Source organism: Neomonachus schauinslandi, chromosome 15 (assembly GCF_002201575.2).
Source record: "Neomonachus schauinslandi chromosome 15, ASM220157v2, whole genome shotgun sequence".
Taxonomy (NCBI): Eukaryota; Metazoa; Chordata; class Mammalia; order Carnivora; family Phocidae; genus Neomonachus; species Neomonachus schauinslandi.
In genome coordinates this window covers 43414859-43543278 of record NC_058417.1, presented here as the reverse complement: position 1 = coordinate 43543278, position 128420 = coordinate 43414859, and the positions used below count along the sequence as shown (strand labels likewise).

The 128420-nt window shown below is 40.2% G+C and overlaps 2 protein-coding genes across 2 annotated transcripts; one reads left to right on the top strand and one right to left on the bottom strand.

Moving 5' to 3' along the window:
* Positions 1–18678: 18678 nt before the first annotated feature.
* On the bottom strand, positions 18679–42410 carry MYL4 (myosin light chain 4). Its single transcript, XM_021678390.2, has 8 exons — positions 42391–42410; positions 41254–41411; positions 30353–30503; positions 27269–27296; positions 21234–21383; positions 19752–19925; positions 19206–19283; positions 18679–18707 (listed from the first exon to the last, which is right to left on the bottom strand). The coding sequence occupies exons 3-8, from the start codon at positions 30467–30469 to the stop codon at positions 18679–18681; spliced, it is 576 nt and encodes a 191-aa protein (XP_021534065.1). The 5' UTR covers positions 30470–30503; positions 41254–41411; positions 42391–42410.
* A 3093-nt stretch (positions 42411–45503) lies between these two features.
* CDC27 (cell division cycle 27) lies at positions 45504–120810 on the top strand. Its single transcript, XM_021678487.2, has 19 exons — positions 45504–45667; positions 61547–61622; positions 71060–71207; positions 72774–72899; positions 76430–76527; positions 77266–77420; positions 77521–77732; positions 78709–78823; positions 81930–82045; positions 89707–89806; positions 90778–90985; positions 91188–91360; positions 94621–94773; positions 96352–96560; positions 99267–99384; positions 109570–109698; positions 114907–114981; positions 115797–115953; positions 117785–120810. Exons 1-19 carry the CDS (start codon positions 45641–45643, stop codon positions 117865–117867), a joined length of 2478 nt encoding a protein of 825 aa, XP_021534162.1. The 5' UTR covers positions 45504–45640; the 3' UTR covers positions 117868–120810.
* Positions 120811–128420: the final 7610 nt, after the last annotated feature.

The window sequence follows — 128420 nt, the reverse complement described above, 5'->3', positions numbered from 1 at the left end:
CTTATATTACCAAGTCATAATTACCAGACACAGGAAATTAGCATCGATACAATACTATTAACTAATCCAGATACAATATTTGGATTTTGTCAATCTTCCTGCTAGTGTCCTTTTACCAGTCCAGGATCTAATCAAGGATTCCGTATTGCCCCCCCCCCCTTTTTTTTTTTGGCAAGTGATTATTTTTTATTTCAGGTTTTTATTTAAATTCTAGTTAGGTTTTTTTGTTTGTTTGGCTTTTACTTCAATTTTTTATTTAAATTCTAGTTAGTTAGCATATATGGTAAAATCGGTTTCAGGTGTAGAATTTAGTGGCTTATCAGAGGATCCCATACTGTGTTGTGATCATGTCTCCTTAATCTCCTTCAATCTGTGACACTTTCTCAGTCTATTTCTCTCCTCACCTTGACACTTTTGTGTCAATTTTTAGGCCAGTTATTTTGTAGTATGTCCCCCAGTTTGGGTTTGCCTGAGGTTTTCTCATGATTATATTGAGGCATTCTAGACTGAAAACCACAATAATGGTGCGCTTCTGGGCGGTACATGGTGACAGTATGTCTTATTACTTACAATGTTAACCTTGGTCACGTGGTTAAGGTGGTGTCTGCCAGACTTCTTCACCATCCAGTTACTATTTTTCTCTTTGTAATTAATAAATATTTTATGAGAGACACTTCAATTCTATACAAATATCCTGTTTTTCTTCATACTTTCACTAATGTTAACAATCTATTAATGGTTCTTGACTGAGATCAGTTACATGGTTAAGAGTGATTTCTACCTGCCTTTTTTTCTTCTGCCACTACTAATTGGTGTTCCACAATGAGGAAGAGCTGCTCCTTCCCTCCCATTTTAAAATTTCAATAATTTATTTCTATCAGTATGAACTCATAGATACTTACTTTTTTTTTTAATTTTATTTATTTATTTGAGAGAGAGAATGAGATAGAGAGAGCATGAAAGGGGGAGGGTCAGAGGGAGAAGCAGACTCCCTGCTGAGCAGGGAGCCCGATGTGGGACTCGATCCCAGGACTCCAGGATCATGACCTGAGCCGAAGGCAGTCGCTTAACCAACTGAGCCACCCAGGCGCCCCATAGATACTTACTTTATTCCACGAGTTATAATGTAATGCTACCATTTTTCTGTTGCTCAGACTGTCTCAGGTTTGTCTCTACCTGCTTTTGAGTTTTCTCTTTATCTTTGTTTGTTTGTTTTTTTACCAACTTGACTGTAAGGTAAAGAGGCGTTGTTCTCTTGGTATTTACCCTGCTTGGGGTTGGTGAGTGTCTTGAATATAGAAGTGACCTATTTTTCACCAAGTATAGGAAATTTCAAGTCATTATTCCTTCCAATATTTTTTCTGCCCATTCTCTCTCTCCTTACCTTCTGAAACTCCAATTACACATATTTTAGATATTATCTAAATACTTATAATAATTATATAAGTTATAAGTATTATATAAGTATATATCATCTATATAGTGTATTACATAAGCTATTATAAGTACTTAGATATTATCCCACAGACTACTGAGGTACTATTTTTTTAAAGATTTTATTTATTTATTTGAGAGAGAGAGAGAGAGAGAGCGCGTACGAGTCGGGGGAGGGGCAGAGGGAGAGGGCGAAGCAGACTCCCTGCCGATCTCGGAGCCTGTCGCAGGGCTCAATCCCAGGAGCCCAAGATCATGACCTGAGCACAACTCAGACTCTTAACCGACTGAGCCACCCAGGTGCCCCATTTTTTAATCCTTTTTTTTTTTGTTTTTGTTTTTCAGATTAGTCTATTGATCTCTCTTTAAGTCTCAAATGAATAATCTACAATTCTTTATTTTGCAGCCCCTACTATGCTGCTAAGCCTATCCAGGGAATTTTTCAGATGTTGTATTTTTTTAAGTTCTAGAATTTCCCTTCACTTCTCTTTTATAGTTTCAGTTTCTCTGCTGAGATTCCCCATAACTTCAATTACTGTGTGAAAATTTTCCTTTAGGTCCTCAAGCATATTTACAACCATGGTTTTAAAATGCCTGTCTGCTCGTTCTGACCTATCTCAGGGACTGTTTATCTTGATTGCTTTTTTTAAAATCCTGGGTCCCAATTTCCTCCTTCGGCACATGTATAGTAATATTAGACTGCATATTACACATTGTAGACTATTTATTTTAGAGTTTATGTTGTCTTCCCTCGGAGAGTGTTGAGTGTTGTTCTGTTAGGCACTTAAATTACTGGCAGATGATCTCGATCTAGCCCATCTTGGTTTTATTCCTTTTCGGGATTAGTATGTAGAACATGGTCCTTTAAAAAAAAAAAAGATTTTTATTTATTTATTTGAGAAGGAGGGGGAGAGGGGAGGGTAGAGGGAGAGGGAGAAACAGGCTCCCCACTGAGCAGAGAGCCCAACACGGGGCTCGATCCCAGGACCCGGGGATCATGACCTGAACCCAAGGCAGACGCTTAACCGACTGAGCCACCCAGGCACCCCTAGAACATGCTCCTTGCTCCTAAGGTGTGTGAACTTCCTGGATCATCTAAGTAGCCAACTTGTTCAGTGAAGTCTCTGCACTTCGACTGAACTGAAACTCCAACATCTCTAAGCCACGTGCAACTTCTAGTGTTTTCTGTTTGGCTCCCAGCTGCTCTCTGCTAAGGCTTGTGGAGTCTCACCATGTGCCTGTGCAGCTTGTCCCTCATCCAAAGACCCTGGGGAGCCCCCATACAGACTTCTGGGGGCACCTCTCTGGTCAGTTCCTTCCACTCTTAACAGCCTTCCCCACAAATTACAGGACCCTCAGCAGCCTTCAACTTGATGTTGTGCTCTTGAGCTCCGTGAGATCACCAAACACTTCCTAGACTCCACTTCCTTGCAATGCAATCCAGAAAGCCCCCCCCAAGCAGAAATCTGGGCAGATGTAAGATGTATTTCGTCTACATTTATTGTTTACTGTGGGAGAGCAAATCCCGTACCACTTGGTCATCGTCAGAAGCAGAAGTTCTGGGATTATGAAGTGCTTTATCCTCATCTCTTCCACCACAACTGAACGATGAGCTCCTTGAAAGCAGGGACTGTAGCTAATTATCTCTACATTCCCCTGTAGGCCCTCAGTAAATAAAAGAATCTCTTCTACTTTTTTTTTTTACTTGCCTAGCAAGTAATTTTAACTATTAATTAATTTCTACTAATTTCATAACTAATTTTTACAAAATATCAATCAAACAAAGATGATGGACACTGAGTGTCCATTCTGTGATTTTCCCAAGTGCCATACCCCCCAGCTTATAGAGGGGAGGGGTATTCAATGCATGACATGTAGATCTTCCCCAAGACCCATTTAAGAGGCACAAATCATGTTATCTGGCCCCTTGCCTGACCATGGCCAGGCTGACACCAAAATAGGGATCCTTTCCCCATGCTCTCATCCGTTATCTGCCCCCCCCCCCCCGGGGAAGCCCCCCCCCTATTCAATTCCTTATTGTCATCACGGTACATTGGAGGAACCAGGTTTGTGACCATTTCCTGGACCTCTTGCCTTAAGAGACATGCTTCATTCCCCTTTGTACTACGGGTCAGAAGGCCTTTGGATTTAGGCCCTTGACCCACCTCTTACTAGTTACATGATCTTGAAGAAGTCCAAATCCTCTCTGTACTCATTTCCCGTATCTGTAAAAAATAACTATCCCGCCCTTTGTCTCACCGCCAATCCCACTCTACCCCCTCCCAACATACACATGGTTATGAGGTTCTACGAGACCATGGTATGAAAGCCCTTTGGAATCTGAAAAGCACAGAGGAATATATAATTATTATTATTACTATTTGTAGAGAGACTGTAGATCCCTCAATGCAAATACATTCTTCTAGTTCAGGAGACTAAGTGTGGAGTAGCATATTGGCTCAGGATCTTCTCCTCCTACACATTTGGCAGAGGATATTCTGTCTATTGAGAAAGAGATGACCCAGCTGCTGTTCCTTTGACTTGAAGGAAAATGGGCTTTTCAGAGTCCACAGTGTCTAAATATGGTATAGCTTGGAATTTCTGGGCTCTGGGGAGCTATCTGAGAAAGCACTCCTAGATTTTATCAAGGTAGTCAGGGAGGAGCTCAGCCTTGGCATTTTATATTCATTGACCAGCTGGGCCTGAGATAATCCATTTCTGTCTTGAAGTGCATCCTCACGTGAGCCAGAACTATCTCTACTGAGAAAAAAAAAAAAAAGTGAGAGCCCCAGGAATTTCCGTCCCAGCTCGGTGTACAAGGTGCCACCTTGGCCAAGCCTGGACTCTAGCTCCATGCCCACAGAGGGCATCACCTAACTGCTTACATCCCATCTCAAACCAGTCCAGGTCCTTTCCACATCCACCCCTGAAGCCAGGGTAACGCCTTGTTCTGATAACAGAGCTGCTGCTTGGCTTCTGGCCCCAAATTCCTGTTTTGGTATCCTTCTAAATCCTCAGGCACCCTCGTTGGGGCTCTGCTCCAGTGAGTGCAAGCTTGTGGCTGGGCTCCAGACACATGTCTCAGCCGTCGCCATGTTCTCCTGACTCACCTTCCTGAGAGACAGAGAAATGTAAGGCTTGAGCTCACGATAGTCGGGTGGCCAGGATTTGAAGCCTGGCTCCACCATTCATTAGGAATGGTGGGCAAGTTACTTAACTTCACTAAGCCTCGCCTCCATTTCTCTATCTGTAAAATGGGGGTTGGATGGGAAAAAATTAATGTACTTAGCACAGTCACGGGCATGTAAGTAAGTATTCAATAAATGTGAGCTCGTTTTTCCACCTTAGGATCAACTCACTTCTGTTGGATTCCCAGTCAATCCCCAGATTCTGCCTACAAGTCAAGACACCCATGGCTTCTTTGTTGCTGCCTATCACTAGACCCCTGAGCAATGTTGGCCAAATTGAGGTGGGAGGGCAGTATAGGCTATGGGTGGGGTCCTTGCTGGTCAAACTGACCATCTTCTGCAGCTCCTGGGTCAGGTTCCCTGCCCCTATTCTAATCCATGGCAGACCTTTGGCAGATATATAATGTATGGTATATAACATATATACCCTCCTCTTTTATATACCTCCTTCTTTACAAGATTGATCATCTCCCTTAATCCTCATAATAACTCCTTTTACAGAGGCAGAAACTAAGGCTTGGAGGGGTAAAGAGGCAATTATTATTATTATTATTATTATTATTATTATTGTTATTTAGCTGCCATTTATTTTGTGGTTATTATAGGCAAAATACTATGCTAAGAATTTTTCGTACTTTAGTCAGCACAAGATAGGCATGGAAAACCTGATTTTACCAGTGAAAAAATGGAGGCTCGGAGAGTGGGAGGAATTAGCTCAAAAGCACCCAGGTAGTTAAGTGGCAAAGCTGGATTGAAAAACAGGTTGAGGGGCGCCTGGGTGGCTCAGCCATTAAGCGTCTGCCTTTGGCTCAGGTCATGATCCCAGGGCCCTGGGATCGAGCCCCGCATTGGGCTCCCTGCTCCGCGGGAGGCCTGCTTCTCCCTCTCCCCCTCCCCCTGCTTGTGTTCCTGCTCTCGCTATCTCTCTGTCAAATAGATAAATAAAATATTTTTTAAAAAAAAGAAAAACAGGTTGAGCTTATTCTACAACCCATTGTCTCCCTTCCTATAAGTGTGGGTATAGGATGGCAGACACCCCCAAATGTTTCCAGTGGGCATTGCTATATTAATGGGAGAAATTCCTATTGGAATAAAACATTCTCAAATTGCCCATGTCTGAAATAAAATTGGGAAGTCCACAAAGAAAAAGTTATCCGTAGGGGCCCTGCGGTCCAGATCAAGTTCAGGAAGTCTCTGCAAGGGAATTATGGCCCAAGAAGGCACACAAAGCCTTCCCCCCACCCCAAGAAAAAGCCTTTTCCCTACCCTCCCAGCCCCTAGAGCTGTTTTATTTCCAGGCCCTGACCACTTCCTGTCTTGACTATTATAAGAAGTTCTTAGCCATGCCCAGCTGACTTCTGAGATATGGCAGCCACACCGGAAAAACCTGGGCACTAGACCAAGGTCTGGGCCAAACAGAGGGCCCCTGGGATTCAGTTTTTCCCTGAAAGGATGACAAAGAGTGGGATGACTGTGAGCTGGGAGTGTGATCAGCAGTATGGCTCACTTGCCCGTGGCTCTAGCTGTTTCCAGCTCAGTAAGACCTGCAGTCCTCAGCCGTGGCCTGGAAGCCAGGAGGCCTAAGGAAGGTGGAGAAGGGGAGAGCCCATGCCTCCTTCACTGACACAAGGACCCCTGGCAGGAGAGCTCTGTGACCTCTCTGGCCTCCCCTCCCCCCACCCACCTCCCCATGCCTCTTGCTCCATTTTCCTCCCCTCAGGGGCTCACACCTGTGACCACCCCAAGGGCTGCATTTCCCCATCCCTAGCTAGTTTCTCCCAACCGCCATTCACCTGTCCCCCTGATCCTGTTTCTTTCTTTGGTGCGTCCCTGGGAAATCTGCACCCTCCCCTCGATCCTCTAAATGTTCGGAAGATTTTGTATGTGGTAAAACCTTCACCTGGGACCATCCTACTGAATGAATGCCCTGTGTTTCTGGAGCTTTCCTTTGCCCAGATCACAAAATGAGATGTGTTTTCTATTGCCTCTGAGTTCTTCAGTGGGCAATCCACTGAATAAACTGAGATGATGGAGTGCTGACAACTCTGTAGCTTACATTTATTGAGGGCTTCTTATGTGACAGCCCCTGCACTAAATGCTACATACATCTGAACTTGTAAAATCCTCAGAGAACCCCTTAATGAAATGGGTATTATTTTTAATCCCCATTTTTCAGTTGAGGACACTGAGGTACAGAAAGAGACAGTCACTTGCCAAGGTCACTCACTGATAAGTCCTCAGCTCCAAAAGCTGCCATTCTAACTTCAGTGCCCAAACGTTACATTAACAAGCTATCCCCAGGACCCTTCAATGCCTACCCCCCCCAAAAAAGGTGATTGATAATGGACGCTTGGGACACTCTGGCAGGGGACCATGGGTGCCCTTTGAGGCAAGGGGACAGAACTCTCAAAGTCCCTCAGAAACTAACTGTAGCATGGCAGAAAATGGGAGAGGAGCACATGATGAAATTGCCAAAGGTACATGAACTAAGCTACACAGGTCATGAGACATAAGTCCTAGCCCTATTTATCTGTGGCAATTTTTAATTGTATTTTTTTAATCAAGGTAGGGAAAAAAGCAAATAAAAAATGCTAGAGGGATTATGTATCAAGATGACTCCTAACAAGTCCAAATCTGCAGAAAAAAGGAAATTTAGTAACCTATCCACCGAAGCAGCAAATCATATCACATAAGTGACTCCCTGCCTCCCCCATCTCCCCTGGAATACTCTCCTCGTGTTCCATCTCTCCCCCAGCAACCCTCAGGACTCAACCAGATGCCCCAGATGCCACAAAGGAAGGACCAGAGGGACAGGGCCACCAGGGAGGTGTCCCCTCATTCCACTTTCCCAGCTGGAGCCTCGAGTGGCATGCCCCATTTCCCCTGAGGTCCGCTCCCTGGGATCAGTCTCTGGTCACTTCTGTACTCCAAATTACCTCGGTATTTTGGATTTTGTTGCATGTTGGTTGGGTGGTTGGTTGGTTGGTTGGTTGGTTGGTATTAACTGGCTGGCTGAAAAAATAAATAAAAATTTTTAAAAATAAAAACACGGCTGGCAGGTTTGTATATATGCCATGGGGTGAGGGACTCAGGGGTGGGGAGGAGGGCTCCAAGGAAGGCAGGGGTGCTATAGCTGGAAACTCAACCCAGGCTCAAGCAGCAAATGGATGTGGGTCCGATTCCTGAAGCTTCTGCAGGCTCACTTAAGTGCCCTTGTGAGACTTAGTCTCTGCCAGCCTCAGTTTCCTCGTTTGTAGAGTGGGGATAATCACACCTGCCCCAGGAAGAGTGCTGGAAAGAGTAAATGAGCATTGCATGAAAGCACAAAAGAGCATTAGCACAGGATAGGTGTGCAGCGAAGGCAGTTGCTATTATAATGAGCACTGTTTCTCCATTCGTTTGCCAGGTATTTCTATTCTTTTGGGGTTTCCCAAAAGAATAATAGTTTTTGAGTGCACTTGTGATGAGCACTGGGTGATGTACAAAAGGGAAGTGTTACATCACTACATTGGACACCTGAAACTAATATAACAATGTATTTTAACTGCTGGAATTAAAATTTTTAAAAAGAAGAGTACTTTCATTTTCCTTCTTTTGCTAGAGCAGTTCCCTCTGCCTAGAATACCCTTCTCCCCTGCAGAGCTAATAGTTAAGAGTCCTTAGTATGTGACAGATACTGTTTTAAGTGCTTTACGTGTATTCATTCATTAATTCATCTCCTAATAACCAAATGAGGTCAGTCCTACTATTATCTCCATTTTGTAGATTGGGAAATTGAGGCTCCTAGAGGTTGAGAAATTTGCTGGAGGTCACACAGCTCCTGAGACCCTGAGACAATATTCTAACCAGCGTTCTATTGCCTCCGTGTGAATCAAAATCACGCCCAGCCTCTACTCTTTCCACACCAGCTCGTCCTCATCCGAAGAGCCTTCTCTGATCTCCTAACCGGAAATCAGCCTGCGTCTCCCTTTCAAATTCACCCACTTCTTTGCTAGTATCTATCTTACAAGCCTCTGCCTTCTGCTTGATATTTTTGTATTTGTGCACAACACATGTCTTAGCTTATCTGTGAGTCTTGATATTTCTTTTCTTTTTTTTTTTAAGATTTTATTTATTTATTTGACAGAGACAGAGTGAGAGAAGGAATACAAGCAGGGGGAGTGGGAGAGGGAGAAGCAGGCTTCCCGCGGAGCAGGGAGCCCGATGCGGGGCTCTGATCCCAGGACCCTGGGATCATGACCCGAGCTGAAGGCAGACACTCAACAACTGAGCCACCCAGGCGCCCGAGTCTTGATATTTCTTGAGGGCAAGGACCAGATTCCATTCCATTCCATTTCTTTTTTTTTTTTTTTAAGATTTTATTTATTTGACAGAGAGAGAGAGAAAACACAAGCGGGGGGAGTGGGAAAGAGAAAAGCAGGCTTCCCGCTCAGCAGGGAGCCCGAGGCGGGGCTCCATCCCATGTCCCTGGGATCATGACCTGAGCTGAAGGCAGATGCTTAACCGACTGAGCCACCCAGGTGCCCCTACTCTATTTCATTTCATAAACCTCAAAGGCCTGGCAAAGTGCCTGCTGCCATTATAAGAAAGGAGATCCTGGCAAACCATCCCAAAGATGAAATTCTAAGTCAAATGGAAAGTTGCAGTACCAGCAATAAAATGCATTAAGTAAATGTTTGTGAAACTCTTCACATTCCAACTGGTAACCACGCTTTTAACACTGGATGTTTGACCCTGGCTTCTCCACAACATGTCAGGAACAGAGGAGCTGAGTGGAGAGCTGAGCATGGGTAGGGAAGGAATGGGAGAAGGGGTAGGGCCCAGGTGGTCATTGTTCTAATCTCCTTTGAAGCCTGAGGGCTGGGAGGCTGAGGGAGCCCTGAGACCTGCACAGCCAGAGGTGCTGTTTCTGGTCCTCAGGTGCTGGGACCAAAGTCTCCAGTGCCACAGAGAAAACTGAGACGTGGACAGCCCCAACCCCCTGTCCCTACACTGACTGTGGCCCTTGGTTGCCAGATACACCATGTAAGATTTATATAAATGCGGGGCGCCTGGGTGGCTCAGTCGTTAAGTATCGGCCTTCGGCTCAGGTCATGATCCCAGCGTCCTGGGATCGAGACCCCCCCACCCCGCATTGGGCTCTGCGGGGCTCCCTGCTCTGTGGGGAGTCTGCTTCTCCTTCTCCCACTTCCCCTGCTTGTGTTCCCTCTCTCGCTGTCTCTCACTGTCAAATAAAAATCTTTAAAAAAAAAAAAAGATTTATATAAATGCAAAATGACTAAGTTTTTGTAGAAAGTGCACACACTCTCTTGGAGATGACCAAATATTTATGAGTTGGGATTCACCTCCATTTGACAAGGGACTCTGTGATAAAAGAAGGGAGAAGTGACTGCAGAAATTCAATGAGCTCCAGCTGGGGGAGGGGGCGGGCACGCCCATGCAGATCCAGCTTAGTAGGAACATTTATTCAGCTAAAAGTGGGGCTGCAGAGGAAGTAAAAGATGGAATTGCCTCTCTAAACCTAAAATGACTCAGGGATGTCTGGGAGAGAGGCTGATATGAAGAGAGTCCTATGAGAAGGGGGCGAGCTATCTTAGAGGTCATGGCACCCGGGAAGGAACTGTGGCCACACCAGATGCAATGTCAAAACATTCAGGAGAAAGATAAACAGAATCCCACAGAAGCTCTGAAATAGTGGTCCTTAACCTTTTTTGGGTCTCTGAGCCCTTCAACAATGTGATGTAAAGTACAAATCTTCTTCTTGGAAAAAGAGCAAATGAATGTGCCCACAGGGGTCTTTATGGTTAAGAATCTCTGTTCCCTGGGCGCCTGGGTGGCTCAGTTGGTTAGGTGACTGCCTTCGGCTCAGGTCATGATCCTGGAGTCCCGGGATCGAGTCCCGCATCGGGCTCCCTGCTCGGCAGGGAGTCTGCTTCTCCCTCTGACCGTCCCCCCTCTCATGCTCTATCTCATTCTCTCTCTCAAATAAATAAATAAAATCTTTAAAAAAAAAAAAAAAAGAATCTCTGTTCCCTGGGGGTTCTAGAGGGGAGGGGGGGTGGGGGGATGAGTTAGCCCGGTGCTGGGTATTAAGGAGGGCACGTATTGAATGGAGCACTGGGTGTTATACGCAAACAATAAATCATGGAACACTACATCAAAAACTAATGATGTAATGTATGATATGTATGGTATGATTAACATACCATAATAAAATAAAATTTTTTAGAAATTTTTTAAAAAAAGAAAAATTGGATAAAAAAAAGAAAAAGAATCTCTGTTCCTATTGCCAGAGGAAGGGATGGTGTTCAAAAGCAAATTGCAAATAACTAACTAAGGAAACAAGTGGGGAAGGGGCTCCAAAGAGGCTGATAGAGCTGAGGAAAGGGAATTCTGTAGGGTTCTTATCCAGAAAGGTGGTAAGGGGGGCAGCCGAGGGCTGATTGTGAACATCAAATTGTGGCATGGGGTTGTGAGAACAAGGCCAAGAAGGTGGAAGTCTGAAAGGAAGTGAAATTTTTTAAATGTTAGAATTAATGAAAATAGGCTGTTTATGTTCCGAGCAAGAAGAACAGGAAGGGCACAGTCTTTTGTGCTGCCAATTTTGACCTCAGTTCCATCTTTCTGTCAAGAAGATTAATTTCCAGACTCTAAAGTGTGAAAGTACATTGCTAAGAGAGAATTGAGCCCCAGGTAGAACAAGTTAGGCAGCCACTGGTCACGTTAAATGGATTTAAGAATCTGGGCCTAGAATAAGCACCTGCTGGCAGGTGCTCAGCCGAGGAAAGAAGAAATGCCAACTTCTATCATGGGGAAGGTTCTTACATCTTTTCTGGGTTACTTTGGAAGACAAATCCAGGACCAGTCAATGGAAATCTCAGGAATGTAAGTATCAGACTCCTACTATGAAGAGTATCAGCTAGAGTTTATCTCAAATGGAGTGGGTTACTTTGGGAGGTAGTGAGTCCCATGTCATGGTAGAAATGCAAGTGAACAATGGGCAATCATTTTATTTTTATTTTTTTAGAGTGGGGTGGGGCAGAGGGAGAGAGAGAATCCTAAGTAGGCTCCAGGCCCAGTTGGACCCTGACTCGGGGCTCGATTTCACAACCCTGAGATCATGACCTGAGCCAAAATCAAGAGTCAGATGCTTAACCAACTGAGCCACCCAGGTGCCCCTGGGCAATCATTTTAGAAAGGTTTTATGAGGAGTTTGAACTAGAGATCCCTTCCAACCCTAAACATCTGTAATTCTGTGGTTCTACAAGATGAGGGAAGAAAAGAAAGTACTTTCCCAGCTTATCTTTACATTGTTTTAACGTCTCTTCTCTCTCTGAATTAGGTGCACGTTGCTCCAGAGTGTGGTCCCTGCTCACCCTCCATCCTCTCTTTCTCTTCCCTTCTCCTTGCCTCTCATCCCATTCTCTCCAGTTCTTTTTCTCACTCTCCTCTTATTCTTCTTTCTTTTTACTAAATCCTAAAAGACAGAGACTGTGGTTCTAGTTGGTGAAGAAAACACCTTGCACCTCTTGTCTGGAATCCTCTCTCTGGGTTCTTACCTATTTATAGCCCATCCAAGCTTGCCACACCTCTTCTATGAAACCCTCCCTGACTATTTCTCCCCTGAGCTCCTAGCACTCTGGTCCCAGGCCTCTCCCTTGATCCATAGACTTACACTGCCTGGTGTCCTTTTTCTAGTTTGTCTTTTGACATGGTGTACCTTTTTCACATGTAGTTTGTTTGTCCTCCAGTAGAGTGTAAACTCATGGAGTGGAAGACCATGGTGACTTTGTTCCTTTTTTTTTTTTTTAATCTCCCAAAGCACCTACTACTGTGCACTCGATAGTTTTTCTGAGTGAATGCTTTCTACCACCCAGGGTTCTAAAAGTGTATGCACAGTAGCAGTGAAAATAGAGCAAATGGACAAAAGCTGAAAAATAGCAAGAAATTTGTTGAGTTCTAGGTAATCAGTAGCAGAGAGCCAGAGGGGATTAAAGATGACCTAATTATCCTCCTCATTTTGCAACCTGTGGAGCTGAAAAAGCTGAGCACGATGTGACTTAGGAGCTGACTGAATGGGTCCAGAACAGTGTCCTCTCTTTGACCCCACATTGCAAAACTTTGTGGGGTTACTAAAGCAAGCTACCTAATAGTTGTGAGTCTTTGAAAGTGAATAAAACCTCCATTTTCCCGAAGGCACAGAGATGGACTGAGTGACTTCTGCAGGGTCCTTCCAGCCCAGGCTGGGAATCCCTCTCCGCCTGGGGTCCCGCTGTGCGATCTCACACCCGGGCGTCCTGCGGTGGCATGCCGCTGCAATTCTGCCATCTAGCGGTGTGAGGTGGATATTGCACCGCCAGCGATCGCGACCAACACATTCTACCTTAAAGCCCTAGCAACCAAAGAGGTTTTAGAGGATGCCAACCAAACACGGGATGGCACTATGCCCAGGGCTGCTCTCAGGTGATTACACTCCACTAGAAGTCTCTACGGTCTCCTCTAGCTCTGATATCTTCGGTTCCAATTTGGCAACAGTGTTAAGGAGACTAAACTGTGGCCATGGATAATTAGCACAGAGACCTCTGCCAGTGGAGAAAGCTGGCGGCAGAGGTGGGAGTCGGGGGCAGCCTGACTTGGGTCTTGAAGGGTGGGAATCATTTGGACAGAAAAAAGAGCACACATCAGGAGGAAGGAATGAGATGGATCAAGAGGTCGTGGGGGCTGGGAAGGAGAGGAGGAAGAAGCAGAGTAAGGGAGCTAACAGAGGGGAAAGAGGTCAGCCGGCTACAGTGAGTCCTAGCAGAGTAGGGCCAAATAAAGGAAGGCCTTAGAAATTAACAGAAAGGTTTGGGAATGACCTTTCAGGGAGGCTTTTAAGTCCTAATTGAGGAAGCAATTTGATAAAAATGGCATTCTAGGAATAAGATTATACCATGCTACAGCCTTCAACCGGAGAGGGGAAATTAAGAGTCAAGTTTGTTGTTGTTATTCCTTCTATGTCATGTTTTAAAATTTTTAAATGGGGATATTAACTCTTACCTCCTAGGCTGCTATGAGAAAATGTGATGTGAAGTGCTTAGCTCAGAGCCTGGCACATAGTAGGTGTTCACTAATTTGATAATGCTCGTTATTATCATCTCTCTGAAATTTGCCTTTGACATCAGCAGGTCCCGTTTCATAATCACCTTAGCCCTAGTGACTAGTCGCCTTACCTATTGTCTCTCCAAGGGGGGCAGGACAGGCTCCCCGCATGCTCAGGCATTCAGGAGGCACACACTGACCTTTAGATGGGAGGTAAGGAAGGGGCAGGGCGGGGAGAGTGTAAGCAGGAGCTTTCCCTACATCTCCTCCCTGTTTCCTGCCTTGGTTCATCCCCTTTCAATGAGGCTACTCATCCTCTCTGACCTGGGGCAGGAAGCTTCCTCTGCAGCACCTGTCCACAGGTCTTGGGGTGGTGAGGACGCTGAACCAGGATCTGTGCTTACTGTTCCAATCTCCAGGAGACAGGAAGCCTGGCCTGTGGGCACATTCAGTCATCTTTCTTCCACAAGACAGCTGTCCCATGTCCCAGCACTTGACATCACATCAGGAAGGTGCCATTGTTAGCTTCAGGCTGCAGCCCTCCTTCCATCTGCTCAGGATCTGGGATCCCCCTTCCTCTCTTCCCCCCAACCCTCATTTGACCTCTTGAGGTGCCACCCTCTTAGGTCGTCAGTCAGCCACCCCTCAGGGTGGTGGAAGGGACCTCAGTGGGCTCAGTCCTATTCCTATAGATTATAGTCTGCTAACGGATTGCATTGTGTCCCTCACCCCCAAATTCATTATGTTAAAGCTCCAGTGTGAAGGCATTTGGAGGTGGGACCTTTGATAATTATATTTTGGCAAAGTCATGATTGTGGATCCCTCATGATGGGATTAGCCTCTCTCTCTGTCTTTTTCTCCCCACTCTTTCTCCTATGAGGACACAGCAAGAAGACAGGAAGACAGTTCTCACCAGAATCCAATCATGCTGGTACCCTGATCTCAGACTTCCAGCCTCCAGAACGGTGAGAAATAAATGTCTAATGTTTAAGCCACCCTGTCTATGGTATTTTGTCATAGCAACCCGAAAAGACTAAGACATGGCCCGAGTCCTGGTTTGAAACACTGGAAGTTCATCCAGTCAAAGAAAAACTTGGTAATAGGTCACCTTTTACCCATACTTTTTCCCCGGAGGGGCAAGTACTGAGCCTGACTGACGTGGGCCCAGCAGCAGGGAGGCACGGGAGGGAAGGAGTTTCTTCTGTCTTCAGATGAACAGGCCCAACACCATAGAGGTTGTGCTGGTTCCTGAGGAGGCTCACCAAGTAGGAAATGCTTCCAGAACTATTCCTTCAGTAGAAGTGGGAGCTGAGCCAGAGAGGCCATCTTGGACCATGAGCGGAGGTCACACGCTGCAAGGCCATAAGATAAAAGGAGTCTGGGGTCCTGAGCACTTTGTGCAGAATGGCTGTCATGGGGACACCTGGGTGGCTCAGATGGTTAAGCGGCTGCCTTCAGCTCAGGTCATGATCCCAGGGTCCTGGGATTGAGCCCCACATCGGGCTCCCGGCTCAGCAGGGAACCTGCTTCTCCCTCTCCCTCTGCCTCTCCCCCTGCTCATGCTCTCATTCTCTGTATCTCTGTGTCTCAAATGAATAAATAAAAAATCTTAAAAAAAAAAAAAAAAAGAATGGCTGTCATAGGAGCCCTGGACTGCCAGCCTCTGAACCTCAATGGGAGGGAAAGATGCACTTTGGTTTCCTTTAAGCCACTGTCTTTTGGTCTTCGTAACTCACAGCCAAATAGAACGATATCTGATACTGGTTTCAGAAAAGGTTGACTGTTATCTGTCACATGATTACAACTATTTAATGTCCATCTTCCCACTGGATTGTAAGCTTCATGATGACAGGGACCATGGCTGTCTGGCGCAGTAAATCCCCAAGGCCCGAGCCAGGCCATACACACAGCGGGCACTCAGTAAGTGTCTGTTGAATGAGTTGGTAAACCCGGTTCATGACGTTCCTCTCCCCAGGCCCGAGCACCAGCCCTGGGTCTCACTTAAAGCCCGTCTCCTGAGGAAAATCTTCCCTGTCACACCTCATTTCCTCCTGGTTCCTCTTCATGCAGGTTCCTGGGAACTCATCCTTTGTGGAGTTACAAAGTTATGCTATTTGACAATCATTCTCTGCTTAGTCCTTGGATGCTTATGTCGCTGCTTAACTAGACCATAAGCTACTTGGGCAGGCAAAACACTCTCAGTTTTTTAATCACTGGGAGCCTTAACCCCAATTCCTCATAAATGCGTATAGTGGACAATAAACACTTCGTGAAGAAAGGGAGGGAGGGAGGAAAACCTAACAAGGCCCTGACACTGAGGAAGAATATTAGATTTCAAGTTGGGGAGGCTGATTTTCAAAAAGGAGAAATAAGTAAGGTCAAAAAAGAGCAGTCGGACTCCCAAGAGCTTAACTTGGGAAAAAATTTCAAAGGCAGTTTGGTGTGTTGAAAATGGGAAAAATATGGGATTCTGGGGTTCCTTTAGCTGTGATCTCGGATAAGTCACTTCACCTCTAACAATCCATTTCTTTATTTTGACAATCAGGTCTGGCTCGATCAGGGGTCTCCTGGTTGTGCTCCAAGAACACAAGTTAGAGACTCCAAGAAGCTGGAGTCCAGCCCACCGCCTCACCTAGAACTCCATTCTCTTTGGCTCCCCCGTAGGATTTAATTTGAGCAAAAGGCTTTGGAGCTAAAGCAGTTTAAAAACCACTCAAGGCAATGACCCCTCTCCACAACTACATTAAGATCTCTGGTTTTATGATTCAACCAGTTTATTCTCAAAGCTGGAGCCCTCTTCAAAGAAGAAAGGCTATACACAGGCCTTGGTCTCATCTTCCCAGCCAGACTGTAAATTCTGAGAAGGGTGAATTTGGGTTTGTGGTTCTCAGCCTCCCACGACAAGCTTCCCATCTGGGCTCATGGAATTTCAACAATGGGTAGATATATAGAAGTTCCACAAAGTTCTGTGGCTAGATGCTCCAAAGGGGCAGCAAAAGGGCTATGAGAAGGAGAATCTGATCCACTCTGTGGAGTTCTCAGGGATATAGGGACCCCCATATAGGGGTAACTGGGCCCCTGAGCTCCAACATAAGTGTTTCTGCTCATGGGTGTGTGTCTTCAACGTCACCACATTTCTGGGGCGCCTGGGTGGCTCAGTCAGTTAAGTGTCTGCCTTCGGCTCAGATCATGATCCCGGAGTCCTGGGATGGAGCCTGCTTTTCTCTCTGCCCTTCCTCCCTGTTCATGCTCTCTCTCTCTCTTTCTCAAATAAATAAGATCTTAAAAAACAAAAAACCGTCACCACATTTCTATCACCTTCTTCCCAATCCTGGTTTTCTCATCTCTTTCCTTTTCCCACTTGGCCCTCCCTGCTCCCCTGTCCTCCCAGGCTGAGGTCTGTGCTCCCTCTGACCCTGACACTTTCTAGAGCCCTGAGTTAGAGTCCTGGGTATGGACCCCGGGGGTTTGAGCAGCAAGTCAGTGAGATGTCCAGGACAAGCAGGGCTGAATCAGGCACCTGGGGCTTTGTACTCAGGGAAAGAGGCACCTAAAGGGGCCCACATCAAGAAACAAGGACCATAAACAGAATGTGGTATCTACCTACAGTGGAATACTACTCACGATTTAAGAACAAGAAGATTGTGACTCATGCTACAACACGGATGAACCTTGAGGACATTATACTAACTAAGTGAAATAAGCCAGACTGAAAAAGACAAATACTGTATGATTCCACTTATATGAGGTATCTTGAGGAGTCAAATTCATAAAGACAGAAAGCAGAATGTTGCCAGGGGCTGGGGAGTTAGTATTTAATGGATATACAGGTTCAGTTTTGTAAGATGAAAAGGTTCTGGAGATGGGTTGCACAACAATGTGAATATACTTAACCCTATAGACCTGTACCCTAAAAATGGCTAAGATGAAAATTTTATATGTATTTTGACACAATTTTTACAAAAAAAGAAGAAGAACCATTTGAGGGGTCCCTGGCAGCCCCAGTGCTCCTATACCCCCTTCCTGTTCACCACCTGGAGGTGACACAAGGTGGGGGAGTGAGCCTTGGAAGGAAACAAAACTCCGGATTACAGCTCCACCAACTGCAGCCCCCAACCCCCCGGAGCTCTCTGCTCAAGGGTCTGACCTTAATGTTTCCAGATCCCTGGGCTTCGGCCCTTGTCTCCGAGCTCCCAGATACTACTCTTTTCTCCGAGGAATATGCGTGAAACCTCATATCTCATACACACACACACACACACACACACACACACACACGGAATCAGAGAATCTGGCCCAGGCTTGCCAGAACCGTTTATTTACAGGGCGGGCTACTGGCCCGGGGTGTCCTCAGGGCTGTGATGCAGTGGCAGGTCCAGGACCCCAGCTCCCCAGCTCCAGCTCAGTCACTCTGGGCCTCTGGCTTAACTCGCCCCAGAAAGGTTATGGCCCAGGGCCAGGCACCTGAAAGAAAGTGCTAGATGTGTCCCAGCCCCTTATCACAAACCCCACACCCCAATTGGGATGGCCCTCCGCCAGGGGAGCCCAGGGAAGGGAGCAAATAGGAACAGAGTCAAGGGCACAGGCCTGGGCACTCTTCCACCCAAGGACCTGGCTTTTGCACATGCAGGAGCCCATATAGGAGGCCCCAGGCTGGAGGGAATGGTCTCGCCTTGAGAGACCCTAATAGAGAGGCTGTCAGGTGGGACTGATGAGGGTCAAGACAGGGTGCAAAGAGCAGGGAGAGCTCAAGGCCAGGCTGGAAGGGACCGAGGGCACGAGGCAGGAGCACAGAGAGTGTGCAGGGAATGGTGGGCAGGCCAGGCTGCTCTCCCATCATGAACCCCTCTGCTCTCCCACTACGGGGTCAGATTTGGGACAGAAAAGCTCTAGGGCATGTGGTGGTGTTTGGGAGCCCCTGGCAGACCCCAGAAGGGACCAGGAGGGAGGCTGCACTCACCCTGAGGGGTCTGCTTCACCCAGACATGATGTGTTTGACAAAGGCTGGGAAGGGAGAGAGAAATCAGTCACCGCACTTGGCCCCTCTCAGCCCGACTTCCAACCTTCCCACCACCCTTTCTCCAGACTCTGATTCTTTCTCTTATTTGGGGTTGTTGGGGAGAAGCTGGAAGAAGAGACCTAACCTCTGCTGTGTATTCTAAGCTGACATCTGGACATAGATGAAATGAGCTATGTTGTCTCTGCTAATCCCCACAACCTTAAGAATGGTGCCAGCATCACCCCATTGCTTGGATGAGAAAATTGAGGCTCAGAGAAGGTAAGTGACTTGATCTAGGTCACACAGCCAGTCTATCTCCAAAACCCATGCTCTTTCCATTATACTATGCTGTTCACTCCAAGGATGGAAAAGAACATCCACTGGGAGCTCACCAACACCCATCTAGCCTCTAATTCCTGGATCTGTTCTGTTCTGTAGACCCGCCCAGCCCAAACTGTGCCCGCTGTCCTGGGTGCCCGAGGAAGTGAGGCACGACCTGATACCTTCGTAATTGATGCACCCGTTGGCATCCTCTTGCCCAGCCAAAAGCTGCTCCACCTCGGCCTCAGTCATCTTCTCTCCTGGGGTGGGGGCAGTAGGTTCTGAATTACACATGGCAAAGGAGGGACAGGCCAAACCCAAGCACCCCCTCGAGTCTCAAGGCCCAAGGCTCCCCAGATCTGGGAAGTGGACATCCAAGCTTTGGAGGGGGAGACAAGGGTCTTAGGTCTTTCCTACTCCCCAAGGCCTCTCCCTCTGCCCTACAGCCAGCACTGGGGGAGCAGACCAGGGCCCCCATGATTGAGGCAATGACAAGGATGGGATCCCTGGGTCCCACATCTCAGGCTTCAGCCCTGCTCTGCCGACCTGCTCTCCCTCCTCCCAAGCCCAGCTTGGGGGAAGGTTGTTCCTGCAGAGCCTGGAGAGACAGGGCCTGAATCAGGATGTGATCCTTGGGATGCAGGGACCCCAGTCTACCCCCTACGTACGCCACCTGGGCCCTTCCCACCACTCCCTTCCTCCCCCTTGGGCACCACCAGCCTGCATACCCAGGGTGGCGAGGACATGGCGAAGCTCAGCACCCATGACTGTGCCATTACTCTCCTTGTCGAAAACACGCAGCCCTTCCACAAAGTCCTCATAGGTGCCCTGCTCCTTGTTGCGGGAGATGTGCTGCAGGATGGGCAGGAACGTCTCGAAGTCCAGCATCTTCGCATTCATCTCTTTAGGTGGGAAGGAGAGAGAATGTGATGTGAGTAGAGGCTCAAGGGGAGCGGCGGGTCCGTAGGGGGCCTCGCCCCCGCTCTGCCAGGCCAGGACCAGGGCGGAAGGGAAGAGCCACTATGACTCCACCCAGACCTCTAAACTCCAGGTGGCCAGCTAGGTGGGGGGAAGGGGGGCCCAAGGGTGGTCGTGGCAGGATTCGAGGGGCCCGAAGGGTCACAGAACAAGGCCTCACAGTCACAGCTTAGACTTTTGACATGTGACAGACACGTCACGGAGGTAAACCAATAGGATGGCCAAAAGGGAATTTTGCATCATTCCTCCTTTGGGCCTCATCCCTAGACCACATTGCCTGGGGCAACTCTGAATCAATAATTTTTATAAATTTGCAATTCTTTTGTGACGAGCCAGCCCACTTCTCCCACATTATGGTGTGTTAAAAGCTTTAATTTTTAAATCCCACAGATGTTGGCAATTCTTTCTTCTATAACAACACAGGAACTTCCCAAAATGGAAGCGCCCAGACATCTTTTACCTCTGAGAAGCCCTGCTGGTCCTCTGGCCCTTTCCTGCCCACATCCTTCACCCCACACTGGTATCTTCACCAGCAAGAGGAGGAGGGGAAGGGGCCAGAACCAAGGAAAGGGGAGGGGAACAATATGGCCCAGGAAGCCTCTAGAGAAGGCCTGCCTGGCTGCTGCCTGTCCCCACCTAGTGCCGACACCTCTCTGAAGGACGTGTGTTAGGGCAGCAGTTAACTCTACTACCAGACATGACAGATGACAGTCACAAACGGGACACACTGTCTTACACCACTTTTGAAACTCATTCACCAAAACCTGCTGAATGCAAATGAGTGACAGGGCATCATTACGGAGCTCATATTGAGTCCGCTTTAACTTGAACAAATAATTTGCAGTCTTCAGTGCTCTCACCATCATTAGAAACAAAGTCTTCGTGACATTTCAGTGCCACAACTAAGATACTGGGCGTGGGGGTGCGGGCAGGTGGTTAGTGGTCAGATCCCCACCTCACTTCCCTGCACCCTGGGGTGTCAGGAAGACACTGAAGCAACAGAAGGTCGTTCCTGCTCCCCAAGAGCTTCGACTTCACAGGGAAAACAAGAGCAAGCCCTGGCCACATTCTTCAAGAATCAACTGTCGGAGACTTCCAGATAAATTCTAGCAAGGGGAGAAGGGTAACCTGGGGAAGGGGTCTGGTCTTGAAGGGCTATCGCGGGAGAAGAGAAAGAGCCCCAGGGGCCTCGGGGCAGACACCAGGAGGTTGAGCCACAGGCCCACGCTGACCTTCAGGCTTGGGTTTGCCCAGGACGCGCAGCACCTCGGCGTTGGTGGGGTTCTGGCCCAGTGCCCGCAGCACGTCCCCACACTGCCCATAGGTGATCTTCATCTCTCCAGTCGGCGTCCGGTCAAACAACGAGAAAGCCTCTTTGAACTCTGCAGAGAGAAGACCCGACTGCAGCCTCCCTGGGGCCAAGCGAAGACTGGCCGGGGGGCCATCAGCCTCCACCCAGGCTGAGAGCAGGTCAATGTGGCTGATAAACCATTTCAGTATTTGCCCTCGGCCATCATTCCAGCCCCTCCCTGGAAGCCCACCCACACCCTCTTCTGACAACCAAAGGGACATCCTGGAGCCTCCGTGACCTGCTCCAGCACTGGGCCTGGGATCCCTTCTATCGGTTATTGTTGTGTCATCTGAATATCTCCCCTGCGGCGCTGCTCCGGTCCATGCTCCCCTGCCCTGCTGCAGGGGAGGGGCCTGACTGTCAAAATGGCAGGGAAGTGAAAATAGCATGGCTCAGAGGTCAGGATTCCCAGCTTCTCATCTTGGCTCTGCCGAGTAGCCCAGAACGAGCCCAGCTGGGACTCCTGGGCAAACCCTGGGAATCAAGCTCCACCCTCCCCTCCCTTCCCAGTTAACTGTGAGTGTCAGAGGAGGTGGTGGTGTGTGGAGGCACTCTGCAAAGTGATAAGACCTGCTCAGAAGTCAGCTCACATTCCGGCCTGTTCCAGGCCAGACAAGCTGACGTGGTAGACAGTCGGACCACACCAGCTCTCCCACTGACCTACCACTGGCCTTGAGCAGACTACTCACTTTGGTGGGCCCTCCTTTTTGTTTGTTTTTTTTTAGCTCTAAGTGGGGATATAATGTCCACCAGAGTGAGTTGCTGGGGGGATTATCAGACGTGCCAAGCATGCTGTCTAGCACATGGTAAGGGAATCAACAAAGGGTGGTTACCATTGTTTCCCTAGTTCTGGAGCCAGCTCAGAGCTCTAGGGACTAGACTCCCTGAAGGTACCAGGGCAGGTGTCCAAGGAGCAAGGTCAAATTAAGGCACTCCTGGGCCCTTTGCAAAGAACCTTAATTCCTCATTAATTTGGATTCAACCAGTTCATTACTGGGGATAATTTGGACTGGGAATAGCAAAGAAATGGTTTACTAAACAGATTAACAATATAAACTAAGGAATGTATGAACCACTTAGGAAAAAAGCTGCTTTTAATCCTCACCAAGTACTCTAGAAACACTTATTCCTTAAAGGCTGCCTACGGATTATTTACAAACCATCTACATATTAAAGCAATTCTGCAAGATGTTTATTTGCAAGTCTTTACTAGGCTTTGTAAGAATTTAAAAGGTACAAAACAACATGTCTTTCAATTACTGAATAATTAAGTTCAAATTCCATTTCCATTGCTTACTAGCTGTGTGATGTTGGGCAAGTAAATATTTAACCTCTATAAACCTCTTCTCCTCTAGAAATGGCACCTACCTCATAGGGTTCTTAAATTACATTCAAATCAGATACAATAATGCATGTTAAAAATCTTAACAAAATGTCCTGCACAAAGTAAATGCTCAAACAATGCTGCTAGTCTTATCTTACTGCATTTAATCTTAATTTTACCACTTAACTATGTGATTCTGGCCAGGTCACTTAACCTCACTGACCTTCATTTCCTCTTTTGTCTAAAGGAAATAACCACTACCTCACAGTTTTGTTAGAAGGATTTAATATTTTTTTTAACTTTTAAAGCAATTAGCGTGGCTTCTGGCACAAATTCAGTGCTCAATAAATATGTTAGTTGAATCTGAACTCAGACTTTTTTTATAAAATGATTTTATTTATTTAACACAGAGAGAGAGCATACACATGGGGGAGGGGCAGGGGGAGAAGCAGGCTCCCTGCTGAGCAGGGAGCCTGATGCAGGGGCTCAATCTCAGGACCTTGGGACCATGATCCCAGCTGAAGGCAGACACCTACCTGACTGAGCCACCCAGGCAGGCGCCCCTTAACTCGGACTTTTTGATCTAGTTCATTCAGAAGAGTGAGGTCAGATGTAATAAAAGAAGAAGGCTTCTCATAAAAGAATATAATGATCCTTAACAGGAGGGTGGAACATGAGGGGGAAAGTAGAAGAACTATGACCTATGATTTGATCACTTACAATGGACCGAGCTCTGAGCTAATAATTTGTCTTAATCTTTCAAAAACCTTATGCTATAATTATCCTCATTTATACACCAATGCACATGTGACTTCTGGTCAACTATCCAGGACACCAAGAAAACAGTGAGGAGGAAGGAGGAGAAGGGAAGGACCTATTGTACCTGCTAACGCCCCAGCCTGCTGCAAAGCCTGGTATACGCATAAACCCCAAACACTCAAGTTTAGGGCTGCTACTAGGTAGAAGAAAAAGCCAGTGTGATCTTGGGGTGCATGAAAGGTGATGTTCATGGGCCCAGAAGAAACCTTTTCTCAATAGTCTATAGCAGTCAGGGCCTTGCTAGAGCTATGAGCAAAGGTGGTAATCACTTCCTCTAAGAATATGGAAATCTGGGTGCCTGGGTGGCTGAGTTGGTTGAGCGTCCAATCTTGATTTCCATTCAGGTCATGATCTCAGTGTCATGAGATCAAGCCCTGCCTCCCAGCTCCACGCTCAGCGGGGAGTCTGCTTCTCTCCTTCTCCCTCTCCTTCTTCCCCCCTCCCCCGCCTCGCGTGTTCTCTCTTTCTCAAATAAATAAATAAATCTTAAAAAAAAAAAAAAAAAGAATATGGAGCTCTGGAGAGGGACCAGTAAGTAAGTCAAGAGTTAGAAGCTAGTTTCTACAAGGAAAAAAAAAGGCATTAAAATAAAATGGGGCCATATCACCCAGAGAATATAAAACAAAGACAGGATTTGATAACTATCTTCAAATAGAGGCTATCTAAAGGATGCTGAATAGAGTCATGGAATTCTGAATTGAAAAGAACCATATATTCTTACTTTGCAGATAAGAAAATTAAGGTTCAAAAAAGTGACTTGCCCAAAGTCTCATGGCCAGTAGTGGCAGAATTAGGGCCAATACTAAAATCTCCTGATTCCAAATAATATTCTTTCTAGCATAACACAAGAAAAACATCTTCAAAGAGCAAATGAAGAGACAGCAGAAGTAAAATTCAAACAGAAACAATTCCAATCCAAAAAAGGGACAACATCTTCAAAGTCAGAGGGATGATAGACTGAAATGAGTTAGACCACAGCCCTGAAAATCCTCATGGAGAAAAGAGGCAACCAGCTGTCCCAGTTGGCTTTGACCATGATTCCCATTTGGGAAATGAAAAATCTTTAGCATTAGTTGACTCTCTACTCTTCATGGGTACCACCATGCTTGTATCTACACACAAGTATCTATTTAACTAAAATGCATTTTAATTAACTTTAAGGGGTGCCTGGGTGGCTCAGTTGGTTAAGCGACTGCCTTCAACTCAGGTCATGATCCTGGAGTCCCAGGATGGAGTCCCGCGTCGGGCTCTCTGCTCAGCGGGGAGTCTGCTTCTCCCTCTGACCCTCCCCCCTCATGTGCTCTCTCTCTCTCTCAATCTCCCTCTCAAATAAATAAATAAATAAAATCTTTAAAAAAATAAAATAACTTTAAGTATCTTACAGCACAGCAAAATATTGACTGAAAGTGAATGTCCACGGGGTATTGCAAAAACAGAGTCGGATTCAATTCACTAGTTTCAAAATGCATCTGCTAGTTCTCATGCCATATTTGTGGGTAAACTGGCATCACTTTTTGGGAAGACAATTTCACAATAACTATTACAGTTTAAAATGTATGTATCCTTTGACCCACTCCTAGGAAGCTCCCCTGGGGAAAGCATGCTGCCGATAGGTCCCAACAGGAAACAAACTAAAGGTCTATCACTATTAGCCTGATTCAATTAAAAGGTACATCCATGTATAAGAATCTATGTAATCCTTTAAAAAAATGAAGTAAAACTGTTAACTATAAAAAGATACCAAGGTATACTGGGGTGCCTGGGTGGCTCAGTTGGTGGCTCAAAGCCAATCTGCCTTTGGCTCAGGTCATGATCCCGGAGTCCCGGAATCGAGTCCCGTATCGGGCTCCCTGCGTAGTGGGGAATCTGCTTCTCCCTCTGCCCCTCAACCCACTTGTGCTCTCTCTCTCTCAAATAAATAAAACTTTTAAAAATAAATAAATAAAAGATACCAAGGTATATTAATTTATTATATTTATTATATTATATTATATCTTTTAAAAAACTGGTTATCTTTTGAAGAGGGATCAACATGACAAGAAAGCAAGAGGAAAATATTTTTATTTTTTATTTACTTTTAAGTAGAATATGAGTTTTTGTTTTTGTTTTACTGTGTGCAGGTATTGGTTGACCTTTTTTTTTTTTAAGATTTTATTTATTTATTTGACAGAGAGAGAGAGACAGGAAGAGAGGGAACACAAGCATGAGGAGTGGGAGAGGGAGAAGCCGGCTTCCCGCTGAGCAGGGAGCCCAATGTGGGGCTTGATCCCAGAACCCTGGGATCATGACCTGACTCTAAGGCAGACCCTTAACGACTGAGCCCCCAGGCACTCCATACTTTTTTTTTTTAAATATAGTATGTGCTGGGCGCCTAGGTGGCTCAGTAGGTTAAGCATCTGCCTTCGGCCCATATCATGATCCCAGGGATCAAGCCCCAGATTGAGCCCCACATCGGGCTCCCTGCTCAGCAGGGAGCCTGCTTCTCCCTCTCCCCCTGCTTATGCTCTCTCTCTCAAATGAATAAATAAAATCTTTAAAAAAAAAAGATAAGGCTAAATGAAAGCAATTATTATTTAAAAATAAATAATAAAATTGCATACCTCTTAAAAAAAATAAAATAAAATATAGTATGTGCTTAGAATCAAGGGGTTGGAGGGAGCTTGGGTTGCTCAGTCATTAAGCGTCTGCCTTCGGCTCAGGTCATGATCACTGGGTCCTGGGATCGAGCCCTGCATCGGGCTCCCTGCTCCGTGGGAAGCCTGCTTCTCCCTCTCCCACTCCCCCTGCTTGTGTTCCTGCTCTCGCTGTGTCTCTCTCTGTCAAATAAATAAATAAAATCTCTAAAAAAAAAAAAAAAGAATCAAGGGGTTGGATCAGATGACCTTTCAAGGTCCCTTCTAACTCTAAACTTCTAACTCTAACTAAAACTTAATGATTTTATGTCCTAGAGGCATTTGGTGGGGAAAACAGAGGGATAAGTTGCAATGGCAATGAGCCCCAGCTATAAAGCAGATAGAACATGACGAAACATTCTATTCTCAAAACCCCAGACTCCTACAGGAGAGGGGCAACAATCAGGTTGGAGGGTAGGAGATCTGGAGGCTTGTCTTGAGAGCTGCACTTAATAGCACTTTATATAACATTGAGAAAACAAATTGTCTTCATCAAAGATGGAGAACGGTTGGTGATGGGGATCACAGGTGGACTAGGCACCCCCAAGTCACCACTAGCCCTGCCACCATTAGCAGGCGAGCATCTCGGCAGGCTACAGGATGAGCGGGGAGGATGCCAGTGACCTAAGGAGGGCTTTCCAATAACAGGAACAGAAATGAGGGTTCTAAATATCTTGAATAGTAGGTTTTGCAGGTAGAGGGGAAAAAAGACATTTTTGCTGTGCATCTATTATGTTCCAGGCAGTCTGGCAGAACAGTTGAGAATTCAGGTCTGCAATCAGAGCGCCTGAGTTTGAGTCCTGGCTCTACTACCAGCTGGCTGTGTGCGACTGGGCAAACTACTGAACCTGTCTGTGTCTCAATTTTTCACAGTAAAATGGGGGTGATAATAGTCCCTACCTCCTGAGGGTATGGTGAGAACTGAGTTAATCCACATAAAGTGCTTAAGTCATCACATATCCTAGGTGAAAATGAGCAAATACAGGTGAGCAATGATGATGATTAAGGTGCTTACTAGGACCCTGGTGATAGCAACTACTCTTCTCCATCCTCCTCCTCCAGGGAGGATGTGCTGGGGGAGGGGCAGCTGTCAGTACTCACCTTCGATCTGGTCGGCAGTGAAGTCTATCTGTGGGGAAGGAAACACAAGAATGAGGGCTGAGACTGCCAAAGGCTCCCAGAGGGAAGCAGAGTGGCTTCCACCACAGTCGGGGACAGGGGGAGGACCTCCTGCAGGCCACCAGTGGGGGGAGGAGACAAAGGGCACCCCAGTCTCCTGACAAATGAACTACAATGAGCTATCAAATAGTGCAGCCACCAGAGCCCCCTCAATACCAGGTGTGAAGTGATGGCTCAGAATGAGAGGGAAAGAGAGAAAGAAAAATACTCTAGAGAACTCTAGAACCTATGGCGACCCCCTATGGTGATTTCTTCGGGTCAAATATAAATTGCTCAACCTAGCTGGCCATAAACTGCCCTCACTTCCAACCTGACTCCACAGTCCACCCACAGTCAGACTTCCTCTCCCTTTGGGCGTCCACCACTCTTCACCCTCCGCCCCCCTTTCCTCCTTGATGCTGACTCTCCATTCACCTCCTTCAATCCCACCTTCTCTTCCCTCGCCCCATCCCACCCCCCACCCCCCAGCACATGTCCCTCTTGGTCATCAGGACAGCAAGCCTAGCTTGGGTGAGCCCTCGATGTTTCCCAGCTATCCCACGGCCCTGCCTCTAGATGTGCCCAGGCCTCCCGAAGCCAGGATTCCCCCTGGGCCAGGATTTTTGTTACCGCTCACAGAGATGCCTGGCACGGAGCAGACACTCAAAAAATATTTGTTGAGTGAAGGCATAAATTTTGGATTCGCCCCCACAATGCATAATAATTTAATGCTGAGTACAGAAGAGGCAGGTGGGAGGCTCTGAAAATGAATGACAATGAACAAGCATGAGTCATTATTGTAATTTGGGATTTTGTGTGTTACTTCATCATCCTTGATCTGCCACCATGCTCCCCACCTGATCTCCTCTTCACCAGGGGTGGTAACCACCCCCGGCGCATCTTTTTCACGGAGCACCATTCCTAGTCCTAACTCTGCAGCTTGTGCTGTGCCCCGCAGGTGAACCTCTGTTAATGAGGACCTCTGGGGGTGGCTGGAATGAGCTAGGAGAGCGGAGGAGGGGTTACACCGGGTGGGGAAGGAAACTAGCTGTGACCGGGACCGGGCTTTGCCGCAGGTGGGGTTGGTCAGGAAGGTAAAGATAACCCTGAAATAGGGTAAAGGATGCTTTGCACAAACTCTCTGAGGGTAAGGTGCAGTTGCCCCAGGAGTAAATGTGTAAGAGAAATGAGTATAAAAACATAAAATCAGAATCTGTGGTCATAATCACACATACTGGGTTAAGTTTACTTTTGTTTTGTCTTTTTGAGCAGAGTTTTCAAAGCAAAGGAACCAGATAAGTACAATAATAGGGAAATCATATCCTTCCAATCATGAAGGACACCTACTTTTTTTTTTTTTTTCCACTTTAAAGCAATTTCAACAACCCTCAGGATTGGAAGATCCAGGTGTGGGAAAGAGGACTGCATCAAAAACTAAGGATTTACTATATGTTGGCTAACTGAACATAATAAAAAATTAATAAAAATAAATGAATTAAAAAAAAAAAGAGGACTGCAACCAGGGGAGAGAAAGCGGGGGAGGTGGGTGGATGGAGGGAAGTGATGGGTCAAAGAGAAGGCTCTGATCTGATACCACTAGGCAGCTGTCACCCGGACACCAGGGACCAGGCTACCCCCCAGGAGGAGCGCATTGTTGGAATGAAGCAGAAATAAAAGCATCCTGATGGGGCGGGAGAGAGTCAGCTTTTCTTGTGAGGCTCTGCCAGTAGCGGGAGTAACGAATGACCCAGGTACTTTGAAGGTCTTGACACGATCGCCTCCACGTGTACCGTAACAAAGCCCAGGGACATGCAACTGCCTCCGTCTCTTGGCCAAGCCGATTATGCTTGACCCCTGACCCTTGCAGGGATTACCATAGATCAACCCCAGGGTCCTCGGCACAACGGCAGGGTCTCCTGGGGCTGTAGGTGCGGGGGGAGGAATCCTGAGAGGGCTAGGGAGGATCATCCAAATTGGAGCCCGGAGGTTCAGTTTCCCTACCTTCTTGTCACAGAACCTGGTCCTGAGCTCCTATTTTGATCTGATTCTTCACCACCTCCAGCCCTGCCCTTGTGGCTATTCCCAGGGGCCCACCACTCCCAACCTGTTATTAATAGCTCTTCATACCAGTAGCACTTGACCTCTTAGGTTCTGGTGCCAAGACTTAGAACTGCTTCACTCTCCAGAGGCCTCTGACCCCTCCTTCCCAGCCCCTCCCAGTTCCATTCCTTCAGCAGCTGGGCCAGATAGCTGGGAGGCCTGAAGTGACTGAGTCAGCAGGCAGGGCTGGTGGACCAGCTGCAGGGAGAATAACCTTCCAGTGTGAGGGGAGCAGGGCGGACAGGGAGGAACCAGGCCCCACTCCCTCACCAGGTTAGAGGGAAGGTCTCAGCCTGGGATGGGCCTGTCCACTGCATACCCCAGACAGGGGCCCAGGCTGAGGCCACAGAAGGAGGGAACCACTTTGGTAGGGGAGAAGAGAGGGAAACAGCCTCCTCTCACCTTACCTAGAGCCCCTCTGCCCCCAACACGTGCCCACTGAAAGGGTCTTTGAGAACAAAGCCTATTCCAGACCCCCAGCTCCCTCACTGCTTACATCACTTACTCCAAGTTGCACTGGTTGGTTATCATGTGTCTTTTCTCCAGAAAGATATCATACTACCTCTGAGGAAAGGGTCAGTCTCCTTCTCTTCACTATGATGGCTCCCACAGTGCCTTAAAATTTAAGGCTGAATGGTTCATTGGTTGTATCTCCCTGCCATTCCCGACTCTGCTGGGTAAATTTGGGATGACAGAGCAGGGTTTCCTCAGAGCAGAAACCTGTTCCTGAGGGGAAAGGCCTACAAGTCCAAATACCCCTCAGCAGCCCCCACACCAGCTCCACCACCCCAGGCGCCAGGATGTGGGGCATGGACCACCACAGCCTTCAGCCCATCCAGCCTCCAGAAAATAGGTCTCTAAGGTCCAGGACAGACAGGATCCTGAATGTCATCCCCACCTCCACCCCAGTGGCTAAGCCTCACTCACCTTTACGCTCTTGGGGTCAAAGGCAGGTTCCTTGGGGGGCTCAGAAGCTGAGGCCGGGGCAGGGGCTGGGGCAGCCTTGGCCGCTTCCTTCTTAGGCTCAGGCTTCTTGGGAGGCATGTTGTCTTGTTGGGATCTCCGGCGGAGATGGAAGCTAGGAAGGAATCAAGAGATGTGGCGCCTGGGAGATGAGACAGGAGACTGGGCCGCCTCCCTCCCCTTTTATCCTGGGCAGGAGCCCCCACAGAGGGGCTGGGTGAGAGCAAGAGCAACTGCTCTGACTATAAAAGGAAGAAACACCAGCAGGGTACAGATGACAACTGTGTATTGTCACCAGGTTTGGGGCGACGAGCCTCCCCTCCCTCCACACCTCACACTCCTCCTGGCCTCCACCTCTGGGACAGGCTGACCCCTTCCTGCCAATGGGTGGAAACCCAGAGGGGCCAGGAAAACAGACCCTCTCAAAAATGCCAGAGTCCAGCCAGAGAGATGAGCTGACTAGAGCAGTTGATAACCCTCACACAAAGCCCAGGGGAGGGTAAGGCTTTTTTTAGCCCCTCCCGAGCAGAGACAGCCCACTGCACATTCCTTTTAAGCCTGACTCCTTTAAGCTGAGAGCCACTCTGGGGCCTCAGCTCTGCCCTGAGGCTCAGCTCTCGGGCCTGGAGCCCTGAAGCAACAGCTGGTCCAGCCAACCCACACTGTCCCCACCCCCTCCCAATTCACAGGGTGAAGCCCTCCATCCTCCAGAGCGGGCATCCCAGGAACTCCACAGACCTCAAATCCCTGGGTTTACCCCCACCACCAGCAACCTCAATCGTTCATTCAACAAGTCCTGAGTGCTGAACTTGTGCCTGGGGGGCTGGGGTGAGAGGCAGGGAGGTGTGGCTAAGAGTCAGTGTGATTGGAGGTCAGAAAACTTGGGTCCCGTTGTCACCATACCTCTAACTCACTCTGTGCCCCAGGACTGTGTGTGTGTGTATACGTGTGTGTGTGTGTGTGTACGTGTAATGCTTACTGTGTACCAGGCACTGTTAAGCACCATCATATAAAATCTCATTACGCCTTCACCACAATCCTATAAAGTAGCTATCATTATTACTCCCATTTTACACTTGGGGAGATTGAAACTAAAAGTGGTCAGGTAACAAGGTCACTCAGCTAATTAGCTATGAGCTGGATCAGAACCCAGGTGTGTCTGATTCTAAAGTTTATGCTCAAATCATTGAGATCATAATCCCATTGATGAGGGGGGCAGTGCATACATAATATGTTTGTGTGTTCATCCGAAAGGTCAGGCCGAATACACACTAATGTGTTAGGAAGAAACACCCCTGGGACCTGGGGGCGGGGAGGAAGGGGGGACGACGGCAATTCATAATTTTGTACTTTTTTCACTTCCTGTATTAATGGAAATTTTTAATAACGAGCATATACTGTTTTTGTAAAAACCGTTGAAAGTCTATAAAATGTTCAGAAAACAACAAAAAAGCTTACCCACTGCACAGAATTGCTTTGAGCTGAACTTTAAGGCTCTCCAGTTCGAAGGATAAAAGTCCATGCTGAGAGAAGCCGAAGTCACTCTGCCTCTCTAGGCCCTCCCTATGAAGGGACCCTTCCTATGAGCCTCCTCCCTATGAAACAAGATCGCTACACTACATACACCTGTGCGCGATTCCAGGTGCCCGGGGCCCACATCCGCTCCTTCCCCAGGCTCCATTTCCCAGATCTATCCGAGCCAAAAGGGCCCTTAGAGTTGGTCTCATCCTACCTGCTTTCGTAGGCAAGGAACCTAATGCCCAGAGGGACTTTTAAGCGGCCTGGAGACATTCAGCCATTCATAGGCAGAGCTGAGCCAGCTAATTCTGGCTCCCGAGCGTTGTGTGGAGATCTGCCCCCCGCCCTGCAGCTCCTACAGCCTCGGTGGGCTCTCACCACTGGTACGCAGAGAGGCCTTCAAAGGAAACTGAGGCAGGAAAAGGAGCCAGGGCTTGCCCAAGGGGATACTAGAGAGAGTAAGACCCAAACCCAGGCCAGTACTGGTCCTGGCTGGGACAGAAGCTGTTGGCCCTTTCACCTCACCCCACCCCTCTTCTGCCTCACCTTCTCTCTTCCTTCTGATTTCATGTCACCTGCTTCCAGGGGCCTCTGTTTGCACCTTTCCATTTGCCCTATCTTTCCCTTCCCTGACTTCCTCATTCCCCAGGGGTTGGGAGCTCAGGTTGCTGGTGGTGAGGAAGAAGGAAAAAGGAAGCCCAGCCTCTTTCTTCCTGTCCTCCCACTGCCTCCCCTTCCCGGACTAGGTGTGCTGCAGGGGTTTGCAAAGATACACAAACCGGGGTTTGGTGGAAAGCTGCAAGCCGGAAGCTGGAAGATCCAGACACTAGTCGTGACCTCGAGAGCCACTCCCCCTCTCTGGGCCTCAGCTTGCTTATCTCTAAAATGAGAGATCATCAGGAGCTTTCAAACAGTGTTCAACAAACACCCAAGGCTCCCTTAACTTGTTTCCGACTGCAAGGGACGTGGAGAGGCCAGGTTGGGAGCTCCCCCTGCCATTTCAGTCAGCACCACACCTGTGTTTTTCTACACCGGGGTCCCACGATCATTGTCTAAGAAATGATTCCATGGTTTAAGAGTCTAAAAATAACCACTGAATGAGATGCTCTCGCATTTCCCCTTCCAGTTAAGAAACAAGTTATTTTAACTATTCTAGTAAGAAGTTTGATCCTCAAAAGTCAGGAGTTTCCTTTCACTTATCTTTCTCTTTTTTTCCTTTTTCCTTCTTTCTTTGTTTTAATTCTCAGGAGGAGCAAAATATCCAGTCCTCTTGGAAACAGAGCTCTGAGGTTAGAGAGCTGGCTGAGCATCCGCAGACATGAAAGGGTGTGGGCCTTAGATACATGAGCATAGGGCCGAATCCTGGATTTGCCATTTCCTAATCTCGGGCCCAGTACCCTAACGACCTTCAACAGTAAACATTTCCTTCTCGAGTTGTTGTGAGATCTGTATGAAACGACGTAAGCAGAGCACCACAAACCATCCCTGGCACATTAGAAATACTTACAGCTGTTAATTTAATTTGCTTTCCTAGATGAAGTGAGATGTGTGTTGGGGTTTCTCCTGAACTCCAGGAGAGGGGGCTTCCTGGGGAAGGGACAGGTAAGGTGGCAGCAGCTCCTGGGATTGGGAGGTGTGGGTTTAGGAATGAGGAAGAGGTGGAGAGGAATGGCGGAAGGGGGGAGGGCAGCCACTGGGTACCCACAATGTGACATATTTGTGGCTCTGGAAGCATGTAGCAGGTCCCTGGGGCTGGGCAGCCTGCCTGTCAGCCACACTCACACAAGGAGCCAGCCTGCCTGAAACCTTAGGCCACAAGCACCCCAGTGGGGGAGGAGACACTCCTCAAATCAGTTTCTGATTCTCTTTAAGCAACACCAGCTAAAAGAGTGTCTGGCACTTTAGAAGCAACTAGAGGGGAGTGTGGTTTTCCAGAAAGAGCCATGCCTCAAGAGTCAAGATACCCGCCCCTGGCCTTGCTATTACCACGACTCTCGATGCTCACAGCCCAGAAAAGCCCAGTAACTGGAGCCAGAGGTTTCACTTTCGCAGCCCTCATTCTGCCTCATGGTCACTGACTTTTACCTTCTTGTCCCTCTAGAGTATCCGGTGCCGGGTCTATGACGTTGTCTTCCCGCTCCAACATACGCTGACCAAGCGGAGCAAAGGAAAAAAAGAGAGAAGGACGGAAGAAGCAGAGTGTGAAGAGGCAAGTAGAGTAGTGGGTACTGGAAGCTTAACCAGCACCTCTGAGGCCTCTAATGGTTCCTGAGCCAGAGTGGCTCCAGCCCACTCAGATGCTCCCACTGGAAGGACTTCAAACTCAGTAGATGGAAAACATAGGACAGAATTTCACACCAACCCATTTACAGCCCATGTCAAATCCGGGGATAGACGCATAAGAGAACTGACATCAGCCCTCATCTGGGCTGGGCTTACGCATGCTCGCTCGCTCTTCTCCCTTCCCCTCTAACCATGCACACCCTGTGTCCTATCCTGAAAGAGATCCATCAGAGTCTCCTGCCTGGGATCAAATGCTGCTGACAGCAGGCCTGGCTCTTAATGCCTTGTCCTTGTCACCCTCCCTCCTCTCTTCTGGCCAGTGCCTCATAAGCTAGACATCATGGGGCAACGCCCTGGCCAACACAGATCTGTCCCCATAGAGGGCACTGGGTAAATTGGGCTCTGCCGCAAGGCAGGGGGTAAGAGGGCCCACTCAGGAGCCAGACTGCCCAGGTTAGAGTCCTGACTCAATGGGTTAGGCAAGCTAGTTAACTTTTTTTTTTAAGATTTATTTATTTTAGAGAGAGAAAGCTTGCGGGGGGGGGGGGGGGTAGAGGGAAAGAATCTCGAGCAGACAACTACCCGCTGAGCTCAGAGCCTCGCTCTCACGACCCTGAGACCATGACCTGAGATGAAATCAAGAGTCAGACACCTAAACGACTGAGCCACCCAGGTGCCCCTCAAGTGAACTTCTTTATGTCTCAGTTTTCTTATCTGTGAAATGGGGCTGCTAATATAACCTCATAGATTGGTCACGAGGATTATGTGATTTGGAGGAGAGAGAGAGTAGGGGCCAGGAGTGCAGCAAAGAGGCTGCTAGAGAGTCGAGGCAACTCTAATTTCCATTATTCTTGGATCCTGGCTGGTTGGGATAGGGGATTGTTGAGAATTCTCAAGAATTCTTTCTTGAGACATTTGATGGTGCAAAAAGGTGTTGACTTACTATGGGTGACATGCCTAGGACAGTGTCTAGGACAGAGCAAGTCATCAAAATAGCTGAGCCTGGGTCCTGATTGAAATCGTGTGCCTGCTGCCTCCTCTCCCAAGATCAATAGTGGAAGAATTATACAGAGAAAATACCAAGAAATGAAGAGAACTTTGAGAAACCCCTTGGATGAAGGGGAGCCCTGTTTTGAACTGGTGTGTGTGTGTGTGTCTCTGTGTGTGTGTGTGTGTGTGTGTTAGAAGGGTGGCTTTGGTTTGGGGAGAGATGTCACCAGGCAAGGCTGGGGAATGACCAAAAAAAAAGGAGCTCTGGGGTTCCAATCTCTCTTTTCCTCCACTACTGCCTTCGAATATACAGCATTGCCCCATCACCTGTGTGACTCAAACCTGTGATCCAGGTGCTGGTTAGGGTAACATCAGGGCACTGAAGATGCACGGTGCTTGTGAAGAGCTAGTAAAAAAAAAAAACAGGGGGCAACTGAACTTTGGATAGTTGTGTTCTCCCTCCTTCCCTAAACACTCAGGGCGGGTGAATTACAATCTAAAAAAATCTCCCCCTACCAAGGCTGCTCCTCCGTGGAGCGGAGAGGGGGGGGGGACTGTTCTCAGTACTAGGGCTCATTCACCTCCAACGCTTACCCCCTGAGCTCAGTGGCACTGGCATGCTCTATTGGACAAGCAACCTATGTGCCCTTAGGCAAAATAACAAGACAGATGAGGAGCACAACTAATCCGAAAGGATACAGCCCAGATGGTACCTTAAGTAGAAATATGACAACAGACAGGCCAAGATTTTAAAAGGAGCTTAGTAAACATGCTAAAAGAGATAAAAGGAAATAGTACTGATATGATACAGAACAAAAAGACATAAAAAAGAACCAAACAGAAATATCAGATATATAAAGTATAGTTGAAATAGGAAAAAAAGGGGCGCCTGGGTGGCTCAGTCGGTTAAGTGACTGCCTTTGGCTCAGGTCATGATCCCAGGGTCCTGGGATGGAGCCCCGCATCAGGCTTCCTGCTCGGTGGGAAGCCTGCTTCTCCCTGTCCCGCTCCCCCTGCTTGTGTTCCCTCTCTCGCTGTCTCTCTCTCTGTGTCAATTAATTAAATAAATAAAATCTTTAAAAAAAAAAAAACTTTGATAAAACAAGCAACATGTTAGGTATAAAAAATTAATCATTAAAATAGAACACACAATAGATTTGAAAAGTAGCACGATGGACACAGCTGGGAAACATGGTAGGGTATTGAAAGGCAAAAGAAAGAATATCTTCCAGAAGAAAAAAAAGAAAAGCAAAGAAATAGAAGAGCTAAGAAATAGGGGGGATAGAAGTAGAAGGGCTTTGTGGTTTAGAAGGGTAATCAAGCTGAGTATACATGTGAAAGAAATCTCACTCAAGTTCAGAAGAGACATGAATAGAGAGGTTCTTTGCTGCAGCATGACTTGTGGTGGCCCGAAGGGGAAGCAATGTGGGTCTCCATTACTAAGACAGGGCCATGAGAGAGTACAGACCAGTTAGAAGCAAAAGATTAGATGTGTATCCAGAAGAATATAGCAATGAGTAAGAAGCTGAATAAGATATAAACCACAATTACATTTCTATAAATTTAAAATATCTGCATATAATCTCACTGATATCATACTGCATACGAATGAGCTAAACCTGAAGCTCCAAGGAAAGAAAACGCTTATTTGCAACTTAGGTAGGTAGGTACAAGAATTTATGCTAACACTAAAGCCTGCCACAATGCAAATTAATATGCATTTCTCTAACATAAATATGCAGATTTTAATCAACAGCATTATATAAACTGGCTGCAAAAATGACAAGAAAAGTTTAAATGTTTTGTTGATATTAACAAATTTGGAGTTGCTTTTCAATTTATGCAATATCTCCTTGAATTTCATGTTAATAATACTGAGTTGACACAGCAGTTAGTGAATTTACTTGACTTGGACATACTTTTGATACTGATATAATTCTTTTAAAATAGAGGAAGCAATTTTGTCCTTTTGGATGCAACTATTAAAGGAAAATGATTTTTTTTGGTACTTGATTCAGTTACTGGAAAATTTTTAAGTATGCTTGGAAAACAGGTATGTGAATCTACTTTTTCAACTGTGAAATTATGAAATCTAAATACAGAGTAAGTATTTGTGATGAAAATTTAGCATCCAAATTGAGATATGCTGTAAGAAAAAACACACAATGGGTTTTGAAGACTTACTACAAAGAAAAGAATGTAATATATCAATAATTTTAATATTGTTTACATGTTGAAATAAAATTTTGGCTATACTGGGAGAATAGGATGTATTATTAAATTTTATTAAGTACATGCATACTAGAAGCATTACACATACCAACAAAAAAATACACATTAAAAATATTTGAGGGTTGCTTATGGTGAGTATTGTTTGGATGGGATGGGGCAACAAGATAAAAAGGAATAAGTAACTAATTAAACAAAAAGCTTTGTATGGATCAGTGATGAAGAAGGCTATATAACTCAAGGAGAATGATTAACCCAATCCCCTATAGCTAAGATTCCTTATGCCCAAAGAAGAAGGAAAAAAGCAATGAAAACCTGAAGTCTTAGTGACCCTGAAAATCCAGAGCACCAAAGGTAAAGGCAGAGAAGGAATGGAAGGGTCTAAAATCAAATTAAAATCAAAATTTTAAGGGCCATTGATAGCACTGGTCCTCTGAGCACTTTAAATCATCCCATCCACCTTCATTTCCTCAGCTGTTTAGCATAAGTGGAGAATGGTCCACGTTTGGCCCAATCACTCAACAGTCTGTCTAAATGGTTGAAGCTCATTCCTGTGCTGTGATCAAGGCAGTGCGGCCTAGTGATGGATCTGTGAGCTGAACCGTGGGAGGAAGACACTGGGCGGGCCCCAGCAACAGGTGGGTTGGATCCCGCCCGAGAATCTAAAGCAGAGGGCAGGACAGCTGGTGTCTAGCAAAGTGATTTATAGTTGAAAAGCAATGGAGAGCAAGTCAGAACCCTCACCAGTCATCCAAACTGCATTCCCCCAGACATCCTGTCAGCTGCAAGGGACTTTAGAGGCACAGACAGAAGGGGGTGACTTGCCCAAGGTCACACTATGAGTCATGGCAGGTCTGAGACTAGAACCCAGGACACTAAGGTGACAGTGGGAGCTGGTAGAGCCAATGGGATTCCCTCATGGAGAGTCCTGGCCCCCAAGAGGACAAGAAAACAAGAAAGCATCAGTGACAGCTGGCCCTGTCACCCACAGCATGGGTGGCTCTCAGTAAGGAAAAAGAGACTCAACACCTTAGCAAGCACTTTTTCTCAGCATTTTGGGACATGTTTTTAGCGCTAAAAATGAGACTCTTCTTGGTTTCCCTTTCCACCAACTTCTTCTTTTACTTCTCAAATTCTTACTTCCTCCCTCGCACCCCACCAGTGACTTCTCTGTGGCTAGACCTAGTGCTCTTGTCTCTGGGCCTTCTCTGCTGTACTTATCATACCAGAGTTCTGTCACTTACCCTGCTGTCCTGTATCTCCTTTAACCCGATTACTCTCATTCATCCATTCATCCATTCATCCATTCAACTAACACTTATTACACCTATAGTATGCACATGCTTTTACGAAAATGAGTAAGAGGCCATCCCTGCCCCCCAAGAAGCTTCCTGTCTGGTGTGGAGGATGCAGATAAATAAATAGCTTTAATGTAATGATAAATACTCTCACAAAGGTTTTATAAGGTATTACATAACCAAAATAGAATGCATTTAGTTCTACCTGGAAAATCTCTATTTTTTTTTTAAGATTTTATTTATTTATTTGAGAGCGAGAGCACGAGCAAGGGGGAGGGACAGAGGGTGAAGCAGACCTCCTGCTGAGCAGGGAGCCTGACTCAGGGCTCGCTCGATCCCAGGACACAGGGCTCAATCCCAGGACCCTGAGATCATAACCTGAGCTGAAGGCAGACACTTAACCAACTGAGCCACCCAGGCGCCCCTGGAAAATATCTCCAGCTCCAACTTTTTTCCTAAATTGTTCAAGCTTCACATTTTCAATTAACATTTGGACATTTCTCACCTGAGGCACTTCAAACTCAGTATATTTTGAACCTAGCTCATCACCTACCTCCCAAATGATACATTTACGACACACAAAACAAACTAATAGCAACAACAGGCTCTATTCGAGACAACTACAGTGTAGACTCAAGACTGGAACATCAAGTCTGTGTTTAATTCATTGCCATGCAATTTATTCAGAGAAAAATGAAAGTTTGCCTAGAACCTAAAAGGGAGAGAAACAGAGAATCTACTATTCAGTGAACATCGTCTCCAGATAATAGAAATATTTTTAATCTAGCAGCCAGGCATATATGTCCATTCTGAGGAAAAGGAGGTAATAGCCAGCCAGATCATTCGATTCACTCTTTTGGTCAGTCTGCACTCAGTAAGCAGCCTTCTAGTTGGAATCTGAATGTCCGAAAGAGAAGGAATTGGAGAAGAATATTTTTCACTGTAAATGAGTAACTTGGAACTATTTTCATTTTGCGTCTTTTTTCAGATTCAGCTGATGAGAGAGCAAGCTGAGGGCAAAACACAAGCTGACACCCCGAAATACCCCCCTCCCCCCAGGAAGGCCCCATAAGGTGGGATATACATATAACATTCCTCAGGCACTAGGAACTGCCTAAGAACAAAGGCAGGGGAAAAATAAATGGTCAACTGATAAAGATCACAGTCGTGTAGAACACGAAACCTCATTATAGTTTGTAACTGTCTTCATGATTTATAAGAAAAATACAATCTTAATAATAGTCAGACCTCCAGGAACCTATAGACTCTATTTCCTGGAGCCCTAGTATCACCTTCACCTCCATAGGATAGAAAACCCTATATGATCAGTCACTCCTCACAATCACAATGCAGCTGGTTCTGCCCATGGGTCCCGTCCCTGTGCTATAATAAAAACACCTTTGCACCGTAAATCGTCTCAAGAATTCTTTCTTGCCCACTGGGCTCAACAATCCCATATCCCAGCTAGCTAGGATCCAAGAATAATGGAAATTTAAGAGTTGCCTCAACTCCCTAGCAGCCTCTTTTGCTGCACTCCTGGCCCCTACTCTTGCTCTCCTCCAATTCACATAATCCTCAGCTGTTAGCATAATCTTTCTCAAATTCCATTCTCATGAAGTCACTCCCCAGCTCAATCACCACCAGCAGCTCCCCAGGTCTATTTTATCAACCTAAAGTCATCAGTTTGAAACCCAAAGCTTATCAACTGTCCCCTAAACTACCATTTCAACCAAGCTTATGCGGCCTTCACTCCAGGCAAGCTAATTTGCTTACAGTTTATCTTCTTCCCTGTGCTTTTGAAGTCTGCCTACCCCTCCCTGCCATAGGCCATGTAGCCCATCTCAGAGTGCACCTCAACCAGGATGCATTTCTGATTAGCCTCAACACTTCAGACTGCTTTGACTTGAAATCCCTTAGGGACTTATGCACAAAACCAGCATGTTCTCTGGGCCCAGAAAGGGAGGGTCAAAGAGCATCAAGTTATGACCAATAAGAGATAACACTGAGTGGTCATGTCTTTTAATCATCAGATACATTTATGATATTTTAATAACTTTATATTTGTGTAGGGCACTCTACTAGATAATGGGGACATCAAGGTGAGCCAAAGACCCTGCCTTTATGGAATTTATATTAAACAAATATAATTAAAATGACCTTACATACTATGAAGAAAAAGAACAAAGATTCTGTAAGAGAGAATCAGGGTGGAGCTAATAATTTTGGTTAGGTGGACAGGGAATATTCTGAGGACATAATATCAAGGCTGAGGCCTAAAGGATGAGTTGAATTTAGCTAAAGAGTAAGGGCAAAGTATTTCAGGAAGAAGAAGTAGTAAGTGTAAAGGCTTCCACTTTAATCAGTCAATATTTTTTAAGCATATACTAGATACGTAATGCTTTTCAAAGAACTATATGGAGAAATATAAGACAGCCTTCCCTTAGGGAGATAAGACATAAATCATCCTGATTATATTGGTCTGCTCAGGATGCTAGAACAAAATACTGCAGCCTGGGTGGATTAAACAACAGAAATGTGTTTTCTCACAGTTCTGGAGGCTAGACGTCCATGATCAAGGTGCTAGCAACTTTGGTTTCTGGTGAGAGCTTTCTTCCTGGCTTGTAGATGACCACTTTCTTGCTATATGTCTCATGTGACCTTCTCTCTACTCTCTCAGGTTTGTAGCACAGGCCCTGCAAATTAAACTGACAAAAGACAGATTAACAAAATTTTAAAAACAAGAGGTGGTTAGGACGTGGGGCATATATACCATCTTAGCAAACAGCAATAAATTTGTGGAGAAGTGACAAAATAGAGCGGAAAAGGTTTGGGCCTCTGGGGTGGTAAGTTGTGGAAAGGTAAATATATGGGGAAACTAATGGAAGATAAGGGTTATTTCAGTACGGTTTGCTTGTACAGACCCAAATCAGTGCCAACTCTTTGTCTCTAGTGATAATGGTTGTTTTCCTCCTCCTGGTACAGGAGAGGGGAGAGGAAGCACCTTCACAAAGGGAAATATATGTCCTGCTTTTAGGCAGATAGCGAGAAAGCAAAGAGCTCTTTCTGTGTTTGCTGCTTCCTAATTGCTTTCAGGTCAAAATAATCCTTATGGCAAAGTGACATATTCTAGTCCCCTTCGTGGGAATGTAGAGTGTAACAGGGAGATGAGACAAGGCTGAATAAGGAGGCAGAGACAAGACCTTGGAGGGCCTTATAAGAGAAGTTAGGGGCGCCTGGGTGGCTCAGTTGGTTAAGTGTCTGACTCTTGATTTTGGCTCTAGTCATGCTCTCAGGGTCGGGGGTAATTAAGCCTGGTGTTGGTGGGGCTCCACACTGGGCATGTAGCCTGCTTAAGACTCTTTGTCTCCTTCTCCCACTGCCCCTCCCCACTTGTGTGCTTACTCATGCTCTCTCTCAAATAGAAAAGAGAGAGAGAGAGAGAAAGAGAGAAGTGAACAGGTTTGAGCAATGTCCTGAGCGCAATGGGAAATCTCGAGTTGGGTGGGAAGGTTTAGGAGGGAGTCCTGACATGATCAGACTTGGTTCTGAGGATAGGTAAAGCTAGAGACAGGAAGAGACATGAAGGTACACCCAGGGTAAAATTAGTAGGGCTTCTGTCACTGGATGCTAGGGTCAAGGAGAGAGAGCGGTTCCAGGTTTGGGCAATGGAGAGGGTGGCAGTACCTTAAGTTGGGGTAGGAAATACTTCAAGTACAAGGACCAGGGATGTCGTTCTGAACAAGCACCTGTGAGATGTCCACTTGACAGCTGGCATTCGGGTCTGAAGTTCTAGGAAGCAGTCTGGCTAGAGATAGAGATTTTGGAACAATTTTGCTTTTTTTTTTCTTTCCTTGAGAGAGGGAGGTGGGGGAGGGTCAGAGGGCGAAGGAGAGAATCTTAAGCAGGCTTCAAGGCCAGTTCGGAGCCTGACTTGGGGCTCAATCTCACAACCCTGGGATCATGACCTGAGCCGAAATCAAGAGGCTTAATCGACTGAGCCACCCAGGTGCCCCTGGAACAATTTTAGATGAAAGTGGAGGCCAAGAGAATGGATGGGTTTGCAAAGGAAGGAAGCATAGGGTGAGGAGAAGGCCTAGAATGGTCCCTGAAGCATTCTAATATGGGGAAGTGGGGGGCAAAAGAAACTGATGAGAACAGAGCAGTAGGAAGAAAACCAGGAGACTGTGTGATCAGAGATGCCAAAGGAAGGGGATGATTTGGCCAAGAAGGAGGAGGAAACACAGGGGTAAAAGCCTCAAGGTCAGGTAATAGAAGAAGGATAAGACAGCAGCTTCAACAGGGACAAAAGAAGGGTACAGATAAGGGGGGCTGAAGGAATTCGGAAGAGTAAGCTTGCTGGGGGCTATGTTTTAGTGGGACCTGCATCTTGGCAATGATACCAAGCCTAGCTTCTTGAATAGTTCGCTAAAAGCCAAACTCCGAATCTGATTGAACATGAAACAAACCAAGAGGCAGGCTAAAGAGAAGAGATAATTTACCATGTTTGGAATAATGCTTATTGCAACCCAGATCTGCTCACCAGCTAAACATATGTGGATAATGGATGACAACAGGATGCTCCAGTGGTTGCTGGATGGCAAGTTTAAGTAGGTCAGTCAGGAACACAGAAGGAAGTAAAAATGCTTTAAAAGATCCCACCAAAGCTTAACTTCAAACAATGTGGCCTTGCTATGGATGAGCAGAAAAATCACAACAGATGTATTAGCCCAGTGAAGAACAGTTAGAAAAGAGATGCGTTTTGGGGCGGGGGGTGGGGGTGGGTGGAGGGTGTGCGTTAAGCAAATTCTAAGCTTCAGAGCCAGAACGCCAAGCGTCATGGTCTCTTTAAACGCTGACTCTAGATACACATTTTCACACACAAAAAATATCATCATTATATGCTGTGTTGTAAGTTCCTACATTCAAGTTTACAAGAATCTATTGCACAAGTACAAGACTTGGGTTGGCAGCATGTTGAGTGAAAAAGAGCTGTGTGTAAAAAAAAAAAGAGAGCTGTGTGTGTAAAATGACCACAAGCTTAGCATGAACAAACAATGTCATGTGACAGTTTAAAATGCAAATACAACTTTAGTCTAATAGAAGTCATCCAAGGGGCGCCTGGGTGGCTCAGTTGGTTAAGCAACTGCCTTCAGCTCAGGTCATGATCCTGGAGTCCCGGGATCGAGTACCGCATCAGGCTCCCTGCTCAACGAGGAGCCTGCTTCTCCCTCTGACCCTCCCCCCTCTCATGTACTCTCTCGCATTCTCGCTCTCTCAAATAAATAAATAAATCTTAAAAAAAAAAAAAAGAAGTCATCCAGATAATAAAAGCAATAGTCTCATCATTCTCTGCATTAATTAGAATAAACATGGAGTGTTGCGTTCAGTTCAAAGCATCAAATTTTAAGGGTGATATCTCTTACCCACCTCTTTCTTTCCATTACCACTACTAGATTCTCATCTCATATCTGGTAGATTGTTTCCAAAGATGGTCCAGCAATCAATCCCTCCAGGGCACAAGCCTTTTGCAGTGTCACTTTGCTACTCCTCCCATCTAGAGGTGGAGTCTATTTCTCCTACCCTTGAATCCAGGCGCGCCCTGTGTCTTTCTTTAATCACTGAGAAGGGATGGGGTTTGACTTACAGACCTAGGCCTTAGATTAGACAATTAACTTTCAAAAACTGTTTTCATCATCTACCAAAAAACAAAATTTTAATAGTTCACTGGTTCACACATTTTGGGGGGAGAGGGAATAGGAAGGAAATTTGAGAGAACCTATTAGACACATCAATTCATTTAATTCCTTTAGTCATCTTTTTCAGACTAAGGAAATAGAAGTTCAGAGATGTGATTTGCCTAAGGACCTAAAACTAGTTAGTGTCAGAGGTAAAATTCAAAATCAAGCCTCCGGATTTCCCAACACACCACAATGCCTTTCCTATCAGGAATAAAAATTTCTGCCAGCCTTCTGAGATTTTCCATGATCTGGTCACCTAAGTAATTATTTCCAGTTAATGCCTTAACTCTTACCAGACTGATCTCATTTCTGCTTCCCTTCACCTGCCAGTCTTCTAATTCTACCCATCATTCAGAGTCCAGTTTGTCTCCCTTTTTCCTTCCATGAAACTTTCCTCATCTTAATCCCAATTTATTTCCCTCTCCTCTTAATTTTGACCTCACTTATAGTAGGCACCACATAACGTAGCACTCTGTTACATTGTTTTTCCTTTAAAGAGACCGTAAACTCTTCAGTGTGGACAGCTCCGGTCCATACTAAATCTTTGAAGGGTGGCAGTCCTTCCAAATTTCCTATTTCCCTTTGAGCCATGATAGGTACTTCTGGAATGATGAATGAACTAAACTCAACAGACAAATACTTCTTGATTAAAGTCAGCCCCAAACTCTCGTGTTTTACCCTCTGCTTAATCTACCGCGCATCAACTGATCCGCAGAGATTGAGTGGCGAGCGGAGACGGTAGTCCGGCCACGTAAAGCTCCCCGCCCGCTTCGGCAAGCCACGCCCAGCCGGCCGGCCGCCGATTGGGCGTGGCCCAGCCTAAGGTGGCGTGCGTGATTGAAGGCCGATTGGGCGTGGCGTGCGTGAGTGAAGGCGTGGCCGAAAGGAGAAAACTACGTTCTGGATCGGACTCGGTAGTCTCCGGGAATCCTCGACAATTTTCGGCAACGGTCTCCTCCTTCGCCGATCGGCCTCGGGCGTTTCCGGCCTCCTTCGGGCTTTTCCGTCTGGCTCCCGCGCGGATCTCTCCACTTCGGGTATTTCCGTGTACCGCTCGGAGGTACTCGGTAATCGCTCGGCCTCCCCCATCCCCCGGTAACGGTCGCTGGTGAGTTTAAATGAGCCGGGGCTGGCCGGGCCGGAGCCGCTACGGGGGGGGCCTGAGGCACTGCAGAAAGTGGGCCTGAGCCTCAAGGATGACGGTGCTGCAGGAACCCGTCCAGGTAATGATAACCCCGCAGCGCTGAGGCTTGGCTCGCAGCCTCGGCCGGGAAGCCGCGTATGGCCACTCCGCGGCCTGGTGCGGCCTAGGCCTGGCTGCTTCTCCCGCCTCCCCTGCTGCCGGGTCCTGCCTGTCTTCTCGTCGGCTCGGAGGCCTTGCCCGCAGCCCGAGTCGTGTTACCTCAGGTCCTGCGTTGCTTCCACCCGTGTGAGCGCGGTTCGGCGATAATGCCAGCGTCCGGCCGGCCCCTCCTGTCAGTCCAGGGGCCTGGCCCCGGCTGGGGTGAGAGACGAGGGGCGGGCGGGCGGGCGGGCGGGGGGGGGGGGGGGGGGAAGGGGGGCGCCGAAAACTCGCCCCAGGTGCTCTCTCGCCCGGAGGATGGTTGGGAGGCACCTTTGATCAGAGCTTGGGCTACCTTCGTAATGGTGGGGCAGGTTGGCGGGGGGTGTTTGGTTTTGTTTTTGTGCTCTGGGAGGAGAAGGTGGAGGGACGATAGGATCGGTATTTTTAATCCCGATTTCTGTTTTGGTAACAGACTTCCTAGCCCACGTTGCTTTCCTCGCTCAGTGAATTCCACCCCCCACCCCCCCACACAATGATCTGGGAAGAGAAAACTCCAAGGCCCAGTGCTGAGGGGCAAGCACCTCTACGAGGGGAGGGGGTGGCAACGGCAAATCTGGGGGTTTTCCCTGTGACCTGTGATGAGGATCAGGAGTGTTATTGTGCATGTTGATAAGGCGTTCAGGAAATGAAAGACAGGGTTTTTACATCCATTTCACTGTCCTTACGACACCAGGGTATGCTTTGACGCACAGTGCTCTGTGGGCATGGGAGAAACCCTATTGGATTTGAAGTGTGATGCAGTGCCAAGTCATTTTCCCCCTGCCATCCCAAGAAACTGAATCTTTTGTCCCTTACTGATGGACCAGGTCTGGGAGACTCACCGTAGGATCTTTGCCTTGAATAGAAGGGTTGACCTCTACCAGCTGCTGTCATTGAGTTATGGGCTTGCTTTATTTTGAAGTTACAAAGCAAATCGATTTTAGAAATTACTTCACATTACCCGTAATAGGCCTGTGATGTCAAATGATAAATATTTTAATGCATCGCCACGTCCGTATTTCCTTAGTTCGCAGGATGAGATAGAAATTTCTCCCAGTTGGCTTCTTCTTTACATACAGCTCTTTACATATAACAGCTATTAGTATGTGAACTAATGTAACCTGGGATTCTGTCTTAGGAAATTTACCTGTTTGTAAGTTGTATCAATGCTTCCAAAGCTATTTCTTGCCATACAAATTCCTCTTCCTGGTAAAGAGTCCCTTTTAAGATTATTTTTTTGAGGCCTAATGTGAAATTAAAAGTTATCTGTACCTTCTTAAATGGGTAAGCGGATCACTCAAGTTGTTTAATTTCTGTTTCATATTCTTGTAATTTTGTCTTAACTAATGATACATTTGCTTTCTTTGGCCCCAGAAGTCTTCTCAAATGATAAACTAGTTTCATTGTTAGCCTTTAACCACTATTTAATAACAATTTCAATTTGTATAAAAACATGGAGAAGAAAAGAAATGTGTAGCCTACTCCTAGATGATACCCATCAGCTTTACTCTTTTTTCCTTACTCTTAGCAGTAATGCACTTCAGGGTTTTACCATGGAATAGCCAGTCTGATAAACCACCTAAGCCTAAATCTTAGCTCCTCCTCCAAATTGTCTCTCATAGAAAAGCATTACTTTATATATGAGTCTTTACAAACATCTCTCCTATTATGAGGCAGAAATTCTGTCAATTATTTTTAATATAACTGGGGAAGACACACTAGCCTAAATGACTTCAATCAGTGTTAATTTGGATATTTATAAAATTCACCTGATGAAATTGATTTTATTTATTTTTTTAAATTTTATTATGTTAGTCACCATACAATACATCATTAGTTTTTGATGTAGTGATGAAAATGATTTTTAAAAAAGCGAAGACATTTTAATGGATTTATCAATTATTCCTGGGGATAGAACTTCACAGAAGTGTTGGATAAGTTATAAACAAGGCTTGTAAAAATCGCCTTAATAAGCAGTATAGTAAGTGGATACTATACACATAGTACTGTTTTACAGATCATTTAGATAGTGAAGGAATACTTTTGGCTTGGAATAAGATGTACAGGGACAGCCTTTTAAAAAAAATTTTTTTAAGATTTATTTATTTGAGAGGGCAGAGGGGGAGAGAATCCCAAGCATACTCCATGCAGAGCTTGGAGCCTGACATGGGACCGACACAGGGCTTGATCCCACGACCCTGAGATCACAACCTGAACTGAAACCAAGCATCAGACGCCTAACCCACTATGCCACCCAGGCACCCGTACGGTTACAGCGTTCTAATATGGATTCAAAGGGTACCATATTTCAAATAACTTAGAATCGAAGGTGTTGTATTCAGGAAAATTGTGTTAGATGACAAAAAAAAAATGGCTTTGTTGATATCAAAGGTAGATGTGAACAGTTTTAGCAAAGTTGTTCAATGAAAATAGAAAAAAATTTCTAAATACTACATATTCTGTGATTTTTAAAATATATATGTGTAACTAAATTAATAAATCAATAGGCATTTGACTATTTGGTCTTTATTCAAAAAACTTACATACTTAAGTTAGCTGAACACATTTGTTTATGAAATTTTCTTTTGGAAAATAGGAGATTGCCTTATATTTAGGTACAATATAATATCTTGAAGACTGTGCTACATAGTACTGAACTGAGAGGATAAGCTTTGGGGAATGGGGTGGAGGAGGAGTCATTGCAACTATATGATAATTTAATTCCTTTATGGACTAGTGTCCTGACATAACCCTTTTTGTGCTTATGGTCTATAGAGAAAGCATTAGACAAATAATCACAAATTAATAATTACAAACTGTGATAAGGGCACTATAAATAGGGTGTTAGGAGAGAGACCTAATAGGAGGGACTTAACCTAAGCCCAGGTGTCAGGCTTGCAGTTGAACTACCAAAAGAGGTACTGCAAAACAGCAAAAAGTTAAGAAGCAGTCTCAATGAAAAAATCAAATTGGAAAGAATGTTATGCACCAGTTATTTACCAAGCACAGAAGAATATAAAAGACATATGAAAATCTTCTCTGAAAATGGTGTTGGGAAAGTCCTTTTTGAGCAAATAACATTGAAGCTGAGATCTGAAGGTTGACAAGGAAATAGTAATTTGAAGAGCATTACAGGAAGAGAAAACAGCATGTGCAAAGTCCCTAAGACACAGCAGAACTTGGCATTGAAATAATTGAAAGGAGGCCAGTGTGGCTGGAGTTGCATATTAATGGGAGGCCATTATAAGAAGTTCAGTTTTCATTCTAAGTGTGTGGGGAGTCCTTGAAGGATTTTCAGAAGAGGATTGACTTGATCTGATGTAGATGTTAGATCTCTTGGTTACTATATGTGAAATGTAATGAGAGGAAGGAGGCAAAAGTAAAAACAGTCTTAGGATGAAAGTAACTTAGACTAAAGTGGTAGTAGTGGAGTAGGAAAGAGGTTGATATTCAAGAGATGTTTTGGAGGTAGGACCAAGGAGAAATGGAAACTGATTGAATGGGAGAGCATGGGGATCAAGAACAGCTGCCTGGATTTCATTTTAGTGGCACCATTTAATAAATGAAGAATCCTTTGATAGGGGGAAAAATCTGAAGGAGGACAACCTGTTTTGAACAAAATAAGTTAGAGATATTTGTGAAGCCAACCAGTAGAATGTGGAGACATAACCTCTGATCTTTTGAGGGGTCTAGTCTTGTTGGGAAGGTAAGAATGTTTAACAGGAACAATTGGATAATGTTACAAGTCAGTATGTATTTCATTGTACAGATACTAATAAATTTAGGAAGTAGATCCTTGTAGACTGGAAAAATAGGAAGGGTTTCTTGATGGAGTAGAACTTAAAGCTTTAGAAGATGGGAAGGGCTTGAATTGGTAAAGAAGAGAAAGAATGTTTTTGTCATGGAACAGCATGAGCAAAAGCCCAAATTTGAGAATGGTGTTCAGGAACCAAAAACAAAACAAAACCAAAAAAAAAAAACCAAAACGGTAAAATATCATAGCCTTGGTTAGAATGGGAATTGAGAGCAGGAAGAGATAAGGTTTTGCTAGCCAGGGAGAATCAGATTATACAGGATTTAACATCCAGTTTGAGGGGTTTTAAGGTCTTGGTAATAAATAGCCATTATAAGTTTTCAACAGAAGAATTTGTAATGAGAGCACTGCTTTGGGAAGATTAATTTGGTGCTATTGGGAAGGAGGGACAAGATAAGAGTTAGGGAGACATACAGGCTAGTAAAATAATCCAATTACATGGTAATGTACACCAGGGTTTCTCATTCTTGGCACTATTGACGTTGGGGCAAGCTAATTCTTTGTTGTGGGGGACTCTGTCCTATGTATTGTAGAGTGTTGTGCAGCCTCCCTGGCCTCTACCAACTAGATGCCCCCTCCCTTTGTGACTACCAAACACACCCCACCCCCCAGACATTACTAAATATCCCTTGGGGGGGGGGGGGGCAAAATCACCCAGATGGAGAACCACTGATGTATACCTAAACTAAATTAGAGTTCTAGAAATTAGATTGTAACATATAACAGGAAAATTCCACAGTGATTTTTTTTTTTCCTTATACCTTCTTATCTTGTCTGAAGCTTTTAGTATCCATTTCTTTTATGGTCCAAAAAAGGGCAGCTATTTTCTTTTGACAAAAATAAGAATAAAACAAAGTAATTTATGTGGTCACATTTAAGACTGAATTAGTTGTACAATTTATAGAGGTTTGTTTACATTTTAAATAATACTACATGTTTAAGAAGAGCAAGCAAGGAAGGAACTTTGCCATTTCATTTATGTTGATTCATCTTTTAAATTCTTGCAACCTAGGACTAACCCATTCATTTAATCAGTAGGAATTCTCTTTTAAATTTTTTTTTTTTTTTTTTTTTGAGGATGGGGCGGTGTTGCTCTGTTTGTCTTCATAACTTCAGCAGCATTTCATCTATCTGGCTTTAATTTGTAGAACTCCTGAGGTGATGCGCTGAATGATATGCTTTTAGGGGCAGGTCCACACCAGCAGTTAAAGAGAAGTAGATAACTAGCCAGGGGGATAATCTTAGCCCCACTCCTCATAAGCTACCAATCTGTAGTGCCTTAGAAAATAATCCATTTCCCTCCCTGTTCCTCCCAAAGAGACACCATCACTAAGGAACTTTGAAGTGCCTGAGCAGAGTAGTGATGGAAGCTGTATGTGGGGTTTTCCAAGTGGCAAGTTATATGTCTGGGGTATATGAGAGTTTGAGTTGGCTCTCTTTACTATCACTTTCTGACCCTCTAAAGAATTGGTAATAAAGGAATGATGTTCTTCGGAGCAAAGTTTGATTTTTATATCAGAAATGGATAGAACTTTTGATTATGATACTTTTTCATTTCTTTAGTTTTAATAGGACAAAAAAAATCCAAAGTTCTAGGACTTTATGGCCATTGTATATATGTGTCAAATCTTCCTGGTGATCAGTAGTACTAAGTTAGCTGATGAACCATTTGGGTTTTTTGTGGCTTATATGTTAACAAAATAAGCAATTGTGGCAGATATGCTGGGAGATGTTATAATAATGGAAACTGTAGATTTATTGAATTTGTTTATATTGGGAGACAGGAAAGGATAAGGTTTAAGTGTTTACTATTGCCAGGAACACCATATATGTATCATGTCATTTAATCCATGCCCAAGAAATAGAGCTCTGTTTTCCAGAAGAGAAAATTGAGGCTCAGAAAAGTTAATTTTTCCCCTAAAGTCACACTGTGGGAAGTGCTGGCCCACAAATTAGAACACATACTTCCAAAAGTAAGTCCTGGATATATTCTTTCTATTCAACATGTTCTTTCATTTACAACAAAATTAAACAAGTAGATTCGTAGGAAATCCCCATATTTTATAAGGAGTAATTAGGTGGTAATTATTCTCATTACAAAAGAATAATTCTATGTGCCACAGAGTTTCTTTCAATAGAGATTTCTGGAGATCCTTAACTATTGGACAGTTGACCCTTGAACAATGCGGGAGTTAGGGGCACTGACCTCCCATGCAGTTGAAAATCTGAGTATAACTTTTGACTCCTCAAAAACTTAGCTGCTAATAGCCTACTGTTGCCCAGAAGCCTTGCCAATAACATTAGCAGTTGATTAACTCATATTTTATATATGTATTATATACTGTATTCTTATAATAAAGCTAGAGTAAAGAAAATGTTATTAAGAAAATCAAGGAAGAGAAGATACATTTACAGTAGTGTACTGTATTTATTGAAAAAGATCCACATGTAAGTAAACCTGTATAGTTCAAACCCATGTTGTCCAAGGATTACTCACATAATAATACAGAGAAACTTAAGGCTAAGACTAACCTAAGACGCTAAGAGTGGGAGGACTGGCAGAAATCAAAGATCAGTTTTTTATTCATTCAACATACATTAGTTAAGCATTTGCTTAAGTACATAACAGCTGCTGGGAATCTAATAATGAGCAAAACCAGATGTAGTCCCTACCTTTCTGGAGTTTTTATTATAGTGAGGAGGACATTACTCAACTAGTCTCCTCCTGTAGTATTACAAAGGACAGGTACTTGATGCTGTTAGAGTGTGTTATAAGGATACCTGACCTCATTAGAGGTCCCCCAAAAAAGCATTCCCTGAGAAAGAAGTCCAAAGACTGAATCAAATTTGCAGTTTGGAGGAGAAGAGGAATGTGCCAGGTAAAGTGAATTATGTGTATGTTTAAAGGACCTGTGGCAGGAAGGTAACCTGGCAGGTTTGAGGAGTTGAAAGAAGGTCGTCCTGACATGGAGAACATAAGAGAACATGATACAAAGTGAATTGGAGAGGTAAACATGGACTATACCACCCTCCCTGGTTTGGTGCTTTGGATTTTTATTAAGAACAATGAGAAGCCGGTGAATGATCTCAAGCAAAGGGATAATATGATCAGATCTGATTTGTGAAAAGCGCACAGGGAGAGAATGGATCATAGGGTGGAAAACAGAGAAGACAAATAAGACACTATTAAAGTAATCCGGGGGGGAAATGGTCTGCCTTAGAAAGTAAATTGAGTTTCTTCCTTTCATTATTATTGTAGTTGCCTAATTTAAATGAGTATCATTTTGAAAGATACCTATATGCATGGTATTAGAACCCTAGGTCATGTATGGTCTGGTCGAACACCAGAGGGACAGATACATTCTTACAGAGGTTTAGAATTCAGCCAAGTACTGTACTAGGTTTATCTCAAAGGTAGTGTTTTTATCCTATTTTACAGATGATTAAAATGAAGCTCTTGATCATCTTGATTAGCAAGTGTTAAAGAGTTAGGGTTAGGGTTCATCTGCTGTGAGTTGGTAGTTGGGAGAATATATTAAACATTCAAGAAATTGTTGAGTCAAATTAGATTTGAACACCCTTTAGCCTGTTGTTTTCTGAGTGACTTTTTTTGTGTTATTCTCAGTGCAAATGTTGAAGTTCTCTGAGGAAAACACTCATAGTTTATCACATTACCTTTTATCTATGTCTTTTCTGTGTCATAGTACAGAGGAGATGTAGGCCAGATAGCAGAGATTCTGTAGTATACTTAACCTGCTGTTACATTCACTCCTTGCCAGCACCACGTATTTTTGTTCTAAGGTTCATCTTCCCAGTTGTTTGATAAAAAAACAAAAGCACAGAGGTATCTGGCTGGCTCAGTCGGTAGAGCATGTGACTCTTAATCTTGGGGTGTGATTTCAAACCCCACATTGGGTGTAGAGATTGCTTAAATAAATAAACTTAAAACAAAAGCACAGTGGCCACAGTGACAGTGACCAAATAGGTGCCTATGGAATAATGCCTGGCTTATTCATAATTTTGAATTCATAATTCAAAATTCATAATTTATTGTGGGCAGAGATTTGAAAATCCAGTATATTGGCTTTGTACAGCCCACCTGAAGAACTTGATTCTCTCAAGTTATTTTTTGATGTTTGTGTTTTGTGTGCGTGTGTGTGTGTGTGTATGTGTTTTTTAATATTCGAGAGAGAGAGAGAAAGAGAGTGAGCGAGCATGGGGTTAGGGAAGAAGCAGAGGGAGAGAGAATCTCAAGCAGACTCCCTGCTGAGTGCCTTGCGTGGCACAGGGCTCGATCTCATGACCCTGAGATCATGACCTGAGCTGAAATCAAGAGTTGGAGGCTTAGGGACACCTGGGTGGCTCAGTTGGTTAAGCATCTGCCTTCAGCTCAGGTCATGATCCCAGGACTCTGGGATCCAGTCTCACACGGGGCTCTCTACTCAGCCTGCTTCTCCCTCTGCCAATCCCTCTGCTTGTCCTCTCTCTCTCCCTCTTTCTCTTTCTGACAAATAAATAAATAAAATCTTAAAAAGAAAAAAAAAGAGTTGGACGCTTAACCTACTGAGCCACCCAGGCACCCGGTTGTTTTTTATGTTATTTTTTTACTGACATCAGGATCATATAGCAGACAAAGCATATGCTCATTAAATGTTTACTGGATGGATAAATGATGTGCTTCAGAAGTGATGGGCATATTGAGCAAGATGATAAGGCAGATGATCTGATGGTATGAAGGGAAGTATATGACATGATCTAGGTTGTTATTAACCAGAAAAATCTGAATATCTTTCAGGTATTAATAGATCACATCATTAAGAAATTTTGTTGCCCTCAAACCTGATCTATTCCAACCCCTTTGTCAGACTAACTGGTATTTCCTCACCAGATTCTTGCTCCCTTGCTTTTTAATGTTAAGCTTGTTGTGTCAAGGAAGAAACAGCTAGATGTTATTTTGTACTGTTTTATATTGTCAACATTAATGTTCCCTTTTATTCATATTAGTAAAAGGTAATTATATTAAGAATGCCTTACCTTGTATTTTATCTCCAGATCCAGTTTCTAAAAATTTATAGTTCAGTAAGTGGAAAATAGATTCAAAGTTCCAAAACAAATACTCATTCTACAAACAGTTATGGAGCCTGCACTATGTTTAAAGGCAGTTATCTAGGAGAACTAGGGAAATGACAAGTTAGGTAATATAACCAGGGAACTATAGAGAAAAATAGAATCTGGCTTTTTTCTTCAAGAAGTTGCAACCTAGTTAAACAAATAATATAACCAAATCTAATAAACAGCCTGATAGTTTTTATTTTTATTTATTTATTTTTTTTGAGAGAGAGAGTGCACGTGCACATGAGCCGGGGGAAGGGGGGAAGGCAAAAGGAGAGTGAGAGTGAATCTTAAGCAGGCTCCATGTCCAGTGCAGGGCTCAGTCTCACAACCCTGAGATCATGACCTGAGCCAAAGTCAAGAGTCAAATGCTTTACCAACTGAGCCACACGGATGCGCACAGCCTGATATTTTTTAAAGTATGAACAAAATTGTCTAGAACCTCAAAGGGTTGAGTAAATAATATTGCAAGGGATAGATCAGTAAAGTCTTCATGGAAAGACAGAAGAACATGTAAGCTGAATTTTGAAGAAAGGATGACTAAAATTTCAGGAGATAGAAGTTAAAGACAAAGGATAACCCAAACAGGCAAAGACTCTATAGTATGAAAATATAGTGAATGTTTAGGGACTGATGGAGGCTTTTTCTGGTTCTAGACCATGGGCAGCTTTGGTGAGATGTGGGAAGAGCTGAAAAAGGGAGATTAAAGCCAGGTGGGATTTCAATAGTTTACTAAGGAGTTTGTGCTTTGTTCTGTAGATATTTTGTAAACTTTGTGGAGCTATCCAAGAGGAATCGTTAGAAGGTTTTGATTAGGGAGGAAGACATGATGATAATGATGGTGGCACAGCTAAAATTTATTGAGTAATTATTAGGTATGTGCTAGGAACTATTATGTACTTTACTGGACTCTTACGTTTTATATGAAGAGACTAGGACTTGAGACATTGTTACTTGCCCAAAACACAGAACTAGTAAGTCGTGGAACATGGATTTTTGAACCCAGGCCTTTCACTATCATCTTCTGTTTAGCAGTGATGATATTTATGTTTGAGGAATGTAATTCTGGGACAGGCAGATTACCTTACAGCTTATAGGCAGGAAGACCATTTAGAAGACTAAGGGTTTAAAGGGAAGAAGATTGTTATGGAATGGGACTAGGAAAGTGGGGATAGATTCTAGATACCATTCTTTAGGTGCAGTTCTGTAAATAATTGTTAGACGCTAGCCCATTCAAACTGTTTAAATCCATAACGTACCCAAATTGATTTACCAATACATTCATTATTTCATGTATACTTAACCCAGCATCTGTGACCTTATGTGGTAAAAGATGTTTTTGAGTTTCTCCTAATTCTGGCAGCAGCAGTGCTCCTCCAGGCCCTAGTACTATAGTAGTCTCCTGTATGCAAAAGAAAAAGTACCTTTCTAGGTCAGTAACTTGTCTCTTCTCCTTTCTTTCAAAATCTAAATTCAATCCTACAAATATTTATTGAAACCTATTATGTATCAGGCTCTAATACTGTCTCCCATCAGCTAGACCAGAGATACTTAATGAACCAGGATATCTGTGAACCCCTAACACTGTACACGATTTTTCTGTGTGTATATATATATTATATATATATTATATATATGTACATGTGCTTTTTTCTGGAAAGAAGGTCCATAGCTTTTACAAATTTTCACAAAAGAGTGTGCTGTAAAAGGATGGAGAACTACTTATCTAGAAGAGTAAAAGAATGATTCTGAGGGGCACCTGGGTGTCTCAGTTGGTTAAGCATCTGCTTTTGGCCCTGGTCATGATTCCAGGGTCCTGGGATGGAGCCGCACATTGCACTCTCTGCTCAGTGGGGAGCCTGCTTCTCCCTCTCCCCCTACCCCTGCTTGTCCTCTCTCTTGCTCTCTCTCTCTCTCTCTCAAATAAATAAATAAAATCTTTTAAAAACAAAATGATTCTGAGCACTGAATGCTTACCAGTGAAAAGGTTTAAAAATAAAGACATCTAAGCTCAATCCCAGCTTCCAGGGATTGTGATGCAGTGGATTTGAGGTAGAGCATTGTCAAGCAAGAATTGATAGCCACTGATCTAGACAGGAACAACACTGAAAGGTACTCCATGAGAATAGAAACTATTTGTTAATTACTCTAGAGTCTAAAAAGTGCCTGGCACATAGTGGGGACTCAGTAAATATTTATTGAATGAATGAGTACGAGAACTCTCCAGTTCAGAAAATTTAAAGAAAAGATACCACTATCCCCTGCCCATTGGTTTTCATTCATGGTCAGTCATGCTGGAGTTAGTAAAAAAAAATGTACTCAGGCAGTAATAGTATACCTTTGTACTCTAAATAGCTGAGGATATTGTTGAAATCCACCACAGGCAAATGTTATCAGAAATAAAGTCAAGGAGGGGTGCCTGGGTGGCTCAGTTGGTTAAGTGTCTGACTCTTGGTTTCGGCCTAGGTCATGTTCTTGGGTCGTGAGATCCAGCCCCATGTCAGGCTCTGCACTCAGCACAGAGTCTGCTTGAGATTCTCTCTCCCTCTCCCTCTGTCCCTTCCACTCGTGCTTTTTCTCTCTCAAATAAATAAATAAATCTTTAAAAAAAAAAAAAAGTCAAGGAGTTATAAGGAGTAGGAACCTCAGATCCTTGGTTAATGGTATGTGGAAGAATTATTAGCAGCAATATGGAACATTTTATTGGGGGTTCTGGCTGTTTCAGCACAGCTTGTCTTTGGTATCTTTCTTACTTAGGTGGCTCTAATTGGGGAAGAATCATATAGTGATTTAACAGTCCTTCTTAAGGTCCTGTTGGTATTTATGGTCTTCTCTTTTTTCTCTTCCATCTATTTTACTTCCCAAGTAATAGAGGACCTTCCAGTTATGAATGAGTGTTTTTTAGTGTAGTAGGACATTTCAGTATTTTAAGTATTCCTTTCTATGAGATTGAGGGACATTGTGGGATTAAATCATATGGAAGTATTCCAGAAATAAGCATATATGGCAGCTGGCAGAGAACTGAAGTATGGCAAAATTACAATTGTATGAACCCCTTTGTCTTCTGGAAATTATGAGAAGGGGTGTTGGGATCAATCAGGCTTTGGGACAGCAAATTATCTTTAGTATGGAGTTTATAAGTATCTGAAAATTCTAGGATTTCTCTTATTTAAAGCAGATAAGTCGTATTTTTGTGTATACTGTTGGAATCATCCTATAGGTTATGCCAACTACTTATGAAAATATTGGGGGAGAGTGAAATGGTACATTTTAGACCAAAGGGAGATTTCTTTGTAGCCCAACTAATTTGGGGGATTATGAAAGGAGATGGTATTGTGATTCATTTATATTAGTATGTAGGATATTTTATTAGATATAAGAAATGGGTTGGGGCCAAGAAGGAACATGAAGACCTACAAACAAGAGGCTTTGGAATATGAATAATTCAGGCCTTTCTTTTAAAGCTAAGGGATATGGCCTGAAGGATTAGAAATTATTTTATTCATAACATCTTGAATTAATATTAGATGAGACAACCTCTTTGGCTTTGGGAAGTCTGTTGAGCAGGGATGTTTTTATTTTATTTATTTATTTATTTATTTTTATTCTTATGTTAATCCCCATACATTACATCATTAGTTTTAGATGTAGTGTTCCATGATTCATTGTTTGAGCAGGGATGTTTTTAATTAGACTAAGTCTTTTTTAGATCAGTCCTTTTCCAACTTTAATATGCATATAAATCACCTGGGGATCTTGTTAAAATGCTGGTTCTGATTTAGTAGGTCTGGGATGGGGTCTGAGATTCCACACTCCCAGAAAACTCCCAGAAGATAACTAGTGTTGCTGCTCCAAGGACCACACTTTGAATAGCAGTTTTAGATAGTTCTTGAAGTAGTAGGAAATGACTGGATTAAGAACACTAACATTAGGGGGAAAAATGCTGCCTGGGTTAGTATAGTTTATTTAAAATTAAATTTAAATTCCCTCCTTCCTTTCCCTTGTGTCTGGATGGAAATGGCCAAATTAATATCTCTGAGACTTTAAAAAATTTAGACTGTATAGACAGTAAGCTTAAACAAGAGGATCTAGAGACCCCAAATGAAATTCATTTACCATTTTTTTCTTGAGGAAATAGAAAAATACACCCTTGGGCTAAGTAAGTCATCAACTACTACTAGGATTTTAATATAAAAAATTATAATTAATAATACCCATAGAGGGGTGCCTGGGTGGCTCAGTCGTTAAGCGTCTGCCTTCGGCTCAGGTCATGATCCCAGGGTCCTGGGATCGGGCCCCGCACTGGGCTCCCTGCTCAGCGGGAAGCCTGCTTCTTCCTCTCCCACTCCCCCTGCTTGTGTTCCCTCTCTAGCTGTGTCTCTCTCTGTCAAATAAATAAATAAAATCTTTTAAAATAATAATAATGCCCATAGAAATGTTATTAAACATTTGCTTATTCATTCAAATGTTTGAGCTTTTACTATATCCGAGGCATATTAATTACTTGTTATAATGTAATCTAGCTTTACTGTTAACAATGTTAGCTAGTGGTCTTCATTAGGTAATCCCATCTTGCTGGTTTTATTGTAACTCTAGTAAATTATTCAATAAATTATGAGCTGGTATACGTGCTAGAAATAAAAAAAATGCTGTTGTATCATGATCAGTTATAAGATATCTCAATTTATAAGTTTATGAATTTTTAAAAAATTAATTGATGACTTTTATATCTTGTGATAGTCTAAAAGTTAAAAGAAACCGAGAGAGGTTAAAAGAAACTCCTGTAGTTTAGTGCTCCTAAAAATGCTAGGCAAAACATAAATATATATGAACACATAATTTATATATACATAATTTATATGATAGACTAAAACTTAGTGTTATATGACACACTGGAACTTAAAAGAAACCTCTCTGGTTTAGTGCTTCTAAAAATGCTGGGTAAAATAGTAAGAAAAGGTAAATCACCTGACAGAAAAATGTATGACACATAACCACGCGTTTGCCAGAAGACCAATAAACATGAAATAAATTACCAATGAACACAGCCTCATTTTAATATTCAGAGAAATGCTAGTTAAAGACACGAGATAAGCATTTTATATCTATCAGACTAGTAAAAATGAAAAAATTTAGGGGCACCTGGTTGGCTCAGTCAGTAGAGCATGCAACTCTCGATCCCAGGGTCATGAGTTCGAGCCCCACATTGGGTGTAGAGATTACTATAAATAAATAAACACACTTAAAAATGTTTTTGACAGTATGTAGTGTAGACAAGGATGTGGAATAATGGGAAATCATGCATTTTTGGTAGGAGTGTAAATTAAACCAACAATTTGGGAATAATTTGCATAACCTAGTAAAGATGAACATGTATATGAACATGAACTCAGCAGCCCCATAATTTCATTCTTAAATATATATCCTAATTTGGAAAGATTCTTAAACAGATACCCCAAGAGACAAATACGAGAATGTTCTTTGCAGCACTATTATAACTGGGGGGAAAAAAACAACTAGAAATAACCCATATGTTCATATGCCGTAAATAGATAAAATACATTTTGGTGTATTTATACAATGGAAATATTATTTATTCAGCAATCAAAATGAATGAACTCCAACTGCATAGATTGAGAATGAATTTTTAAAATATAATATTGGATTACAAAAGCAAATCATAGCAGAATATATGCAATATGATTATATTTATTTTGTATTTATTTAAAATTCAAAAACAGGGAAGACTAAATGTTGCATTGCTTAAAGATGATACATACATATGTATACAAATTGTAAAGACAACCTAAAGATTAACAAAATTCAGGGTGGTAGTTTCAGAAAGAGGTTATGTAACTGATGAGCACATAGGGAGGGGGCTTCAAGTATATTGGTAATATTTTATTTCTTAAGCTAGACAGGAAGCACATGGGTCTAAATGTTTTCATTTGTTATTACTTAAAATATTCTTTTGATATATACTTTATAGATATGTTTTCTAACTCTAAAAAAGAAAAATATGGGGTGCCTGGATGGCTCAGCCGGTTAAGCAGTCTGACTCTTGATTTCGACTCAGGTCATGATCTCAGGGTCGTGAGATAAAGCCCCGTGTCAGGCTCCATGCTCAGCTTGGAGTCTGCTTGAGATTCTCTCTCTCTCTCAAAATAAATAAATAAAATCTTTTTAAAAATAAAATAAAATAATAGAAAAATATATTCAAATAGATTAAAGGTTATTCCTATAGTAGCTCTACTTACCTGTATCCTAATATGCTTTCTTGAGTGGGTGAGAACAGGGTAGCATTAAAGGTAATAGGTGGGGAAGTTTTTCGGGAGGATGACATACATTTCATGTATATCATGAAAAATTGTTTAAACCACTGTTGTAAGTTTAGAGCAGTATAGTTTAGTGGTTTGGGCAGACCTGTAAACAAGTAATTATAACAAAATGTGAGTGCTTCACTAGAAGACATGTGTTTATCAAAAAAATGGCTAGGAATCAGCTAGGAAACCTTCATGAAGTATATGTTAATTAAGCTGGATCTTTAGGGATGAGCAGTTTGTAAAAGGAGGTAGGTGAGGGGGAGCCCACATTCCTCTGTGGGGGAAAAGGAAGTACAAAGGCACAGAGGCCTAAATGTCCATGGAGAGTTGAGTGAGTAAATTCAGATATGTCAGGAGCCATACTGTGAAGAGCCTTCTCTAGCAAACTATGGAGTTTGCATGATGGGCATTGACATTTTATTACTTAAACTAGGGTTGTTGATTTGTTTACTGTATGCAAGGCTCTGCTAGGAGTTACTTTGAAACTCCCTATGTTTGTATATTTATGTTCTTTTTCCTCTACTTTCAGGCTGCTATATGGCAAGCACTAAACCACTATGCTTACCGAGATGCAGTTTTCCTTGCGGAACGACTGTATGCTGAAGGTTTGTAATCTCTTCATTTCTATAGAACCATAAGTGAATAAAATATATGGAATTCTGTCATTTCTTATGACATATATAACAAGATTCTGGGGATCACTTTTGTTTTTTCTTTATGATTGGCACTAATTCTTAAAACCTTTTTCCTGTATCTTATATGCTACTTTTAATAACTGTAGAGTTGTTCCAGGTTTTACACTATGATTTACTTAATCATTTTCCAACTTTAGATATTTTTTTCCAAGTTTTTTTGTTAGAAAAGTCTATATTCTGTGGCTAAGGGCAAGAATTTAGTCTATAGCCTTGGTACAAACCCTTAACCCTGTCACTTAAATATGCAGTTGTATACCTTGGGCAAGTTGCTCAGTGTCTGAGTATTTCAGATTTCTCATCTATCAAATAAAGATAGTAATAATTGCTTCATAACATTGAAGAATGAAATGAGATAATGTATTTAAAGCACTTGGCACAGCCTTCTGGCATGGTAATAAATGTTCAGTAAACATCTGCTGGTAATCTATGTTTTGTTTCTGTCATTAATTATTGTAATTTTCTTTCTAAGATGGTAATATAGATAATTAGGTACAGCTTTTTGTTCTTTTAAGTCATTTTCTTGGGTTATAAATTCTAGAATGAAATTTACAACTCAAACAGTGTGATCAATTCTATAACAAATTACTTTTTCCCCAGTTGGTAACCTATCAGAGAGAGGCATAATAATTTGGGGTGTTAACAGCATAAGACTTCCTTCATAATCCTATACGTATCAGATTTGATCAATTTAATGTATTTTTGCTTACTGGAGAATTGTGAGGTATTTTGTTTTGCATTTTTATTACTATAAGGGACCCTGGGTATTTTCTCAAGTGTTTGTTTTAAATTTATTCCTATTTCTGTGAGCTATATCTTTATTATATATCTGCCCCAGATTGTTGCTTTTTAATGTTAATTCTGTTGGTTTTTATTATTTCAATATTTAAAATTTTTTTTGTAGTTTAACTCATCAGCTTTGTCATTTATACTTTCTCCTATTGCTTCAGTAGCTGGAAAATTACCATCTTTCTACCACTACAGTGAATATGTGGTTGTTGGTGGTTTAAAAAAATTTAAAGAATTTATCATGATATTATCAATTTATTCAATATTATATATTATAAACAATGCTTTTTTTCCCTCCCACATGGTATTTTACTTGGTTTTATGTTAAATTTTAAAAAAATATTTTGTTCTGATTCCAGAATTTCTCCTCTCTTCCATTAATTATGTTTTTAATCCAATATCATACCATTTTTAGTTAACACTTTATATTGTATTTTAATATTTCATAAGGCGTGTCTCCCATCATTTTTTTCTTTCCAATTCATTCTTTGATAAGAAGTCTTTACCCTTTTTTACCTTTCATTTTTCTATGTGTATTTTATTATTGCTTTGAAATTTCACAAAGATTTTGATCAGTGCTGACCTGTAACCATATAATTCTCTAAATTAATTTAGAAGTATTGACATCTTACTATAGATAGCCTTCCCAACCAGAAATGGTGCTGCCTTCTTTTTACTCAGGTGTGTGTTTGCTTAACTCAATTTTTCTACTTTTTGTGACATTCCCATTGGATTACTTGCCAAGAAGTTTAATTTTTTTTATGGTTACATATGAGCTTTATTTTTGTGTGTTTTGTGTGTTCTTACATGAATTGCTAGTGGAATCTTTCTGCTCAGTGGTATGATTTTACACTAGTAGCAAGTGCTTAGTAATCTAACTGCAAGCATAAGAAGGTAGATATTAGGGGTTTGCCAGGCATGTGTCACAAGAAAGGACAAGAGATAAGAACATTATGAATATAGACAAGATCTGGAACCAGGAAATAGAAACTATATAGGAAAGTTAACACAGAAGGGGATTGGTAAATAAGTTACAGAGAAGTGCCAGAAGTCCAGATGAAGTTGAATTGGGAGATGTATGGGAATAACATGGGAGCGGAAGACCGTGAGCCAACCAGTTGTAAAATTCTTCTATTAATGAAGCAGAATGTCCTGAATTTAGTAGCTGAGAGTTATAAGGAGAAGATATGTACTCAGGAGCAGGGAATTTCACAAACAGGCAAAGAGTAATGCTTGGAAATAGTTTTAAGAAGCAAAGAGCAAAGAGGAGGGGCGCTTGGGTGGCTCAGTCGGTTAAGCATCTGCCTTCAGCTTGGGTCGTGATCCTAGGGTCCTGGGATCAAGCCTGCATAGGCCTCCCTGCTCAGCAGGGAATCTGCTTCTCCCTCTCCCTCTGCCCCTCCCACCTGCTTATGCTTGCTCTATCTCTCAAAGAAATAAATAAAATCTTAAAAAAAAAAAAAAAAAGCAAATAGGAAACCTTACCTTGACTCTGATATAAGTGGGATATGAGGGAAATAGCATCCCTTTGAGAGTGCTGTCAGGTCCTTCAAGGGAGAACAGGAGTTCAGAGTTCAGAGAGGAGAGTGGGGAAGATCTGTGCAGCAGGAGTCTGAGATCCCAATGAAAAGATATGGAAGAGTGAGAAGAGGCTTAGAAGATAATGCAATAGATTACCCTACTCTGCTCAATTATATAAAAGCAAGGTTTATCTTGCATAATCTACTTACATATATTTTCACTGATACCTACACAACCCTCGTGTTTTGCTGTCTTATACTTTCTTTTTTGAATTTGTTTATTAAAGGATTGGCAGTTTCTAGTTTATTATAGTTAGGCTCCAGAAGATTGTGAATTAGTGGTTTCCAATTAAGACAATTAGGTTTTCCCATAGAATTGGGGCAGGATTCCAGATGAATCCCCATAAAGCTGTTCAGTCCACTTTCTGTCTGTGTTTGATACAGCACTTGACGCTTGGAAAGTTGCTCAGTAAGTGTTAGTTTCTCTCAGTATACAGTTGACCCTTGAACAACACAGATTTGAACTGTGTAGGTCTACTTGTATGCAAATTTTTTTCCAATACAGTACTGTAAATGTGTTTCCCTTATGGTTTTTGTTTTTCCTTTTTAAAGAGAGAGGGCAGGAGGGCAGGGAGGAAGAGGGAGAGAGAGAGAATCTCAAGCAGGCTCCAAACCCATTGTGGACCCCGACGTGGGACTTGATCCCACAACCCTGAGATCATGACCTGAGCCTAAATCAAGAGTCAGACACTTAACCAACTGAGTCACCCAGGCGCCCCCACTCTTATGATTTTCTTAATAGGATTTTCTTATCTCTTAACTTCATTGTAGGAATACAGCATATAACACATATAACATACAGAGTATGTGTTAATCGACTGTTATCGGTAAGGCTTCCGGTCAACAGTAGGCTTTTAGTAGTTAAGTTTTGGGGGAGTCAAAAATTACTTGCGGATTTTTGACTCTGCAGGATAGATGCCCCTAACCCCCTCATTGTTCAGGGGTTAACTGTAGAACCTAATCACTCTGTTTCACTCATTTCTATGAGGGAAGATTTTAGAATTTAAGTGCAACAGGAGCAGATACTATCCTAATTCAATAATAATGACAAGCATAACTTCTACCATTTATTGATTTCTTACTATGTACTAGGCTCTTTACATACTTAATATTAATTCCTTATTTAATCTTTAATAATCCTATAAAGTGGACATTGCTATTGCCATTTTAGAAAGGAAGAAACTGAGACCAATGTTCACAGGCAGTAAGGGGCAAATCTTTCTGATTCCATTTTACGAAGGGTAGCAAATATGTGCCACTCTGATTTATGATAGACATCACTAATCTGTCATACTACTTACTCCCGTGGAACCAGCCTTGGAATTCTTGTGGACACGGTGTTGCTGGCTGACAGTACTAGTTGATCAGAGTCGGTATACTAGATGTAACCTGTTTTCCCTTTTGCTCCGTGGCCTCCCACGCCACTAGTGGTAGCTGCTATGTTTTAGGGAAAGACACCCCATGGGGCTAAAGAAGTAGATGGATAGGACCCTCTGAAAGCCAAATTCTTGAATTTCATTAGTTCCTTGTCATCCATTTGTCTTTCTCCTAAGAGTTGTATAGTTAGCCCACCTAAGACAGTGGTATAAGCAAAGTAGTGTAAGAGAATGTCGGCTCACATGTTCATTAGCCATTTGATCTTAGGTAAGAAGTTATTCCGAGCCTAATTTTCCTCATCTTTAAATTAGGAAAAGAAGTATCTGTATAACACGATCATTTTCAGCACTAACTATAATAATCTACTGTGGTTTCTGGCACGTAGGAAGTCCTTTACAAGTTCCTCTCCCCTAGCATAGTCTAATACAGTGGCTTTTCAGATTTTTTTTTTACTCGTCTTATATACGATACACTCTGATATTTTTCTGTTTGAGTGTTGTTATTGTTTTAATGCAGGTTGATATCCACTAAATTGATTTCACAATCCACAGTGAATTGAGACTTGCTGTTTGGAAAAACTGTCCTAATCTTATCATCTCCCTCCATATCCCCTTTTGCCATTGTAAGCACCTATTTTTCCTTCCCACTGCCGATACCTGATATCCTTGACCAAGGTTTTTCTCCATTGCTAATTGATTAACTGTTGGACAGAATATAGATTCAGCTTTTCCCCTTGTCCTAACAGATAACATGTAGTACCTCTAAAATTTTCTAAGATTTTTAATTGTAATTATACATATTTAGCTGTTGGGAATGAATAGAAATGGGTGGTTAGGAACAAATAGAAACAGTCATAGACTATATGGGCAAAGAATACATTAATACAATTGATAGGGTAGGTCCTTGGAGAGAGAGGAGTTATTTGTGTTTAGAAAACTAACCAGATGTAAGTTTTGTGTGCATTTATTTTATAAGGAAATGCCCAGGGCCTCTGGGGAAAGATGAAAATTTGCTATCTATGAGACCATATGGGACTGGTGATTGTACCTGGTGAAAAGCAAGGAAAAAGAAGTAGCTGAAGACATTGTGTCAACATGTATTCCCTAAGTTATTTTGAGGGTCCTCATGAAAAGCTCACAGTTGCTTGAAATCTAGTATTCTATCTTGATGTAGATTTTGCATCCTACACTACAAAATGTTTATTTTTAAGTATGAATACATTTTATGTGTTTACCATAAAATTGTTCACCGGTTTCTACCTGTCTTAATGATTAATGGGCCAGATGTAGAAATTGCACTGGGTGTATTGATTTCAGTAAATTGGGTTCAGTTGAAGAGACGTGAACCAGAGTAAAAGGTTCAGCATCTGTTGCTCTTCTCTAAGCTATGATATCGAGAGCCCAAACTCACAGAAATACGTGACTACAAATGGCAACATTTTTTTAAAAACTTATTTACCAATTTATGTTAAGGTCATCATTGAGGGGAAATGTCCAGAATGCTACTAATGATGTGGCATAATGTTTCATTTTTAGGTCATTATTGGAAAATTTAATACATATATCTAGTCTAAAAATTCAGTCAGTTTGTTACATTTGGGGAGGGGGGCCTCCAAAAGGATGTCTGGCCCATTGGCCTAATGTTTTACTATCATAGTTAAATGTTTGCCAGTGAAAAAGATGATGCTATTTAATTGTCATAGTTTTCATTTTTATAATGTGTTAGTGATTAAGACTTAACTTTTCCCAACAATCTTTTTTTTATTCGAGACTCAACTGTTTCATTTGCATTAACTTAGCTGTTTCACACAAACCAAACTCAATGCATGCAAAGCTGGATTTATGTTAGCACACTAATCTAAGACATCTCTTACTAAAAAAGCTTCCTAACTGGTTTTCCCATATCTACCCTTCCCTGCCTCTTCTCTTTCCATTTCCTAAATCAACCCATTCTCTTTACTTTTCTTAAAATGCTTCAGAGGATTTATCCCTAAATCGTTAGACAGCTTGCAAAGCCCTGCACAATCTGGCCATCTGCTTTCTCCTTATGTATGGCCACTGCCCCTCCCCCCTCCCCACCAACACTAAAGAGCCTTTCTGAAACTTCCTCCACCCTCTTACCTGTGGTATATTTACTCTAAGCATGATTTCAAAGTATCTTAAACCATTAACCCTATCATATACAACAAATATAAAACGAGTTAGTATTGAAATTTAGGATGTAAACAACTAGAGAAAATAAAAAGTGGGAATAATATTAAAATACTGAAGTTGTATATGTAAATGAGGTATTCAACAAAAGAAATGACTCTAAAGGATGGAATGAATCATGCAGCATCTGAAAAGCAAAGCACCCAGGCAATTGAAATCCTTCAGCAAAAGAAAAGTTAGTAATGAAATGGAATTATTTGAGCTTGTGGCTCAGAGTCATGTATGTATAACCCATATTACTATCAAATGACTATTCAGATATTATAAATTTAGGAGAAAGCCAATGATAATTTAATAATAGCACATATAGCTCTTACTATGTGTCAGGTACTATCCTCAGTACTCTCTTATTATTAACTCATTTAATCCTGGTAGCAACCCTTAGAGATCAATATCTCTATTCATTATCTCTATCAATATCCTTATTTTACAGATAAAAAAATTGAGGGACAGAGAAGTTAACCTGCCATAAGTCATGAAGCTAGTAAGTGGTGGTGCTGGAATCTGACCCCAAGCAGTTTGGCTCTAGAGTCCATAGTTCTAATGCATGTGCTGTACTGCCCATCCTTGATTTAAGGACTTAAAAGATAATCAAGATGAAAAGTGTGTCACAAATCATAGATGATTTCATAGGTTCTATGCCCTTTGAATACTCAAAATGTTGAGTTCATGATAAGGCCGCAAACAGAGTACTCTAACCTCTAAGCAGTTCTCTATGATAATTGTAGACTTTATCAAGGCTAGAGAACCTTCATCTCCTCAGACTTCTAAGTCTTGCCAAAACTGGTCCACTTTGGAAAAAGGCTGCTCATTTACATTGTAAGTCAACATCAAGAAGAGGTGTCTTATCTGATTTGAAATCTTTGAGGGACTAACTCACCTTCCAATTTGATGGAATTGTATCTGGAGGATGCAAGCCTAAACCCCTCTTAATTATTTTGGACTTACATGAAATGACCTTTCAGTTTTTGAAGCCTAATCTGTTTGTGAGAAGAGGAGTTTCAGTATTGTTCCACAACTTCTTTTTTGTTTTTGCTTTTTTCGCTTAACAATGCATTCTAGAAATCTTTCTATGTCTTTCTTTTTCTTTGACACTTCTAGAGTGTTTCATCATATGGATATACCATAATTTAACTAGTACATGATTGATTTCTCAATATTACATTAAGAGTGACTGTGTGGAGTCAATGTTCACTTTATTTCTGATTATAAAGTATATTATGGACCTTATAATTCCCAATCGCATATTTTAATTAAGGCTCTAAGGATGGTAAATAAATGTCATGCAGACATCTATAACCATTTCTAGGTCCTGTTACTTTGATATCTGCACATTTACTAGTTAGCCATGGTCAGCCTTAGAATTTTTCTGAATTCAGCACTTGAGGCAGCCACTGTCAATCAGTTGGAGTTACTGTTCCAGATGAAATCCATTTGTAAATAGTCTATGCTTTTTAGCTTTATATAACTCCTTACTACTGATTCAGTGTTTAGGACTGTCCAGTTATTTCTGGGGAGCCTCGAAAATCACCCAGGTCTCTCCATGTCTTTCACAACCCTTCAAGTTCTGGATTTACTTCAGTATCTTATCCTTTCATTAACCTTAAGGTGTGCTTAAACTTCCAATCCATATGCCCATCTGAACTGGTAGATTTTAAGTTATTACACTTCAAAAAGGTAACTGCAGTGTGACACTAAAATCACACACACACATACACACACACACAGAATATTTGGTATCTTTATGTTATTAGGGAATTTTACTGCAGTGAAAATGGACCTAAGCATAATCAGGTATTTGTAAACAAAACATTTGATGAAGGATTGTTATGGCTAAAAGTTAAACTAGTTTTGGGGAGCCGTTGTTTATTGGTGTAATCAATAGTTTTTAAAAACTTATAAGGCAAAACTAGGCCTTTGCAAAATCAGGAAGAAATCACACTTTCTAATTTATGTGAATTAGCACTTAGAGTTCAGTGAAATTAACAATTTGTTCTCACTGCAGTAGAGTTCCCTATTCATTTTTTTTGCTTCTGATGCACTAATACTAGGTACATCCCATTAACATGTTGCCAAAATTTCTTATCATTTACTGCATATCATTCATTGCATATTTTTTTTCTACTAGGGTTTCATGAAAAATCATAAGATGGACTAGAGAGGAAGGGTTCTATTAGTTTTTGCTTGCATCTGTATATGACCCCAAAAAAACCTTTGTAAGAGTAAACTTTCAAATTACCTACTTTTTTATCCCAAACTTTGAGTGAAGTTCACTTTTTAAGAGGATGTGGCAAATTTATCTTGTACTTTAGAACAATGATCCTCAAACTTCAGCATGCATCAGAATCACCTGAAGGGTTTGTTACAACACAGGTTGCTGGTCCCCACTCCCAGAATTACTGACTTAATGTGTCTGAGATGCAGCTAAGGATTTCTGTTTCTAACAAGATCCCAAGTCATGCTGATGCTGACAGAGGGACACACTTTAGAACCACTGGTTTAGAATATCCTTCAGCCCACTGAGATTATTATATAACCCATTTTTAGAAGCACAGATTTGTGATTTTCCCTCTTTCTATCTCTTTTGTTGTTTCATCTACAGCCTTTCACCTGGATTGGTTGGGAACTTGCAAGGATAGAAGTGAGGTGATGGTCAGTTTGGAAGACAGTAAATAAGGGAAAAAATGCCATATTTCATTAAGTAAAAAGGGATATTTCCTAATATTAAGACTAGAGGACAGTTTGAATAATTCCACTCTTGCCATTGCAGGGCAGTATAATTATTATTGCTATAGAAGTGTTAAGTCTGTCAACTGAATGTTTAAACATTGTGGGTATTCACAATTTAGAATATTCTTTTGTCTTAAATTATCTTGGATATAATTTAGTGTATATTTGGTGTTAGAAATAAGGGTGTTTGTTTTTTTTTTTTAAATCTGGTCCTTTTTTAATGTAGAAAATAATCTCAGATTGATAATTAGCTTTATAACCCTGAGTTTCCCTCTCATGAAATTTAACTTCTATTCTCTCAAAGAGTCTATTAGAAAAATATTACAAAAAAACAGGACAGTTTACTTGTAGTCTGTTTTAAAGGTAGGTGCGGGTGTGTGGTTGTGTGCACAAGCGCGCACTTTTCTTAAGGATTTATAGAAAATACCATGACTGTCTTCACTGTATTATTTCCTTGGTTCTTTGTAAGAAGGTAATCAGGACTTGGGGAACTAAGATTTCTATCAGTAAAGTATTTCTCATTCTGATTTGGATTAATAAATGATTGTTTTATATTAAATAACATGACTAATATTTTGTTGCTAAACTTGTTTATTGCCAGATAAACAGTGATTACCATTCAACATACTGAATAATAGCCATTCTTTTTCATATGTGCTCTTAGTACACTCAGAGGAAGCCTTGTTTTTATTGGCAACCTGTTATTACCGCTCAGGAAAGGCATATAAAGCATATAGACTCTTGAAAGGACACAGTTGTACTACACCGCAGTGTAAATACCTGCTTGCAAAATGTTGTGTTGATCTCAGCAAGTAAGTTTTTAAATCTTTTCTATCTAATTTTGTTTACTTACACTGTAAAATTTTGGATAAAATCCTTTTGATAGATTAAACTCTGACTCCCTTTCTCCTCTTTTTTGATAGTAGAGATTTGTCTATTTCAGTCACTTAAAATGTTTATACTGTTGCCTGTGGCATTACCATTTTTGTTATGGAGAGATTTCATTGTTATGATAATAAATAATAGAATTTAACTCTGGAGAAACTTAAGTTATAACTAATTCCTGTCATTTTCCAAAATTATCTGAAGTGTAAAACCTCCTTACCTGTTCACCTGAGATTAACGCTTCATTGTGTCTAGGTAGTTGCGTAATTATTTGCCTTTCAAGATCATTCTATTTGGGAACCACTGCTCCTACCCCTTTGAAGCAAGGGGGCAGATTCAGGAGAACGCTTCTTTTGAACATTACAATTAAATCAAGTCAGCTGTCCCTATTCTGAATCTGGAGGCAGCTATAGATATAGGTAGTTATCTTCTGTTAAACTCTTTTCTGTGCTGAAAGAGATGCAATAATGCTAAAAGTGACTAAATAGGTAATTGTAAAAGCCTATATGTGAATTTAGTTTGTAGGTTTATAGTGAGAGGACACAAATAAGCCTCATGAAGTCTCCACAGACTAATAATATTGTATTTGTCCACTGTCTAACTGATGACTTTTAAATTAAAGCTAACTAAAATATCTATAAAATTTCTGAAACATTTGTTATTTATTTTTATTTCAAAGATTCTAATGTTAAATTCTTAAAAATTTATTTAACTTGCTAATTTCTTAAGCCAATTCTTACCTTAGACATTCTTATCCCATTTATAAGTATTCATGGTTTTTTAAAAGTCTCTCTGACAGTAAAAGAACTATAGATATCACCTTTTATGTTTAGGATATGCTGTGTAAACTTGAGAGTTTTCCACATGATGTTTGGAAAAAACTTTAAAACAGAAACCATTACAAACTCTGATGTGCTAAAAATATATAGTGAAGTCAGGTCATTTTTTTTTCCTTTGGGGAACACTTATGATTTTCTATATCAAGAAAACATTAATTGACAAATAAAAAGAGATGAAGTGCTATTCAGGTTTCATTTGTAAACCTAAAAATGACTGAGACCATTAAGTATGCAGTTTTTAGTTAAAATCTGCTAGACTTGTTTAATTTGCTTGCTGATTCCTATTTCAAGGAATTATAGAACTAAAAAGGACCACTACATCTGTTAATGAAGAAACATTCACATTTTCCCCCAGTATAATGGCCTTCCATTTCTTTTGACATGAGTAATGTGTATGTTGCTCAGACTACATTTATACATACAGAGACTAAATTTAACTGGTTCTGTTTTTAAAGACAAGACTGGAATTTTAAGATCATAAATTCCTAGTCTTCCAAGTGATTCTAAATACATGGTTATTACTGTTCTAAAGGTGCTATGGACTTCTTACTTTATCTATCTCCATATAAGGAAGTACATTGGTAATGAAGAATGTCTTTACACACAGTACTTTTTATACTGACTTTTGTTAATCTGTAAATTTGTGTTTTAAAGGCTTGCAGAAGGGGAACAGATCTTATCTGGTGGAGTGTTTAATAAGCAGAAAAGCCATGATGATATTGTAACTGAGTTTGGTGATTCAGCTTGCTTTACTCTTTCATTGTTGGGACATGTATATTGGTAAGTAAGAATGATTCAAGTTACCAGAAGATTGTTTCCAGTGCTAGAAGTCTTTGCAATTAAAAAAAACTTACATTATCTGTGTTTATCAAATAGCGCTTGGCTGAAGAGTACACACAGTCTTCTAGTTCTATGACCTTGTTAAACCTATAAAGTAGTAGAGATGTTGATCCCATTTTTGACTATCCACTTTGCCTTAATGATAGTAGCTACAGCAACACTACCTAATAAATAATTGAGTGCACATATGGTTTGTTTGTTTTTTTTTTTTACCTTGGGTGAGGAGAATATCTTCATGTGATCCACTGAGGAAAAAGAAATGAGTGAAGTTTTTTCTCTAATATTAAATATCACCTTTGCTCCTTAGAACAAGGCTTGAAGGCAAGTTTCAGTAATAAAGAATAGTAATTCCCATCTGGTTTACCACACTAATTTTGAGGCATGTCATAAGAAACTTCCTACAATGGTAGTTGAAATAATAGTGATTTGGAAAGAATTTTAAATGTATTTAAAATTTCTTTACATTTATTTAAATTTAGTCTTTTGAAAGCAAGTGAGAATGAATTCAAAGTCATCACTATAATAATATTCGCACTGATTTGTATTCTGAAATATTGTGAGTTGGGGACTAGAGGGTGGAGATATAAGTAGGTAATAGGAATTGTTCCAGCTGCCCATGGGAGTGCATCGCATGTATAAATGTAACTTGTTACATACTGTAGGAGAAATGGTTGAGGATTGCTTTTCTAAAGAGTTAGGAAAGCATCTATTTTAAGATAAATTGAGGCTAGTTTGAATAGTAGTTTTTTAAAAACCTTGAAAATATCTTTTTGAACAGAATAAATTATTTGGCTGAATTTTGGGGCTCATTTTCAGATGACACCACTCTTTAGAGAACAGGAGTAAGTAAAGATATAATATCAATATCTTTATTTATCTTAGTAAAAGGACTTGGAGTAATGAATTTTAGTTCATGCAACTATGATTATTCTTGTCATTTATTCAAGAAATTTTGAGATCTATCCTCCATTTATGGCTAGCTAGACATAGTACTTAACGCTGGGAATGTGATAAATAACTCACAGTCCCTGCCCTCAAACTCAGAAGTTTGTAAGTTTTTATCATCACAATAAAAATGCTGTGATAAAATTTGAGCAGTATTTTGTCTGAAGGAGGAAATAATTAGTTCTACCTGGTTAAGAAGGAGGGGTAATCTGAAACAAATAATACATTTTATGTTAAAAAAGAAAAAAAAAAAAGAGAAAGATAGCAGGAAGGAAAAAATGAAGGGGGGGGGAATGGGAGGGGGAGACAAACCATGAGAAACTATGGACTCTGAGAAACAAACTGAGGGTTCTAGAGGGGAGGGGGGTGGGTATTAAAGAGGGCACATACTAAATGGAGCACTGGGTGTTATATGAAAACAATGAATCATGGAACACTACATCAAAAACTAATGATGTAATGTATGGTGATTAACATAACATAATAAAATAAAATTAAAAAAAGAAGGAGGGGTAAGATGGTAAGTAGGAAAGACTTGGTAGAAACAGTTTTGTTTCTTGAATTCTCAATAATAAGAAAATTAGAAATTAGGAAATTAATTAGAATATGGTGAAGTATTTGAATGGACATTTCACCAAAGAAGATATACAGATGGTAAGTAAGCACATGAAAAGATGTGCCAAATCATTAGCTATTAAGGAAAGGCAAATAAAAAACACCATTAAAAACCACTACACCCCGGTTGGAATGGCTAAAATAAGAATTGACAATACCAAGTGCTAGTGAGGATGCAGAGCAACAGAATTTCTCATAAAACATAGATATGATAGAATTATAATGATAGAAACAGATCAGTAGTCAGATCAGAGGGTAGAGTTGAGGCAAGAGTATGGCCGTGCAGAGGCAGGTGTGGTTTCTCTGGGCTGTTGGAACAGTTCTGTATCCTGATTGTGGTGATGGTGGTTACACAAATCTATACATGCGATAAAACTTCATAAAACTGTTCATAAACAAGTGCATGTAAGAACTGCTGAAATCCAAATAAAGTCTGTGGTTTAGTTTATGCTATTGTCAATTTCCCAGTTTTGATAATTGTGCTATGGTTACGTCAAATGTTGTCATTGAGGGAGCTGGGTGTAGGGTACATGGGAACTCTGTTATTTTTGTAACTTGTATATGAGTCTAAAATTATTTCAAAATAAAGTTTAATAAAACAAAATAAATGCTAAAATCACAAAAATACTATATATGTGTTACCGATTATTTTTAAACAAGATTATTAAAAGCTTGAAGGTACAGCTGAATCAGGCCTTAACCACGAAGAAGGGTTTCCCCCCCTTCTTTAAAAGAATAAGGATGGGTTCCTTTTATTCATCATAAATATTACAAGGTGAAATATCCAGTGGGAGAAAACTCTGCTCCAAAAAAGTGGCTTTTCATTTCAGCCATCATGTGTCTGTCTTATGACCAAAATTGTACCCAGTAATCTAGATATATACCTGTTGTAGTTTTATAGCTATAGCTTGTTAGGATATCTTTTTTATCTCTTTTTTTTTTTTAAGATTTTAAAAAATTTTTATTTAGTTGAGAGAGAGCAAGAGAGGGAGAGAGCACAAGCAGGGGGGGAGCGGCAGGCAGAGGAAGAGGGAGAAGCAGGCTCCCCGCTGAGCAGGGAGCTTGATGCGGGACTCAATCCCAGGACCCCGTGATCATGACCTGAGCCGAAGGCAGATGCTTAACCGACTGAGCCACCCAGGCGCCCCTCTTTTTTATCTCTTTATTGGTCTTTTTGTCTACAGTAGTTCATGAGACTTCTATGTTCAGGACACAGCCAATACTAAGTCTGGTTCTTAGATTAACTGGTTTCTTCCCAGTACCATCTAAATAATTTTTCACCCCAATTCTTTGGGAAACTTTTTTCATTAAGAGCTGCCACCTCGGGGCACCTGGCTGGTTCAGTCAGTAGAGCATGCAACTCTTGATTTCAGAGTTGTGAGTTCGAGTCCCATGTTGGGTGTAGAGATTACTTAAATATAAAATCTTAAAAAAAAAAAAAAAGCCACCACCTCTATCTACTTCATTAGAAGATCTGATTATTTAAAAATGCTATATTTAAAGCATTTAAGTCACTTTCAAAATTACCACTGGGATATTACATTAAAAATTAAGAATAAGACTGAAATACTTGGATATTGTCCATCTCTCCTTCAGTAATTCTAGTATCTGACAGGAAATTAAAAGCAATTATAACATTCAAGAAGGCGTTGATAGTTTATTAAGGTAACATTCCCTTCAATTCATGTTCTTGCTTTCACTGGACTTTTGATTTGAACTGCCTTAAATAATAGAGATTGGAGAATGGTAAGAAGGGGAAATTGGTAATTTAGGGACTTGTCAAGAAGAGTGCTCTCAGAACTTATATATGTATTGTAAATACATATATAACAGTACCTAATTTTTTGTATGAAAAATTTATAATGTTTTGGGTTGTGTAGCTTGTCTAATCTCTTTGTTTGTCTTTACAGCAAGACAGATCGGCTTGCCAAAGGATCAGAATGTTACCAAAAGAGCCTTAGTTTAAATCCTTTCCTCTGGTCCCCCTTTGAATCATTATGTGAAATAGGTAGGTTTGTAGAGGCAGCTAGGGGAGGGTTCCCCTACTTAACTCTTTTTTTCCTCCTCCTCAATTTTTGGAAAGTGATACAAATTATTCACAAGAAAAATATTTTTCAAAGCTAAAGGCTGTTAAAATTGAGAACAAGAATTAAGGCAATAGAATCATGTTTAAGGAATGATGTGGCCTTGTGTTCTCTAGAATGAGTTGTATTGTGAGTATAACACTAGCTTTCTAGGTAAGGAAAGAAATTAATAGAATGCCTGGAGCAGAAACTGTTAATGTAAATAAGACCTGGACAGTATGGGGAAAGAGTGCCTTGGTATATGTGCTCTAGGATGCATGAACGATCATTTTAAAACTGTGTATGTATACATGGAAGTGCTTAAAACTTAACTGTCTGTTGGGTTTCAGCTCTCAACCATCACTCCTTACTTTGAGTAAAGTGAGATCTAATTGCTTTCTGCTTTAAAAGAAACACAGAAGTCTGCTTTTTCCGATGATTTATTATATTTAAAATCAGTGTTATTGTAGTTCCATTTAATTTCTAAATTTATAGCTTTATCTGAGGGGTAAATTTTTATAATAAATTGATAGATGGACTTTGGGGAGGTAAATTTGATTAGCTGAGACAGATAGGAGAACTTTAAAACACTGGATAAGGCCTTATTTCCACTAATTTGTGCATACTTGAAAAAAGATATTAATCCTCATCTCAGAGGCATACATTTTTTTTTCCCTTTACAGGTGAAAAGCCAGATCCTGACCAAACATTTAAATTAACATCTTTACAGAACTTTAGCAACTGTCTGCCCAGCTCATGCACAACACTAGTATCTAATCATAGTTTATCTCACAGACAGCCTGAGACCATTCTTACAGAAACACCCCAGGACACAATTGTAAGTGTATCATATGCTAGTGTTCAAATATTATGAAAAACAGGAAAGAATGACCTAAATAATGTATCATAAATGACATGGTAGAAATTTTCTGTTTCAGGAATTAAACAGACTGAATTTAGAATCTTCCAATTCAAAGTACTCCTTGAATACAGATTCCTCAGTGTCTTATATTGATTCAGCTGTAATTTCACCAGATACTGTCCCTCTTGGAACAGGAACTTCCATATTATCTAAACAGGTTCAAAATAAACCAAAAACTGGTCGAAGCTTATTAGGAGGACCAGCTGCTCTTAGCCCATTAACCCCAAGGTAAGACAAACAAAACATACTTTAAAATATGCTATAATAGTAAATGATCTATAATAATTCATATTATTAGTAATATAAATTAGTATGAACAGCAACTTCTAAATCATTATGGAAATGGAAGCATTTAGTAAGTCAATAATGGACCAATTCTGTTTTGAAAATGAAGTAAAAGAGATACAATACCTGTGATAAAAATTTATTATTAAATATTAGAGAAAAATGTAAAACTCTTAAATATGCCTTCTTCAGCTACTGTATGTGTTAAAAGATACTGTCTTTTTGGCTGTGTGTCAGTGAATATCAGTGAACCTTTTGAAATGTTGCAATGCTTTTGTTATAATCAGAGTTAAAGCAGTGATTATTGTTAAAGTACTGTTTTCCAAACCATGGAAGAAGGATTGACACCTATCAATAGGAAATATTTTGTCAAAATTATTAGAAGTATATATGTGTATAAATACAGGAACCCAGCCCAGAGGATACCTATCCAAAAGTGTCAAAATAAAAAATTCTGTGTTAGAACAGACACTATGAATTGGGTCCCGGGGCCAGAGAGTTACTAAAATAGCATGACCACGAGATTACAACAACTCCCTGAATCCACAGATGGATTCAGTGGTCTCTAGAGACAGTCTCTGGAACAGTGTCTAAATCCCATAAATTCCAAGAATTTTAAATAATTTGATCATTTGGATCTTTGCTTTTACAAAGCCATTCTTCATTTCCAGTAAATCTCCTGAGATCAGTGGTTGTTGCTCAATTTAATTCCTTGTTTGATTTTTTTTTCGTTTTAATTTAGTTATGGTGGGTGGAATAGTCTACATTCACAGCTTATTTTAAATCTGCCCCTCAGATCCTCACTGCCCCCAAGACTGATTTGCCATTCTCTTCCTTTTAGACCTTCTAATTTAAGTATACTGCTGCTTTATATATGCCTTGATGACTTTTTGACACCTTGATTTCAACCTCTTCTCAGTTTTGGGATTTTGCCATTAGAAACCCCAAGTCCTGGAGATGGATCCTATTTACAAAACTACACTAATACATCTTCTGTAATTGACGTGCCATCTACTGGAGCCCCTTCAAAAAAGGTATTTTCCATGTAAAATGCAGCTTTGATGTTGATGAAAGAAATTTATTTACAATTCCAATCTGTTAAAGGCAATTTCAGAGAGAATCTAATTTTATATAATGACTACTGCCTTAGAGTGTTGATCTAAATGTAAAAGAAGGCCATCATTGTCATAAGCTGTTGGTTATAGTAGGAGACATAAAGCTGGTTGTTCTTTGGCCATGTAAAATTATAACCTCCAAGTATAGTTTATTTTAGCATGTAGCTAAATAAACATTCAGATTTTTACTTTTGATTTACCCTTTTTAAACAAAATTAAGATGGTTTCTATCACTTTGAATATAAATAACAGAAATTACACCTGCCATTGTTTTACTTGTCCCGACTGTATTTATCTTTTAAGTGTACTAATTAACATGAAAAAAAATTGGGGGCGCCTGGGTGGCTCAGTCGTTATGCGTCTGCCTTCGGCTCAGGTCATGATCCCAGGGTCCTGGGATCGAGACCCGCATCGGGCTCCTTGCTCCGCGGGAAGCCTGCTTCTCCCTCTCTCACTCCCCTTGCTTGTGTTCCCTCTCTCACTGTGTCTCTCTCTGTCAAAAAATGAATAAAATCTTTAAAAAAAAAAAAAGAAAAAAAATTGACTTGCATAAAGCCAGCTATTTCTGATAATAAAGTTTTTTATGGCGGATTCTCATAGGTGTATAGTAACTTTATAGTAAATGTGTAATAAAATAAAGAATATTTGACAGTATCCTTATAGTAAATACTGCAACAAGTCTTGAGACTTTTAAATAATATTCTTTTCTATAGATCTGTGGCATTAAAGGTCAGAGTGCCATTTCCTTGAAACAGGTCTGTGATACAGGGTTACCTTCTGTGAGAATTAAATTAGGTTATGTATTTAAAATGCGTATTGCCATCATTAATAGATGTTTAAGAAATGGAAGCTAAGTAAGTCATACTAGTATATGACTGATATAAACCCTTTACCCTCCTAGAGACTTTTGTTCTTATTCTTTTTACTCCAAAAATTCCTTAGAGTCTGTGAAATTTTGTTTCTATAATGGCATCTTAATGAGTAGTGATAGAAACTCTGAGAGTAGTAAAAAAAAAAGGCTGCAAAGTACTGAATGTATGGATTACTTTAAATCTCATTTTTAAGAGTTGGCAGCTACCTGAAGTATAATTGTGGAAATTAGTCTATTACAGTTGTAAGAAGGCATAGTAGGATAGTAATCAGCATGCCAGATGAAGTAGGCCAAAACCAGCAAGCCATAGCAATCAAGGACAAGTTAGTCAGTGCTGGGTAGGTGATTACAGTACCCAAACAATAAAGCCATTTGCTGTCTCATCCTCTTCTGCCCCTGTTCTCTTCTTACCCTGCTATGAGACATTCATAGGAAAGCTCTACTTGTAGTTCTGCATGTAGTATCAACTAAAAATATCAAACTGAATATTGTGTGCAGATCTTTGTTAAGTAAGGAAGGGCCAGAATTGACTCTAAGTTTTGTCCCTTGGGTGAATGTAGAGGTTCCAACTTGGGGAAGGAAGAAGAGGAAGGATTATAAAGTTTTATTTTGAGGTGGTAGTAAATTAGATGAAAATATTTAGTGAATAGTTAGTCATAGAGGAAAGAATATGGCCTGGTGATAGAAATAATAGTTAAAGCTGTCAAAATAGCCAGGCTCTCCTAGGAAAAGATAGTAGCAAAGGAACACAGAGCATACTTAATTTAAAACAGTGGAAGGAAGAAGGGCCTGCACATGAAGTGCTCAGACAAATAATCAAGATACCATACTATTTTGGAAGTTATACACAGTTTCAAAAGGAGGACATGAGCAGTGGTGTTGAATACATGAAAGGCCAAAATAAGGCTTTCATATCTGGTGAGAAAGTTATTATTAGTTATTAATTATAATTATAAAGTTTGAGAATTATGTACAGTGGCTATCAAAGTAATAAATTTTGAAGAAAATTATCTGGTAGTAAAAAAAATAAAAATATCCACTGATGCAACAGTCACAGATCATTTTATAAAGAAGCCAAGTGATGAAAATGAATAGAAGTAAGGTAATAAATTAGAGAAGGCAGAGAGGGGCAGGAAGTCTTTTTTCTCCTCCACAGGAACAGAGACCCAATTAATGAAAAATTGAACACACTAGAAAGAAATGTAATTCTAAGAGCAAAATGCTTAGAATATGGAAAATAATCAGGTAATTTAAAAAAATTTATTCCTTTGAACTACTATAGAATATCTTTAAGTGTCAAAGAAGGGATATAAAATCTTCTTGTATTATTATTTTTTATATTAGATCATAAATCTGGGTTAGATCATAAATCTTAAGAGTAGTAGCTGTCTTAAAATTCTTGTAACACTTAGCTCCACCTGGAAAATATGTAATTATAGGCTTTTTAGGAATTTTCAGGAATCTTGAGCCTTTCCTTAAAACCTAAAGTGAGGGGGCACCTGGGTGGCTCAGTCATTACGCATCTGCCTTCAGCTCAGGTCATGATCCCGGGATCCTGTGATCGAACCCCGCATTGGGTTCCCTCCTCCGCGGGAAGCCTGCTTCTCCTTCTCCCACTCCCCCTGCTTGTATTCCCTCTCTTGCTGTCTCTCTGTCTGTCAAATAAATAAATAAAATCTTAAAAAAAAAAAAACTAAAGTGAAAAATGAAAGGATAGTATAAAGATAAAAATACTGAGGTTAAGCGGGCACCTGGGTGGCTCAGTCAGTTAAGCATCTGCCTTCAGCTCAGGTCATGATCCCAGGGTCCTGGGATGGAGTCCCACATCAGGCTCCCTGCTCAGCAGGGAGTCTGCTCCTTCCTCTCCCTCTCCCTCTGCCACTTCCCTGGCTTGTGCTCTCTCTTGCTCACTCTCTCCCAAATAAATAAATAAAATCTTTTTAAAAAAATGCTGAGGTTAAAATGAGGAAATAGTTCGATGTTAATCCTAATATATTAATTGACATTAATAATGACAGTAATTTGTGTTTTCAGATGACAGTATATATTATGAAATCTTGCATTGGGAAAATGTAGATGGGAGCATCATGGTGTCTTTTACCATTTTCAGTGCAATTTATAATTCACAAACCTTAGACTTTTTGTGTTTTACAGTCTGTTGCCAGAATCGGCCAAACTGGAACAAAGTCTGTCTTCTCACAGAGTGGAAATAGTCGAGAGGTAACCCCAATTCTTGTTGCACAAACACAAAGTTCTGGCCCACAAACAAGGTATTTATTATGGTGTCATTATTTGATATTCTTGGCTTTTCTTGCTATAAAATATGACTTTATTTCCACTTTAGGCAGGTTTTGACTTTCCCAAGAAGTCTAGAATGACTATTATAAATTTTGAATGTGTCAAATTAGAAATTTCTAGGGGCACCTGGCTGGCTCAGTCGGTAGAGCATGCAACTCTTGATCTTGGGGTTGTAAGTTCGAGTCCCACGCTGGGTATAGAGATTACTTAAAAAATAAAAATCTTTAAAAAAAAAAATTTCAAACTTACTGAAAAGACTAGTGTAATTTTTAGTTGAGTATTTTAATACAAATCAAGACAAAGGTAACCAAAAGATCTTTTTATTTTACTCTAATTCCCTCATGAATTTGTTTAAACTAGATATTCTGAACACTCCTCTAAAATAATTTTCTTCTTATTACATGACCTTCATTGGTCAAGTACAGATAGATTTCATTCTCCCCTTCCCCTATGATGCACTTATATATACAGATCATAAAGTTAATCTGGTAAATCTTTAAATAATCCACTGCCACACAGAAATGGTGTTAAGTAGGGTTTCTTTTTTCTGTTGAAGTACTCAAAAACAAATCATAGCTAATACTTTAAAAGAATGATACAACTCTGTCTCCTTGTAAAATAGTGAACATGTACCGTAAGTCTTAAAATAGACACAGATGTACATATACCTTGACTAATATAAAAGGCTTCAATATTTCTGAAATGCCAAGATGGCAAGTCTCATGACTGCCAACTCACAGACAGGTGACAGGGATTGCCTGGGGCTCAGTTACGAGAAGGAACCTGAGGGCTCCTGCAGAGCACCATTATATAGGCTGAATAAGTGCTAATCCTAAAGAATATATAAGCATAATTTATGGAATTATACATTTCACTTAAGCTAAACAATTATACTAACTTTAATAAACATCAACTTTTAATGATTTTGTGGGGTTTTTTTGTATTTTATCTCCTTTATTGCCTATCTTAGTTTCCTACAGTTGCCATAACAAAGTTACTGCAAACTGGATGGTTTAAAACAACAGAAGTGTATTCAGGGCTATGCTCCCTCTGAAGCCTCCAAGGGAAGATCCTTCCTTGTCTCTTCCAGCTTCTGGTAGCCCCAGGCATCCTTAGTTGGTGGGAGCATAACTCAATATGTGCCTCTGTCTTCACATGGTCATCTTCCCTGTGTGTCTCTATATCCAGATTTCCCTCTTCTGAGGACATCAGTCATACTGAATTAGAGCTCACCCTAATGACCTCATCTTAACTTGATTATATCAACAAAGAGCCTGCGTCCAAATAAGTCACATTCATAGGTAGTGGAGGTTAGGGCTTCAGCATATTTTTGGGGAAACACAGTTCAACATAACATTGCCTTATGAATAATTATTCTTTATTTTGTCTTTTTAGAGGCTGTTTTAGTGTTTATAGTATGTATTCTGACTTATCAAAGTCTACCTTCAAATAATGTTGTACCACATCATATATAGTATAAAACCTTATGATAGTGTGCTTTCATGCTCCTCTCCCCATCTTTATGCTATTGTTGTCATAGATTTTACCTCACATGTATGTAAACCCGATTGTGCATTGTTATAGTTTTTCCCTTAAATAGGCAGTTATCTTCTAGAGAGATTTTTTAAAATAAGAAAAAGAAATCTATTTTGTATTTACCCACATATATACTATTTCCGGTGCTCTTTATTTCTTTCTATAGGTTCACATTTCAATTTGGTATCCTTTTCCTTCATCTTGAAAGACTTAAAATTTCTTATAGTCCAAGTCTGCTGGTAATGAATTTTTTCAGCTTTTGTATGTCTGAAAGAGATTTTTATTTCATCTTTGTTTTGTTTTTGAAAGATACTTTCACTAGATAGAGAATTCTTGTTCATAGTTTTTTCTTTAAAGATGTTGTTCTACTGTCTTCTCGCTTGTTTTGTTTCTGACAAGAAGTCTGTCATTCTCATTTTTTGTTCCTGTGTATATAATGTGTCTCTTTTCTGATAGTTTTACAATTTTTATCTTTGATTTCTGATTTTAAGTCATTTGATCATGATGTGCTGTTGTGTAGTTTTCCTCTTTTTTGGCCTCCAAATTGATTGAGCTTCTTGGATCTGTGATTTCGTAGTTGTTATTAAATTTAGTTAATTTTTGGCCATTATTTCTTCCAAGTATTTTTTCTGGTCCTGTCCCCCTCTCCCCTCCTGGGACACCGAGTATGTGTTTATTAGACCATGAAGTTGTCCCTCACAGTTCAGTACTGTGTTCATTTTTGTTTGCAGTCTTTTTCCTCTGTTTCATTTTGGATAGTGTTTATTATTATGTCTTCAGGTTAACTATTCTTTTCTTCTGCAGTGTCTAATCTGCTATTAACCCCAACCAGAATGTAGATATAGTTTTAATCTCAGATGTTCTATTTTTTATCTCCAGAAGTTTGATTTGGTTCTCTCCTTTAACATGTCCATTCTTTCTTCTACCTTTTTGAGCATATGGAATATATCTATAGTAGCTCTTTTAATGATTTTGTCTACTGTCCTTACTGTGTTATTTCTGGGTCTGTTTTTTATTGATTTTTTTTTTCTTTTCATTATAAGTTATATTTTCCTGCTTCTTTGTATGCCTAGTTTTGTTGTTGTTGTTTTTATGCCAGTAAATGTTGGAAATTTTACGTTGTTGAGTGCTGGACTATTTTATCTTCTTTTAAGTATTTCTGTTTTATTCTGGGAGGCAGTTACTTGTTAATAGTTTATTCATTTCAGGTCTCGATTTTTAAGTTTTGTTGGGTAAGACAAGAGTGGCCTTTAGTCTAGACTAATTTTGCCCCACTACTGAGGCAGTATTCTTTGAATACTCAGTGACTTGCTGAGTATGAGGTTTCTTCATTCTGGCTGTTGAAAATATAAGCTACTCCCAGCCCAGGGTGAGCTCCAAGAATTGTTCTGCCAGCTCCTTTGCAGTAGTTCTTTCTCTAGATTCAGGTAGTTTTTCTCACTGTAATACTGTAGTAAGTTCTGGTACTAATTACCCAGAAATAGCATAGACTCTGCAGGCAAGATCATAGTCCCAGCAAGACTTAACAAATCTTGTTGACTTAGCAACTACAATTTCAAGGGTTCCCCGGGCCACCTTCACTTCTGACCAACTACCTACAAATTTGAGGGTTCTTACTACCCCCTGAGGTTTAATATGTTAGGACAATTCATAGAATCTAGGAAAGTTCTATACTTACAGTTTTATTATCAAGGATACCAGTCAGGACCAGACAAACGAGGGCCCATAGGATGAGGTCTGGGAGGGTCCTGAACACAGAGCTTCTGTGTCCTTTCCCCTGGGTGAGACGTGTCACCTCACCAGTGCATCAGTGTGTTCGCCAACCAGGAAGTTCAACTGAGTTTTGGTAGTCAGAGTTTTTTGTGTTTGTTTTTTTTTTTAAAGATTTTATTTATTTATTTGACAGAGAGATAGAGAGCACAAGTAGGCAGAGAGGCAGGCAGAGGGAGAGGGAGAAGCAGGCTCTCCCCGCTGAGCAGGGAGCCCAATGCAGGACTCGATCCCAGGACCCTGGAATCGTGACCTGAGCCGAAGGCAGCCGCTTAACCGACTGAGCCACCCAGGCGCCCCGGTAGTCAAAGTTTTTATTGGAGTTACATTACATAGGCATGATAGATTGTGTCATTGGTCGTGTGATTTAACTCAATCTCCAGCCGCTGTCCCCTTCCTAGAGAAGGTCAGGCTGTTAACACCCAGCTGAAAGCTTCAACTGTCTAATCACTGGTTGGTCTTTCCAACATGGCCAGCCCAGTATTCTGAACCTATCTAGGGCCACCACAAGTCATTTCATCAGCATAAACTCAGGTGTGGTCTCAGGGGCCCACCATGAAGAACAAAGACACTCATATCACTTGAGAAATTCCGAGCATTGGGGCGCCTGGGTTTCTCAGTATTAAGCATCTGCCTTCGGCTCAGGTCATGATCCCAGGGTCCTGGGATCGAGCCTCGCATCTTCTCCCTCTCTCTCCCCCACTCCCCCTGCTTGTGTTCCCTCTCTTGCTGTCTCTCTCTCTCTGCCAAATAAATAAATAAAATCTTTTAAAAAAAAGAGAGAGAGAGATTCAGAGCATTTAGAAGCTGCTTCTCAAGAATTCAGGACAAAGACCAGATGAGTTTTTTATTATAACACACTCAAACAGTTGCACTACTCAGTTTCAACTGCAGATTCTAGGAAAACTTCCAGCAGATCTTTGAAGCTCTCCTTCTTTGTAGCTCTCCCCTTTCTAGTACTCTGACCTTCATATTCTAGCTGCCTTCACTTCTTGTAAGTCTCAACATTTTCTTCTCAACACAGGAAGACCACTAAGTTCTGTTTGTGTTCCCTCTCCCTGCACTGTGTCCTCAGAATTCTCAGGCATATGTGCTTGCTGTCCAATGTCTGAAAAGCATCGTTTCATGTATTTTGTTCAGTGTTAATAGTTGTTTAAGATGGGATAGTAAATCTGGTCCATTTTACTTCATTTACAATTGGCAGTGGAAGTCTGGTTTGTTTTTTTTTTTAGAAAGTTGTTTTTTTAGAGATGATTAGAATAGCATAGTTCTCTTAGCTAAATTTCCCCAAAAAGTTTGTATGTCATCATTTTCTCTACATATATTAACCTCTAAAAATAATTTTTATATTCTTTCCAAGGCATCTTCTTATAACTAGCATTCATACTTTATTACGAAACCATAAGATGATACTACTTACAAAAACTTTTTATTTTTCTTAAAGATTTTATTTTATTTATTTGAGATTGAGAGAGAGTGAGAATGAACATGAACAGGGGGTGGGGGGGGGAGAGGCAGAAGCAGACTCCCTGCTGATCAAGGAGCCTGCCTCAGGGCTTGATCCCAAGACCCCAAGATCACCACCCGAGCCGAAGGCAGACACTCAATCGACTGAATCACCCAGGCACCCCTACAAAAACTTTTTAAAAAAGTGTTTAATATAACCGGCACATCATCACATAGGTAATAAGTGATAGAATTGATTTCAAACCTCAACAATCTGATTCTAGAGCACATTCCTTTCATTCTCAAATTCCTAGTTAAAAAGATGCAAGTTATAAAGAGATGAGTATATTTCATGTGCTACGACCAGTGTTTCAAACTCACTCAGTATCCTGCTTCATTTTCCTGATGCCTGTCAGACTTCGGACATTTTTTTCTTTTGTCAAATTGCCCTTCGGAGCTAACAGAACCATAATGAAAATTATGATTAGGAAGAGTTTGTCTTCTTCTTCCTCCTAGCCCCAGAATCATCTTACTATTATTTTTACTTCTACCCCCACAAGATTCATGTTATACTCCTGCAACTTTTCTTGGCTTTTAAGAAGTCTCAGCATTTTTTCTCAGGCTTGTCCTCCCTATAAACTGCTCCATGGATGAAATTATTCCCTCCCACTTCTCAGGCAAACTCTTTTCTATAATTAGGTAATATTATTGACAACATATAATTCACATTTGTAGCATAAATGACATAGTTGTTCAAATAAAGAATATTGTACTTTTAAAAATGAATCAACTTCTATAAAAGGCAAAACTATGGAAACAAAAAAGATCAGTAGTTGCCAGGGGTTGGAGGGGGGAGGGATGAGTAGGCAGAGTGCAGAGGATTAGGGCAGTGAAAATATTCTGTATGATACCATGATGGATATATGTCATTATATATTCACACGTACCTGTAGAATGAACAAAACCACGGGTGAACTCTATCATAAAACTGTCGACTTTATAATGCATCAGTGTAGGTTCATCACCTATAACAAATGTCCCACTCTCGTGGGGCATGTTGATAATGGGGGAGGCTGTGCATGTTGGGGGCAGGGGTATATGGTACATCTCTCTGTACCTTCCCCTCAATTTTGCTGTGAACCCTAATCTCCTCTAAAAAAATCCTAGGGGGACACCTGGGTGGCTCAGTCAGTTAAGCGTCTGTCTTCGACTGAGGTCATGATCCCAGGGTCCTGGGATCAAGTCCTGCATCAGGCTCCTTGCTTGGTGGGGAGTCTGTTTCTCCCTCTGCCTGCCACTCCCCTTGCTTGTGTGCTCTCTCACACTCTCTCTCTGACAAATAAATAAATATATAAAATCTCTTTAAAAAAAATAAATAAGTAAAAAATCCTAGGGATGCCTGGGTGGCTCAGTCGGTTAAGTGTCTTCCTTTGGCTCAGGTCATGATCCCAGGGTCCTGAGATCGAGTTCCATATCAGACTCCTTACTTGGTGGGGAGCCTGCTTCTCCCTCAGCCTGCCGCTCCCCCTGCTTGTGCTCTCTCTCTTGCTCTTTCTCTCTCTGACAAATAAGTAAATAAAATATATATATTTTAAATATTTTATTTATTTATTTGACAGAAAGAGAGAGACACAGTGAGAGAGGGAACATAAGCAGGGGCAGGGGCAGAGGGAGAGGGAGAAGCAGGCTTCCCATGGAGCAGGGAGCCCGATGTGGGGCTCAATCCCAGGACCCTGGGATCATGACCCGAGCCGAAGGCAGACGCTTAACGACTGAGCCACCCAGGTGCCCCTAAAATCTTCTTTTAAAAATTAAAAAATAATAATAATAATAAAATCCTAATTTTAAAAAAATGTATCGGATCGCCTGGGTGGCGCAGTCAGTTAAGCATCTGACTCTTGGTTTCAGTTCAGATCATGATCTCAGGGTCGTGAGATCAAGCTCCATGTAGGGCTCCGCACTCAGTGAAGAGTCTGCTTAAGACTCTCTCTCTCTCTCTCCCTCTGCCCCCCACCTCAAATAAATCTTTTTAAAAAGTAAAATAAAAAATTAAAAATACATATAAAAATGTATCATAAAATAAAATTAATTCATCAACCTAAGTGACCTCACTTGCTGTAATACCTACATTGAGATTCTGTCTTTTGAAAAGGTAAGAGCAGCCTGGGCTTTCTGTACTCACTGGTCAGTGTCTCTTTAATTCTTAGAAGCCTCTGTGACTCAAATTCAGGTAACTAGTGGGATTTCACATAAACTGTAAACCGTTTAGTCCGTAGACTAGCCCACTTTCAGGTAACTTGAGGTTTTAAGTTTGCTTACTTTCTAAGAATGGAATCCTTGTACCTTAGAAGTTTGCCTTTTAAAGTTAAAAAAAAAAAAAAAATGTACCCGGGCAATTATTAGATTTCTTTGGTTCTAAACAGAATAAACCTTGATGTGGTAGTTTGAATTTATAGGGAAATAATAATTGTTCTAATGGTATTTATTTGTTGGCAAATATCCCACATTTGGACTATCCATGTCCAACTATCTTTTTTTCTCTAATTTGCTATGGTTGCAAATGAGGGCTAGAGAGAATTAGTTTATAGATGTGTTTATTATTTATTGATACACAGTTTTTATGTGGATTGTTTTAAGTTCAAATTAGCAATTTCAGATAGAATGAAGCTCTGTGCTATAATCTTTATTATTTTATGGTAATACAGATAGCTTTTAAATTCTTAGTTTTCGTAGAGGGATGACAAACAGACCGACCAAACTCATCATCTTTAGAATACAAACATGATGAATGTGTTTTTTTAATGTATCTGAATTGAAACAATAAGTAATGCTCATAAGCTGGGGTTTTTTTTTTTAATGTCTACTTTTATCATTTTTTTAGTACAACACCTCAGGTATTGAGCCCCACTATCACATCTCCCCCAAACGCACTGCCTCGAAGAAGTTCACGTCTTTTTACTAGTGACAGCTCTACGACCAAGGTAATCTAAAGATTTCCATATGTCACATTTACTTAAGCTTCCCCCTCCATCTCTAATAAATAAATTGAGAGACTATTTAAATTTTTCTAATGTTTTTTTAATTTATAAAGCTGTCTGTAACATTTATAAATTTTCTTGGTTCTTTAATAAATATTATAAAACATTGTTCAAAGGACAAAATTGTTATGATGGGAAACAGATCAGTGGCTATTAGGAGTTAGGACTTGGGGGGAAGATATGACTACTAGAGCATAGCACAAAGGAATTTTTTTGTGTAGTGGTCAGACAGTCCTATATCTTTATTGTGGTGGTTGATTACATGAAGCATACATGTGATAAAATTTCGTAGAACTATCACGTCAAAAAAAAAAGTACATGTAAAAGCTGATGAAATCCAAATAAGATGTATAATTTAGTTGATAGTATTGAACCAATTCAGTCTCCTGGATTTGATGGTGCCCTGTGGCTATGTCAGATATTCTCACTAGGAAAATTAGGGGAAGGATAAATTTCCTGTGTTTTCTTTGCACATTTCTTTATACAAGGACCTCATTATGCCCTTGGTAAGTTTTTGTTGGTCCATTGACAAGTATTATGGATAATTTTTAACTTTGACATGAACAATTCAACAGTTTTATAACTTACCAGTTATAATGCTCTGAAGACAATTAGGTAATATTGCATCCATTTATTTTCTTATTTTTAAATAATAAATGAAAGTTATACACTTTCAGAAAAGAGCAACAAACAATACTGATTTACCTTATATACTAGTTCGTTAATACAATTTATTTTCAGAATTGTTGCATTTAAAATTAAATGACTTTGAAATTTTTTATTATAAATTTTTTCTGAGAAAAATTTAGACCAGTCAAAACTATATATTTATTTTGTGACTAATACTTGAGAAAGGATTGGGAAGTCTATAATACATGCGTTTAACAAATGTGGAATTTTCCTCCTTTTTACAGGAGAATAGCAAAAAGTTAAAAATGAAGTTTCCACCTAAAATCCCAAACAGAAAAACTAAAAGTAAAACTAATAAAGGAGGAATAACTCAACCCAACATAAATGATAGCCTGGAAATTACAAAATTGGACTCTTCCATCATTTCAGAAGGGAAAATCTCCACAATCACACCTCAGATCCAGGCATTTAATCTACAGAAAGCAGCAGCAGGTCTGTTTTAAATGCTTAATATCTTTGTATTTTATTTTATTCACTTATTTTAGGTAAGTTTTTTAATGTTCATTAAAGTACCTTCCATTTTTTCTAGATAGATGTTGGAATTTTTAATAAATTATATTGTATTAGGCTTTCTAGAAAACCAAACTGTTTTATTATTTCTTTCTCCTTTGTTTACTATATTGTTTTCTCCTAGAAGGTTTGATGAGCCTTCTGCGTGAAATGGGGAAAGGTTATTTAGCTTTGTGTTCATACAACTGCAAAGAAGCTATAAATATCTTGAGCCACCTACCTTCTCACCACTACAATACTGGTTGGGTACTGTGCCAAATTGGAAGGGCCTATTTTGAACTTTCAGAGTACATGCAAGTAAGTATAGAAAACTGTTTACATGCCTTTTTAGAGCTAGTTTAAATTAAAATGCCTGTGCTTGAGACAGCTAGATCTAAAAGGTCAATATTTAGGGGCACCAGGGTGGCTTGGTTAAGCATATGACTCTTGATCTCAGCTCAGGTCTTGATCTCAGGGTTGTGAGTTCAAGTCCCACCTTGGGCTCCACACTGGGTGTGCAGCTGTTTAAAATTAAAAAAAAAAAGTCAATATTTATTATGTAATGTCTTTATTTTCTAAGCATTTTAATATATAAATAGACAATTTTTTCTCTTGTTTAAGGGTGAGTAGTTTAAATTTGGGGAGATTGCTTGAGATAGATTTGTAGAGAATCCAAGTCATCCATATATTTTTTTTTTTTTTAAGATCTTATTTATTTATTCATGAGAGACAGAGAGAGAGAGAGAGAGGCAGAGCTCCCAAGGAGCTCTGGGATCATGACCTGAGCTGAAGGCAGATGCTTAACCGACAGAGCCACCCAGCCATTGAGCCCTGGGTAGGAAATTTAAATTGGAAATTAGAATTTTCTTTGGCTTTGTGTTAATAATCTTCTCTTTTTCTGGTATAAACAGATAACTTAAGCAACGAATATAATTAAAACTAAAGGATAAAAGTCTTGAGGACATTATGTCCTCCATTACGTACAGTTTTCTTCATAGTATTTTTCAAGATTATAAAACATATGAAATGCCAGAAATTCATCCCAGTAGGAACTCTGCATATAGTAGAAAATATTTTTATTATAAACACCTATTACATGGTAATATATATTTTCAGATCCAACGGAGTAGGGTACAAATATTTCACATAAGAATATATGGATGTGGGCGCCTGGATGGCTCAGTCGGTTAAGTGTCCAACTCTTGATTTCGGCTCAGGTCATGATCTCAGGGTCTTGAGATTGAGCCCTGTGTAGGGCTCTGCACTCGGCACAGAGTCTGCCTCTGATTCCCTCTTTCTGCCCCTCCCCCTGCTTGAGCTCTCTTGCTCTAAAATAAATAAAATCTTTAAAAAAAAAAAAAGAATATATGTGGGTGCCTGGGTGGCTCAGATGGTTAAGCATCTGCCTTCGGCTCAGGTCATGATCCCAGGGTCCTGGGATCGAGTCCCGCGTTGGGCTCCCTGCTCAGCAGAGTCTGCTTCTCCCTCTCCCTCTGCCTTGCTGCTCTCCCTGCTTATTCTCTCTCTCTCTGTCAAATAAATAAAATCTTAAAACTAATTAATTAATTTCCTACCCAGTTTACCTTCTGAGCATTTTCTCTCCCCACCCCTAAACTTAAAAAAATTGTTTAAAACTTTAAAATATATATATATTAATAAAATTTCTCTAAAATAAATTATTTGAAGTTTATAATAAAGTTACTTTTTTGCCCTGTTTACTTTCAGTTCATTTATTCAGTGCATGTTATGTCTTAAATTCTCTTCTAGACTCTGTAATACAGCTAGACAAATAATTGCTTGCTTTTATAGAGCTTGCATTCTAGTAAGAGAGATAGATTGTAAGCCAATATGTGTATAAGGACAGGTAGCAATAGGTCATAGGAAGAAAAAAATGAAGCATGTTAAAGGGATTGCAGGACAACGATATATGGAACTATTTACCAAAAAGTATGCTCAGAGAAAGGAGGTGACTCCTTCATGAGCCATGCAAAGATCTGGGGTGAAGTGTGTTCTAGGTAGAGAATAAATACAGAAGATACCAACTCATGTATTATTGTATGATAAAGAAAGAAGTGTTGCTGTAGACAGATTAGCCTTATTCATTGCTAGAAGTTCCATGTTTGGATAATGGTCCTTTACTGATACATAGGCAAAAGCTGTGTTTGGCAAGCCCCTTTCAAAATTATTTCTAATTTATTATTTCACAGGTCCTTTAAAATACATAATTTTTCTTGTTTCCCTATAATTATAGAGCAGTGTCCCAGATACTTAACTAAACAGAAGCCTTTGTTTCAACTTAATTTCATGAGTTTTTTTCATTTTTCTTTTTGTCTATGCCATAGTCACTTTTCAGAGGAAGCAATAGATCCTGAAAAATTGGAAACCAAAAGATTTCCAAAACCTGTATTTGACTTGTGATTAGGTCTGTCTTCTTATACCCAATGCCTATTGGAAAAACTTATCTATAACTTTTAAGGGATTTCAGAGAAGTTAAAAATCATTAAGCTAATCCTAGATAATATATGGCCATTTCTTGGAGTTCCTAGTTTTATAAACTGTTTATTTTACGCCATTTTCATTTCATTAAGAACAGTCCAAATATTTTTTATTCTAAACTAAACTTGACTTTCAGAATTTTGAACTTTTGAATGAATAAACTAGGGAACTACTGATTGGTTTTATAAAACCCAAAGCCTCGGGCGCCTGGGTGGCTCAGTCGTTAAGCGTCTGCCTTCGGCTCAGGTCATGATCCCAGGGTCCTGGGATCGAGCCCCGCATCGGGCTCCCTACTCGGTGGGAAGCCTGCTTCTCCCTCTCCCACTCCCCCTGCTTGTGTTCCCTCTCTCACTGTGTCTCTCTCTGTCAAATAAATAAGATCTTTGAAAAAATAAAATAAAACCCAAAGCCTCAAACTTCAAGGTGAGAGAAACCATTCTGGGAGCTGTGAGTGAGGGGAGGAAAAAAGTAGCTGAGGAGGGACCCTAAAGTCAGGTTAGTGCTACAAAGGAAAAGAGAATCACCAGGCTGGAGCTACAGTTCCCCCGCAGGTATGACATTGGTGGGTATGCTCAGTGTTCAACATGTCATAGCATTGGTAGCCAACTGAACCTGTTTTTCCCCTCAAGTTTTTAACTCAACCTCTTAATAAAAATCAGTGCATAAGTAGTTTTGTGTTACCGAAATCATTATTCTCTCGCTTTTCCTGAGTTATTCTGTAAAGCCATTATTAAAACTTGGAAATGTGTTTTTTGAGAATAAAATAATTGACTTGTCTTTTGTAAATTGTAACTTTGTATAGATTTCTCCTCTGTCATTTTGGTGGAAATGTAGGTTTTCTTTTCACATTTAATGCTCTTACCGTGACTTGTGTATACCTAGGTTAAGTGTGAATTTGATTACCTCAATATTTGACCTATTGTGGAACATTGTTCATTGGGACCCTATGTTATTACTAATTCACATAAACACTGTAAAACAAGGCAGCATTTAGGTCCCATGAGAACAGTGCCCAGTGCTCTCCCTGCATATATGTAAATTGTATCAACTTATTTTCCCATTAACTAGTTTTTTTATTTCAGGCTGAAAGAATATTCTCAGAGGTTAGAAGGATTGAGAATTACAGAGTTGAAGGCATGGAGATCTACTCTACAACACTTTGGCATCTTCAAAAAGATGTTGCTCTTTCAGTTCTTTCAAAAGACTTAACAGACATGGATAAAAATTCACCAGAGGTATGATAACTGAAACACTTTGCTTATGTAGTTGTCTTCTGATCACCCTTGACAAGTGGGGATGAAGCAAGTAATTCAAACACCATTTAGCATCATCCACACTTTTCCACCCTTCTCTACAGGCAAAGAGGGACTCAGAGAAGAGAAAAGTCCTAGAATATGTGGTGCAGATTCATAAGCATATATTTTATTCAAGATTAATCAAGATTTGGCTGTATTAAAATTGCTGTTGTTGGGGCATCTGGGTGGTGCAGTCAGTTCCGCATCCACCTCTTGGTTTCAGCTCAAGTCTGATCTCAGGGTTGTGAGATCGAGCCCTGTGTCAGGCTCCGTGCTCAGTGCAGAGTCTGCTTGGATTTCTCTCTCCCTCTCCCTCTCCCCACTGCCCGCACTCACGTGTGTGCGTGCTCTCTCTCGCTCTCACTGAAATAAATAAATCTTTAAAAAAAAAAAAATTGCTGTTGCCAGCAGGATTAGTGTTCATTAAGCAGAAATTATGTAGATTGGAAAAAGCGCTAATTTTAAATTAAAGTAAAATAGTGGTTTTTTATTGTCATTTTAAGACATAGGCACAATTCATTTGCATGTTCCAGTCCTGTAAGAATTGTATTTCATTGCATCTCAAGATTAGTTAGTGGTACTTGTATAACATATCTAATCTTAGAATTAAATTAAAAACAGTCAATTCTCATTATTCTTGGTAGTTATTTTCAGTAGTTTTTGTAAACACTATTATTAGCAAAGACTGGATCATTTTATTTGGGAGAAATGCACACACATACACACACACATCCTAAAAACAACCCATCCTGGTAGGTTTTATTATCTTTATTTTATATAAAAGAGAAAATGCTATTCAGAAGTGTTAAGGTGATTTGCCTGAGGCTACCCTACAACAGGTACCATATTTAGGATTCAGTCCTCTGTCCATCTGGCCCCAGAGCCAGAGCTTCTTGCCCTGCACTGCACTTCCCCCTACACTCTCTATCCTTTGGTCATCTCTATGTGAGAGATGAAACAAGGAGGCATAGAGTCACCTTTTTTTTTTTTTTAACCTCAACTGGGACCGTGCCTGTTGGACAACTCATATGCTGGGTGACCGCTAAAGCACTCGCAAGTGTAGAGTTTGGTTTTACAAATACTATAAATTTTTACAAGTAGACAAATTCACCAATATGAAATCATGAACAATGAGGATCAACTATATTTATTAAAACTTCAGGGGGTGCTAGGTGGCACAGTTGGTTGAGCGTCTAACTCTTGGTTTCAGCTTAGGTCCTGATCTTAGGGCTCAGGGTTGTGAGATCGAGCCCCCAACAGGCTCCAGGCTCGGTGCTAAGTCTGCTCCAGATTCCCTCTCCCTCTCCCTCTTCCTCTGCCCCTCCCCCATGCTCTCATGCGCTCATGCTCTCTTTCTCTCTCTCTCAAATAAATTTTTAAAAAAGATAACTTCAGTTTTTGTTTTTCTGTTCTAAGTGAGTTCTGAGTCTTGATTTTAGTCATAAATTTGGTTTTGTTAGAGAAATTGAAACAAAATTTTAATTATATATTTGGTTTTTGTTTCCATCTTTTTTTAAGGCCTGGTGTGCTGCAGGGAACTGTTTCAGTTTGCAACGGGAACATGATATTGCAATTAAATTCTTCCAGAGAGCTATCCAGGTTGATCCAAATTATGCTTATGCCTATACTCTATTAGGGCATGAATTTGTATTAACTGAAGAATTAGACAAAGCATTAGCTTGTTTTCGAAATGCTATCAGAGTCAATCCAAGACATTATAATGCATGGTAAGTGCTAATGAAGTGGAAAGACAATGTCTTACTGATGGGACTGATACTCAGTAATTTTTCTTGTTAGACATCTCTTTATTGTCATGAATTTGGTTACTAATACTTAAGAATAGTACATACTGGTTGATAAGTTGTAACCAAAATGTGTTTTTTTATATGAAATGTGTACTTTTAACAAACTCTTAAGTTAACTAATAATCAAATACTAGATCCTTATACTCAACAGTTTCAACCTTTTCTCCTACCAAACTTTTGAAAATAATTGATTTTGTTATTTGATTTGTTTCTTTTTCTTAAAACACTGAAACAGTGATTCGTATAGAACATGGTTGGGAAAGTGGAGAGGACTAGTATAATCACCTATTGGATAGTAGAAAATAAACATTGAGAACTATCCACTAGTTGTTGCTCTTTACAACGTTCTGGTTTATTAAATACCAGTCTAGTTCATTAGCTTTAATTTAGAACTCGGTGTTCCAGTTTATTAAGTAATGTCTCTATTGAGGAGGTTACCTGGCTCATATAGTTAACAAATGAAGAAGGCATTAAAGGGGCACTTGGGTGGCTCAGTTGTTAAGCGTCTGCCTTTGGCTCAGGTCATGATCCCAGGATCCTGGGATTGAGCCCCGCATCGGGCTCCCTGCTTGGCGGGAAGCCTGCTTCTCCCTCTCCCTCTCCCACTCCCCCTGCTTGTGTTCCTGCTCTCACTCTCCCTCTCTCTGTCAAATAAATAGATAAAATCTTTAAAAAAAAAAAAAGAAGGTATTAAAAAGTTTGTTCTTATTTCTGCCTCAACACTGTATCTACTGCTGACGTTTTATTGTATTTTTCTTGACTGACTTTATAGTTTTACATATCAAGAAGTGTAATTCTGATATCATAACTGCTACAGTTTTTATGTCAGACATGGTTTTCTTTTTATCTTTTGAGGTAGTCATTATAGCAGTTGAATTTTCATTCTGTCACTAAATCTGAATCACTGTATTATTAAAACATATTTTTTTGATCTGTGTATATATGTTTTTTAATGGATTATATCTCGTTTCTAAGTAGTTACATTACCTAAAAGATGGCCTGACAAATGCTGACTTCTGCTGACATATTAAACAGTCAAGCTTGCTGATACTGCCTTCTCTTCACATAAAGTACTCTGTAATATTTTAAGAACTCAGTTCTCAATAGGACTTGTGTTGTTTTTTAAACGTTTGGGTATGTCCTATATTATAATAGTTGCATTCTTAAAAAACCTTACCATATCAAAATCCTTATAAAAATAAGGAATTTAGGTAACCTTAAGTATCTAACTTAAAGTATCTAAACTTAAAATTTATTATTCCAACTCCAGAGTAAATAGTCTTTCTTTTGTTGTTCCACCATCACCATTATTAGCACAGAGCTTTTTATACCTTTTCTTCACCCCAAATATAAGAAGATATATTGTGCTTTCTTCTTATACATTCATTTGGTGTTTATTCCCCATTGTCATTATCTAGTTATAGCCAAAAGAGGTTTCCTTAATGTAAATCAGTCACATTATGTTCATTTGATGTTTTGAAAATTCAGAAGAAATACTTGTATATCAAGTTAACATGCTCTTACATAGCCTTTAAAATTTATAATTTTGGGGGCGCCTGGGTGGCTCAGTCGTTAAGCGTCTGCCTTCGGCTCAGGTCATGATCTCAGGGTCCTGGGATCAAGCCCCGCATTGGGCTCCCTGCTCCGTGGGAAGCCTGCTTCTCCCTCTCCCACTCCCTCTGCTTGCGTTCCCTCTCTCGCTATCTCTGTCTCTGTCAAATAAATAAATAAAATCTTTTAAAAAAATTAAAAAATAAAAATAAATAAAATTTATAATTTTTAAGTCTGCAGGAGTATGTTTTGATATAGTGAGGAGAGGGGAAGCAGAACATGACACAATGCATATGTAATTATAATGATGTATATGTATTTGCACCAATAATATAGAAATAGCATTGTTAAGAGTTTAGGGTTTAGAATCATAAAAGAAGGATCTGACTATAATCCTTATTAGCTGTATAATTTGGGGCATGTTATTTAACTTCCCTAAACTCATTTTCCTTATTTGAAATGTGAGTGATAATACCTATCTTGGCTCGGGTCATGATCCCAGGGTCCTGGGGTCGAGCCCCGCATCAGGCTCCCTGCTCCACGGGAAGCCTGCTTCTCCCTTTCCCACCCCCCCCTGCTTGTGTTCCCTCTCTTGCTGTGTCTCTCTCTGTCAAATAAATAAATAAAATCTTTAAAAAAAAAAAATACCTATCTCATTCCCTCCTAGGATTAAATGAGATAATTCACATAAAGAGTTTAACAAAATTATTGGCACACACATAATTAGCCACTCAGTAAAAATGAGCTGTTAAATCTAGATTGTAATGATGGATTTAAGGATGGAGTTTCTTTTTTCCCCATTGTCAAAGTTCTATTTGATTGATTGATTTGATTTATTGTTTTTACTTACAAAAGTGATTTGTCTAAAATGCTATGATGAAAAAAATTTTTTTAAAAATGAAATGCTTTGATGATTTTCTTATCATGATTGATAGTTTTTGCCTTCTCTGAGACCACCAGTATTTCTCCTTAGTTTATTAAAATGCCAGATTCCATAACATACCCTTTTATTAGTTGAGCTAAATTACCAGCCAAAAGTTCATATTCCTAAAATTATACTTTATTTTATACTTTCAGGTATGGTTTAGGAATGATTTATTACAAGCAAGAAAAATTCAGCCTTGCAGAAATGCATTTCCAGAAAGCACTTGATATCAACCCTCAAAGTTCAGTTTTACTTTGCCACATTGGAGTAGTAAGTAGCTTTCCAAATATTTTTCAGTGAATCTCCCTTGCGAAATGTGTTTGTTATTGACTTAATTGCTGTGGTGAAAATTAGGGCTTTTTGTTTGTTTGTTTGTTTGTTTATATTCTTGGAACAATATTGTGGCTTATTTTATAGCCAAAAATACCACCTTTTTCCTTGGCATAAAGAGAAATGCCATTCCTCAGGCAAGTCCATTTCTCTGAGCTTCCATTTTATAAATGACAAGTAATACCATCTTATCTACCTCGCAGGGCTGTTGTAAGACTCACATGAGATACTTCATATTTTGAAAGCACTTTTTTCCATGTTAATATTTAGCTCCTAAATTCAGTAATTATTATTTCAAGACAAATGGTTCCCTATGTTTTAGCTGCTGAGTGATATAGATATGTCAGAACTAATTAAAATTCTTTTTTTATTTTACTTTATTTTTTATTTAAATTCAGTTAATTAACATATAGTGTATTAATAGTTTCAGAGGTAGAGTTCAGTGATTCATCAGTCTCATATAATACCCACTGCTCATTACATTACATGCCCTCCTTAATGTCCATCACCCAGTTACCCAATCCCCTGATACCCCTCCCCTCCAGCAACACTGTTTGTTTCCTATGATTAAGAGTCTCTTATGGTTTGTCTCCCTCTCTGATTTCATCTTATTTTTCCCTCCCTTCCCCTATGATACTGTTTTGTCTTTTAAATTCCACATACCGGTGTGATCATGTGATAATTGTCTTTCTCTGATTAACTTATTTCGCTTAGCATAATATCCTAGTTCCATCCACGTCATTGCAAATGGCAGGATTTTACTTTTTTGATGGCTGAGTAGTATTCCATTGTATATATATACACCACATCTTCTTTATCCATTCATCTGTCCATGGACATCTGGGCTCTTTCCATAGTTCAGCTATTGTGGACATTGCTGCTATGAACGCTGGGGTGCAGGTGCCCCTTCAGATCACTACATTTGTATACTTGGGGTAGTACCTAGTAGTGCAATTGCTGGGTCATAGGGTAGCTCTGTTTTCAACTTTTTGAGGAACCTCCATACTGCCTTCCAGAGTGGTTGCACTAGCTTGCATTCCCACCAACAGTGTAAGAGGGTTCCCCTTTCTCCACATCCTCACCAACATTTGTTGTTTCCTGACTTGCTAATTTTAGCCACTCTGACCAGTGTGAGGTGGTATCTCATTGTGGTTTTAATTTGTATTTCCCTGATGCCAAGTGATGTTGAGCATTTTTTCATGTGTCTGTTGACCATTTGGATGTCTTCTTTGCAGAAATGTCTGTTCATGTCTTCTGCCCATTTCTTGATTGGATTATTTGTTCTTTGGGTGTTGAGTTTGATAAGTTCTTTATAGATTTTGGATACTAGCCGTTTAATCTGATAAGACATTTGCAATTATCTTCTCCCATTCTGTTGGTTGTCTTTTGGTTTTGTCGACTGTTTTCTTTGCTGTGCAAAAAAGCTTTTTATCTTGATGAAATCCCAATAGTTCATTTTTGCCTTTGTTTCCCTTGCCTTTTGAGACATGTCTAGCAAGAAGTTGTTGTGGCTGAGGTCGAAGAGGTTGCTGCCTGTGATCTCCTCTAGGATTTTGACAGATTCCTGTCTCACATTTAGGTCTTTCACCCATTTTGAGTCTATTTTTGTGTATGATGTAAGAAAATCGTCCAGGTTCATTCTTCTGCATGTGGCTGTCCAGTTTTCCCAACACCATTGTTGAAGAGACTGTCTGTTTTCCATTGGAAATTCTTTCCTGCTTTGTCAAAGATTAGTTGACCATAGAGTTGAGGGTCCATTTCTGGGTTCTCTATTCTGTTCCATTGATCTATGTGTCTGTTTTTGTGCCAATACAATACCATCTTGATGATAACAGCTTTGTAATAGAGCTTGACGTCCAGAATTGTGATGCCCCCAGCTTTGGTTTTCTTTTTCAACATTCCTTTGGCTATTCGGGGTCTTTTTTGGTTCCATACAAATTTTAGGATTCTTTTGTTCCATTTCTTTGAAAAAAGTTGGTGGTATTTTGATAGGGATTGCATTGAATGTATAGATTGCTCTAGGTAGCATAGACATTTTAACAATATCTGTTCTTCCAATCCACGAGCATGGAACGTTTTTCCATTTCTTTGTGCTTCCTCAGTTTCTTTCATGAGTGTTCTATAGTTTTCTGAGTACAGATCCTTTGCCTCTTTGTTTAGGTTTATTCCTAGGTATCTTATGGTTTTGGGTGCAATTGTAAATGGGATTGACTCCTTAATTTCTCTTTCTTCTGTCTCGCTGTTAGTGTATAGCAATGCCACTGATTTCTGTGCATTGATTTTATATCCTGCCACTGTGCTGAATTCCTGTATGAGTTCTAGCAATTTTGGGGTGGAGTCTTTTGGGTTTTCCACATAGAGTATCATGTCATCTTCGAAGAGCAAGAGTTTGACTTCTTTGCTGATTCGGATGCCTTTTATTTCTTTTTGTTGTCTGATTGCTGAGGCTAGGACTTCTAGTACTATGTTGAACAACACTGGTGAAAGTGGACATCCCTGCCATGTTCCTGACTTTAGGGGAAAAGCTCTCAGTTTTTCCCCATTGAGAATGATATTTGCTGTGGGCTTTTCATATATGGCTTTTATGACATTTTGAGGTATGTTCCCTGTATCCCTACACTGTGAAGTTTTAATCAAGAAAGGATGCTAGGGGCACCTGGGTGGCTCAGTCATTGAGCATCTGGCTTCGGCTCAGGTCGTGATCCCGGGGTCCTGGGATCGAGCCCCACATCGGGCTCCCTGCTCCACGGGAGGCCTGCTTCTCTCTCTCCCACTCCCCCTGCTTGTGTTCCCTCTCTCGCTGTGTCTCTATCAAGTAAATAAATAAAATCTTTAAAAAAAAAAAAAAAGGATGCCATACTTTGTCAGATGCTTTTTCTGTATCTATTGAGAGGATGATGTGGTTCTTGTCCGTTCTTTTATTTATGTAGTGTATTACATTGATTTGTGGATGTTGAACCACCCTTGCAGCCCAGGAATAAATCCCACTTGGTCATGGTGAATAATCCTTTTAATGTACTGTTGGCCAGTATCTTGGTGAGAATTTTTGCATCCATGTTCATCAGGGATATAGGTCTGTAACTCTCCTTCTTGGTGGGGTCTTTGTCTGGCTTTGGGATCAAGGTAATGCTGGCCTCATAGAAAGAGTTTAGAAGTTTTCCTTCCAGGATGCCTGAGTGGCTCAGTTGGTTGCGCGTCTGCCTTTGGCTCAGGTCATGATCCCAGGTTCCTGGGATCGAGTCCCACATAGGCTCCCTGCTCAGCGGGAAGCCTGCTTCTCCCTCTCACACTCCCCCTGCTTGTGTTCCTGCTCTCGCTATCTCTGTGTCTGTCAAATAAATAAAAAAAATCTTTAAAAAAAAAAAAAAAAGTTTTCCTTCCATTTCTTTTTGTTATTTCCTTTTTTTAATTGAAGTATAGTTGACACACAGTGTAACAATATTACATTAGTTTCAGGTGTACAACATAGTGATTCAGTAGTTCTATGCATTATTCAGTCCATTTCTTTGTTTGAAACAGCTTCAAAAGAATAGATGTTAATTCTTCTTTACATGTTTGGTAGAATTCCCCTGGGAAGCTCTCTGGCCCTTGACTCTGGTTGGTTGGGAGATTTTTGATTACTGTTTCAATTTCCTTGCTGGTTATGGGTCTGTTCAGGTTTGCTATTTCTGCCTGTTTCAGTTTTGGCAGTTTGTACATCTCCATGAATACATCCATTTCTTCGAGATTGCCTAATTTGTTGGCATATAGTTGCTCCTGATATATTCTCATAATTGTATTTCTTCAATGTTAGCTGTGATCTCTTTCATTCATGATTTTATTTATTTGGGTCCTTTCTCTTTTCTTTTTGATAAGTCTGGCCAGGGGTTTATCAATCTCACTAATTCTTTCAAAGAACCATTTCCTAGTTGATCTGTTGATCTGTTCGACTGTTCTTTTGTTTTCTGTTTCATTGATTTCTGCTCTAATCTTCATTAATTCTCTTCTCCTGCTGACTTTAGACTTCATCTGCTGTTCTTTCTCCAGCTCCTTTAGGTGTAAGGTTAGGTTGTGAATTTGAGACCTTTCTTGTTTCTTGAGAAAGGCTTGTATTGCTATATACTTCCTTCTTAGGACTGCCTTTACTGCATCCCAAAGGTTTTGAACAGTTGTGTTTTCATTTTCATTTGTTTCCATGAATTTTTTTAATTCTTCTTTAATTTCCTGGTTGACCCATTCATTCCTTAGTAGGATGCTCTTTAACCTCCATGTCTTTGAGTTCCTTACAAATTTCCTCTTGTGGTTGAGTTCAACTTTCAAAGCATTGTGGTCTGAAAATATGCAGGGAATGATCCAATTCTTTTGGTACTGGTTGAGGCCTGATTTGCGACCCAGTATGTGGTCTGTTCTGGCGAATGTTCTATATGTACTTGAGAAGAATGTGTATTCTGTTGCTTTAGGATGGAATGCTCTGAATAGGTCTATGAAGTCCATCTGGTCCAGTGTGTCATTCAAAGCCCTTGTTTCCTTGTTGATCTTCTGCTTAGATGATCTGTCCATTGCAGTGAGTGGGGTGTTGAAGTCTCCTACTATTATTATATTATTATCGATGTATTTCTTTAATTTTGTTATTAATTGGTTTATATAATTGGCTGCTCCCATGTTAGGGGCATAAATATTTACAATTGCTAGATCTTTTTGTTGGATAGACCCTTTAATTATGATATAGTATCCTTCCTCATCTCTTATTACAGTCTTTGGTTTAAAATCTAATTTGTCTGATACAAGGATTGCTACCCCAGCTTTCTTTTGATATCCGTTAGCATGATAAATGGTTTTCTACCCCCTCACTTTCAATCTGGTGGTGTCTTGGGGTCTAAAATGAGTCTCTTGGGGGTGCCTGGGTGGCTCAGTCAGTTAAGCGTCTGCTTTTGGCTCAGGTCATAATCCCAGGGTCCTGGGATCAAGCCCCACGTTGGGCTCCCTGCTCATCGGAGAGCCTGCTTCTCCCTCTCTCTCTGCCTGCTGCTCTGCCTACTTGTGCTCTCTCTCTGTCAAATAAATAAGTAAAATCTTTTAAAAAAATTTTTAAAAATAATAAAAATAAAACGAGTCTCTTGCAGACAGTATATGGATGGGTCTTGCTTTTTTATCTAATCTGATACCCTGTATCTTTTGATTGGGTTATTTAGCCCATTTATAGTCAGGGTAACTATTGAAAGATATGAATTTTGTGCCATTGTATTAGCTATAAAGTCACTGTGTCTGTATATTGTCTTTATTCCTTTCTGGTCTATGTTACTTTTGGGCTCTCTTCACTTAAAGGATCCCCTTTAATATTTCTTGCAGGGCTGGTTTAGTAATCACAAAATCTTTTAGTTTCCATTTGTCCTGGAAGCTTTTAATGTCTCCTATTTTGAATGACCGCTTTGCTGGATAAAGTATTCTTGGCTGTATATTTTTCTCATTTAGCATCCTGAATATATCATGCCAGTCCTTTCTGGTCTGCCAGGTCTCTGTGGATAGGTCTGCTGCCAGCCTAATGTTTCTACCCTTGTTGGTTACAGGCCTCTTGTCCTGAGCTGCTTTCTGGGTTTTCTCTTTGTCTCTGAGATTTGTAAGGTTCACTATTATATGTTGAGGTGTTGGCCCTTTTTTATTGATTTTGAGGGGGGTTCTCTGTGCCTTCTGGACTTGAATGCCTGCTTCCTTACCCAGATTAGGGAAGTTACCAGCTATAATTTGCTCTAATATACCTTCTGCCCCTCTGTCTCTCTCTCTTTCCTCTTTTTCTGGGATCCCAATCATTCTAATATTGTTTCGCTTTATGGTATCACTTATCTGTCGATTTCTCCCCTCGTGATCCAGTAGTTTATCTCTCTTTCTCATCTTCTTTATTCTCCATTAATTCTCTCTTCTGCCTCATTTATCCTAGCAGTTAGAGCCTCCATTTTTTATTGCATCTCATTAATAGCCTTTTTTATTTCGACTTACGATTTTTAGTTCTTTTATTTCTCTAGAAAGGGATTCTCTAGTGTCTCCTGTGCTTTTTTTCAAGCCCAGCTAATATCTTTATAATCATTATTCTGAACTCTACTTCTGACATCTTACTTATATCCATACAGATTAGGTCCCTGGCAGTCAGTACTTCCTCTTGTTCTCTTTTTTGGGGTGAGTTTTTCTGCCTTGTCATTCTTCCAGAAAGTGGTCGCTTTTCTATTTGTAGAATTGCAGCCGTTCTTAGAGCGCCAGTTAAGTTGCAGGTGTTCAGAATGATTTGATAGCTATCTAGCTGAATTCCTGGGGCCAGATGAAATTAACATCTCCTAATTCTCCACCATCTTGGACTCTCTCCCAGAACTAATTAAAATTCTTAAAAGGTGATGTGGATCACCATTTTACTTTTTAAAGAAACTGGGTTTTTTTACATGTAAAATAAAGTTATCAATTCAAATCTTGGTACATTTTATAAAAACAAGAGGTAATGTAATAAAACAGCAGGAGCTTTGTTAGGCAACATACTGTTTGTTTACTCTGTGCAATAAAATACTTTGTTCATACTACACTTATTCAACGTGACTAACAGTCACTACAGACATTTCATGAATTTTCATGGGACTCCCATAGACTTACTGTTGAGGTGGAGAGACATTTACAATCATAATGTGCCATGAAGACTTGAAAACATTACTTCTAGTAGGAGATAATGTTCATATTATTTGAATTGCTTTTAGGTACTGAACGGCTGAGTTACAAGGACTGAAAATGGAAAGCATTCTCAAAGCCCATGCACACTGTTTTTCACACCCTTCTTCAGAACACACTAAACCTTAAACTTGTTTGACACATTTCTCTTCATACACAGCAAGCAAAAGCACCTGATCAAAGCCTGAGAAGTAATGCTGCTGTGTAAACACTGCAACTATTTCTGAAAAAAAGCACGAGACGTATACACCAAAGCTGCCCAGTTCCATAATCTGTGTCGCATGGATCACATGTGTGTGTGTATCCACATGTAAGAATGTATTAAGATGACAGTGAAGTCTAGTCACAGCAATTTACAGGCTTAGTATATTTTTTACACTTTGTTTGAAGGAAAATTTCAATATTTTACGGTCTTTTAGTAGATGTTACATACACTGCACTTTATGAAATCTGAAAGGTAATGAAATAACTTTTTTCCAACATTTTGGTAATAAAACAGTGTTTCCCCACATACTTGTACTGTCTGTCTACATGATCTGTTTGATCTGAGAACCACTAATCACAAAGACTGACTCAGTGGAATAACTACAAAAATAATGAGGGCAAAGAAGATTACCAATTTGATGAACTCAACACAGATTTTGCATAAATTAGCAGATCAGGAGTTGCAACTCAGTCATGTAAAAAACTCCATTACCTGTTATTTTGGTGCTGTAGGTAGAATAGCATGTGGTAAAAAATGCGAAGTATTGGCTGGTTGGGTATCCTTGATGGAAAGTGCAATATCTGGTAGAATGGGAAGGAGCAACTGTGTCCTGACTGTAGGACTGCACATTATGTTCACTGCACTCTCATTTTCTTTTCTTTTCTTTCTTTTTTTTAAGATTTTATTTATTTGAGAGCTCGCTCACTCGCTCGCATGAGTGGTGGGGAGAAACAGAGGGGGAGGAAGAAGCAGACTCCCCACTGAGCAGGGAGCCCAATGCAGGGCTCTATCCCAGGACCCTGAGGTCATGACCTGAGCCGAAGGCAGATACTTAACTGACTGAGCCCCCCGGGGCCCCCCCCCCATTTTTTTTTTTTTTTTTTTAAGATTTTATTTATTTGAGAGCAAGAGAGAGTGCACTCTCATCTTCTGTATACACAATTCAGAGCTCTAAAGGAGTCTGGCTTTTACTTTTTTTTTTTTTAAGAAAGGAAAAGATTAAAAAAAAGTCACAATAGGAGATTGTAACTAGCCTTAACATGTACCTGTCAGTATTATGAATATTGTCATAAAAAGCTATCTATTAAAAATCAGAACAGAAACTTAATTTTTTTAATCTTAAGATGTGTAGAATGTTTCTAAGATATTAAAAATGATTCAAATCCATGCATAGTGTTAAGATCATTTTTCTAATTATTCCATTGAGTCAGTTTTTAAATCACCATGTTTATGTTTATTTTTTAAGTGTTTGATAATAAGTTGTACTTCAATTGGAGAAAAAGTATGTTTGCTTTTTGAAATCTCATTTATTAGTTGCTCTGTAAGCACAGTGCCTGTAGTTCTTGTTCTTGCCTCTTACCCATGTCCTCCATCTCTCCCTCCCCTACTCTTCACTTTCTCTCAGCAAACTTGGCTTTTGTGGAAATGGGCATACAATGTGAGGAAATTATGTGAATTGGGAATTTCTCTGTTCATTTTGGAGAAGAATTTTTTTTTTTTTTTTTTTAGATTTTATTTATTTGACAGAGAGAGAGAGACAGCGAGAGAGGGAACACAAGCACAAGCAGGGGGAGTGGGAGAGGGAGAAGCAGGCTTCCCGCGGAGCAGGGAGCCCAATGTGGGGCTCCATCCCAGGACCCTGGGATCGCGACTTGAGCCGAAGGCAGACGCTTAACCACTGAGCCACCCAGGCGCCCCTGGGAGAAGAATTCTTTATAATTTTTTTAATTGCCATGGTAACTTTTTTCATAGTTAGATACTATGCAAAATATATCAACAAAGAATTTTTCTTCATCACTTAAGCAAATCAAACTTAAGTACCTGTTGATACCTTTTAGTGAAGTTGGACATCTTTTAAAGTAGGCTCTCTTCTAAAGTGATTGTGGAATAGATGGTTTTAAAATTTTGTGTGGTTCATTTGAAGAAGTTTTCAGGTAATAGAATATGCTTTTCTCTGTTAGAGAACTAGTGTTTAGGATTTCAATCTGGTGGGCAGAGTATTTGGCCACATGTAGTAATAACCTCTGCAAAGATCATCGTATAGATGAATTTAGCAACCAGATTTTGGCAGTACCTACTCTCACATTCTTTTTTTTTTTTTAAGATTTTATTTATTTGTGAGAGAGAGAATGAGAGACAGAGAACATGAGAGGGAGGAGGGTCAGAGGGAGAAGCAGACTCCCTGCTGAGCAGGGAGCCCGATGTGGGACTCGATCCTGGGACTCCAGGATCATGACCCGAGCCGAAGGCAGTCGCTTAACCAACTGAGCCACCCAGGCGCCCCCTACTCTCACATTCTTGTTACAGTGAGTGGTATTTGTTCAAGTTCCACAGCCACATCCATGCACTTACACTTTCTTTTTAACATGCAATTCATCTAAGGAGGAACATGGCATAGCATGAGTATATACAAATGAATGTGATGCTTGGGGTTGTGTGGGGTTTTTTAAAGTTATTTAAAATATTTACTTCCCTGTATTACAGATCAGTGGTTTTCGAGTATGTGAAGCAGAAGAATTATTTTTAAAATAAATTCCTAAAATAAGTAGAAATGTAATTAGAAGTTCTGAGTGAAGCAGGGCTGGTAAGGGTTTAGAGCCAAATCCTCTAGTGTTTCTTTGAACATAGTTTTGAAAAGCCTAATATTTAGAGGACCATAATAAACATATTGAAATGTGAGTATTATCTAGCTAAATGGGACAGATTTTCTTGTGAGGGAAAAATCAAGGTTTTTCTTATCTTTTAGACTTGAAGGTACTAAATATCTGCTCTAAAGATAAAATAATCATTGTGGGTTATCATTATGGATACATAATGGTGGATTGGGTGCCAGAGGACCTAGGTTCTGATCCCAGAACAAGTTATTTAACATCCTGGGCTTCAGTTTTCTCATCTCGAAAGTGAAGCAGTTGAACTAGAATTAGAAGAGATTTTAGAGATAATCTATTAATAGTCTGGTAATCAACTATTAAGTCCACTTAACTCTGTGGAAAACCCTCTCAGACCGTACAACTTTAGTAGTTTTAATATCTTTTTTTTTTTTAAAGTAATCTGTATGCCCAAGTGGGGCTCGAACTCATGACCCTGAGATCAAGAGTTGCATGCTCTACCACTGAGTCAGCCAGATGCCTCAGTAGTCTTATTATCTTTATGTTGACTTGAGTCACAGTATTTGGTTCTCCCCTTTCTTCGTAAATGTCAAAAGGAAACATTAATATGATCTTTATTTCTTATAGGTTCAGCATGCACTGAAAAAATCTGAGAAGGCTTTGGATACCCTAAACAAAGCCATTGTCATTGATCCCAAGAACCCTCTATGCAAATTTCACAGAGCCTCAGTTTTATTTGCAAATGAAAAATATAAGGTAAGATACGTATTTTAATGGTTTTCAGCATTTTATTGCTTAAGTTTTGCCCCTTCTTTTAATAGACCAAAAGTTATTTATACTTTTTCATCTCTAATAGTTTATTTTTCCCATTTTCAGAAGCTATTCATTTTCTTTTGTGATTTTATTTCTTTATGAAATACTGATAGGTAGGATGGGTTGTATGGATATTTAGGAATATATGTTATTCCTTGTAAGGATTCCATATATAGAAAGACAGTTTTTCCATCAGGGAGTTATCTTAAAGGTAAGACCTAAACCATCCTCTTAGGACCAAAATATCTGAACAGGTGGCAAATGAATGTGTGTGCATTTTTCAACAGATATTTACTGAGTACCTATTGCATGTCAGGGACTAGGAATATAGTGGCAAGCAAAGCAAAGCAATCACATTTCCTGCCTTTAGTACCCTTTTAGAGGGGCAACAGACATTAATCAAATAAGGACAAAAATAATACATGTTGAGTACATAAAGGAAAAGTATAGTGAGTTATGAAAGCTTATAACAAGGATACTTGGTTTTGTATGATGTTTTTCTCTCTTCTCACACTGTTTTCCAAACTGTAGAGCTGTAGCATGAAAAAAAGCTGAGAAAATAAGATAAGGAAAATTGAGAAAGAAAAAAGAGGCATAAAGTGACAATGGGATCTTTGTCATCATTTAGTCAATCATAAACCATGAATCCAAAGTTTTGATTTAAAGTTCAGGTTACTTTTTTAATAAATTTAGGCTCTTCCTAAAAAGAGTAAAAGTTACCAAGCAAACAAAAAAAAAACCCTCCAAAATTTAAGTGCACAGAATATGTTGGACCTAATAATCCATTTCAGTAGCCTCCCTAGAAATCAGTTCTTCCAGTACACATTGACATTTGCTGAAATTGAAAAATACAAAACCAATGATAAACTCTTAATATTTCCAGACTGATAAAGATACATAAAATCAACCATCTGATTTATTCTTTGTCATTTATTCAGTGATTCCCCTAATCTCACTCTTTTTCTTTATCAAGAGGTGGATGTCTAGTCCTACTGTTTTTGTTCTTCTATAAAAGCTACTTTTAAATCTAAAAAACACTTTACAACTTTTAACTTGCTCTTTGAGGTACTATAATTGTAATTCATCATTTGTTTTCATGTTTTTGCTTCATTGCATCTCTTTACATTTGTGGTCAGATTCTTCAATTGAAGGATTTTATTCAATTTATTATTCTCAAAGCCATTTTAATATCAACATACCTACGAAGTATGCCGTATAAATCAGCCCTGTTCTTGGTTCAAGAAGCCCAAATTCTAATCTGACCCATTGTTGAAGCTATAATGGTCACAGCCATTTTTGACTACCAGCTTAGGGTTTGGCTAAATTGTAAGGCCTACTTTGATGCACAGGTACATCCAGTATACCTCTATTAAAATAAAAAGGGGTATGAGGAAAAAGTTACTGATTACTTCTGAAATGTCTTGGCTTGAAAAATGAAAAGCAAATGGTGGCAACCTCTCTGTGGCAAAAGCCTTCTAAATACCATCCTATTTAATGAGCTGCATTGATATCAGGTAAGTCTTAAGTCTTTAAGGCAAAAGTGAGAACTCTGATACTGTGTTAGTCAGTGTTTCTCAATGAGTCTTTGTAATTAGATTATTGAGGTGGGGAGGTATGATAAATGAAATTTTTATAATTACAACATGCAGTTATAGAAAGAAAACCTATCCATTCTGAACTGTGTGTGGTGAGCAGTGAAGGATTGGGGTGCATTGTCCTGATTAAGATTTCTTTAAAACAGTGGTTCTCAAAGTATGGCCTGGGCACTTCTGGGGGCCCCTAAAAATCCTTTCAAGGAGTCTACAAGGTCAAAACTATTTTCATAGTAATATTTAGATGTTATTTGCCTTTTTCACTTTTATCATCTCACCAATGTACAGTGGAATTTTCCAAAAGCTACATGACAGATTGAATGCAGAAGCAGATGAGAGAGTCCACCTGTTTTCTTTTAACCAGAGATTTGCAAAAATGTTAAGCAGTACCACTATTCTTACTGACTTAATTGTTCTGAAAAAGTTATTTTTCATTAAAAAAATATTATCTATGTTAACATGTGATGGTTTGGTGTTGTTACTTTTAAATTAATGGATAAATATTTTTAAAACCTTCACATTTTAATTTCTTTTATAGTAAGTATTGATAGCTATAATCCACATTAACAAAAACTCTTTGGGTTCCTCAATAAGCTTTAAGAGTGTAAAGAAGTCTGGAGACCCAACAAGTGTAAAAATTGGTTTTTTGCAATATTAAAATCAGTCTCAGATTTCTTCGTTGTGGTACAGGCTTTTTCAGTCCCTGTCAGTAACATTTGACAGGTGTTAACAGTGATTGTAAGTAAATAATATCCATGACCACAGATCTTTTATCTTGATTCTTTATTCCATGTATATTTTACAATACTTAATAATATGGAAGGAATAGAGAACAGTCTACCTCGTAGAATTATCATATGTAATAAGTCTTCCATTCATAGACTAGCAGATGTGATTCTCAGACCCATTCAGCCCAGCAGTACTTTGAGTTTATTTCTCTTGGGCTGCCAGCAATTAGGAAGACAATCAAGTGTTAAGGATGCACCAGAGCCCCTTACATACTTGTGTAAAAAACACAGCACTTGAAACAAATACACCAAGAAAGTGTGTGTGTGTGTGTGTGTGTTTGCCTTTACTCTTTTTTATTCCTTTTTATTATAGAAAATTTCAAACATCACTATACTGTGATAATGAGTCCATGGAACCTACCACCCAGCTATTTTCATACTACTTCCCACAAAAACAATTTATATAAATCTTTTATTTTAGATAATGCCTATAAAAAATTTACAAAAGCCAGGAAATTACATTTGGCCTTAGGTTAAGGGAGGGTCAGGTAGGAATGTATTAAACTTTTTTAGAACTGTGAAATAAGATTGGTTCCTTACTCTTTATACCCTTCTTAGAGAAATAATACTAAAGTCTTATACCAATCAATGAATAAATCCCCTTATGTTACCCAAATGCTATAATCCTCTGATACCTTTACTAGCCCACTCTCTTTGATCACTGCTTTATTCCTTATATCTTTGTGGGGGCTTTTTATGAAAGTAATAGGCTTATTACCCAAAAATTCAAATAATATGAAAGTATAAGAAAATACGAAGTTGAATGTGCCTCATAAGGGGACCCTCCAGGGAGGAGCATTGTTAACAACTCAGAACATACTTCTTTAGATCTTTTTCTCATTATTTATATATTTTTAATTGTACCTAACAGTAGACTTACCCTGTTGTGGTAGGCAGGGTAATGACCCCTCAAGGATGTCCATGCCCTAATCCTGAGCACCTGTGAATGTGTTACCTTACGCAGCAGAAGAAACTTTACAGATGTGATTAAGGATATGGACCTTGAGTTGGGGCGAGTATCCTGCATTATTCAGGCGGTGCTAGTCTAATCACATGAATCTTAAAAGTGGAGGATCTTTCCTAGCTGTAGTCAGAAGCAGCATGAGAAGGACTCAACCAGCCTTTGTAGCCTTTGAAGATGGAGGAAGAAGGCTACAAGCCCAAAAATGTGGGCAGCCTCTAGATGCCAAGAAAGGCAGGGAAACAGATACTCTGCACAAAGGAAGGGACCTTGATTTTAGCCAGTGAGACTCATATTGGACTTCTAATGCACAGACTATAAGATAAAAAAATTTGTCTTAAGCCATCAAAATTGTGGTAATTTGTTATGACAGAATAGGAAACTAATGCAACTACACATACTGTTCTATAATTTGCTTCTTTTCACTTTAACACTCCTGTGGGTAGTTGATACTTACCTTTTTTTCTTTTTTAACCTAACTTACATTGGATTTTGTTTTACTACAAAGAGGTATAGAGAAGAAAAGTAGATAACCTCTGTGGACATTAAAGAGAAATAAAATATAATATTTATGTTAGAAAATTCAAAAAATAGAGAAAGCTACCAAGGAAAAAATAGAAGGTCCCTGCTCCCCTTTTACCTCAATCATCCCCTTCCCAAAGGTAAGCCATTTATATGGGGCATATATGTATTGATTTCTGCCAGAAAAAAAGAAAAATTTATATGCTCACATAAATATAAAATATTTGTGGGAATACCCACATAATTATTGGTATATGTGTGGCATATATGTTTTGTTACGAAAGAAATAGTAGTATTGCACGTACTCTTTTGCATCTCGCTTTTGCTTCTTTTCTTTTAACATATGGTTGAGCACCTATAAATCTAGTGTTGCATAGAGAATGGACCACAGTTTATTTAACTAGACTATGATTAGACACATCTTGATTGCTTCTAGTGATTTGCAGTAGCATGTTGGGTCGAATGTTCTTATAAAGATGATTTAGTGAATTTTTTTAATATATCCCTGAGATAAATTCCTAGCAGCGGGATTGCTGAATCAATGGTGCAGTTTTTAACTTAATAGATAATGCTAAATTGTCCTCACAAACAGGTTGCATCAGTTTACAATTCCACCTTCAGTAATGAGAATGCCTGATTCCTCTCTCTCATAGTAACTTTATGCAACATCAATTTATTTTTATTTTTGTCCATTTGCTAGGTGAAAAGTGGACAATATCTCATTTGGGGAACCAGTTTTATTTTTGATCATGTCTTTTAAATAAAAATCTATTTCTCTATCTTTTCTCTCAATTTCCCGAACCCTTTAGCAATGGTCAGAAGATTTCTAGACAGTTTTGACTTAATTCAGAGGGTTAAATTTTAGACTCTTCATCATGAGTTAAAATGGCAGGTTGGTAGTCAAAGCTTAGTGTTTGCATCAGGGAGACGGTATATTAACAGAACTTCAGAATTGTTTTATTCTGCAACTTAGTTTTCAAAACTCTTTCACACAGTGTAATGGAGTATTGTTATTTTAAATAAAATGGTGACCAAAGCAAGCATTGTCACCCGCATGTCTGTGTGTTCTCCATGTACTCTGGTGAATTCCTGCCATTTCTTAGTTCCTGTTGTCTTAAGTATTTTCATGCATTTTATTTTCACAACAAGAATTAATGCAATAGGGAAGTGCATTAATTAAGATCTAGTATAAGCTTTAGTTAAGATGATTTGGGAAATCAAATAAAAACACTTGCTTAGTTAGAACTTTGTAAAATTTTGCTACTCTGTTTTTCTTTGCTTTTTTCAGTCTGCTTTACAAGAACTTGAAGAATTGAAACAAATTGTTCCCAAAGAATCCCTCGTTTACTTCTTAATAGGAAAGGTAAAGATTTGGGCCATGGTCCTAAACTGTGACTTTCATAACAAATACTAACTTCTGAAGAAGAAATATAATACATATTGTGCAACATCTACTGAGCAAATTCAACTAGAGCTCTGAACTAAATGCTCTGGGAATAAAGAATGGATTTAGTTAAAACATTTAAGAAGATGATATCCTGATGAAGGAGCAAGAACATACACACCATAATCCTAAACATACTATGGTTTTGGAAGTATATTAGCATTTGCAGCCAATGGCAGTCATGAGTTCGTTACTGAGACTACATCTTGGAAAGCTCTTAGCTTCCAATTATCAACAAAATATGTAGGCATCCCCCAAAAGAAAAAAATTAATGCTCTGTGTAGTCTTAATTAGAAGAACTGGCTTCCAAGATTTCCAAGACCAGACTAGTCAAGCCAAGACAGACTTGGCCCATAGATGCCAACTGGTGAAGGATGCTGGGAACAGTGGCCAGGTGTTAAGAGTTGATATAATAGCCTTTAAAAATCAGTGTACATAATGCTAATCAAGCAGCTTGTAGTTCATTTCTTTCAGTTGTCATTGATCCAATCAAAGTATGATTTATTGGAAGCTCACTATCAGAGAGACAGAGGCAAGGAATTCTGAAAATATCTGAATATATTAGAAGGAACTCAGAAGTTACTCTGAGTTTTTCTATAGGATGAAAGTGGCCTACTCATCAGAATGGGTTTATAGCATGTAAATCAGAAGCCTATTTAAATTATTAATGTATAGGATTTTATAATTGAAACTCACAACTTAATGAAAAATGTAGTGCTGCTGTTTATTTTTAGGTTTACAAGAAGTTAGGTCAAACACACCTCGCCCTGATGAATTTCTCTTGGGCTATGGATTTAGATCCTAAAGGAGCCAATAACCAGATTAAAGAGGCAATTGATAAACGCTACCTTCCAGATGATGAGGAGCCAATAACCCAAGAAGAACAGATCAGTGAGTATCATCCATAAGAATCAGGTTTGTATGTGTATCAAACCAGAGAGCTAATAAAACACCACCTCAGAGTTAGGCAAAGGGGAACAGATAATTTCTTAATGACACAGAATAAACATGGAAATTTTCTTGACTATTGAATATTCAGAAAGCTACCTTTTGCATAAGGATTTGTGGGCTGCTTTTAAATTTTTTTTTTTAACCATGGTGTATTCTTTATACCAAATGGAATTTTAGAGAAATTAAATAGGGCAATATATTAACAAAGTGCATGTGGAGTCAGGTAACTACTCTCTGTTTTGGATCTAACTTGCTGTGACTTTGACAAATCCATTGCAGATTTTTACCAGGACATTAATTTAAATACGTAACTAATGCCTGCCTTACCTGCTTCATAGGAGTGCGGGGTGGGATGGAAGGGATGATAGATGTGACAATATGTTGAAGACATTATAAGTGCTAAGTGAATGAAGAATAAATTTGTGCACATTTTAAAGTATTGATGAAAAGTATTGACAGATCTGTAGTAATGACTATTCAAATTCTCTGAAGCTCTGGCAAATTCAAAATCTAAAAATACGGCTAATGTATATAAATTGAAGGGTCAAGAAAGGAGGAGGGAACAAAGAAGTAGTTTAAGGCAGTAGTAAATACTCTATCCCTAAATTGAGTGTATATCTTTTTTTTTAAAAGATTTAAAAAAAAATTTTTTTTGTTTTAGAGAGCACGCAAGCGGGGGGAGGGGCAGAGGGAGAGAATCTTCAAGCAGACTCCCTGCTGAGCATGGAGCCCCACATGGGGCTCTGTCCCAGGAACCATGAGATCATGACCTGAGTTGAAACCAAGAGTCAGATGCTCAACTGACTGAGGCACTCTAACTTGAGTGTATATCTTAACTAGTGAGAACATAACTAGTTTGAACGAAGTCCTTTTTTAAGATTTATTTATTTGTTAGACAGGGGGCGGCGCAGGGGCAGAGGAAGAGAGAGAATCTTAAGCAAACTCCGCACCTAGCATGGAGCTGGATGCGGGGCTCAATCTCACAACCCTAAGATCATGACCTGAACTGAAACCAAGAGTGGGTCGCTCAACCGACTGTGCCACCCAGGCACCCCTAATAGTATTTTTTAATAATAAGAGAATTGAGAAACTTCTGTTGAGATGAACTAAGATACCTTTGTTCCAGAAAACTTGGCAAAAGGCTTTAATTAAAATCATAATTCCTATAATCCCAATAACCTTTTTTAAAATGAAGGTATATTTTATATTTCTGTGGACTAGCAGGGACTGTTCCCAAAGTAGAGTCAACAGTTGGAGGGAATGTCAGTCTTTTTTTAATGTCTCGGAAAACTAGCTCTAACTCCTAGGGTAGGAATAAGGAATTCATTAGGGAGAGGCAGCTTTAATAGTTAACTCTTTTTTTTTTTTTTTTAAGATTTTTTTTTTTTTTTATTTGACCGAGAGAGACATAGCGAGAGAGGGGACACAAGCAGGGGGAGTCGGGAGAGGGAGAAGCAGGCTTCCCGCGGAGCAGGGAGCCCAATGCGGGGCTTGATCCTGGCCTGAGCTGAAGGCAGACGCTTAACGGCTGAGCCACCCAGGCGTCCCAGTAGTTAAAACGCTTAAAGGTTTAATGCAATGAACTAATCTTCTCAGACAAGCTGTAAAATAAAGAACTTGAATTGCATTTTATTGAAGGATATCAGGATTTTTAAGGGCCTTAATTTAAGATCTCATCTCTCCGCATAGAATAGTTTTCCTTATTTCCTTAACCAACAAGAAATATTTGTCAGACGCCTTACTGTAGACTTTTATTTTTATTTTTTTAAAGTGGGAACAGATGAATCCCAGGAGAGCAGCATGACAGATGCAGACGACACACAACTTCATGCAGCTGAAAGTGATGAATTTTAACTTCTGGAAATCAGACTTTTGCAACTGGATGTGTGACTAGTGCTGACATGTTTCTTGTCCCTCCATATACTGAGTCTTCACTCTTGAGCCGGCAGTGTCGTCATCCATCCCTTATACCATGAGAGTGCCACTTTCATTGGACCCTGACTGTACACAGAATGAAAGGCAGTGCAATATTTAGCTGCTAACAAGACTGGCTCTTTCACCAGTATGAATGACAATTTAGGGGGTAGGATGGGGAACTTTCTTTTCTTTTTTTTTTTTTTTCTTTAATCTCCCTTTGTTGGAAAGCTATCATGGAAGGAAGAGTTATGTTTTATCTTGAAGGAACCGTTAGATATGGAAAATAGTGATGAACCAGAATTTCTTGGTTGTTTTTCCAAAAATTTGTTTTTATTTGGTTCTGTTCCTGATTAACAGAGTGACTGACCTTCATTTCTAGGTTCTTCAAGAATGGTGTTAGCAAGTGCCAGATGGAACAATAAAAAGACATTGCCTATAACAGAGTAACTTGATTGCCAAGGAATGTAAATTACCTTAAACTTGCAGTGTCTCCCATAAGCAAATGTAATGGGCACATTGGGACTCATGTGTAGGAATCAAATATCCCTCCATACAGTGTACACTTATTCTTGGCAAGAATGCTTTAATGTCTAACCAAGAATTTTAATTTATTCATCTTGCTTCAAAGTGTTGATCATTGTCTTGGTATTGCAAACTTTAAAGTTGTCCCTTTATCATATTGCCTCTTCTCTTTGAGCTCTGTGGGATCACCTTTAACATTCAGAGATGGTAGAGTGTTTGCCCACTGAAAAGCCAAAACAAGGCCTTTTACCATTTAAGTTCACCATAAGAATCAAAATGAGAACACTAAAGTGGAGAGACCTAAGAGATCATGATAGCGAAAGCCTTAATACAATCAAAATTGTACCTTGAATCTATATTTGTTCAAGAAAGTATCCCTTTGACTTTTCTAAGTGTTTAAGCAGGGTGCAAGAATGTGTAGTTACCTTTGGTTGAGGTCATTTCCATTCTTTTCGGCTCTCTGCTTCAAATTATTTTCAGTAGTGTGAGTCACCAAAATGTTTACCAAGAGTGATTGGGTCTAAGATACTAGAAATTTTTAGCTGCAAAAAAACCCCCATTCTTATGAAGGAGATGAGTTCTCTCCTGATTTTCTCATAACATAAGTTGGTGTCTTCGAGGAATGGCCACAATTTTAAAGATCTAATTATGCGTAATAAAATGGGAATTATTGGAATTTCACAGTAACAGATTTAAAGTCTTAAATTGTGTATCTCCTTTATTGTAATGTATTGAAATTTTTAGAGAAACTTTAGTTGTTAACATTTTTTTAAGTGCCAATGTCAGAATATAACAAATTATAGTTTCTTATGAATGACAGGCCTACGGTTATTATTTTGGATTATTTGATGAAGGACAAATTTATCTACTGGTTACTTGTACTTGTTAGTCAAGTTGTGAAAACAAGGTGGATTACAGAAGATGTGAACAAAATTTTAACCTGTAGACTCAGTAACTTCCTATTATTTACTGTTAATCTGCTCATTTGAATGTGGACCATCATAAATTAATTCAAGTCAGAGTCTTAGATTAGGTATTGGGTGCCAGAGAGGTATTTAACAAAATTTCCTACCTAAATCTATGTAATAATATGTGCTGCTTAAAGAAATAATTTATAAGAAAAAGGAAAGGTTGGGAGTAAATATCATTAAAAATTCCCAAAGGCTAGCACTTGGATTCTAACAAATACTCCATTTTGTTCATTAGTTCTGTAATATTTAATTTTATATTCCTTTATTTTTTTAATTGGCACATCATAAGCCAGCTATATGACAGTATCAAATACAGAATTTCATAGAAAGCTTCAACCTGAGCTCTGTTACAAAGCCTGGAGAAAGCTAAGCTCAGAACATAATTTGCTGATGTATAATTATCTTTCGTAGTAGGAATTTATGTCCTGTGCCAGAGTTGAGAGCCTTTCTGGTACTAATTTTGAGACCAAGGATAAAAGGATAGTTGTGGAAGGCACACCATGGCAATGGCTGGCTATGGGACACTCAGCCCAAGCTTAGTCTGATTTCATTTTCCTCATACCTACTTTCAGAATGTTTAGGTATTTGAAGCCTTATTCCCACCTAGTAACTGTTTCTGGCTTGCTTGCTTGCTTTTTTTTTTTTTTTTGCCTGGAATGAGGATCAAACAACCAGAAAAGGACATATATTTTGATCAAGCAAAATGTTTGTTTGAAATTTCAGTAGTTACTTTGAAGGAAATTTAAAATACTAGGAACTTTATTAGTCTCTTTAAGCTTTTCACACACATACATATATGTGTACACACACACGCTTTTGTTCAGAAGTTATGTTGTGGCATTGAATATTTTTCCCCCTTGGAAATGGTTCCTAACTCTAGGATTTTAGAAGGTTGGAAATATTTTTTCAAGCGAACAATGGTACTCAAAATAATGAAAGGTGGTCCCTACTTTTTCTGTATTTCATTATTTTAAAATTTTTGGTTTTTTCCAAGAACTGCAAGTTACATTTGAACCATGCTGCTGTTGTACCTTAAACAAAAACTCAGTGATAACCAGTATTTAGTCTATTAAAAATGCTCTTTTTGAAGAAAAAAGTTTGGAAGTCTCTGATTAGCCAGACTATAGTATGGGTCTTCACTGAGAAATATGGTGACCCGTTTTCTTTGTGAAAACCTGGGAAAACACAAGTGTGGGTGTGATGTGTGTGTTCTATTTGCATTGAAACAATGTAATTTTGTGTCTTTTTTTTGCTTTTCCTGACTTATTTCAGAAATTGTACAGTCCTTGGGGGGGGGAGAAAACCTTTTCTGTTAATATATTTGCATTCATTAAAGGATACGAAAAATCCAAATAAATTACTTTTGAAAGCAATTTATAATTAAGTTGTTGAAGCTACATCACAGCTGTGCCATCTGTATTTTTATAGTAAGGCACAGCAAAATAGTGAGAAATTAACAGTTTTACAGTCCACAGAAGTCTAGGGCAGTGTTTCTCTAATTTTTTTTTAAACTTAGAACCCTCTTCTAATACATATATATACTTTTTTTAAAACTCACATCCTTTTTTAGTATTATTTGGAATTTCCAAAATAAATATTGTGACAAAAATGTAATTTTTAGAATATATTTTTTTCAACCTACAGAAGCCCCTTGGCAGCAGCTGTTTGCAAGTCACCTGCTTATTCTTTAATCATATGATTTCTGAAATTTATTTAAAAGGGACACAAAGCTTTTTTGTTCCAATTAGAATCTTCTAAAAATCAAGAAAAAAAATTTTTTTTTTTTTTTTTAGATTTTATTACTAATTTGTCAAAGAGAGAGAGCACACGCAGGGGGAGTGGGAGAGGGAGAAGCAGGCTCCCCACTGAGCAGGGAGCCCGATGCGGGGCTCGACCCCAGGACCCTGGGATCATGACCTGAGCCGAAGGAAGACGCTTCACCGACTGAGCCACCCAGGCGCCCCAAGAAAGAAAATTCTGAGAGAAGTAGAATATAGAAACTAAATTTTACCCTGGCCTGGTTATCTTGGATAAAGTATAGAGAGCTGAATGGTTTTGTTCCAACTTGAAGAAGGGGTAGCAATAGAGAAAAGACATGAAGTGGGGGATGAGTTGGGCAGATCAGTGGGAACGACAGGCTTCATAATCCTCCCTAGGACTTGCCATTTACTGTCAGTTGGACAGGGATAACTAGTAGAAGTGCAGACAGGAAGCAGTCTTTGGCGTGTTTAGCTGCTAATTAATGGTTCAGTGTAAGCTTTATAAGTGCAAACATTTAAATAGCCACATTTAATGAAATCTTGCCATATGTACTGTGTTACTTGATCTGTCCATAGTATTTTCAGTCTTCAACCCTATAAAGTAGGTTTAACATTTTACAGAAGAGAAAACGGCTTCAGCTATTAGATGATATAGCTGGACACTTGGGGCATTAGTGTATGTTCAAACCCCTTTATTCAGTTTTGGACTTCCTCTGGCAGTTTCATATCATGTCTCTTGTTGACTGTTAGGTGTCCTCGCCAGCATTTTTAAATTATGTGCTATAGAGTATCATAAAAGTTTGGGTTTTACAGAGGAAACTTTAATCAACTGTAGATTCAAATCTATCACATGCGTAGTCCTTTGATGGTGCTTTGATCTGTATCCTGCCTCTCTGTTTCTCCTCACTGAAATTGAAAGTGTTATCCCTCATTGAATGATAGAATTTGCTTTAAGATAGAAAACAAAATTAAATTTTTTACTACCAATTTCTTCTCCCTATCACAAGCATTCTTTTCATATTCGGTACCCTCAAAACAGAATTTTCAGTTTGATGCTAAAAGCTACATTTAAGGAGAAAATTCAAGTCCTTGAAAATGCATAATGCTTCACCGGAGTTTGAGTAAGAAAAGGACTAACAGTAGAAGCTAAGAAGAACAATGAAGTAGAATTAAGGTTTCTAATCGTCTATTTTTAAAAAGCACTAAACTAATCTCTAGGAAATAGAGATTTTGCCCTTCAGTAGCTCTGTGACCTTGAACAATTCACTTAAGCCTTTTTCTGATCAATACGAAGAAGATGAGATCTACCCTTCTTAGCTCACGGAGGACTGAGGATCAAATGCAGTAAATCACCATGGAAGTGCTTCAGTTGCATTGTGGTAATAATACAGTGGTAATAATAGGGTGGAGATGATGTCATGGAAAATTGATTTGGTTGATCCTAAGACATGATCCTGTGAGACAAGTTCACTGTAGAACAGTAAACTCTGAGTCTAGAACAGGGATTGTCTATGGCCTGCAGACCAAATGGCTCACTGCCTGTTCCATTTTATTGGAACAGCCGTGCCTGTTTGTTTACATGTCCATGGCTGCTTTCTCACTTCTGGGACAGTTGAATAGTTGCACAGAGACTATCTGGCCTACAAAGCATCAATATTTACTATCTGTATATATATATTTAAATATATATACATGTAGTATAGATTATACTGTACATATGATCTGACATTTTATATTTTGCAAACCCTGATCTAGAACTTATCAGCTGTATTGGTGTAACCATCTGCAAATCACCCAAATAATGTGTTCTCTGTGGTGCTAGATTCTTCTTAACGCTTTGTGAGTTAAATCACTGGGCAAGGTGCTACATAAGAAAAAATTCATCAGTTTTTAGTTTTTTAATAATAATAAGACTTGATTGGGTAAAGGGATTTCCTTGTATATAATGGCACTCCTTAAACTCATTGCCAGTTTGTAGCATTTATACCAATGCTACGTCTGTGCCCATAATCATTTGACTATCTTGAATAATATGAGCATTCACTTACTTTTTATTTTGCATTTATGGATCACTTTGATATGAGAATAATCTCACTTCATCTTTACAGTCTTAAAAGGTAAGGCATGGGGGCACCTGGGTGGCTCAGTCGTTAAGCGTCTGCCTTCGACTCAGGTCATGATCCCAGAGTCCTGGGATCGAGCCCCACATCGGGCTGCCTGCTCCGCGGGAAGCCTGCTTCTCCCTCTCCCACTCCCCCTGCTTGTGTTCCCTCTCTCGCTGTGTCTCTCTCTGTCAAATAAATAAAATCTTTAAAAAAAAAGGTAAGGCATATATTATCTGCTTGATGCAAGAGGAAACTAAGGCTTAAAGAAACCAGAACATTTGCAAAAAGGAACAACTTGGCAGACTTCTGCTCACACATTATTGGCCAGGCCTGGGTCATAGAATCCTCCCCAGATGTAGGGGATGCTGGTAAGTTTAGAATCTGGTAAAACGGAATGGGTTTGCTATGACTGGTTTAGATAAATCATGACTTATCTCCAGGGGTTGTACAGAAACAGATTTTGTTAGCAAAGAAGGGGGAATGGCTGTTGGTTCAACAGCCAGAAGCCCCCGCCACACTGCTGTAAAGAAATTCCTGCTTTTTGGCAACTGTTATGTTCAATTCAGTGAACTTTCTTACCTAAGGGCTTGTAGTGTTTCTATTTAAGATTATACTATCTTCAAATAATGGTGTTTTTTCCTTTTTAATGCCTTTATAACATACCTCATTTCTTTCTTCCTTTTTAACTGCTGTGGCCGCGACCACCAATGTTTTATTGAGCAGTAGCAGCCGTAATAGCAAAAGCACTCACTGTCTTGCTCCCAGTCTTAAAGAAAATGCTTACACTTTCTCAAACTTTCGACTTGATAAAATCTCAATCCACTGTTACTCAGTATGTCCCCTTTGCTAATCTCATTGCCAACCCTAACACTCAACTCCCACTTCAACTACCATTTATAAGCACTGATACTCAATGAAGATACCTTTCTATTGCTAGTTTTCAATGGTTCTCGTCATGACTGTGTCCTGAAATGTACGCATCTATTAAGCATGTTGAGACTTCTGGGGCTGGAAAGCAATGGCAGTAGCCCGATGACAAATCTGCCCCTCACTTTGCCAAAACAACTCTCAAATCGAATAGAACAAAGAAAAACTGCACAGGACTCATGCCTTCACTACCAGAAGCCTGGAACTTCAAATCACCTCTAAGGGGGGGCGGGGGGGGTGTGAATCCAGTAGGGATCCTGCTACCACCATAAGCCTGTGAGTGTAGAGAGTGAGGAAAGGGGTTGAATCTCTTGGGGACAGCAGAAGGGAGGAGTGGACTCAGAAGAAGCACAAACAGAATCTACGGGGCAGAGGGGGCAGGGAATGGAGCAATAAACACGAAATACTGAACACAGTTTGGCACTCAGTAGGTCACAGTCTTCTCTTTAGGGAAGGGTTTGAAAACATGTAGGGCCAGGAGTGGCAGCCTCAAAGAAGCCGTGTTTCTGGGGGAGAATGGGTAATGAAGAGGTAATGAAAGAGAAGGCAGAAATGTCAGACCGACAGAAAAGAGAAAGCACATCAACCTTTCTTCCCACCCGCCAGCAAAATCTTTAAACTGCATGAAATAGGGTGGAACTGACAGCTCTGAAACTAACAGTTCTGTCCATGAAATTATTTGGAATAGAGTACAGCCATCCACATCCTGCAAAAATCAAAATGTCAAAGTCTTTCTGCTGGTGAAAAGTCTCCCCAACAAACAACCACAAAGCTAAAGAAAACACATATCCTTTTTTTTTTTTTTTTAAAGATTTTATTTATTTATTCATGAGAGACAGAGAGAAACAGAGGGAGAAGCAGGCTCCCAAGGAGCGGGAAGCCCGATGCGGGACTCGATCCCAGGACCCTGGGATCATGACCCGAGCCGAAGGCAGACGCTCAACCATCTGAGCCACCCAGGCGCCCAACACATATCCTTTTAAAAGCATCTGAGAAAGTGCAGAGCTACCCTATATCAGAAAAGAAAAAAAAAAAACCAGAAACAAAAAAATGGTGAATTTGAATACACTAAAAACCTTTTACATGACAAAAAAAAAAGTGACAAACTGGGAAGAAATATTTGCTCATATGTCACAAATAAAAGATTAATACTCCTAATGTATAAAAAAGTTTGAAAGAGGACATAAATAGTCCCAAAAAAGATTTAAAAATGGCTCTCAACCATGTTAAGTTGTTCACTTTCACTCAATAAGAGAAATACAAATTAAAACTACATTGAGAGGCGCCTGGCTGCCTTAGCTGGTAGAGCATGGACTTGATCTCAGGGTCATGAGTTCAAGCACCACGTTGGGCATAGAGTTTTCTTAAAAAAAAAAAGAATGCCTACACTGAGATGTCAAATCACTATGTTGTACACCTGAAACTAATGTAATCTTGTGTGTGTCAACTTTACCCAAGTAAAAAAAAATTTAAAAACTACATTGAGATACAATTTCTCACCCAATAGATGGGCAAAAATTCAGAACTTGAATATAAACTCAGTTGACAAAGCTGTGGGAAAACAGGTACTCTCCTACGTTGGTGATGGGAATGCAAAATGATACAACCCTCATGAAGAGGAAATTGGCAGAGTATAGAACAAAACTTCATATATTTCTACTTTCCAACCCAGTGATCCCACTTCTAGGAATTTACCCTGAAGATGCACCTCAAAAGAATGAAAATACGTATGTATGATTTTATTTATCACAGGGTTATTTGTCATTGCAAAATATTGGGAACTATCTAAATGCCCAAGCACAGAAGATTGGTTGGATAAACTGCAGGACACACACAATGGAAAACCACACAGCTGTAAAAATGATGGAGGAAGCTGCCTTTCTGGCTCTCTCCACTCCCTAAGTAGCAGCAACAGCTTGCAGAGTTTTCATACTCACCAAATTTTCCAGGAAAGCAACTACCACCTAAATGGAGAGAAGGCTGCTTTGTTTTGTTTGAAACTTTACCAAGAAGCTGGTCACTGTTCAGGAAAATGAGGTCACCTATAACAATGCTCTCTGCCCATGGTATTGGGGAGGGAGTACACACGCCTCCGCACTCTGCTTTTGAATGTTCATATGCAACTATGTAACGGGGCTGTTGGAGTCTCCTTTTAACTGCCTTACAACCGAAAACTTACTAAATCATCAGAGACATGAATACAATGATTTAGTTTAATTGCATTAAAAAGATTCTTCCAAAAAAATGAGAAAGATCTCTATGAACTGTTATAGAATGATTTTCGGATGTTATTAAGTGAAAAGTAAAGTGCAAAAGATCGTGTTACTTTTTATGTAAGAAAAAAAGGGAAATAAAAATATACATCTAGGGCACCTGGGTGGCTCAGTCGTTAAGCGTCTGCCTTCGGCTCAGGTCATGATCTCAGGGTCCTGGAATTGAGTCCCAAATCGGCTCCCTACTCCTCGGGAAGCCTGCTTCTCCCTCTCCCACTCCCCCTGCTTGTGTTCCCTCTCTCGCTGTGTCTGTCTCTCTGTCAAATAAATAAATAAATAATCTTAAAAAAAATAATAAAGTGACTTTCGAACACAGTATTTGACTGTATACTCTCACTCTTGGACAGGGAAGGATGTGTATGCAGAGATGGGGGTAAAAGTACAAACAAATCCTGAACTCATTAGTAGCTATGCTTTAGTAGTATGGGTAAAGTGATTGGGAGACTTTTTTTTTTAATTTTTTTTTTTAAGATTTTACTCATTCGTTAGAGAGAAAGCACAAGCAGGGGGAGCGGCAGGCGGAGGGAGAGCAGACTTCCCACGGAGCAGGGAGACGATGCGGGGCTCGATCCCAGGACTCTGGGATCATGACCTGAGCCAAAGGCAGATGCTTCACTGACTGAGCCAGCCAGGTGTCCTGGGAGACTATTTTAAATATCTTACAGGTTCGAACAAATGAATAAACACATTGATATCATTAGGGATCAGAGTTCTCAATGTAGAAGAAGATACGTATAACTATGAAAAGAAAGAACAAGAAACAACCCTGTGGGGATTAATTGGAATTGAAATTATTGTTTTGAACTCATGATTTCTAAAATATGTATATGTATGTGTATCTGCATATATACATGTACACACGTATTTATGTATTATATGTATATTTGTAGGTATGTGTGTGTATTTGTGTATTTACATGCATATATTTTCAACTCTCTCCTCTGAAAGGGCTAAAAAGCAAAGACATCCCAGTAGCAACGAGCACACTTAGTGCCCCAATATTGGTCTCATACCTTTCCCCACTAAAAGAACCAGGGCTCATAGAAATGGCTGATTCTAGGGTTAGGACAGGGAAAGTACACACTTTGCTATGCCAGAAAGGAAGAAAGAGCTAAAAAACCAAACCAAACCAAACCAAAAAAAATTAAAAAGATGGAGTTGTATCACAAGGATGTGGGAGCCAACCTGAAGGGTCTCCCATTGGCCAAACCGGAGACATTGATCTCCAGAAGTATATTAATGAATTATAAGCCATTTGGAGAAAAATAAGAATTCATGAGCCCATATTAATAATTAAGAAAGAGAGAAGGAAGGAAGGGAGGAAGGAAGGAAGGAAGGAAGGAAGAAAAGATGGGGTGCCTGGGTGGCTCAGTCAGTTAAGCAACTGACTCCCGGGTTCCACTCAGGTCATGATCTCAAGGTGGTGATATTGAGCGCTACCACTGGGCTCTATGCTCAGTGTGGAGTCTGCTTAAGATTCTCTCTCCCTCTCCCTCTGCCCCTCCCACTGCTCTTGTGTGCCCACATGCGTGATATTTCTCAAATAAATAAATCTTTTTTTCTACTCTTTTTTAAAAGATTATTTATTTGAGAGAAAGAGCGTATGAGCAGGGGAGGGAGAGAATCTCAAGCAGACTGCCTGCTGAGCACAGAGCCCAATGCAGGGCTCAATCCCATGACCCTGAGATCATGACCTGAGCCAAAACCAAGAGTCCGACACTTCACTAATTGAGCCACCTAAGTGCCCAAATAAATACATAAATCTTAAAAAGGAAGGAGGGAAGGAAGGAAGGGAGGAAAGAAGGAAGGAAGGGGGGAAAGAAGGAAGGAAGGGAGGGAGGGAGGGAAGGAGGAAGAAAAGTGAAGGAGAGAAGAAAAAGAGGGTGTTCAGATTACTATAATAGGAACACCATAGACCAGATGGCTCAAACG

Coding starts and splice junctions, on each gene's coding strand:
- MYL4 (XM_021678390.2), bottom strand. CDS start 30,469: ATGCCTCCCAAGAAGCCTGAGCCTAAGAAGGAAGCGGCCAAGGCTGCC. Junction 21,384..27,268: donor CACTGCCGACCAGATCGAAG/GTGAGTACTGAC, acceptor TTCTCTCTGCAG/AGTTCAAAGAGGCTTTCTCG. Junction 18,708..19,205: donor CGGGTGCATCAATTACGAAG/GTATCAGGTCGT, acceptor CTCCCTTCCCAG/CCTTTGTCAAACACATCATG.
- CDC27 (XM_021678487.2), top strand. CDS start 45,641: ATGACGGTGCTGCAGGAACCCGTCCAG. Junction 77,421..77,520: donor AAACACCCCAGGACACAATT/GTAAGTGTATCA, acceptor TTTCTGTTTCAG/GAATTAAACAGACTGAATTT. Junction 89,807..90,777: donor GTGACAGCTCTACGACCAAG/GTAATCTAAAGA, acceptor TCCTTTTTACAG/GAGAATAGCAAAAAGTTAAA.